This window comes from Misgurnus anguillicaudatus, chromosome 7 (assembly GCF_027580225.2).
Source record: "Misgurnus anguillicaudatus chromosome 7, ASM2758022v2, whole genome shotgun sequence".
Taxonomy (NCBI): domain Eukaryota; kingdom Metazoa; phylum Chordata; class Actinopteri; order Cypriniformes; family Cobitidae; genus Misgurnus; species Misgurnus anguillicaudatus.
In genome coordinates, this window is record NC_073343.2 from 34,864,411 (window position 1) to 34,983,504 (window position 119,094).

Sequence of the window (119,094 nt, forward strand, 5' to 3'; positions counted from 1 at the left end):
CCAGTCTCACGAAATTTTGTGATATAGTCACGTAAATTTTTTATTCTTTTTTCGTGATATTGTCACAAATTTCCGTGTTTTTTCATGAATATATATACACATTACGATTACGTGTAATTGTCACCTATTGGTTACTGTTTTGTCCTATTTTCTTACCATTGTCACTTTGGTTTAGGGTTAGACTTACATAACAAACATCCTTACCCAAACCCAACTCTAACCCTAATGCCAGGCGACAATGGTTAAAAAAATCAGAAAATATAAAAAAAGTAAAGAAAAAAAATTCTTAGCATTTTTGTCTTGTTTTGAGTAAAAATATCTAAAAATTCTTAAATTAAGATGATTTTTCTTGATGAGCAAAACGACCCAAGAAAATAAGTTTAGTTTTAAAACCAAAAATATCAAATTTAAGTGATTTTGTGCATAAAACAAGCAAAAAAATCTGCCAATGGGGTAAGCAAATTTTTCTTGAATTTTGTGTTTAAGAAAAATGTTTTAAGAAAAAACTTCTTACCCCATTGGCAGATTTTTTTTGCTTGTTTTATGCACAGAATCACTTATATTTTGGTCTAAAAACTAGATTTATTTTCTTGGGTCGTTTTGCTCATCAAGAAAAAGCATTTTAATTTTGCAGTGTAAAGTGACATCCTAACGCAAACACAGAATCTAACCGTAAACCGAAGCGACAATGGTTTGAAAATAGGAAAAAGCAGTTGAGTAACCAATATGTGACAATTACACATAAACAGAAATTCGTGATACTATCACGAAAAAACTCGGAAATTTGTGATAATATCACAAAAAAGAATCAAAAAGTTACGTGGCTATATCACAAAATTTCGTGAGACTGGGTAGTTATATTGCAAGGTAAGAATGAAATGATTGTCTTAAGAGAAATAAATGTTAATTTTATAATGTTTTTAACAGAAATGTAACGTATGCAGTCAACAAATACAATTCCGGAAGATGCACCTGAAATCCTGTCCAGGCAGGAAGTATCCGGAAAAATGACACATATGGTCACCCTAGAATACGCGTCAAAATAATAAAACAGATGCTTATATCTTGCAAGACACTTATTAAACACTAAACTCCGATAACATGAGATTAAGTGAGTATCTACCAAACGCGAGCATCTCTTTTATCATAAACCCTTATTTAGCATGCACATAGGTTCACATGACGCACGAAACACATATTTTGACATGACGATTCAGACGATGCTTTGACGAGTTTCGCATTCGTGCCTCCTCAGAAAAGAAGTCACGAGTGCCACTGTTTATGAGTTATTTGTGTAAATAAACATGTGGATATTCAGCTAAACATCAGCTTTTGTGTTTAACTGAGTCAAAGGATTAAAATACCGAAAGTCAATGAAGATAAATAACTAACCTTTAAATCTTTATTACACAAGTGACTCAAAACAAAGTTCTGCAGACAATAAAGAGATGGAAGCAGATTGGAGATGGCTGAAAGATGATGAGATTGTAACTGAAAGCAGGAGGGAATTGAAAGCACTTGGTGTTCCCGACAGACTCTGAGTCCTCTCTGCCGTCTAAAACACATTTACACTGACAGCTGCTTCATGTGAGCAAACACAGAGAGGAAATAAAGATATAAACACACAGACTCATGCCCTGCATTACACACGAGCATGCCGGCACATTAACACGCAGACACACAAGCACGCACAACCACACATTAATGCGACACACCAACACAAATATTTGAAGTAATGAGAAAAGACATCACTTGGAATAATGGCTTACAGTGAACAGAGACTTTAAGTTTGTGCAGGTGCTTGGACGAATCTTAAAGGCTAAATATTCAAGGCATGTTGCTATAATGATAAACATATCAAACTTATGGTGCAGATGTGGACGAATGAGTTTTAAAAAAAGAAAAAACACAATCCTCAGATTACAAAGTTATTGCTGAGGTTTATCATATCTGAGTACCAGATGAAGAAAACCCATTTTAAAGAGGGGGTGTGTGTGTGTGTCATTTTTTTATGTGAAAATACTTTTCTGTCTCAGTGAGTCTTAACAACAAAGAATACAAACACTGAAATGCTTTGATCGGCCTGACACATTAATATGAAATCATTTTGGGCGATACTATCCGTTTGGAAAAACTGTTATCATTCTTCCAAATCCATTTGCTGAAACTATCAGACTTCAGCTTTAACTTCAATTACATTTTTCAACACACATAATAGAAAGTGCATTTCCCAATCCAATGATCCAATGATGATGACATAACCGGCTTTGATGTTGAAGTCTGTTAAAACATCTTTCCAAGACAAACAGATAAAGAGGTGTAAGGAGTGTATAAAAATCTCTCTCGCCCACAAATCTCAATTATTTCGGGCATCAGACAGATGCAGCTGGATCATCCTGTGACCCGAGCCTTCTGCACTACGCCGTCCACCCACAGCGATATTTTCTGCCGAATCTGTGTCTAATCCACACTTCCATGTAGAGATCCTGTTACGAGCCGACTCCGGCAGTCCAGCTGTTAAAACACAGTGATTAATTAAAGGAATTCTGTTTGTAAAACAATCCAGCGCTGTTCTGTCTGGCATTGCCTCACCTCCAGCATCCCATTGGTTGGTCGTCCTGCATTAAAGCCGACGGTCCCTGAGGTATCTCACATTAACAAACCAAACAGCAGAAAGCCGGGCAGCGGGGGTTCGACCGGGGCAGGTGAGCTCTCATGTTGCACTTTTTGTGCCCGGGTCGCTCTCGTGAGCTGTGCAGGTGTACGGGATCCATCACACTCCCATCAGACCTGAATGCATGCGTGTTTGATCTCTGCTCCACACATGGTTAAATATTAAATGCATCGCACGACATCATGCATATGTCATTAATAATTGCTGTGTTATGTCCATTTAAGAGATTTTTTAGCACTAAAGCCTGAGAAAATATTTTTCTCACTTTATCACAAAGATTGGTGCATATTTAGTGTGTTGTTAGTGTTGTTAATCCAGACAGCAGACGACTTTGCACCAGATCAGGGCTGAAGTCTGTGGATTCGGTGCAAATCCGGTGTGAATCCGGCCCAGTGTCGTCTGCTGTCTGGGGTGTATATCATTCTTGTACTCCACTTTTATTATTTGATTATTTGCATTTATTTTGATATGTACGGAAGAGGATTAGGGTCACTGGTGAAAAATATATTTGAATTCTGACTTTATTCTCAGAATTCTGACTTTAATCTCAGAATTCTGACTTTAAACTCAGAATTCTGACTTTAAACTCAGAATTCTGAGATTAAAGTCAGAATTCAAATCTTTTTTTCACAAGTGGCCCTAATCCTTTTCCGTAGATATGGTAGTTGACATGTCACAGAAAATCTCTTAACCAAAGATCTTAAATATAATTTGTGTAATTTTTTCAAAGTCAAAATATTTTCTTCTGTTAAGTTCTCATTTTGAACTGTAGGTGATGTATTTCTAAATGTGAAACTCAATGACATAATCCTTATCAAACAACCAGGTTTTCTTCATTTTAGGGTTTTGTTCTTTGAAACTTGGAACGTCAGCATCATTTTTACATGTGTGAATTATAGCTGCATCTGTTGAAAAAGCCCAACTTGGATTCTGTTTTGTTAAAAGATAAGATGAGTGTTGGTCAGCAAAGATACTGAGAATCCTTCAAAAGCATGTTGTTATTTCTTTGGAATGTGTTTGGAAGATTTAAAGTGATTTAATGCTAAAAATACAATCGCTTCAGATAAGATAGCTTGACTCAGAAACTCTAAACACTTTGACTCCGTGCACCATCAAAACTTTGCTTAGACGCACTTAACAACATTAGCTAATGTTTGCGATGGTAAACTGGAGTATATGTTTGTCTGACCAATGACAGATAAATGTTTGAAAAAATCTACTGTTAGGAAGCAGTGATGGTTTTAGCTGTTTTGTGTGGTGAAGTGCAGGGCACAGATATACACTTTACCTGCGAACTTTATCTGATGAAGTGATTTATTGATGAAATAGATTCTCAAAATTGGTCAAAATTGTTGAATTGTCAAAACATATTTCACAATCTGTGTTTGCTTCTCCTTTAAGTAAATCACAATACTGCCAGGAATCATGTGACTCAGACGATACCATCAGTCCATTGGATGAGAGGAAGACAAATTTGTTGTGACACCACTTGTATAAAAATACTTAAGTAAATCCAGAGCATCCAGGAACATGTGCTCATCTCTCTGTCTCTCTCTCTCTCACGCTTGTTTTTAATGTCGTTTCAGAGTTGCATGGCAAGATAAAGTATCATCTTAAAAGTTTTTTGATCCAGCTGTGCAAATCATGCAAAAAGATGAAGTGCAACCACACTGTAATGTGCCAAGTCATTTTAATAGCAAATATATTTCAGATTTATTTTAATGAGAATTTCTAATAAATAACCATCACATATATATGTAAACTGATTTAACAAGACATTACATTTGACCCCACTGCAAAATAATATAAAATACTTGTTTTTAAAAAGTCAATAAAAAGTATGAATTACCATGTTTCTTAGTTGACAGTTTAAAAACATATTGTTAATGTGTAATTGTAAGTTAAAAATGCAAGTCACCTTAAAATTTGTGGTAATAAAAGGTAGGAGGACATTGTACCCTACACTGTAAAAAAAATCCGTAGAAATTGCAGCTGGGTTGCCGGTAATTTACCGTAGATTTACATTTATGTTATTTACTGGCAAGAGTTTGTTCAAAGCTAAATGAACATCAAACATCCACAAGTCTTTGTCTTTACAGAGCAAAAAAAAAACAGCATCAAGCAAAACATTCTGGGAAACAAAATCTGAAGAAAAAAACAGAAAAAGGTTGATGATGATTTCTGGTTCCCAGAATGCTTTGTATGAGGCTGTTATTGTATAGTTAATATGTACTTGTTAATATTTAAAATTTATTTAACTTTGAACAAACTCTTGCCAGCAAACAACACAAATCCAAATCCAGGGTAAATTACCAACAACCTGTAATAACATTGTAATTTCTACGGATTTTTTTGTACTGTAAATATTTGCAGTGGTTTATGGTAAGACAACTCATAATGAACTTTGATTGCTGCATGAGGATTATTAAGTGTATATTATAATATACTACAAAGCCGACTTGTAGTAAGTTCTATGTCATAAACATTATTAATATTTAAAATTAATATTTAAAATAAACACAACTTTGTCATAATGCATACAAGTACGTCATCATATTTTTACAGTTTTAAACTGTAAAGTTGTTTACATGGTTACTCTCAGTTTCCGGATGTAGATTTGGGTGTTTTTTTAAGTTCATATTTTAAGCCTTCTGTAAAAGATTTAGGTGTTATATTAGATGGTGATTTAAAACTGAACAAACATATTAATTCAGTAATTAAGTCAATTTTTTTCCAACTATCCAAAGTCAAGCCTTTCCTTTCGTTTAATGACTTTTAAGGAAATTTTACATGCTTTTATTTCTACCCGTCTTGACTATTGTAGTGGCCTCTTTGTGGGCATTAATCAAACTTATCTTTCACATCTGGAAAAAATGCTGCTGCTCGCCTATTGACTTAAACTTGTAATCGTGAACACCTATTGCATCTCTTTTTTCTTACTATTGTTGCTTCGGTTTAGGGTTAGATTTACATAAAATGACAATCGTTTAAAAGTGTTTAATAAATCAGAAAAAAAAGTATAAACCAATATTTAAAGTGACATCCTAACGCAAACAACAAAATCTCACCCTAAACCGAAGCGACACATAAAAATGCGGAAAAACGTGATAGTGTCACGGAAAAGAATCTAAAGTTTACGTGACTATAGGTACATCATTTCGTGATAAAGGGTTGTGTTTTTTCAGTGTAATGATCATTGGCAAAATAGATCAACACACTAAATACAGTGTCACTCTTCTTTACATTAACATTAAATCTGTGTAGCATGAACAGAACTGAAAAATTAAAGGTTAAGACAGTAACTCTGTAAATGATTTAATACAGGCCCAGATGGCATGTCTAAAGGAATGACTGATATGTAATGTAGAAAAACATCAGTAATGTTTGTGAGATCTTATGCTGGGTGTGTCCTCTGTGTATTCTGTGTGGTGGTCAAAACAGAAGATAAGCCTCACACCTCAGGCATCCGTCTCACAAGAGAAAAACATGAGGTAGGAAATATGATGCTTATATTCATCTTGTATCTTTAGAGATACCAAAACCATCCTGTTAGCTCCAGATGCTTCTTTCCTGCGTGTGCCATGTGGGCATTTGCGCTTTACATTTATGATAAGACACAAAATGATGTGCTGATAAGAACTTGAGGAACTTCTTATCTTCATGTGGGTTTTGCCACCTGAACCCGTATGGCACATTAGAAACATGAAGGATGTAAGATGATTTGTGGCCACTTGTTTCTTGGTGTCCACGGATTCCTGTCTTTGTAGTTTGGTATGGAAGCTCTCCAGCAACTGTTTTGGATACAAGCTGATCATTTTAAGGCCCATTTCAGTTCTTGTATGCATGCGTACACTGAGAGCACTTAAATGAATGAATATTCCAGGTCTTTGTCCTTGGGTGCACCGTAAAGTTTTGGATTAGTGCTCTTTCTAAAACGAGCGAGTCTGAGTCAAAACTGTAAAGGTGGCCAACGGTGAGCAGATTTTCTGATTCACTGCCAGGCCTCACAGTGGTTTTATACAGAAAACTACAAAACCTGTCCAAATTGCAAAACCTGTTATCATGCATTTTACAAATATTTTGTGTTGGCATGTTGTTTTTTATTAGAAATGTTTAATGTCATTTAATGTGATTTGAATGAGTCTGATACCTTGAGTAAATTGGATAATATAATCCAGTCCATGAGTTGGTGGTAATAGCCAGGTTTTATCAGGGGTGGATAAAGGTCTTATACTTACAGCTGATCTGAGAACTGCACACTTTAGCAGGTGAACAGCTGTCAAGATTACACAGATGTGTACAGATGGAAAACCAGCAGGATTTCAAAACAAGATATTTTATATGAAAATTCAGACCTGAGACAAGATCTGGATGTAGGTGTTGTGCAATGTGATTTCAAATGTCCTGGAAGTTTATCAACATACCTGAGCAGTGATAATGTGAATCATTAGAAGAAAAACCCAGAAGATCTGATAGAGATGTGTATCTGTCTCTTCTTCACTGGATGTTTCAGCTACACAAGGTGTTTAGATGTCTTCTTGTCACGAAATTGGTTTTATGGTCTGAAGGCAAGAATCCCACCTTAAACAGATTTCTCAAGCCACATGTCAACAAGTACAAGATCTCTTCTCCAATCTCACCGCAATCTAACAGCTTTAGCTCTTTGATCGTGACTGATTTGAGAAGAATTTCTGTATTTCTGCTTAAAGGAGGGGTGCATGATCTCTGAAAGCCAATGTTGACATTGGAAATCACCTAAACAAACACACCCCTACCCAAATAGAATTTGGACATTTTTTTGATAGAACCGCCCCACGCATACACAACCCAGGTAACGATGTAGGTTAGTAGACACGTTCCTTACTGCTGATTGGCTACAAGTGTGTTTTGGTACTTGGCCCAACTCCCTTTCCCAAAGTGTTTTTCAAAAATCATGCACCCCGCCTTTAACTATTTGATTGTCTCATAGAAATGTCTGTGATTTAGCATCAGAATAACTTCATAATCAGGATCTTAGCACTGTAATCCTCTAGCGTGTCACATCATTAACTCCAAATTATAAGACTTTATACCACAGGGCCTGTTGAATGCTCTATTCTGATTGGTTAAAAAATGCTCCACAGGTGTTGATTTTTGTTTTCGATAAATGCACACCTGATTTGTCAAATGTCTTCAAATAACCACCAGAGTAATGTCTGTGGTAACCGTGGTGTCAGAGGAATAATTGACTTCGGTCCTTTAAATTATTTGAAAATAATGCACACTTATTCACAGCCCATTGTCAATTATTCCTTATTGATATATTATTTGCAGATTCATCTGGTTAGCCTTTCTAGCAGGATTTTTTTTACGATCTTAACTCCACTAATGAGTCACATGGCATCTCATTGTGATGGTTATTGACTCAATAAACACAAAATCAAAGTGTCCATGTGCAAAAACCCATACGTCAAAAAAATAAATTTCTCTAATCAAAAAATTATTTTAAATATGTGCTAAATACATTTTGTAGAAATAATGCTCAATTGAATATATTTTTGAAATTGGAAATATATTTAGTTGTAACCGTCATATATGAATATATATTTCAAAATGTATTTCAAGGGCAACAAATACATTTCTAATTTTACATCCCATATGGCAAAACTGTATTATTTACAAAAATATTTTAAATATATGCTAAATACAAGTTGAAAATATATGTAATCTTAACCTTTTTAAAACTGTTATATTTACAGGTTTGTAACATAAACAATGTTTTTCTTTTAATGCAATGTGAAAATATTCCTTTGGATTGAAATATGGGGGTCTTAATATATTTTTTAAAAGCTTAAAATGTCTTTATTTTCAAAACATTTTTCAAAATATACAAAAATGGCCAACAAATATATGGGTGAAAAATTTATTTTTGTAATTATACAATATTGGTATTTATATATATTTGTAAATATATTTTTTGGCAATTTTTTGTATATTTTGAGATATATAAAAAATATATTTACTTTTTTTTTGCCATATGGTAACAAAGAAAACGTTCCTCTCTGTTTGGATACGTTATGTCATCTTAGTAATAGCCCCATATGACATTTTAAAAGAGAAATGAATAAACATTTTAAACCTAGGACTATTAACCTGGCTGATTCATTTATGGGTTCCAGAAACATCGTCTGTGAGTAACATGTGTTTGATTGAGAGCCTTTGGTGAGTCATTGATACGATATGAGGTCTATTTCACACCTGCTAACAACATCATCTAAGAGGCTTTAACCAGAAATGACAGTGTTAATAAACTGTGTTAGATGCGTCCTCCACATTCGGATGTGTCAGGAAACACACGTGATCACATTGCATGCTTTAAATGCTAATGATTTTCCCTAATGCCACAAAACATTGAAGAACGGTAAAGAGTGATGAATGATGTCATGAAATCAGAGACACTCCCCCCTCGATGGAACCGGATCAGATGTGATCACAGGACAAACGGCAAGAGCAGGTGTGTGTCTGTCAGATATAAAAGACAATCTCAGATCACATCACCTCACATAAAAGCTTTAATCTGCCAAGAGAAAAGTACAGACAATACAAACTTCTTTCATGGTCCATTTCCAAAAAGTGCCAAAAGATCTTTCCAATGCTTATATAAAAATATGTATGAATAAATATTAGAATTGAGGCTATTAGTAGAATGTGCTTTGGCGGTCACCTCACAGACTCCATGCGGGCACCATGTTGGAGACCACTGCTATAGAGTATTAACAAGAAATGGTTCAGCGTAAATAAAAATACAAAATATTCATCAATAATGCTTATTTAAGTCATGCATCATGTTGAATCTCTCATGCATTATGTTGAAACAATGAACATCTGTAGCATCTGTAACATTTCTTCTTCTATGGTGGGCCGCCCACAGTACTTGTTTATGTGTTTACAGAGCAAACAGACAGTGTTACAATATACACAACACACGTTTCTTATTGTGTAATGCAACTTATTCCTACAACATAAATGAAGTGTCAGTGTTTGTAATGTCAGACTGAAGTTCTTCATGCACCACTTTAATGACAACCACGAAATCTAATTGAACAAACACAGACAGAGGTTGGATTTGCAGTGTAAGAAGCAGCTTATTGGGCAACATAATGAGAGTCCAATTTACAGGATTTTACTGCTATTTACTCAGCAGCACAGTTGCAGTTTAGTGAGACTGTATCAGGTGACTGTCTCTGCCAATCGAGTTTTACCCATTTTATTGCTTTAGTAGTGTGTTGTAGATTTGTCCTCTTGTCAAAGAGTTTTTATGGCGTTTGCTAGAACGTCTGTTCAATTTCTGTCCTCACTTTGCTTATAAATTAATTGGCCATCACTCATGACATCATCAATAAAGTGTCACAACTCAAAACCACTCTATTATAAATCCAGTCATTCAACTTTAAGTTCTCTTCTGTACTTCTGTAGTACAAAACATTACCAAAGGGTTTAACTGAATTGTTCAGAGGTGTTGTATTATATTATACTGTCAGACTTCAGACAAACACCTGCAGTTTTACCTTTCTTAAAGCTGCAGTCTGTAACTTTTACCTCTCCGTTGACATCTCGGTTTAAAACATACAATTGCAGGTTACTTTATAGGTTTAGATCTGTATTGAAAAAAAATTATTTTGCAAACACACTGCTCTTCCATGTGAGCTACAAGAAGAATATTAAAATGATGTTTCTGGGAATCAAACCTGGTTGTCATGTGACCAGAGAGCCACAAAGTAGGAAATGACATCTCAGACAGATCCTCACGGCGGTATGTCATTCTTACAGTAAAGAATGAGTTTATGTGTTTATCTCACCAGCTGTTTCTTACACATTCACACAAACACAGACCAATAAAACATGGATCAGGAATACAGATTGGGTGGCATTTCTCTGTTGAGTGAATCATGAAGGTTTAATGAAACTTAAACAGTTTTAATGTAAGCAGAGCGGTGATGACAAACACTAAACGCTGTCAAACTGTTAAGATATGCAGTCAAAACATCAGCTGTGGGTAACATTTTAGCACTGGCTTCCAGCGGTCTGCTTGTTTCTTCCCATCATCATCTCTCTCTCTCGTAACCCCCTCCAGTCAGTGCTTGTAAGAGTTACATTACCTGTGCTTTAATTCACTCCAGACAGACTCACTTCCTAATGCCTTTCTTTGCTCTGAGCTTTTCCGGGCAACACTGTGGCCACGGGCCACCATAACACATGGTCACCAGACACACATACACATGCACGCACGCACGTGCACACACACACACGCACACACACCTGATAAGAGTACTCAGCTTTAACACAAACTCACACAAGCATCTGAAAGATTGAGTAATGAAAGCGTTGTGACAGCGTTGGAGAGATGTGGTGCCCTCTCAGTGTCTGCTCTTCATTAAAGCTCTTTTCTTTCTGAACCTTCATCTAATTCTGCTCAACATTATAAAGAAGAAAAAAAAAACAGCACAATGAACTTCAAATAAACCTGCAGGCAACAACAAGATGACCTCTCTCATTAAACACATTTTGTCTATGATCAGTCTTTATTGATACCATACAGTATTAACAGCATGTACAGTAGTGATAGAGTAAATACAGTGTGGTAAACAGTGAGCAACCATAAAATCAAGTCTTATTTTGTTTATTAGTAATGATTTATCAGTGCAGGTCATTGTTTTATATAAATCCATGTGCTGTTGTAATCTTATTGTAATTAAAAACATGAAACTTCGCTTTCTCTCCAAACAAGTTTTTCTTTTCTTTTCATGAGCGTATGTCTCAGCGTGAGGGTGGGAATCGTGAGATATCTGACTGTCTAATGGCCACAGGCTTTCAACCATCCAATCAATTCCCAAAGGACAAAATCAAGTCCTGCCCTATGTTATTTCTCATTACAAAAGACATTTAACCCTTTTGTTTTGTTCAATTTCTGTGACGATTTTATTGGAGCGGGTTAAACGGACCATAATTGTATCCAATGCAATTCCCTAAATATTACATTATGAAAAACAAGAAGGAATGAGGTATGAACAGGACAATTTTACTATCAGGATTTGTCACACATTACAAACACTTCATATTAAAAAGTATGATTTTTAGAAATTCATTTAACCACAATTTTTAACATGATTGTTTTAAAAAATTATTAAAACATTTTTATCTAACATGGTTTCTTGTTTTAACATACACATGTTTAAAGGTGCAGTGTGTAATTTTTAGAAGGATCTTTTGACAGAAATGCAAAATAATATACAAAACTATATTATCAGGGGTGTATAAAGAGCTTTCATAATGAACCGTTATGAACCTTGCACAATGTGTGATTTCAACATAAGAATTTATAATTGTACATTTTATCTCATTTTCTGCTGAAATTCTCATTACCGCAATGTGTCCAGCTGTGTTTGAACATGTGTTATGTTGTAATCAAATGAACACAAAAATATTAAGAAAAAAAATAAATGGATGTTTTAGACTACTTTAGATGACAGAAAAAATATTTACTGAATATTCATGTATAATAATAATGAAGAAAAATTAGGAAAATGATGTGTCCATGCCTGATGTTCTCATCCTCCACAACACTTTTTGAGAACAGTTTAAACACACATACAGAATTTTAATAAAGTTTGATTTTGAGTGACCAACACATGGACCAGTTACTTCAAGATGGCTACCAGGTAAGATCATTTTAATTTGTTAATTTGAAATATTGTCTTGTCAGAATGCTTACACGACATTTTGATTATCATTACCGCAACAGATGCTTATTAAATGTTAATTTAATTAATAGAAGCATAATACTTTGATTTTAAATGCATGTGCAGAATCTCCAAATTATGTTCTTTCAGGTTTGTCATGTCATTTTGAAAATATGTCAGTGTTGATGTTTTCTGACTGTTGCGGTAATGAGATTTTTTAGGACAAATTTTTTAAATTATGTTACAAAAAGTGTTAAATGATAAGTAAAAGTTTTTAAATTAATGTTCCCATTTACTCCAGACTTTGTTTTTCAATGTCTGGTCGGAAAAAAAGTAAATTTAAGCAATTTTTACATTTTCATGCTTGACATTTTTAAAACTAAGTTTTCGTGAGAATCACCCATACATTGAAAATAGACATTCAGGGTAGTAAAACACCAACAAATAAATGTATTTAATACAGTTTTCTTAGAACAAAAAATATAGGTCAAATTGACCTGCGAACATCAAAATTGTAAAAAACATTATTCGTGTTCAAAACACATCAAGTGTATCCTTACTTTGCATGCATGTTCATGGCCCTAAATGAGAAAAAGTCACAAAATTTCAAGAATAAAATCACAGGTTCACTTGTTTTTCTGACAGCTTACAAATCTAAATGAGTCAAATTGACTGGGAACACAATACAAGGGTTAACTTATATTCATCACAAAAACACCATTAAAACTTATTTTTCATGTCATCTTCTACATTTCACTTTAGTTATTACTTCCAAACATTTTCAAATACTGCAAATAAAAATGGTGAATAAAGTTGGTTGGTGAATTATTGCCTCCTACCAGCAGGGGGTGCAAATTTCTATGCAAAAGCATTTGCGTTGATGAACTTTTACACATACAGCTGTGGCTCTTCTCCATGATGTGTTTGTCTCTTTCATTTCTGTACACGCATCTAAGACACATGTAACATTGACAATGTTTGTATGCATGTGCTGGTTACTGAAGCTCGCAGGGGCCGTCTGCGTCAAAACCCAGCTGTCTTCGCTAAAACATCCCAACTGATGTTTGAAAGCAATGGACTGTTCCTCCCCGCTTTGATTTCTTCTGCACTTTTCTTCTGTGAAATATTTCACGTTTGGCTCGCTGCCACACTGAAGTGAACATCTGCTCGTGTCCCTGCGGAGGATCAGACTGACTTCGACTCGCTGACTATACGCTAACAAAGATGAAAAACATACAAAAGCACAAAGTAATGTACTTGTGGTACAATATTATGTTTATCTTTTTACAATAAAAGTTCAGCCACAGATATCAAAATCTGCCATTTTTTACTCCAGGTGTCGTTTTCCAGGTAAGGAGAATTTTTGAAGAATCAGGTGAATTGAATTCAAGCACAACACAACTCACATCTTTCATTTCATCTGAACTTCAATGATGATCTTTTTTAAAAAGCTCTGAAATTGTAATCACGTCCACGCTCGACATGCCAGATTTGACCCTACAGACAACATACGGCACACGTTACAATGAAACCTCACTCTTTGTACTTATCTTTTGGTCTGTTCTGTTATATGAAGCTATTATATGACTTCAGGAGATGATCGTCCGTTCTGTCCCTTCAAAGTTTTGCATTACAAAAAACATGACATGATGGCATGAAAAGGCGTGAAGGCGAGCAAACAAATTTAAAGCAATGGGCATCATAAAGAAAGAAAGAAGCCGGTTGTGTTAAAGCATGATTTGGTCTAAAGTAACTTTAGCTGGAGCTCACAGCGACCATCAGACGCACCCTCTTCAGTCTCAACCTGCATCACGACTCGGTCCGGATCCCCATAACATCTCCTGACACTTCAAAGCCCGGCCTGCCCACAGAGGCACAGCAGGGCCTGGGGAATCATGGGAGACAAAGGAAGCAATTAAGAGATAAAGATCACTCTGAGATATGACATTTCATCCCAGGCGGATCCGATGGTCACACTCCTTTCAGTGAAAGAATACCGACAGAAAAAAGGAAAAGGGTGGGAATGACCCCCCTACGATTTCCCTCCTGTCTGTCTGCAAACATGAGAAAAAGCTTGACTGGTCTGGACTCCAAACCCTTCCACTGCTTTTAAAGCCCGCGTCCGCTACACGCTCGGACGACGACACCATGTGCAAAAGACAGACATGCTCAGATATGTACAGGAGTAAATATTGATTTTATTTCTTTATTTTTAAATCATTTTGATTCGAAAATCAAAGGATGTGGAATAAATAAGCGGTCTATTGTGGATGTAATTGCCCTGGGATCGAGTGACGGATCTTGTTTCTCATGTGCGCTTTCAAACGGCAGCGTACAAAGAGCGAGTCTCCTTTACCTGCCCGTATGAGGAGAAGAAACATACAAAAATCTCTCAGATTAAGACACATATAACACGTTTACTTTATGCTCAAAGAAACAGGAAAATATTCATTATTTTTCAAGAAATGCCAGTTTTCTTAATGCATAACATTTCTGGTAAACATTTCTTTTAAAACTTTATTTTTCTATTTATTGAGGTTTTTTTAATACATATAAAACTGCATATTTAACACAACAAGGACTCTTGTGTTGGCAAAACTAAAGGCCACAGGCAGGGACTTCAAACGCAAGGGTACAACACCTGTTTGAAGGATTAAGAGGCATGATGGGATATAAGTAGAGACCAGTAGACAGCGAGCAGCGGGGATATCCGACAGCCATCTATTCATTAGCTCTACCTAATGAAACAAGAGGGCCGAGAAGCCCACCACAGAGACGCGCTGCCCCGCTCCAAAATTACACCCAAAACAAAAGAGCTTCACAACATCAAAGCTTTACTACTGAATGAGAAATGATGGGACGTTTACAACCAAAGTGCAATAAACCTTGACATGAAGATCAATCTTTAAACGTCATTAATGTTTGATATTTACACTACTGTACGTTTCAAAAGAATGTAAACAGCACTTCTGATTATTAGCTGTGTGCATTTCAGCCAAACCCACTGCTGACAGGTGCCTAACCCAGACAATAAGCCTTTTACCTGCAAAATAAACTACATCTGGTCTGTGGTCAGCATCGCGACATCCATGCCAGGACTACACTGTAAAAAATGTCTGTAGAAATGACAGTATTACTGGCAGCTGGTTGCCAGTAACTTATTGTAGACTTTACATTTATGTTATTTACTGGCAACAATTTGTTCAAAGCTAAATGAACATGAAACCTTTTCAGTCTTTATTTTCTACAGTAAGTTACTGGCAACCACCTGCATAATTACAGCTATTTTTTACAGTGTGTAATTTATGTTTTACACACAAAATATTTATGTTTTGCATTATGGTTTAGGACTATTGTGTTTCTTTATTGTGACATTATTGTTAGGAAAATTCTGCATGCTTTTTTCACAAATTTCTCATTACTTGTAAAAATGTTGCTGTAATTATGCAGCTGGTTGCCAGTAACTTACTGTAGAAGATAAAGACTGAAAATGTTTCATGTTCATTTAGCTTTGAACAAATTGTTGCCAGTAAATAACATAAATGTAAAATCTACAGTAAGTTACTGGCAACCAGCTGCCGGTAATACTGTAATTTCTACAGAATTTTTTAACATTGTATATAAAGGGTTGTCAAGACTATTGCTGATCTATCTGTAAATGAAAGAAAGCGAGGTGAGATAACGTCTGCATTGTTTCGCCTATCCCAGCAAGCAATTTTGCATTTAAAAGACGTCTAACAGGCCAGATGTCAAGGCTTAAACAAGGCAAAATTTGGCTTTCAGTGAAAATTGTATAGACGTCTAACCATAGCCCAAAAGTAAACAAAATAACATAAACCAATAAATGAAACCTAATGACTTTGCTTACATGATCTCACAAGTTATTTTGGCACAAACCACATGTAACCAAATTCAAGTTTGTTTTGGCTACAAGTGGGTTACTCATAGCCAAAATATATCAGGTCTATAGTGAATTTAGACGGTGAAATAATGGCTATTGCTTGCTGGGATGGTTCTCCAAATAATGAAGACTTTTATGTAATTTGCTGCCCTAAGATTTTGTCATCAAATTCCTCCGAATGAGTCACAGTATTCATTTCATAACTACTTGTGTTACTGTACGCCAACAACAGACTCTGTTTAGTTTTTGGAGATTTTAGGACATTTTAACCACTTTAATGTCTTTGATCAGTCAGAAACTTGACTGACAGCAGTGCTGATAATCGTTTCACTGAAGAAAATCCCTACAGCCACTTTTCCTCATTAATACTTTATGAGTCTTTGTGAATGTGAAAGGAGATGTTTAACAAACATGTGTTTCTGACAGTAATGGTGTTTAATGGTTATTTGTTGTCAAAACCACATGTGTGTTACAACTCCTCACTGTGCTTTCAGTAAATCACTTACAGGTCACACTGTACCCAACCGAGACATCATTTTATTAATGTGATAGAGTCATGCAGGGGCGGTTTCCTAGACAAGGTTTAGATTAAGCTAGGCATTGGTTATTCTAAAACATACCTTACAAAAAAACATTATTGGTGTGCATCTAAAACAATGATGTATTTTATCAGTGCAAGCTTTGCAGTTAAGACATGCATTTTAGTCTGGGCTTAAGCCCTGTCTGCATAGTGTTTGAATCTTTTTTCACTACATTAAATAGAAAGGTTCTTCAGATTCTTTATGAAACCAATTAGCCAAAAAACAGTTCTTCTATGGCATCACTAAGCACCTTTTATTTTTAAGAGTGCAGGTGTCAGGTACACCTCAGTGCCAGGCTGAACCCGTGTGACACCAATTACACTGCTGTTGTAAAGATGTGAAGTGGCGGCGTGTAACGTATCACCTGCTCGGCTCAGTTAGTGAGGGAATGAAACAAGAGGATCTGACCTCCATCTGCACCTCCATCAGCCGTTATTAGCCACACCATCTCCTCCCATCTAAACAAACCACACATCCACCGCTGCATGCTTAATGCGTGATGAGACACGTCTGAGCTCGCGACCGCACAGAGAGACTCTGTCTCAACAACAAACACTTTAAGTGCTTAAACCATTGACGGACAGCACGCAGGTCAAACCTGAACCTTTAAGTCAATCAAGAGACTCATCATGCATAACCATGTGAAGTGTTGAAAGGACATATATACAGTAACTTATATAATCATCATTTTGAATAACACTCATTTAAGATCTTATAATAAGTAGAAAAATATTGGTGATTTAAAGTGTTTTGATACGTTTCTGCATGAGAGATTTGAGTGATGTTATCTTCACGCAGGGCGGTTTGTTCACGGCTGCCCTCAGCCACTTTAAAATGAAATTCCTGTCTTGCCTCATCTGACATAATCTGTGTCTGATATAGCCTTCAAAGAGAAAGTGGCAGCCGTCACCTCCAGGCTCAGGTAATCTGACGAAAGCTAAGCGAGAAGACAAATGTCACAGGCTTCCCTCCTTTATCTCCTAGATTAAAGATGATAATGCTCGTTTTATCTGTGCATTTTCAGGAAACAGACTCATTCCAATCTAGAAACATCTGCATTTTTATCATTGTATTTAAAGGTTACTGCTTTCAAGAAATCACATTTCGTGATTCTTTTATGGAGTTGTGCCAGGACCTCTCCTCCAAACATCAAACACAGGTTAGACTTCATATCATCTGTGCTGGGTTATTTTCAGTCCAGCATGGGTCAAAAAGGAACAAACCCAACCTATTAGGGTTGTTTTAACCCATTATTGGGTCACAAATAAACATTTTCTAGGTTTATTTAGCCCAGTGGTTGGGTTTGTCCCTTTTCTCAACACTGGACTGAAAACAACCCAACATTTTAAAGTGTAACTCTTCAAAAGTCTGGTTTTAATAGTTTCACTGCACTGTAAAATATTATGTAGAAATTAATGGGTATTACTAGCAACTAGCTGCCAGTAACTTACTGTAGATTTTACATTTATGTTATTTACTTGCAACAGTTTGTTTAAAGTTAAATGAACATGAAACATTTTCAGTCTTTATCTTCTACAGTAAGTTACTGCAACCACCTGCATAATTACAGCTTTTTTTACAGTGTGTGCATTGTAATCAATTACATACTAATTTATGCTACACTGCAAAAAATGATGTGTTATTTTTTTACACACTGTGTGTTTCATGACATTTAAGGTGTTATTTCATGTTAAAATAAATGAAAGGGACAACACAAGTTGTGTTAAAAAAAGTGATGGGAGTAACATGTTACAATTAATTCTGTTAATGTAAATCCACTATTTTTAGCTGTAATAAACATGTAACAAAGTATTTTTTTAATCAAGTAACGCAGTTCCAATTAGTGAAATTTAAATGAGTTGGTTACTCACATTACTCTATTTTGTGATAAACACTTGCAGACAAGACATTTCTGATCTAACATCGCAGGACCATGGGGGGCGGCACAATGAATAATAACACAGAAGGTGTGTTAGTATAGGGACGACACATTTAATATATAATTACTGCGACCAATATTATTGTCAAAAATGTCTATAAATGATATATTACTGGTTTGCCAGTAACTTACTGTAGATTTACATTTATGTTATTTACTGACAACAAAGATCAACGAACATTAAACACTGACAAGACTTTAACTTTACAGCAAAAAAACTATAAAATGTACAGCATTATGCAAAGTGTTTTTGGAAAACAAAATCAGAAAAAAAAACGGAAAAAGGTTGATGAGTATTTTTGGTTCTCAGAATGTGTTGCATGAGGCTGTTATTTTATAGTTTTATTCTGTAAAGATATTTTTTTTAATGTTTAAGGTTTATTAAAGTTTGAACAAACCGTTGCCAATAAATTAGATAAAAATAAATCTACAGTAAGTTACTGGCAAACAGCTGCATAACTACAGCAAATGTTTTACAGTGAACTAAAAATGCAATATTTTCATGAAAATTAAATGTCAAAAGAGGAAGTTAGTAGGCCTATACTTTTTTAATATAATCATGAAATAGTCACTGGGACACCATTTCCCGAAAATAACCCAAATGTATAACTTAAGCAGATATTGCAACAACAATATACAATACATTTACATTAATAATATTTCCTCTTTACATAATAAAAACCTAATTATCGGTTTAGTAAGTATTTGATATACTAATAAACATAATTTTAGTATAGTTTGCTGACAAATTAAAATAAAATGGAAACAAATGGTCCCTAAATCATAGTTCGTATTTCTTTCACATTATAACACGCGTTGTGTTTCCTTTACAGTGTTTGTGTTTTATTAACACAACTCCAGAGATTATTTGTGTGGATTTAACAAACGCGTGATAAGCGCGCGCTTCCGCTGCCGTAAATGGGAGTGATTGACAGTCTGTCTGTCTGCAGACGCGTCGCGACTCGAGAGACAGAGGAGCGGCGCGTCACCGCGTCTCCAGACGTGTCAATAACATCAGTGTCTCGTCTCTATTGTGATTTACACGTGAAGCTTTTTACTGCGTAAAATCACCTGCTGTTTCCTCTGCTGGAGATGACGTGACGTCACGACGCTGTACCATTAACATCCCAATATTCATAATATTCATGACTGTATTTGTTTATTTATCAGCTGTTTACTTCATTGATAAGCACAGACTGTAGGTCTGCATTGACCCGTTTTACTGTAATACAGTCATCTGAGAGTAAAACAGCAAGGATGACGTCACAATCCTAAGATCTTTTATTTGTTTTTGATGGCAGGACTTAAAAAGTAAACAGCTTGTGGACTTAAGTCTTATTTGTTTACCTACAGATAAACAATATCTTTTCAATATAATGTGTAATAAATGTGTCTTTTTTACTCAAATATAAAAAAATTGGTCACCTTTGTTGAACCATACAGAAAATTGTCTCAAATGGTGTTGAAAGTGGACAAACTTCAACACAAATGGGCGGTTTCCCGGACAGGGTTTAGATTAATCCAGGACTAGGCTTTAGTTATTTTAGGACATTTAAGTAGTTTTTACAAACACCTTACAAAAAAAATACTTGTGTGCATCTTGAGACAAAACAATGGCACTGATGTATATTAAGATGTTTTTAAATTAAAGCAGCTCAAACATTAGATAAGCCCTGTCCATGAAACCGCCCCAAAATGTTTGAATATAAGAAAATGTGACATCATAATGCATGAAACACTGATAAAGCTGTACACAACACCTTTATTATTATTATCTCACACTGTTGTTGAATTGTTTTACAATTTATTTGAAAATGATATTGGGAAGATGTTTTTTTGTGATGAAATGATGGAGGAAAAAGTGACACGTATCAGATTTCTTTGACTGATAAAACATTAACATTCTCTTGAGATTCACACAGTGCTCTATTTTAAGTAGACAAACAATGCTCTCACTCTTTGGATCATATAGCAGGTCAGATGGGAGAGCGTGAACTGTATTTCTTTCTTTGTATTAAACAAATAAATACTAGCAGTAAATAAACATTTTAGTGGCGTTTAGGCTCTCGTAGAAAAACCCTTATTACAGTCTGATATACATTATGAAAAGCTGTACAGCTGAATTACATATTTAAAATAAGAACACTTTTGTTTTATTATGTTGATATAAATATATATAGATATTTTTTGTCAAAATATATGATCATATGGTCAAGAAGAAGACAAAAAATGACACAAAAAACACAAACATCTCAACATAAAAGTTATAAATAAGTGTCCGGGTCTGAACATTCAGACGGAAAAGTCCGTATATGTCCGCTTAACGGCAGCCACACCCTTCTACCACCATCTCCTGATAGTTTTTCAGGACCACCCTATCCGTTTCATCCAGGTAGAGCATTGAGATGGCACTGAGCTCTGTGGGAACGCAGCAAGCTTTGGGAATATTGGTGTTGACAGAGTTAACCAGCGTCTGTACGATAGCATGATTGGTGGAGTTCAGGTGGTCGGCCAGGGGAAACGGGCACTCCCCGTGGCAGTAGTACGCCTGGTACCCGGGCGGCGCCACGATCCAGTCGTTCCAACCCACGTCGCTAAAGTCGACGTACAGCGCGTGCCGCCGACAGTTGCGATTGCGCTTTCGGCCTCTTTGCTTGGGGCTGCGCTTCGCTCTACGCGTCAACGGGTGACTTTTGCCGTCGTGACCGAAAGTGACCAACAGCGGCCGTATTTGGTCCCAGTCTTCGCCCGGAACTGGGTGCAAGGACCGACTCACGCGCACGTGGCGCCCCTGGTGGCGGGGGGTCCGGTTCAGGTGCAGAACCTCCACGGCGAGCCCGTGGTTGGAGTCCTTGTCGCGGGTCCAGCGCGACACGGCGGGACTCACGTCAAAGCTCTCCCACGTGGACGCGTTGTGACGCACCAGCCGGGTGTCCAGGAGCTGCGTAATGAGCTGGCCGGCCTGCGGAGGCTTCAACACCTCGTAAATGTTTATTCGATGGAGACCTTCATCTCCATTGTGCTCGAGATTTGAGTTTGCATCATCTATCTGTTGCCTGTAGAGACGAAGCTCGGCGCTGGAGATGAGCTCATCCTCAGGGATGTTGCTGAGGTTGAAGAGGAAACGTAGAGGAGTCTCCGATGAGCCGTCTGCCTGGAGCTTCTCCATGTGCTCTGGAGACGAGGAAGAAAAATACATCAGGACACCGATTCCTTTATCAATTTCAAATGCATTATATTATCTGCAATATTGATGCACAAGTACAAAAAACTTTATCAAACATGGTCCGTGCGTTATTTAAAAAAATAACACATGGACTTAATTCTTGGTGGTGAACCTACAAATTTCAGACTTCATTAAAGTATAAAGATTCATTCAGTTCTGTTTCACATAAGCACAGATCAACTACATTTTGATGTCCTCTTAACTTCATCGTTTATTTTTCAATGTGGTGTCAACCATAACATATCTAAAGGTTAAGTGTCGTTGGCACCAAAGAGACCACCATCTGTTTTTAAATCACAGAGATTTTCTTTAAGCTTTACAATTCTAATTTGTCTGTTTTTCAATGAGGTGTCAACCCTAACGCATTTATGTAAACTAACACGACGATACAAAACAATTGGCCCTCTTATCATCTTGCTATACTGAACAATTTTTTAACAAACACTTTTGATAGTTGGTCTTACCCTCGTGATGAAATCCTCTCACAGTGTTCGCTCGACTCGTAGATCTCTCAGGATAATCAAAGTTGACATCGTGACCCGCAGCGTCCTCCAGCTCTCCGGACTGCAGACGGTACAGGTCGAGCAGATACTGGGGCACAACCGCTGAGTCGCTTGGTCGTGGACGCATCTGCAACCCGAACATCTGCAGCAGCGTGGCTTCAAAGTCCAGCAGCAGGTCATGACCCAGATGATGAGACGAGACCTTCTTCTTCCCCTCCTCAGGTATTAGACTAGCATAGCTGCTCTCTCCCAGTAGGACTTGGCATAATAAAATAACCATCAGTATTAGATTACCAGGAATCATGATGTCTCTGGTGGAAGGAATGAGAAAACGTGTAAGACTACACAGAATGAAGTTCTTCAAATAAGAAAGTTTTATGCTTTGCGTAAAAGCCTCTGTACTGAAGAATGCCCAAGAATGTTTGTGCTATTTAATGCGCTAGACATTAACATGTCAACAGTAAATTGTTAAAAGCACCATTAACTTCAAACAGTTCCTACGCTATGACAGCAATGAATTTTTTTTTTTAATTACAGTAGAATTACCGTAGCTAAAGAAGCGTACTTTCTTTGTGTGTAAAATGTGATCTTACACAACACAAAATTCACCTTGTGTAGCTAAAAGCATTTACATTAACACTCTTCTACTGTGTATTTATCCAATGCAGTCGTTTACTGTATTATATTACAGTAGCAATTAGATATCGCTCATCATGACAATACACAAATAATTCATAAATAATTGCACTACAAGTTGAATTAAATGCTAGTTAAACTGACGTCACACGACGACTACACCCAACCACACACATCTCAGTGGTATAAAAGTGAACGAGTGACTAATTCCTTTCAATTTTCTCAAAATATGTAACAACCCTGTCACGCGACGGAAAGTGGATAGGCGTGGCCCACTTACCGACAGAAAATAAAGCATGGGAAAACAGTCCATGTTTGTCGAGAGCTGATCCAGGACAAGTTCCTCGGGTAAAGGTTACGTGTTCCTGAAAGGCTGTTTAAGAACTCTCCCGAGGTTTTTTTCCTGAAAAACAAGCAAATATTTCATTGGCATTGATATGGATTGTGTGATATATTTTACTTACCGAGCACCTGAGCAATATGCCCCCCAAAAAACCCAATGAGAAGTAACTTGTACGTCACTTCCGCTTAAAGAGCAGCAGGCGTGAAAACACCAGCAATTCAAATTTACATAAAAAGAAGAGGATTGTTTCTTAACAAAGAGGCCTCTTTTAATAATGGTCTGCAATTGAAGGTGAAATCCCCTAAATAGTCTTTAGCACCCTCCCTCAAAATCCCATAATGTTATATAGTGATCTGTTCATTCTCATTGTATCACACAAACACACTATCAAATGGTGGACACGTTTCTAGCAAAAGAGACATCACTGAATGAAGAGAGGAAACGCAGTAATAACAATCACAAGTGCTTGTGAAAGGTCTCCGAAAACAATGGCATCACTAAATCCACAGCTGAGCTTAATGCTCGAGTGAAAGCGACGCATGTATTTTGTCATTTCTTGGATCAAGTTCTACTGGAGCAGATCCAAGCATTACAACAGGAATGATGCATATTAACAAAAACATCATGTGTGTGTGGTCATGAGTGCTGTGTCTCCACACAGTCAAGCAACAGTTGTGTAGTTTGGATCAAGTAAGATGTAGTTTGTGCACGAAGGTGAGACGACTTTGTGGGTTCGTGTCTTAACATTTGCTTTGAAAAATGGTGATTTCCAGCAGTGTAGTGCAATGTGTACGTGAAAGAACACAAAGCACAAACAAAGGGTTACTTCAGACCACCTACTCTTGTTTAAAAGCCTACAAATACTAGCCTAAATATTTACAGGATCTCTTTTTGATGTGTTTGACGATGAAGTGCAGTACATGTGCTGTTGTTAAGAGTCTCGTTTATAGTGCTCTCTGCTTCCTTTAATTTGACAAAGCTGTACACAATCCTGCTGAATTACATTATTGCTTCTTTACTTGTATGGCACAAGAGCCGCAGGTTACAGTAACAGACCCAATGTCAGCATTTCACCTTAAAAACGTGCAAAATAAAGCAAAACTAATGATGCATTGGACTAAATATGTGTTGTACTAGTCCAGCAGATGTCCAGATAACATCAAGACAACAGAAACCAGTAACAGAAAGTTACCTTCTTGAGGTCTAAAGATTAACATATTTTCCACCAAACATCTTAAACTCATGTTTAGCCCAAAATTTAGCCCAGAAATGTTTTTTTAATGGCATCAGCAACTCATATAAGACACAGCTCAGGTCTCCAGGTCAAAAATACTGATTTATATTCACACAGCTGTTAAACTTTCATTGTTGAACTTTCCAAAATTAAGAACAGAACATAAAAAACGACAAAATATAGCCTATCAATGCACAACACGTGTTTGAAATGAACAGACATGCCATGTCATGCATTAGTATTAATATTATTATTAAACGTACATTGATGACTAACCAGTGGACGCCTTTACTATACTGCACGCGCGCGGTCAGGTGTGTGTGTGTGATCACGTTTAGTTGTCTAAAATCGTTAGTTGTGTAAACTATCTAGTGTGTACGAAGCGACTAAGTTACAGAAATACTCAAGGCTGGTGTGACATCTGCGCTGTTTCACGCATTAAGCGTTGACTTACCAATGCGCTTTGGATCAAAATAAAAAGCGTTGCGTCTCTGAAGCGCACACAGCTCTGATTATTATAACGGGATCGTTCAAATCATTCGCGTCGTTCACTTCCAGTGTAGATGGGGCTTGAAAGGTTAATCAGTTATGCGCAAAAGTACCCAAAACGCGTGCGCGCGCGAACCGCGTAATGCTTTAAAAATGCTTTTGTGTCAAAGGATCCAAGCTGTTGTACGCGTCTGACAGTAACTACATCAAAATACTACAGAAGTTCACGATAGTTGAGTATAAAATACTCCATAAAACACGACAATACCAGCTTACCATTGGTAAAGGCGCAAACGTTATCCCGGAGATGAGAATAGACGAAGTTTTCAACAGAAGACACTACAAACACCAACAAAGTCCAAAAGCCTGGAGACATTAGCACATTATATCCATCACAATAACGCACGAGCAGATCTCTGTAGCTCCACAGATGTCCAAGAGTGCAAAGAGAACCTCAGCGACTGATCACACATCCAGATCTACTGCCAGTTTTATGTGTCCGCCCTATAGAGATCTCCTGCCTCCACCCCTACTCTTTCAACCCACTGAGCTTCACCCAACACCTCTGATAAACCCCACATGAGATCTCTTTCAGACTGTGAATATATACTGAGTATAGGGTTCAACAGCAAACACATGTTATCCATTACACTGTCTGTGGAGATTTCATCATATGGGTTGACCACACTGCAGTGACGCAGGCCGGGGAGTAGAGGATAGCATGAAAATAAAGTATACTCTTAAAAATGAAGGCTGCTTATAGAGCTTCAGAAGATGTGTGGGGTTCTTGAGTAGGTTTTCTTTTTAATGCACCAGCACAATCATGTATTTTGACTAAAGAATAAGTCTTGGAAATGTGTGTAATCTAATGTAGTCAGAATATGAAGTCATAATAAATATTTTTGAACGTAGGAGTTAGATGTTAGCATAGCTTAACTAGAGCAAGTGCAAAAGTTTGTGGGTTTGATTCCTAATCAAAATGTATACTTACCATAAGTCACTTGGATAAAGGAATCTCTGAAATGCATTTTTGGTTTCTGACTTGTTCAGTCATAGTTTGTATTAAATGCTTTTTGCCTTATATTGAATATGTTTTGTGACAGCTACCTCCTTAATTCATGAAAAACCTTACTGTTCTCACACGTAACAAATCACACTTGGCGTGTAGTGCCGATTCACATAAAGCCACAACCGATGGACTCAGATTTAAAGTGAACCCTCATAGAAAGCAATCATATTAAGTGTCTTGTTTAAGTGGAAAACTGTGCATGTTGGAAGGCTTTTGACCTTCTGCCCCTATAATAACAATTAACCCCCGGTGTGAGAAGAAACCCTCGCAGACACTCTCATTACCATATTACTTACCTGTCTGGCTCAAGGTGATACATGTGCTCATCCTCCCCCCATACACACAATCTGAGTCTTATAAAAATCCTATTTACTTCAATCCTGTGTGTGCACGTGCAGATATTTCCTCCTGTTGGGGGTGCCAAAGAACGTTTCATGTCCCGCACTGCGTTTGATAGGCCGTCAGGTGTTTATAGAGGTCAACAGCTCACCTCATTTGAGATCAGGTCTGGTTATTAACACTTAGCTATGAACGCCAGCCCATAATTAAGAGATGCGACCTCTGCTCAGTGTCATAACACCGTCCTCTCATCTTCTCTCCTGGTCAAGACCTTACCAGTGCAGACATGCACCTGATGATCCAATAACACTTTCACTATAGGTCTCGCATTCTTCAGTTAGTGCTTCATTTAATGCTATGAGCCACAGCATGCATACATTCACAGGACAAACTATTTTAATCCCCCTGCTTGACCTGAAAGAGAAGGATTATTTAGATGTGTAATATGAGCTAATATTGTGAAACTGATGTTGCATCATAATCAGAGTAGATGACAAATAATGCTAGCGCTTCTTTGTTGATACTGAGAGAAATGAAGACCTTCCAAGATAGGCGCACTATAACAAATTTGTGAAGGGTTTTTCACTGATAAGAGCATAAGTTAACATGGAGCAGACGGGTTTTAGTAAAATTATTGGTGTGATGTTTAGCAGTAAACTCTGACGGCAAGATATCACACACCATGTCTCTCATGTTTATCTGTCAAATATTTACATTTAAAGTGCTTACTTGCTTGTTTCAAAATATGAATCGATCTTTTAGCTTTTTTAAAAAAAATATATGAACTTGAACTCATATACAAGACTAATGTATATTTTAACTTAATTGTGCACATATATTTGAAGTAAAAGCAAATCAATTCATACGACAAATGAATGAATACAGTGTTTATTTTAAAAGTCTCTGATCTGCCTGCAATCTGAAGATGTCTAAATGATGCTGTATTTCAACATGTCTCTCCATTAACACACACACAGTTTGTCTATCTCTCTTCCTCTGACAGCTGGCTAGAAGATGTGTGAAGATGGACTTATCAGAGCCGCATACTGAAGTGTGGAGGACTTTTTTTAGTTTGTTTTGGAAGTGTTAGAAGACACTCTTGCCACAACACTGTCCAGAACCTTTGTGAAGCTCAGCAGTGTTGGACCTCCGGAGGTCACCGAGGGGAATTTTCTTAAATGATTTAAAAGCTTCTTTTATCAGAAGATGAAGCAGCACTTGAGAATGTTCCTTTAATCTAAGAGGACGTATTGACACTTAAAAGCAATCATCACTGTAAGTACTGAATCATCAGATCTATCAGAAGAGAGAGAGAGAGAGAGAGAGAGAGAGAGAGAGAGAGAGAGAGAGAGAGAGAGAGAGAGAGAGAGAGAGAGTATCGCTACCAATACTAAAATAATTGCCCATATGATTTTATCAGATATGCACAAAGTTGATCTGTCAAATGAATAAATGTTAAACACACAACATATTATTGCATGTTATACCACGGGTCTGTTGAATGCTGTATTCTGATTGGCTGAGAAATGATCCGTGGGTATGCATTAATTAATGCACACCTAACTTGTCAAATGTCTTAAAAATAGGCACCAGATCAATGTTTGTGGTAACCGTGGTATAAGAGGAATAATTGACTCCGGTCCTTTGAATTATTTGAAAATAATGCACACCCGCATTGTACCTTGGGTGTGCATTATTTTCTTATAATTCAATGGCCCGTCGTCAATTTTTCCTTACTTATTACTCTTGCTAACACATTTTTCTCATAATGTGTATGCAAATAAAAAAATATAAAGTGAGAAATTACCAAGGACTGAAAAATGTCATTGATGGGAATGATAAATATTAAATATGAGACATGAAACAATCAATAGCAACAGAAGAATTTTATCCTCCATCATTTCCATTTTAACTAAATACTCAGAAAAAAGGTACAAAACTGGTACCTTTTGTCACTGGGATGGCATCTTTTAAAAAGGTCCTAATATGTACGACCTTTATGCACCTTTTGGGTACAAAAGTGTCCTTTTTGAAAAGTTACCGCCCTACTGACAACTTTTGTACCTTCATGTATCTTTTTATCTGAAAGTGTAGTTTTGTCCAATTAAAGGTGCAGTGTGTAATTTTTAGGAGGATCTATTGACAGAAATGCAATATAATCTACATAATTCAGCCCAGTCTCACAAAATTTCGTTATATAGTCACGTACATTTTTTATTCTTTTATCGTGATATTATCATGAATTTCTGCGTTTTTTCGTGATCGTGTAACAAATTCCTGTTTTCGAGTGATTATCACGTATTGGTTACTCAATTGTTTTGTCCAATTTCTTACCATTGTTGCTTCGGTTTAGGGTTAGATTTACCTAAAATGACATCCCTACTCAAACTTTAATCCTAACGCCATGCGACATATAAAAAAATAAATCGGGAAAAACAGTATAAACCAATACATAAAGTGACATTCTAATGCAAGCACCAAATCTAACACTTAACCAAAGCGACACTGGTTTAAAAACAGGAAAAGAAGTTGAGTAACCAATACGTGATAATCACACGAAAACAGGATTTCGTTATACGACCATGAAAAAATGTGAAAATTCGTGATATCATGAAAAAAGAATAAAAAATGCACGTGACTATATCACGAAACCTTGTGAGACTGGGTAGCTATATTATTAGTGGTGCATAAAGACCTTAAATAATGAACTGTATTGTTTTTTTTCCTTAGAATGAGCCGATTTTATCTACATTCACCGCATGTCCCATTATATGGAAGTCACAGCCATGTTTCTACAGTAGCCCTAAACGGACAAACTGATCTACAGAGAGCGTTTCGTCACAATGTTATCTCATATAATGACACGTTTGTCCTGAGGCGGCTACCGTAGCTTCTCTATGTGTTTTTGTGGACTGAGCCATTGATTGCAATTTGCGATCTCACCACTAGATGCCACTAAACCCTACACACTGCACCTTTAAATGTGTGAAAATATTTAAAGAGTTTGGTTCCAAAATCAGAGAACAAAAATCAAATTTTTTGATTGTGTATTCCAATTAATATCAAACTGCAGTTGGTTTGTTTGATTTAAGCCTTCATAACTAAAAATACAGCCGAGTAGCACAATAAAACATGATAACATAATAATAAACATGTTTTGAAAATGTTTTATCTGGTTTTGGAACCAAACTCTTTATTTTTGAATCGTGTATATTTATGAGATATAACATTGTATGTTAGATATAAAATGATGCTTAGCAAAAAAAAGAAATTTGCATTCCAGTCAATACAGAATTGACGATGTGAAAGAAATGAGAGTGTAATGTAAATGTTACTGATGCAGGGACATACACTGCTGTGGGTTTCAAAACATTTTACAGGGCCAACACTGACATACTTCATCCATTTACAACCAGAAGCATCGATTTTATCATAAACAACAACCTACAACCTCTTGCATAAAACTAACAAACATTACAAGCCAAAAATGTTACAAAAAAATAAAACCTGGTGAAACTTTCTACCTGCCCAAACCTTTTAAGGAAGGGACGGCGCTCTCTCTCTCTCTCTCTCTCTCTCTCTCTCTCTCTCTCTCTCTTTCTTTCTTTCTTTTTTCTGCATATTTATTTTAACTGCACATCCATATCCTTAAACCCTCTTAACATTTCAGGCCATTGAGAGGCTCTTAGAAGGATGAGCGAGTGTTAACTGGGTCTTTTCAAACTTTGACATTTAATACTCAATATAAATCTCTCCAGAGACCTGTTATTTTTTCAAGAATGTAATTACATACTTTCAAATAAAACTTGAAAGGGCCCAACAAGTTTTAAAACACAGTGTGTGCTCTCCGGACGGCGGGAAGGAATTCCAAGCAGTTGGAAAATGCTAACATCTCAGTGTGTGTGTGAACCACGGGCTCTTGGAAGGACAACATTCAAGTATTCTGGGTTTCAATCACCTTACTAGATTTACAAAAGACCATCAATGAGTAAAGATGAACCTTTAGAGGAATATTTAACCAAAGGAAGTCACGTGCTGTGCAGTTTCACCATAAATTATTGATTTTATATTAAGATGAGTCTGTTATGCATTTAGTGAAAACAAAGCTTTAATTTGATCCTTTGATCTTGACAGATTTGGAATTAATTACGACTCAAACCAGAATAAAGCAGCTATAAAATGTTTTTACTGTAGTCAAAGCATTAACTTACAGTGAGTGACAGTTTAATAGATTGACTGTCCTCTTACATTAAGACATGCTATAAACTCTTTATGGTGTCTACATTATGAGCGTGGATGTATCATCATGCCATTTATAAAAGATTTGATGATACATCGTAACGCTTTACAAGATACTGCTTTGAAGCACGCCGTTTCATTCCCGCATTTATATTCACAACATTTGTGTCTTTTCATTACATTTGAGTGATGTTTGATGGAAAAGTGTGCGATCGGGCAGTCCTGCAGTTTCTGGATCTCAGCATTTCCGTGCTTATAATTTCTCAGTGGGACACCGTGCAATTTATGTGAAGGACTATGGGAAAAAAAAACAACCCAGCAAGACCCGAAGCCTTTAGGTCAAACACCAGAAACATAATTAAACAAGGACAAGAGCTCTTAAAGCAAAGCCCCTCCCAAACTCCTTCAGCTAGCATGTGATTACCAGCAGAGCGCTGCTATAACTTTGGGAGTGGTCCGAAAATCTTGGCAGCGCTCGGGGCAACATACTTCCCTGAGTAAGAACCAGTGTGTTTCTGGCCCTGTTCAAGTGTACTGATACACTCCAAAAATCCGTTTTCTCTATCTGAAGAAACATTACAGGTAGAGCAAACATTTAAATGTGAGTACAGAATTAAACATGTTCATTTATTTGAAGTGAAATGCTAATAAAACACAGTCAGAAAAAATGGAGCTTTTAAAGGGTCCTACTATCTACCATTTAGGTACAGAAATGTATACAATACATATGTATATGACCTCTTTAGGTGCAAAGGTGTACTTTTTGAATGTTATTATACACATTTAGGGCTTTCCAGAAACATTAAAGGGGTCATATGATGTGATATCATGTTTTCCTTTGTCTTCGGAGTGTTAAAAGCTGTTTGTGCATACTGTATGAAGATCCGTAAAGTCGCAATGATTAAAGTCTCAATCCCAAAGAGATATTTTTTCTAAAGGAGAAGGCTCATCCACACCTTCCTTAAACGCCTCATTCAAACATGCCCAGCATTTCTACGTCACTGTTTGGGAAGTTAATGTGTGAGAATAATGTTCTTTATAAAGCGGCCCGTTCTGGTTCTTCAATCTGATTGGTTAAAACGCATTCTAAGACGTGATAAAATACCCCGGTAACCCCACGGTTCAGACTGCATTACATAAGTATCACTGCACCACACTCTTTAATCATATTTTAAATTTTTCTACAATTACACAATTAATGGCGATATCCAGATAAAAGGCAATAAATATTGTTGAGTCCTCTCGTCAATAAAGAGAAAACGTTCTCTAAGGAGTTTCTAACTCAAATTCATACATCCGCTAGATGTACTAGGAACTATCCATTAAAAGTGCGATCTTACCCAACTTAAACACTGACGCATTCACTCAACACTGAAAACACAGTGTAGTACTGTTCATGTAAATATAAATGTTAATGTATATTTTAGATGAATGTTGATTCATGAAAATAAACACCACTGTCTTAAATCATAGATTCATTGTGTCTTTGCTGCGTCTGTGTTGTATGTGAACTGCGTTCTGTTGCAGCCACACTTGATTCTGAGGAACTACTTTGTTTGGCGGAAGACTAATATTTGTACTAATATAATACAACTTATTAGTGTTTAATTTTATGAAATCCTGCTAACATTATGCATATGAAGTAACCGTTTTATAAAAGCAATAAGCCCCGCAAAGCAGTGGGGTTACAGTGCATTTTATAACAGCTCAATTATTCCGCTTATACCACGGTTACCACAGACATTGCTCTGGTGCCTATTTTTAAGACATTTGAAAAGATAGGTGTGCGGTTTACAGAAAAATAATCAACACCCATAGAACATTTCTCAGCCAATCAGAATGCAGCATTCAACAGACCTGTGGTATAAATATATAATATATATATATATATATATATATATATATATATATATATATATATATATATATATATATATATATATATATATATATATATATATATATATATATATATAATATTTTGTATATAATATATATATATATATATATATATATATATATATATATATATATATATAATATATACAAAATTAGCTTAATTTTGTTAATTTAACAACACTCATTTTATTAACATGTGATTAACACAACGCGCAATTTCTGTTTGACCCTTGTCCTAGCCCGTTGTTGGATAAATTGAGACGCAGCCTTAGACAGTAAATAGTCATCACACATTTAAAATTAGCTTTATTTGTACATTTTCTGAAAGGTGTATAATGCTTAAAAGATGCCTGTCCATCCACTTGTGCATCTGAGATTTTGGTTTGGGTTTTAAAACATGCAGGAAATGGAAAATAAAGTGCAGGACCTGATTGATGTTAAAAGAGTTATTATAACCGACAAGACTCAAAAAACAATCTTCCTCGCGCTGACTGACACATCTGAAGCAAGAACACAGGCGCACAACCCTCGATATATACACATACAAAATTGCAGTTTAAAAAATATCTGTTTTGTCAAGAATTCATGCAGATATCATTTTTAATCTGTCTTAAGTGAACGTTTGATTAACTGTTGGGGAAAACTTGAAAAGTGTTAAATTAAGGTAAATAGAACAGATGAAAATATATTTTGGAAATAATCACGAGTTAACTCAGGACATTCATGCGATTAATCTAAATTACATATTTTTGACAGATTTTGATATCGATTGATATCCCTAATATACAATAATGCGCAAAAGTCTTAGTCCATCACCACCAGACTTCTTGTTTTAGAAGTTTTAATATCTATCCATTTTAATTTTTTAATAATCTATTTTATTAAGATACAAACTGAAAATACAGGAAATATGTACAAAAAAATAAATAATTACATTTTCATGATTAAATGTCTTTTTAAGGCATCGTCTGTGTTTAGTTTGACCTATCACTAAACACATCTTGAGTGTATTTGCATGGGCAGAATGAAGTAAAAAGACTGATTTCTTTAAAATGAGAAATTAGGATTTAATTTTATTTCGGTTTAAGAGATCCTGCAGTTTCCTGCTTTTGCTCAAGTGGAAGGGGAGTTTACCATAAAAACTTCACACATCAGTTTACATGTTTATACTGTTTTTAATACTATATACACATTTCCTGTATTTTTTGGATGTATTCTTAAGAGACTGAGAAACAATTATATATCATCACTATAACATTGCAAAAACAACAAATCTATTTCTGCCATGGTGGCCTAAGACTTTTTCACAGTACTGTATATATACAATTTAACATTTTGTTGGACGTGATGACTCAAGAGATGATACCTAAATGATGAATTTTGCCCAACATTGTATAACAAATGATCAACTGAGCACAAGACTGATTGTGTTACTCCATTTACCTGTAAGTAAACATTCTGTCTGTTTTGGAGAGACAATATTAGGTTACACAAGGGCATACAAATTCAATTAGTAGAAGATCTGTATCCCATGACCTTTCCCTGGATTACTGACTGACTGAGGTTTGTAATTGTTGGTTATTTTGCCCGTGAGAGTAATTTTAGAATGAAGTCTTTAAAAGTTTCTGCTCGGCTGAGTCTTGTTTGTTTTCTGTACTTTGCGTTTCTGAGATGAGGTTGAGAATCATCATATCAGGACAGTAAGTCTGTGTTTAAGGTTTGGCCCTGCTGTAGGTTTAGTGTGGACCGTCATCATCATCTTCTTTTCCCTACACGTGAGGGCTACAGTAATGTACTGTCTACTAACTTATAAATATGGGAACATGACCTAGTTCACAATCTAAAAACTGTGAATGAATCAATCATCTCAAGTGTGTACATACTGTAATTAAAGAATTGTACACAATATCACTGCCAAATAAGTCAATAAGATACAAAACATGAAGAAATAAAATGTTATATTACATTCACTATAAAAACTAAACTGATAAACATTTCACACAGCTAATACACAAAAGAGCTGATGTCTATTATAATCTTTTCTTAAACATTTATTCAATTTTCGTCAAGAATTTTAAGGTAAACTCATGTATGAGACAATAAATACTATTATAAATAAATTAATAGATTGTTTAATTTTTTGTTGTTGGATGGATTAGACATTTTGCTTCTATAGATGAATATAATTTGTGTTTGTAATTCACTGTGTATTATAAACTAAAATAACTACATATTCATTTCAGTGAATTATAAATACGCTGAGTTTAGTTTAATTTATTTATTTGACAAATTAGAAGTATAATTTGTTTGTTTAACTAACAATTTTGTTTAAATCGAACACAATATTTTGTGCAATACTTCTGCAGTGCCCAAGTGAAAAAATCTGTATTATATAATAATATTTTTTTGTATTTGATTACATGTAAAAGAATTCAGTTTGCTAACATACCAAGATTAAATATTACTATCTTGATCGCATATATAAATTATAAATATGTGTTATATATGAATTTATTATGTATATGAAATTATTACATGATATTTTATACCACAGGGCTGTTGGATGCTTTATTTTGATTGGTTGAGAAATGCTCCACAGCTATGCATTATTTTTTGATAAACGCACACCTAACCTGTCAAATGTCTTAAAATAACTTATTTAAATAACTTAAAATAATGCACACATACCACCTTAGGTGTGCATTATTTTAAAATAATTCAACGGCTCGTCGTCAATGATTTCTTACATAATTTAATTTCGAGAAGCTTATGTTTCTGGATGACGTAATGCACTCTCTACTGCCTCCGCTGTATGTGACTGCCAAAAAAATCAGGAAGGGCGAAGGATGGGGCGCCACTGATTGCCATGACAACAGAACCAACACAAATCCAATTGGAACGCGATTCACAGCTGAATCGGTGGCATTACTCCATGGGTTTCCCTCACCTGCAGTCGCAGTGAGAAAGAGGAGGTGAAATACAGGGACAGAGATGAAAACGCCTCAGATCTTCATCACGCACGTGTTGAGTTTCTCAGCGGGCTTTTGACTGGCAGCCTGTAAAAGAAGCTTTTTATGATTCCTGTTTATGTTTCACGTGTGCAATTTTGCTCATTCATCCTGCTGCTGAAGATCTGCCAGATTCAATCTAAAGGTTTTACAACCTGCTCATTATCTCACCATTTAATATTCACTGTTGGGAGCAAATCCAAGACACACCTAGTTACTGTCTAAACCACCATTATCAAACACAGCCTCCACACCAGTCCACCGTCATGTATTATTATAAATGTTTAGTTTCGTGACAGGTTTGTAGTAACAGAGACATACACGGATACTCTGGAAATGGGGTTTCTATAAGAACGTTTTGTTTTTGAGCACCTGCAGCCCTCCTAAGTGCAAATGAAATCAATGCAATTTTTGCAATGCATTTAAATGTTTATAAATTAAAAAAACTATTTATTTCTAAGAAAACGTTTGTGAAGGTGATGATGTCATATTAGCATCCAGTGCATGTTCATGCTTCATGCATATGCGTCTCACGGCTTCAGGAACATTGAATGATACGAAAGTTTCTCGCAGCATTTGGTTAAAAATTTTGATATTTAAGGTTCATCAGATACAATATGCAGATGATGCAAATGTAACTCCATAAAATCAAATAATAATGAAAAAATGTTAACAGCGTTAAACAACAATGGAAAGTTAGTGGTTAAGCAGAATTACATGTTGTTGGTGATTCATATCAGAGTCCAGACTGTTGTTGGGTTGAGTCGGACTGTTCATATGTTCATATCGCAGGGGGACGGTCAGTGTTATACTGCAGCTGAGCATCTCAACCTCTGTCAGCATAAATTTGACTGATATCCCCTCCATTGGAGGCCTATAAAGTAGATTTATTATAAATACAGCTCCCCAGTGTTTACTGCACACATTCTTGTGTCTGTAACATCTTTCAAAGTGAGCGACTGCAGGTGCTAAATGTCCATCTCAGCTGAGCAGACGTGAGTAGAAAAATAAAAAACAAACTCCATGCGAGCATATCTTATACATAACATCTATAGAGCCAGGTCAAAATGTCTCCAAAAAACACTACAGTTTCATAATCTCCGTTTAAATTCTCAGACTCATCATGCATTAAAGCTAACGGTATGGAGAGTACAAACAACTTTTCAACTGGACACAACACATTTTTTATGCAACATGTATGCCAGGTAAAAAATAAAGCCTTTCAATTAATTTTTTTGTTATATATATTAAATGTAAGCATCAAATCAAATAACTTAGTAATTTTTTTATTAATTTGTGTAAACACATCTCATACCTTGGAAATGGTATCATAGAAAATTTTAGTGGTTTTGAAACCTTGACTCTTTAAAACCTCGGCATGCCTTACAACAGTAACCAGCCCATGCCTAGTCACACGCATGCCTAGAGAAATCTAATAAACTGGGGAAATTTGTCTGATAAAGGTACAAACAAAAACAAAACAAAAGATCATTTCAAGAACTATAATTATAGCAATCTAAAGGCAACATTTTTATGTGTTTTCATTAGTCATCTTAATCATTTCTTAATTTTTCTTTGACGTATATTCATGCAGTGCTCTGCAGATTTATTGTTTTATAGGTCACAGCGCTAGCTGAAGGCAAAACAAAAGGAAAACTGTAGGCGGCACAGAGACGGTCACACAAAGAACGCAAATGTCATCTTGTTGTGATGTTGGGTGGCAGATTTCACCTAAACTCTTGCCCACATAAAAACGGCACAATGTTTGGTACCTAAAAAGGTTCTGTAACTGAGACATAAAATCAACCGCTCACAATAAAAAAATTACTTTAAATTTTAATACCTCTATCTTAATACAAAGTTTGACTTTGTTTAGGTTGCAAGAGCTATTAGGTCTCAGGGTTTAAGATGAATGAGATTTTTCAGGATTGTCAGATAGAAAGTGACATTGAGCTGCTGTGTGAATCTGTGTTTATTGACTGACTGTAAGATGATAAAGTTATTCAGCTCGACTGTGTTGAATAGGAAACACTTGTTATTAACACAGGACTGTGAAGCTCTTAAAGCTCTGTCAAGCCCACCTTCCACCAGTAATTAACCAGTAAAATCACATGCTGTGGGAAACTTTAAACAATACAGCTTATACAGTAGTATAGTAGAAGTTAGTGTTGTATTACTTACCTGCTTGTTCAAATTTTCATTTTGCTGTTTTTAACCTATCTGAGAACATTGAGATGTTTTTTTCCAATACATTCGTCTTAATGGTAGTAAAACAGGCTTTATTATGCAAAACCAGGACATGTTTTTGTGAGTTGATGTTTTTTTACCCAGATGTGGAATGTTGTGCAAGCTTCTTTTGTGAGCCTTTAATTCTAACATGTCACAATAATGGGCTAAGTGGTGGGGTCTTTGACCGCCCCTCTGAACAGTTCAGATGTAATGCATGCTTTGAAATATTTACAACACTCTCTTATACTAACACTCTTGAAAAGCACAACAGATGATCCATTATAATCGCCAGACAGAAGTGAGCCGAATGAAAGAGAGATAAACAGAACGCTGAGGTATTTAAAGTCTTCCAACACTCATACACTTCCTCTAAAGTGCATGTGTCAATGGCCGCTTTTCATCAGCACGGATAACAACACTACGGTCGGCCTTTTATCAGCTTCCCAGGAACTAAACACGAAAGATAGCAGCCATTAAACGCATGTGGATGCGTGCGTTTATCTCCAGATGCTGCTAAATGGACGTTCTGGCTGAGCTTTTCGCCTACAAGATAGTTGCTTTGTGTTATCCAAACAGGAAGTTATGTAACTGTATGTGTCGTAATGTTTGCAAGCATATTAAAAGTTTCATTTGACACTAAGACAATCATTTGTCTTTATAAAACATCATGTGTTGATTGCGCATGCACTGTTAACCCAGATATTCTCTTTACTTAAAAAAAGAAGTAAACATCACTTAATATTTTGTGTTTTGCACATATGCATAAAACAATCTTTGTTTATTTAACTTTTAAGCGTATCCATTAAACTAAAACATTCAAGTAAAATGAACTTAAAATATTGTGACTATTTGAATTATTTAAGATTTGTCACAGAATAAGAACTGATAAAAACGACTTAAATATTCATATTTAATAACATGTAATTATAATATTATTAATATTGTTTTGTTGTTGATCCAACTTTTCACTGTTTACAGTGTAGTCAGTCAATTTGTGTTATAATGCCATTTGTAAAAGTAACTCAGTTAACTAAATGGAGATGTTGGAAAGAGAAATTGATATTACAAATTGTTTCAAGTTAAATTAACTTAAAATAAAGTTTACTGAATGTGCTGAATAAAGTTGGAATTATTAGTTTAGTTAAATGTACTCTTTAGTTCACATTACTTAATTTTTTAGGTAAATTCAACTTGATGCAGACTGCAGGTCGATTATAAATTCACATGAAAACATAAATTACCTAATGTCTTATGATTTTAAACATCTAAATAAGTTCACCTTTGTCTCATGGTCAACCATGAAACTTTTTTTAACTGAAATGGTAAATGTGTTGGATGGCACACAGCTTATATCTCCAGTTACTGGAACTCATATAAAACACGTAAGAAACACAAGCGAGAAACACACGCTGTAAGACTGTCACAGTGTGTAATCCAATCCTGGACGGGTGACGCAGATATCACCAATAAAGTCTTTAAATATACACTGAGAATAACATGGAAAAAACCGACAGCAACAATTACATAAACCACAGACGTCCAATCAAAGGATGAAAAAACGACAAGCATCAGAATAAATGGGGGATGCATGCATTTGTGCACAAGGTGAACGAAACAAAGGTGGGGCCAACTGGTAACCAATGCAACTACAAAAACACAGAATGAAAACCCAGAAAGCAAACATAATTCTGACAATCTAACATGAGGGCATGTCCTCGTGCTGTCAATAACTGTACAAAGGGATGAGGAGAAAACTGGAGGAGTCTGCAGAACGAAACACCATTTCAGAGCTGACAAAGGGAGGAGCCAAGGCGGAGCTCTGATGGGAGGAGCATGAAGACTGACAGACAGAGGCGGAGCTGATTTAGGTGAAGGCCAACAGCCCTAAATGACATTGATGGCCCAGAAGTCCAAGATGACAAAATTAGCTTGGGTGACCAAGGTAAGACAGAGATGATGGCAGAGCGACACTGAAAGGAAGAAGGATAATGGACGAGCTGGAGAGAAGGAGGAGCACGTAATGTGTGTGGCCATATAAAACCTTAAACATCCAACAACACAGAGGCTGAGAATAAACACATTTCTCTTTTTATAATAATGTGAATGAGAAGTTCATAAACAAACACAGCTTTTCTGTTCCCTGTGGGTTAAGCTGTAGTTAATTTTGGTACATTACGTTATGCAAAGCAGGTGTTTACCTAGCACAGGTTTTTATAAAGTATTATAAAGGAGAGGTAGAAGAAAAGACGTTTGGTGTGTTGTTGAGAAACTCTTTGAGAATGGCTTTGCGTAGGCTAAACTAAAGGCAGCTGGCCAGATTCCTGAGCAGATATATAATCATGCTATGATGGGTATAATTATATCTGGGATGTCAAAAAACAGAAGTGACCACAAAAGGGTGACGAGTAGCGACAAGATGAATTTATTGCTTTTATCTTGCTTTTAAAGAAGTCATAAAGAATCAAAATGTCTCATAGTTTTGTAGAACAAAAAAATGCATTATATGACAGAAGCTGTCCTAAATGACATAATATATACACTTAAACTGCACACTATGAACTCTATGTATTTTATAAATATTGTCCCAAGATGAGGGCAAATGACGTGTGCATGCAACATTACACAATTCATTTATTCTTGATCATTCCCATTACAAGAGCAAATAATGTAATAAAACAACAATAGAGAGCTGTCCTATCCAAAATGTCTGCCTTGTCAGTGTGCACTGTAGACACAATTAACACTGAATATGTTTTTGTGTGCCACTGTTGTGTTCCCCAGGACTCTTATTTTGACACATTTAATGGTTAATATCTATTTTCACCCATGTCTGGAAGCTAATATGAAATGGTGGTATAGTGATATAAATCTGGGGCAGATGTGTCACACTGTATATGGATCCACCCTGTTGATTGTTGGTTACATGAGTCTGTCTGTGAATTTTCCACTGAATGCATGTTTGGTAAGTGACTTATATACCATAAATGCTAACTGACAAACATTTTTAACTAGTACAGTTAAACAACATACATGAAATGTTTTATTTCACAATTTATAGCTCTGGTATATACCAGTATATGTTTGTTATATAAGCAACAATGTCTCTGAGCTGTTATAAATTAATTGTTAACTATGATAAGTGATGCAATGTGGTATAAATTGTAATATTAATTTAAAAAATATTAATAATAAAATGTTAATAATATTACAAATATTGATAACAGAAATTATATATATATATATATATATATATATATATATATATATATATATATATATATATATATATATATATATATAATCATTTTATTAGTATTTTTAATAATATATATTTTAATGATATATAATATATAATTATTATTTGGTTTGCATGTGTTTTGAGGGAAAATGAAAAGAAAGTCAATCTGGTAATAATAAATGTAAGGTTGACCTTCATGAATTGTGCTTTACTTACAAACATCCAGACAAACCGAAAATGCTTGGCCGTGTGTTCCCATGAACACCTGTTCTCATATCCAGAAACTAAAGCACATCTGTCCATCTCACTGAACGGTCTGGATAAGAACTTATTTTCAGACTCCAGAAGGTCATTAAAATCATCCAGCAAATCTTACAGATGTTATTCCTTCATAACATACGATGACCTCAAACCTCGGCTATGCATTGTGACGGCGTGTGGCATGTGATTTTTATTATGACTTAAAAGTTCATGTGTGTAATTCTTACAATGTTGAAATAATCTGCTCTCCCAGCTGATAAGCAGACACAACTATAAGTCAAACAATTGTTGGCTGTTTCTTCTGATCGGTTCTTTGTCTTCAGTTCTACACATCTATTACAATATTAAGCTCTTCAAATGTTTAATAAATTAATGTTAAACAATTCATAAATTTGATTTAACACATAAACTTCATGTATATATTAACCCTGTAGAACCCAAAAACCTTTCTCTTAGCACGAATTTACATTGGCCAAATTTGACCCGGGGGTTCTCTAGGGTTAAACTTACATGATGTCTGTGATATTTAAATGATTATTATTATTAAAGGGCACCCATTTCATTGCAAAAAAAACTTTATTTTGTGTATTTGGTATAATACGATGTGTTTGCGTGGTTTATTTTCCACATACCGTACATTTTTGTAGCTCCAAAAATACTGCTTCCCCAAACACTTTAATTTTGTACAAAACTCATCGATTTGAAAAGCACTGTGTCCCTGATTGGCCAGCTAATCTGTATGTTGTTATTGGCCTAAATACGTCAGCCGGAAATGTGTCGCTCCTTACCACGTTTGAAAGATTCGCTCACAATCTAATGCTAACAGGAGTTAACTTACAGACTGAATTATGATAATGACCGTCAGGCTGTTGTAGTTTAAGAGAAGAGATTTATGTTGGAGACGATATCTCGCGTCATCGTTTACTTTGGAGTTTGTACCTTTGCATATCGTTAACCAAAGGAAATGTACAGTAAAATTGTGAATCGGACAATAGGTGCCCTTTAATTACACTAAATTATTTCGACATTCAACAGATGAGATCGAAGAATGCACAAGCACAAAATAAGGCCATAATATACACAAATATACATAAAGTACTGTATGAAAGTTTAGAGATACTTAAGTAAAAACCTTTTTTATCCGAAGGCTAAAATTTCTGAAAACAAAAACATAGTTGTACAAACACATTTTAGATTCTTTCATTACAAAACTAAACTTGTTTAATAAAAATGTTTGAAATGAATGACATTGACTGAATAATGTAGAAGAAGCATCCGATAAAGAGTCGATATAAAATGACAAGAGTACATGTCTGCAAATCCTAGACAAAGAGGGACGGTGTTGAAAATTGTGATTAATTTTGGATTTTTTTGTTACAACATAAATCCCATAATTACATATATGTGTTATATTATAGCTATAGGGTGTCATCTAAAACATTCGGTACCTTAAACCTTTGAACAGTACTGTACTGTATATACTCATATAAAATGATGGTGGCTGTGGACAATATGTAATGACATCCTGGTGAAGAGACAATGACCTCTGCTGGTACATCTGGGTTGATAAGAGAACAGATTATACAGATACTATGTAGTTTAGTTATAGCCCACTAAACCTCAGAGAAACATGCCAATGATCATAATAAAAACCTGCTGTTGGTTAAAGATCTGTAGATGAAGCCAATATCTGCAAGGTTACCATCAGGTGAAGAACAGCAGATGCACCTGGAGCACTGAAGCTGAATATTTGTACGGAGAACCTCAGATCTCCTCACCCAAAGACAGAGAAGAAGATGATTCCTGTAGGGTAAGGGTCCAGCACAAGAACATATGCAATGTTCAAAAGGAAAATCAGATCAGATCATAGTTACTTCCATCATTTGTCATCTCTCTGTCTGTCTGTCCATCCAAGCCATGACAGTATTTAAATTTTTGGTTGAACTATTCCTTTAGGACTTTGCATTGCATCTTCATTAAAGTGGAAACAGCTCCAGAGTTGCGAGGGTGTAATTGCAAAACAGGACACTCATTTGTTAATTTCATAAACTCTTATTCAAAAGAACTCCCAAAAGACTAAACAATGAAATCAGACATCACTTTGGCAATTCAGGATGAAGTTTCCTCGCTGTAAGGCACGAAAGTGATCCAGCAGGATGGTGAACTTTGTAAACCTCCAGCTGCTGGAACATTTTGAACATCTACAATAATCTATGTAGATCAAGAACCAGATGAAGTGATAAGAGAGAGGACATCAAAAACAATCCATCTGTAGGAGGACATATAATTTATATGCAGGACACTCATTAAAAATCTAATTAAATTCATCTATGAAGTGATTTAATACCAAAGTACAATGTTGATTTCCTCAACAAGCCACACGACTGAAGGATCATTGCTGCTGTGTGCTGCAGGGATGACGTATTTTGTAGGCCAATCTGGAAGTAAGTGGGATCAATTTTTCACCTTAGACTTTTGGATTATCGCCAAAAATAAGCTCTGTGTTTGATAAAAGTTTATGACACTTGAATGTTTTGTATGACAAGATAATCTTCACAGATGAGTTTGCTAGAAGTCAACTTACAAGCAAACTACATCACAGTCTCTTGACATCATCGTCATCATTACCAAGTTTCCGACAGCTCTTTCAAACTTTATTAAGCACATTTAAAAACATGTTCCCTGATAAGGAAATACTCTCTGGATGAATCTTTGTTGGGAATTGTGCCCATGTTGTGTTGTTTTCTAGATCTTCATGCGTGATTTTTGAGATCTTCATGCGTGATAAAGTCCCTGCTAAAGTCTGTAGTCCCATGTAAGCAACCACCCTTTTAAAGACACATTAAAGCTTTGAGTTACAATTTTGTGAGGGTATTATGATGTGTTTTATATCATAAAATAAAACGTTGGGCTTATGTTAACCCTACATCTTATTTAAGGACTTCAAAACTTGACCTTAGGACGATGTTTGTGTGTTCTTATGTATAAATACATTAATTTAAAGGCTAAATATGTAAGATTTTTGCATTACATGTTTTCATCCAAGTTATCCTCAGTTTAAGCTTTTACTGCTTTTAAAACCATTGTGCAGACCAATCAGCATCAAAGTATTGTAAGAGTGATTCAAAAGCAGACAGTTTATGATCAATGTCCACAGCGCTGTATGCAGAAGTATTACGCCACTCTCTCACATTGTGGGAGTACATTTGAATGTTTATAATAGGTAAAAACTTTATTTCAATATATCATCCATGAACATTATTTGTGAGTGCTGTTGGATCGATCCTATCGTCATCAGGCTGCGCCGCCTCTAACGGTGAAAATTACGTCCTATGCCTTTAATTTTTACTTTGACGCCTTTGTACGCATGCATACATATATGATGACTGTATATCACAGCCCTGCCGATTACAATATCTGCTGTTCAGATCTTGTGCCACAACAGTGAAACCTCATTCACACAGAACTTTTGTCCTAGAAAATTTTTGTAAAATTGTCAGAAAGGCTTCTGTGTGAACACAAACACATCCTGTAAATGTTCTGGGATCGCTCCTGTAAAGAGGACCTAGTAACATCGGCGGAAAGCATTCTTTGTGTACAAGACGCAGAAACATTTGGTTCAGCTCTTTGACACTGGGATTTAAACGCAGATTAACATTCATGATGAGAAATGTCTGCAAACTGGACTGAAGCAGAGATCAGGACGCTCCTCACTATCAGCACTGAAGCTGAGATCTTTCACCGGCATGATAGAACAGAGCATCACACGCTTATGATGATCTTAACATAAACTAAAATCAGGGCTTTGAACCAGATTTTTAAACTAATTGGTTCGTTCCGAACAGAAACAGTATTTTAACATTTCCGGTTTTCGGTTCAACCCTAAAATTGATGTACCTAAACCGGTTAGAACAAAAAAATAAATGTGGGATATCCAAATAAGTACGCTGATCATTAGGACATTAAACTTTAATTATTTATTGTCTACATCCTGTATGTTAATTGAGGGTACTGTCTCTTTAAGATAAGCACGGACCTGGTTTCTGCGACTAATCTATACACACAGTTAGGAAATAAACAAATTGTTTTATTAGAAAAAGAATACTGTGGTATTTCGAGATCATTTTGTTTGAATGTGTTGAGAACAAAAAGAGTGTTTGCTTGCTTTTTGAAACGCGTCTCTCTGTGTATGCACTTTTGAGTGCACTTAAATATGCGCACACACACAGATGGAGGACAAATTCCAAACGGAGCTTAAGATGCGGTATTAACCGGTTACCATTATTTTAAATAAACGATTTTGTTCCGGAATTTTTTGAAAGTTTCTGGTTTCGTTTCTGTTTCTTGCAAAACATCAAAAGTTTCTGGTTTTCATTTTCGTTTCGTGAACTGGTTCAAAGCCTTGACTAAAATGCATGCGCATGGTATCACGAGAGAAAAATCGCGGATAATTAGCAAACTTTAGATGCTGTGGAAAAAACCTACCAAGTACAGGACTTTAAATACATCACATGTCTTTACTGGATCTTTACAGCATGTCTGTGAATGCACAAACAGATTCCGAAAAATCATTGGCAGTGTGAATGAACCAAAAAGCGAATGATCCCGGACAAATCACGGACATATTTTTTCTGTAATCTCTGTTTGAAAAGGGCTTAAGATATATGAATAAAAATAAGGTGCGTTTCTTGTTTCATATCTACTGTTAAAGTGAGCTGGTTGGCAGATACACTATGAGTAAAAAGGTCACACAAAACACCTGCAAATGAGATCCATCTTGCTTAAAGAAATGTGACCCAGACACTTCGGAGGATAAGTTTACTGTCAAACCTCAGCTGGGTGAAGAAGCGTTGAGATGTCGGCTGGAGAATGCGTGGAATGTTCATTCCCGTTTCTAACACCGGATGATTCACACATGCGGGTCATCGCTCTTCCATCTCTAACACTCAGCGTCTCATCCTCCCTCATTACACGAGGGTCGAGCGCAGAGGTGAGCAAATTTAAAGCTCATTACATCACAGACTACATCCATTAACATGCCAGGTCAAGCTGCTGATCCATTAGTGTCGCACAGACTGCTGATCCCCACCAACCCCTCCCAATTTAAAGTGTTATCCATCTCAATTTTTTAAACTATAGAGTATACCATATTAAATTATGTGTTATTCATTATTTTAATTTTGTATCATTTTTCCAGTTTATTAAAATGTCATGACCAAGTTTGCTCATAAAAATACTTTTAAGGCAAACCACACAAACTTTTCTATCTAGAAATATGGATTACATATTGTTTTCCATTGTATCTCTTGTATTTCACGTTTTTATCAAACCAGCAAATTAGCACACGTTGAACAATTTTGTTCTCACCCGCTCTCTTAAAAAATGAAATATTTGAAGAGTTGATCCCTCAGTTTGTTTCTTTTTCATTTTTAACATTGTGTGACTCAAAAAAATCATGTCTGATTCATTCCACCCTCCCTCACGGCCTATTAGCATTTGGCATCGTTCCTAGATAACCAATCAAATCATACAAATTGTGTGTATATTGTGCTTGTTAGAGGTGTGCGTGCGCACACACACACACACACACACACACACACACACACACACACACACACACACGCGCGTGCGTATGCCTGAGCTTGTCAAATGGGTGTGCAACAAACAGTGAAGTAGTACAGATGCATACAAGCAATTTCACAATCGTGCAATACACTTTTCTTCCCTATGTCTCGCTTCTCAACACACACATGTTATTAGCTGAGCAACATGCTAATGTCAGAGTTTATCTCTGTGTCCCAAATCTCATACCGACTGTGACAGTACTACATTATATGAAGTAAGACTAAAAAAAAAACTAGACGATGCCCGATTTGGGGTTTTCTGCCTAATAATTACACCATTTTCAAATATAAAATTTTGACTGACATCAAAGACATAATTCAGGAGTTTGAACACTTGCTGGATTAATTTTAATCTAGCATTGAGTCAAAATGGGACAAACCCATTGGGTTAGGGTTAGGTTCGGTATTTTAAAAATATAATCAGAAAATAAAATAAATGGACTGCATTTTAAACTGTTGGATCCAAAGCAAAATGATAGAAATTATATTAACAGTTTACTAATGAGCATGCAATGGTGACGGTGGCAAAGAACCAAAACTAAAATTTTATAGAAATGAAGAAAAAAACTTCAAGAGAAACCAAGAGGCGGGGTCTCCTCTCACACATTACAGAGATCGTACTGCTGATTGTGACCTTGATTTCCATCACTTTCAGGCTATGGCTGTGGTCAATATTTTGTGTCACACGAAGCTGAGCTGGATTTGTCGGTCTTCAAAATGTCTGTGTTTGGTTCTGGTTGAGCTGACTAATGCAGCATGAACATGTTTATAGTCGTCTATTTGTGAGGTGGAAGAAATATCCAGAGAAATACTCTTTTAGATGTATTTACTTCAATAATCTTATTCAAATCTCTTAAGTGTTAAATCATTTCAGACAACTGCACTGAAGCATATCCCAAACTTTGGTAACATTGGTCACTTGCAACAAGTGCAAACCTCATTTATAAATCTCATTTAATATTACCTGAGGTGTACAAACAACATTTGTTTAAGGTTAAGCACCTCCTTGCACTGACATGTTTTATACATTCATGTCTTTGTTTGAGGGGACTTTTAACACGCTTTATGTGAAATGTAAATATAACTGAATATTTCCAGCACCATCATATACTTAAACTTCTGTGTTTCTGCAGTATCCTTTATAAAAGATGTCAATGTGGATTACGTGCATAATATATAATCTCTTCCCTAACATCGTCTGTACGTTCTGTAGCGTCTATTGAAGTTTTGTTCAAACGGCAGCCCATGCACCTGTGAGCTGAATGCATGTATTTATCCCTTCATTGGGGACTGAGTCATTCACAAGCATTCTGCCGTCTCTTTGAAGCCCGCTTCCCCTGGTGGCTTTCCACTATACAGCACTCAATGCTTTGTAAGTGATTCCTGTAGTGGGGGCAGACCGAAGAGAAAAGAAACTTAGCCGGGAGAGAAGAATCGCTAAAAACAAACCCCAAAGACCTACGAGACGTGTCTTTGATGCATGAAGAGAGCACAGACTGATCAAAGACCTTCACCGTGACCTACGGCCTTTGTCTTTGAGACAATTCATTCAGCTGAACTCTGGACACCTATGCGAGTCACTAGCACATTTCCCCTGAGGGACTTTAGATTGCCAGCGGTTCTTCTTAAAAGCCCATCTGCTGTCAACACCCAGTCATGTGCCAGACGCTTTCAGAGTTTCAAGTGAACAGGAGTGCCATCGAAATCTCTACCTGTCAGACACAGAGTCATGCGTGGATGGGTGGAGAGAAGACCTGCCTCATATCTGGAGACTCTCCACCTGAAACTCAAAGTTATACAGGCACCGGCATGTGACCAAAATCTTATAGCGAGCTATGAGGCATTTTATTATATCATGTAAAATACATCTCAATACAGATATTCTTACTGGGAATTATATAATATATATACACAGACTTATACAAATGTCCTCTCATATGTTTATTTTAACATTTAATGGATTTAATCCAGAAGATTGTTCATGAGAAATAAATGATGAATCTAAACTTTAATGATATTCATACTCTCAAAAATGCTGGGTTATTTTCCTTGGGTCAAAAAGGGACAAACCCAGCAATTGGGTAAAATTAACCAAGAAAATGTTTATATTTGACCCAGAAATGGCTTAAAACAACCCAGCCTTGGTTAAATTACAACCCAACTATTTGGGTTCGCCCCTTTAGACCCAACATTTCTGATCATATTATTAATTTGAAATGAAAGATGAGATATGGTGGCTCACTTGTACACAACACAACAAAATTTTACACAACACAACAAAATGAAGCTACAACACATCAATAAATCAATACTTTCAAGAATTTGTCTTTAATTATAACGTTGTTTGCCGATGATGTTACGTTTGTCCCTGTTCAGCAAACTTTACTTTTTATCCTATTAAATATTTTTCTTTTTCCATCAAGATTTAAATACTTTATGATGGACAGCTAGCAAAACAATAACACTAGCAGAGCATGACCTTCCTAAAATAGCGGCGACCCAATGCTTTTTTATGCCGAAAGCACCCCCACTAGTGGTCGGGAGCATTTCCGTTGTGTTGTGGCTTTATTTCGTTGTGTTGTGAACTAACGTTTGCTTTTTAAATTTCGTTGTGTTGTGCATGATTGGGCCACCGTATGAGTCTGATCAGATTACTCATAAGAAATAAATAGTTTGATCAAATAAGAGTCTGATATCAATGCACAACTTTATATTATGTTACAGTTCAAATTAATATGTGTAAAATTATAAAAGGATAGTGGGCCTAAATTTTACTAAAATTTGAAGATCTCTTAATCTTTGTTGTTTGCATTAAAACAATGTAAAAAAAAAGACCTGCTGAGATATATTTAGCTGTTTAATTTATTTTTTTAAAGATTACATATACTATTTTAAAGAACCATGAAAAATAAATAAAATATTTTATATTGAAGTGCATAATAAAAAGCAACTTTTCAACAAAAGTTGTTTTTGATTTAATTCAATCACGCAATAGTTAATTGTTGTTATAAATACACTAATACAAGGTGTTCATTTGAACAAATAATAAAAATGATTCAATTTTAGTTAATTTCTCAGTATAAAGCCTTATTGTCAAATCCTGCAGGCCGGTGCGTAAGTAAGGGATAACTTAATCAACTGCATGCTGTGCATTAACTCATTCCCCGCCAGACATTTTTTGAAAAGTTTTCACAAAATGCCTTCCAGGAAAATGTTCTTCTAAAAATATATAAACATAAAAATATATCAAATGAAAGAACAGACCCTCTGCTTTTAAACAAACAATAAACAAACAAACAAAACGGGGAAAATAAAAAACGTTTCATCCTATCTATATTTTTTTCTCAACTTATAGAATTTTTAGCAAAAGCTGAAATAATTGCATTTTTGTGAAGGAATTTTGTTAGAGATCAGAACGATTATCAAAACATACACACAGTTTAAAATTAGTAAATACCATTTTGGCTTCAGTTTTTATCATAAACTGGGTAAGTCTAGTGGATAATCGCGGTATTGCAGATTCATCAGAAACATGTTTTTGTGCATATTTTTTTCTTAAATGACGAGATAACTCGTCAATGGCAGGGAAAGAGTTAAAGGCTTTTAAATGCACAACGCGGAGGCAAAGAACCACCAGATGCAAGCATCTCTAAATACTTTAAAAAATAATTAATTATAATGAATAATAATAAATTGAATCCTATTGCCCTAACCTTATGTCTGCATGCGACTGATTTAAAGTGGGCGAATCTATGTGCCGTAAGCGATGAAAACAGCTGTCATTTTCCCCATTTGGTCAAATATTGCCCTGCAAAGAGCAATACTAGTGGTGCAGATACTAATGTAGTTTAGAAGTGAAATCAAACTTACTGGACCTACTGTATCTGTGCGTTAAACCCTTTTACTGCAGACCTTCCAGCTAATCAGAATCAAGAATAAACTATGGAATAAAAGTGAATAATGCTTATAGGTAATGAATAATAGAAGGTTTGATTGAAAACGAGTGATATTTTAAGCACGGTCAGGAAGAGATGGGGGCTGAAGTATGTTGGGAACGAACGCACACTAATTGTGCAGCTTTCATTAGCGTGCTGAGTGAAATCTCTTCACAGAGTCTGATTCCCAAGACTCTCAGATAACAAGTGGCTTCTCACACTGAGCCTTTCTGTGCCCGTCTAATAAAACGACAAGAGAAAAGGGAGTGAGGGAGGAAAGGATGGAGAGCGTGCGAGCGCAAAGACGGATCCCAGCAGCCCGCCGTTATCTGCTCGCATTCACTCACTGTAGAGTTATTTTGGTTTATTTATCCTGAGGGCAATGAATGGCTGCCGACAAGATATTTCTGATAGCTGTGATAAGAGCTGCCATCCTCTAAACATGCCCTCTTACCTCAACGTTAACCTCGTCTCTAAAAGCCATTAGTGACAGACATAAAACTGTGGGGTATCGCGGAGGTCTTTACTGAAACATTAATCCACGTTCAAGGTATTCTGGATATCTCCAAAAGCACAGAGAAAATGAACCAGGCCAGACCGGAGGAATGTAATGAACGGCCACTGCTGACACATTAAGATTCAATACCATACTTTAAAATAAATACGGTTTACTTCTCAGTTTAACACAAATTGTGACTAAACAATTCCATGCAAATGTCAAACTTTCCATAATAAAATACATTTTACCATACTAATATCTCAGATTTCAATATTGGGTGTCCTACAAACCATTGTGAGGTCTCTGGGAAATATATATTACATAAACTAAAAAATAGTTAGATAAAGTCCTAACAGAAAAAATTTCACATCCATAAAGTTGTTTCTTCGTCATGAATGCTTGCACAAAAATTTTAATAAATTTGATTTATTTTTTAAAGAGCCATCCGTTGAGTATTATTTCTTCTGGTTTGTACATTTATGTGCAATTATGTTGTCCTTTTGTTGTCACATCCATACACACTGCAGAGAAATATCTGAACACTTAATCACATTCACACACACTGTTTAGTTCACACTACAAGATCAGTGGGCAGAATTTGGAACCATCTTTTCTCTTCATTTTCCATTAAATGATGTGATCTGATGAGTTTAAAGCTGTTTGATTCTTCAGTGATTGCTGTGGGCGCAGGTGTCGTAAAGTTCACCTGATTTTTCACAACATACGCAGAAAGATGACTTGCTGATTTATTCAGTGTTTATATGAAAATCTGATTTACTCACTTGTGTATTATCTGAACTAGATAATACATACTAGATTTATCTCACCACCCTAATCTCACAAACATTTATTTGATGTTTATGCAAACAAAAGTGCACTTAAATATAAAATCTATTTTATATTTGGTTTGCATTAGTACTTTTTTGATATTTCTAGAAAATGTTCACCAAACCATGATAATATTGATAACAATGGTGATTTTGTCACTATAACCGTGATATTAAATGTTCATACTACCAGTATGAACACACCCTTATGCTGTGTTCACACCAGCCGCGGTAGAGGCGTCAAGTGCGAGTTATTTCAATGTTAAGTCAATGTGAAGACGCGTGTCTGGAGGTCTCGCGGCACAGTAGATGCGATTCCGCCTCATTCGCGTGTCTAGTTCAAATTGAGCGTTGCTGCGGCAAATGCACAAGTTGTAAAATTTGAACTTTGGCAGAAAAACAGGCTGCGTTAACCAATCAGGAGCCTGCTCTAGTAGTGACGTGATTACCTGTTGCGAGCGAAGTTGCAGAAGCCTCTCCCATGACACAAATTTCCGCGTGAATGTCTTAATGACTAGAATTTCACGCACGGCTTTCACGCGCAAATGAAGCGAGAAAACTCTCGAAATGTTCAAGCGGCAAACTAGACGCGGTAGACGCAAATTTGACGCCTTAAACGCAGCTGGTGTGAACCCACGGTAAGTCTTTATCTGGACTGAAGCACCAACAAAATCTCATGGCTATTTATAACTATTTAATGAGGTGGCTAATTCTTATGAGTTTGGACGATCTTGTTTGTTTTAGTGCAATCTCGTTTCGTCCCAATGATGTTGTGTTTAGGGGTAGGGTTGGGTCTTCATTAATACTTTTTTTTAATAATCGTAAGTTGTTTGTCGGAATTAGCCTCCTCATGAAATACTTATGAATTCTCATGAGATCAGGCTGAAAGCACCTCTTATAGTCACGATGAGACAAAGGTCAAAGGTCTTGTTTCTAAAACCAACAAACATCATCATTGCTTGTTTCATCGACGTGCATGCACGCACTGCTCCATTACTGCTCTGGAAAATGTTGCGTCCTCATTATGAATCATTCGGTTCGATGACAGACGAGAACAAGACCGGGAGAACCTTCTGTCCCAAACCAGACAACTCCCTAAATCTCCAAAGAGCTCGACCCGACGGGTCGTGAAGGTTCTCGTTTCATTCAAACGCCGTGTCACCCTCCATTCACAACATCGCTTGAAACACACTTGAGTGTTTCAGAGCAGGAAGTTTCCTGCGGAGAGAAAGTTTGATCTCGGGTCATAGAGGAGGTGCAGATGTGGATACTGAAGAAAGTAGGAGTGGCGGGCAGCTGGTCGGTAAAGGAAAAGCCGGCGGACCTTTGGGATGTTGGCCCTCTCGGTCCTTTGGGGAAACATTAGCAAAGCGTGAAGGAAAAGCTGCCAAATTAACTTCTCACCCTTTCAATCACACTCCAGAGAGTTCCTGTGCCACTTCACCTCTGCCAGTCCGCCACACATTTTTCTGCTTTTCATCCCATTTTAAGTTCAGACATCATACCTCGCTTCGACCCCTTAACACCGTCGCTCTCGGCAACCTTAAAAACTCAAGAACATTAACGCTCGAACGAGCCAATGAGGCCGAATGGCCTTTCTCTGCCCTCCGCTTGTTATTGTTTCCTTCATGCGCCTCCCTGCTCCTGCTTTAACTTTTACACGTTTTGAAAGAATAAATGTCTCGATTCCATCAGTGACACCACAAATACACTTCATTTCAGTTTAGGTCGATTGAAAGTGTCAGTAATTGTGCGTCTTTTTTCGTAAGGTTGTTTTTTATTCTCGGTCCTTAATAACATTCACTGCAATGAAAAGCAGATGCCGGCCATACTGAAGAAAAAAAACTGGAGCGGTGCTAATGTATTCGGCTCTGTGCACATCTGGAATTCTTTATAATTAAAGCTTTAACCTCAAGACTTCCAGTTTCCACCTGTCAAACGTTGAGTACACAAACAATCCTACAAGATGGAGAACTATGAGATGTCTCGTTGTTTGAGGGTATGATGAGATTTGTGGTAGTTAAATAGTTGATCAGAAAGCACCTGCTGTGCCTGCCTGTTGACTATGAACAAATCACATAAATAACATGTGCGATTATTGATTAATTTGCTACACAGTACATGTAAATGAAGCAGTTTTTGGGAAATGAATAGAAATCACATTGCTCCCAGATGGCAAGAATTCACCTGATGATGTTATGTACAGACATATGGACTAATCTATTCATGGGATTGTTGTTCTTAGATGTTGTTGCTATTGTAATTGTGATAAATTGATGAATTTTGCACCGACAGAATATGCTGTATTTAACTTACCTTATTTTAGCAAGCCAGTAAAATGAAACGTTCAAGCGGTGTGGTTGAACTGGACGCGCAAGCGTTTGGGTGGAAAATTGATACCTTCTGCGCATGCCCTGGCTCCAAACTGGCGTTTTTGGGTAACGTGTCAGCGCCCATTGTCGTACATTTTATGTTCGGTTCATTACAATGGAAGAAAGCGGTGTCACACTGTCCATCTTTGTAAAGTGTGGTTGCACCTCACGCGACTAAACAGAGAGCCCCTCCCCCAAAGAATCTTAATCGATCGATGATTGGTTCTTTTAACTGGAGGGCGGGACTTCCGTTGCCAGAGTGGCCATATTGAGCATTGAATTGTCCCCAATTCATAGTAATAGTGTTGTTCAACTACGGCTGTCACAATTATTAAATAATCGTCTTATAGCAATTGTTTGACCTCATCGCGATGATTTCAGATCACCACAATGATTGCACATCTCTCTAAAAAACACAAGGGGCAATGCAGCGCCTGTATAAACGAGACAGTATCAGATGGCTCTCATTTAATGAAAAGCTAGTATGAACTGGCAGGTAAAACATACATTTCCAAAACAGAAATTCCAAATTTAGGGAAGTGAAGGATGCTATTCTTAAGGATCAGTAGGGAATTGATTTTTTTGCAGCCACTACAGACATGTGGTCCAGTATTAATATGACCTTAGTAGGATTGGCTACTATTGAAGGCCTGTTCTGGTATAGTCAGTTTATTTTGATTGCATTTTTATTTTCAGTTATTTTTCAGACACTTTGTGTTTATTTCTTATTAATTTAAATAATCACAACAATCTATGAAAATTATTTCATGAACAAACAAAAAAAATTACTGTATGAGAATTAAATGTCAAAGCAATAAACCAGACAATTATTCATAATAATCGTCAAAGCCCTAAAACAGGCAATGAATCATCATAATCTTCACAATTTATTAGACAATTAACCGACAGCCAAATTCCATAACCGTGATCACCCTACAACCATGTTATATTCAATATCTTTGGGTACACAACTGAGTGTGTAGAAAGATCTTGCTTTAAATAAACTTTCTTTGGTATTATTACAAGTATTCATTATTAGTAAATGTGTTGCTAAAGACTTCATCTGGACAATTGTAAAGGTGATTTTTTGCACCCTCAGATTCCAGATTTTTCAAAAAGTTGTGTCTCGGTCAAATATTATCCTGTCCTAACAAACCATACATCAATGGAAAGCTCATTTTCTCGTTGTTAATAAATAATAAATATAATCAAACACAGCTTGTCCGGTCTTATTACCAAAATATAACTCAAGGAAACCAGAGACAGAACGTGGACCCAACGATAAGCAATGGAGGCATCGTGAGGACCACAGCTGTTTCTCTGCTCATCATGCTGTGAGATAACATGAAACCCTCACGCGACAGCTTCATTTCACAGACATCTGCCGTCCATTAAAGACAACACAGACTCAAGGGTCTGATCTCCAAAGTCCTCTGTGCGAGTGTGAATGGGAGGGGATAGAAACTATCATCACAGACATTTACAATAGAGAAATCCAGTAAAACAACTAACTTTATACTTGGTTAATGTTTAACCGCGTCACCTTTCTTTAAATGACCTCAACAAACAAGAACATAAATGTCAAAGATATTTCATATTAACAAGATGCATGTCCCAGCTTCCAATAAAAAAGCCAATCGTCAACTTTTAAAAAATGACATCATCTGGGGGAGGGGCTCTGTACCTTCTGATTGACGACTATAAGCAGGCTTACATGGCAATGATCGTACTTGTAATCATGTGTACTTTTAACAATTATTTTATTAATTAATTGTTTTTTTTGCAATTATTAAAACATTTCAAATGATTGATAATAAATCTAGTAAACGTACAACAAATGCAATAATAAGCCTGTCAATGATCACATTTATTACACTACCAATTTAGTTAAACTAAGGTCAAAGAGTATGGAGTGTTGTGCTAAGTACTAAATAATGATCCTCAAACAGACATTATGTTAAATTTAGCTCAGAGAAAAAAACATTTGTGAAACAACATGACTAAAATAGGCACATTAGACAAAAGTGGTGGATGTTTAACAATAAATAGTTTTCTAAACAGGACTGAATGGTTGTTAGTAAAAGTACATTCATGTAATCGCTTGTAAAACCATTAAGTGTTATTAAATAACAGCTCAACAGTAGCCAGAGGCACGTACCGGCTAATGCAACACACCTCGACCTATTCATACTCTTCATTTCAACAAGAAAATGTACTCTAACTAATAGTGTCACCACATCTAATGTTTTATATACTTTAACCACAATAAGTCATGAAGCAATTAAACCATTCAAATTAAAATACAGATGCATTTAATCCAGAAATACATCCACAGATCACTATTTTCGCTTTACAACAGGTAAATATAGTTTAAATATCAGCAAAATTATCAGAAATAATCAAAACGTACGTACATGCTACAGATACAAGATTGTGAAAACATGATTGTTATAAATATCATTAGATTCATCTCTTGATCTGTCTTATGCATTACTGTGAATTTAACACAATTGATAACACAAGTTAAGTATTATCTTTCATATATTCTATAACCCTAACCTTCTAATCGAATTTCTCAGATGGTTAACTGGAATTAAGAAAAATAATAAATAATAAATAAAATAATAAATAAATTAATTCTGAGATTAAAAATATCATAGAAATGTACTGTTAATATCAATATGATAATTTAAAGCACACTTTAAACAAGTCTGACTTCACATTTAAGTTAAGAAAGAGGTGAGTTCGGGTTAGTGCGTGTCTATATTTTGAAGGCTTTTACTCCCATCTAGTGGAAACACAACAGACCTGCAACCCTACATCTCCTTTATTTAGGAAAATTAAGTCACAATAATACAACATCAATACAGGTGAGGTTTATCTGTGACGTGTATAGCGCTTTTTACAATGTTCAGGGAATGCTAAGGTCAGAAAAATCAGAAAAAACTAATTGAGTTGGACTTTTGATGTGCGATGGTGGTCGGTTGCATAACTCAATGCCTAGATGTTCTCCGTTTAATTATAAAGGAATTATATGGTAATTAATATTAAAACATAAGTAAAGTTTTGCGAATTATGCTAAATCTCCCTGAGACGCACCTGGTTCTATTGGTCACTCCCAATTAGAGTGACAGTTTGGCCACACCCAACGGCGTTCCCGCCTCGAGAAAGGTTGGAGTTTCATGATGGAGAGCGACATGTTTTCGTTGTTATACATTTTTTTGGTGGGAACGGTAGTGCAAATTGGCGCCGATGTTTGTGTTTCTGCCGGTGGGTGCACATCCTACATCAACACCAAAGATAATACACGTGTCTTTAATATGTAACGTGACATGTCAGTAGCAATTGAAAACAAGCTGTGTCAAAATAATCAAACTGTGAATATTATCACTTAACAAATCCAAACACTACTGTGTATGCTGCTGCAGATGTACAATACTGGAACTATATTATACTAAGATTTGATTTGGCACGGCGGGCGTAAATTGACAAACAGTCCTACCTGCTCTTGAGCTGCTGACTGATGAAGGATATTTCTCTTTTATGTTTCACATAATTTGCTTATATGTCGTTGGTGACCAGCAGATTTTCTAATGCTAAAATAAATCCAAAGAAAAATGTACAACTGCAGGCTACCACAAACTCACAGGTGGAGATCCGCTTCGATAACTTGAAGATTTGTCAAATACTGCGTAAACCGATCAGTACATGACACGAAATATCGCGATAGCGATCCAAGACCGTTTGGAGCGATCTGTTCTTGCCTCGATCTCGCGGAAGTTTGATGTCATATATAGCTGCACTGCGCACACCAAATCATACCCGTGTATCTCGTGCATTTTCGTGGCTGTGTAACAATTTCCGAGCATCATAAGATTGATTAATTAAATGTTGTTTTTTTTACACTCTTTGATACATTTAATAACTAGTCAATGAGCAACGACCTTACTGCTCATGCGTAGACTGAATGACGCGCATCGACCACACAAACTCCATCTGAGGAGTATTCCCATACAGATTTTTTTTTAAATATATATATTTAAAAATATTTCAATATATATATTTGAAATATATTTTAAAAATAAATTTTAAAGCATTAAAAACATATATCTAAACCACTATATACTTTGTTTTTGTTACGAACCTGTAAACATATATTTTTTAAAATATTAAAATTAAATATATTTTCAACTTCAAAAATATACTTTATAAATTAGCTTGCATTTAGCATATATTTAAAATATATTTTGACAAAGATTACTTTTTTTGCCATATGGATGTAAAATAAGAAATGTATTTACCTGTCCTTGAAATACATTTTGAAATGTTGATATATTATATAAGGTTAAATCTAAATATATTTCCAAATTAAAAAATATATTCAATTGAGCATTATTTTCTACTAAATGTATTTATCATATATTTAAAAGAGAATTTTGTTGCAAACATTTCTAGACATTTTATATGTTGGTTTCAGATTCCACAGCAGATTGTAGCAGATTCTGTGAAAATTGTAGCAATATTAAAATAAAGAAGTTGTATTGCATTGTAAATGCTTAAACATATGTCATTATCAGCTGTGTTTATGTTTGTCTGTGTGAGGAGGCAGAATGAGAGCATCAGGCCTTCAGAGGAGGAAGATGCTGGAAGAGAAAACCATGAAAATGAAGGTTGACCTGAGGAGCATTCTGACGAGGATAAGACAGATCAGGGACATTCATGACAACAGCCTGAAACACTACTAAATAGTCTGGACGGATGCTCAGCTGTTTCTGGAGGTGAATTAATAAATCCCTGGAAAAATTGTAAAAAAAAAGCTCTTTCATTTGTTAAGTCACTTTGGATAAAGGTAACTGCTAAATCAATAAATATATACTTTGTGGAATTGAAAGATATTATTGTAAAGAGGGTTTCCAAATGAATGTCAGTGTGAAAAATCAGCAGTGGGCATTAAAATGTAATTCAGGTGCAGTTGGCTCGTGTACAGTGAGTGATTTATTGCACGGCATTCCTTCCGTTCTCACATGAACAGAAAACAGATAGTAGTGCACAAAAGATGAATTGAAGTTAGCAAATATTAGATACATATGCAGAAGACTGGAAGAAAAGCAATGCCAACTGTGTAAGCAGAAATCATAGAAGCACTGGGGACTTAATTATAGCACTTAAACATATAAAAGTCAGATTTTCTTGATATGTACCCTTTAAAAGATAAAGAAACTAATGCTTTTCTAGGGAGGATTCTGGATGTAACCTCCAAAAATCTCTTTCATAAACAAAACCTCACTTTAAAATAATGTAGGCCGGCTTTCTCTTCTTGACAACCAATAAACATTCAACATGGAGTTCAAAATATTTCTCAATGATGTCTCATGCATGAGCGTGAATATACAAAAATGTATTGCAGACACAGAGTAATATATATTTTGTGTATTAAAGTGACTTTTATGCCCATGTCCTGAAAAGTGACAAAACATTTTGATCGCACCCTGGTGACTTGCATTGAAATGAATTCAGACGTGAACCAAACTACAACATTGCAATTTTCCCCAAAGATGTTTTCTGTCATTTTAGTTAGTTCTTATACATCCACTTTACAGTAATTATTGTACAAAATCATTGGATCAGATCCAAATGACATCATCGGTGCAAGATGGGACATTTTAGCTTTGTTTTGTTTTTTACAAGAAGTGGATCTTTTTTTACAGTCGTTGGTTACGCCAGATTATTTCACTTTGCCTTCACCTGATTGGCCCAGTTTTGGTTTGCGTTCTCTTAACTTGAAAGAAACCAGAGAAGTCGTGTTAAGTCAGGATGACCACAGCTAAAAAGCACAGCTGAGTTTTTTGCCCAGTTTTGTGTTTGTTTAGGTATTTTTGGTTTGTTTCTTTTGATAGCGTTTAGTGTGTGTGTGCGCGTGTGTGTGTGTGTGTGTGTGTGTGTGTGTGTGTGTGTGTGTGTGTGTGACTGGCTATCTGTTGTTTCCCACTTATTCACAAATTTGCTTTAGTCTTGATGTAGAAAAATGAGTCCGGCATTGCCAAAAGACCAGCTGATCAGTTGGGTGTGAAGTCAGTCCAGATATAAATGAGTCTGATATATAACACCACAGTCAGATGGTACGCCCATAGAGGCATTAAAGCACAAAGAGATTAAGATAATAAGCCAAGAAAGGCCTTTCGAATGAAGACGTATAAGATTGCAGCCCGCTATCAAGTTGGCTCGGGTTCAGCCTAGATGACATCGCTGAAGCTGTCAATATGTAGACTTAGTTTAAAAACTCATTTATATTGAAATACAAAAAATAGTTGCCACAAACATTGATATTAAGTTACAATTTTTTTTAACTTTTTGTTGACTTCACATTACATTATATTAAATGCAGAAGTCAAACAAAATATAGGGTGTACATTCTGAAACATTATTCCTTATGGCAAAGTGAAAATAATCATAATACAAGGTTAATATAAAAGAAAAGAACAAAAGAATGTGTTTATAGGTATTAAACATATATAAAGAAATGTTTGATGACAACTTGTGAGGTGAGTTTTTTAAAACATTACAATAGACTCCTACCTTAAACCTAACAGCCATGACTATATATTCATCAGGTGCCAATAGTATTAACTCAATGTGGATGACATATGCGACATGGATTGGCACCATTTAATAATTTAGGGTGTTTCGCTGGTTCCAGGCAACTTTAGACTTAAACGTATACTTTACAAATAGCATGTGTTATTAATGAGATGATTAGTTTAGTTTTAGTTTTCAAAGGGGCTGTATTATACTGTCTGTAAAGCAGAATACAGGTGTTGTGTTTCATACATTTGATCATTTCCAGCATATAAGCAAAAATATCAAATGTGAAATTAAATGTTTTTTATGCAGTAGAGATTTACCTCATATATATTTAGACTTTAGTAAAAAATGACACTTTAGATTTATTACATTTAACTTTTCTGTATATATGTATATTTTAAATAATTGCATTAAATTCAATATTTTTAGATGCATTTTGTGAACAAACCAATAAGTGTCACATTTCAACACATTTGCATTGTAGATTGGCACTGGACACTGCTGGGTTACCAGAGCTTTGTGTCGTCAGGTAGTCTGCGAGTTACTGGTGAAACAAGATGCTATCAATTATTAAAGACAGGTCCAGTTTGATTTCTGAGCAAAATCTATCAACGCAGACCACATTTACTCGTACATGTAATTTGTGCTAACAGAGTATCATATGATACAAAAATATACAGCCACAGACATATTTGTATTTGTTTAAGGAAAGTGATCATATTTGTTTTATTTAGTCAACTACTGACAACATTTCTGCCAAACTCCTAATAGAAATTATATTTTTATTTGCATTTATTGGCTGAAAATTGAAATGGGGAAAACATGGTCAAAATTCAAAAGGATCTTCAATACTGCAGAGAAAACGAGTTCAAACTCATTCCTAAACAAAATAAAGAAATAACAAAAAAAATAAAGAAAAAACGGATTATTAGTCAAATTTCTTTTTGTCACACTCTAAACTTTCTGGGTAAATTTTAACCCATGCTGGGTAAATATTGGACAGAACACATGCTGGGTTAAAAATGACCCAATGTTGGGTTGTTTTTATGCAATTATGGGTTATTATAATAACCCAGCAGTTCGGTGAAAACAACCAACATTGGGTCAATTTTAGCCCAGTAGTGTGTTCTGGACTGAAAGGGTCACATTACATCTAGAAATGACAATTAAAGTCAAAACTGGATGTGAACACCAGATATAACACTTATAAGATTGAATATGGGATGTGAGTATTTTATAAGTGGTACTCCTACAATCATGATGATCTTCAAACCATGCAGTTTGGTGAGGAGAGATGTGCTGTTACTTTCTAAGAGACTGGAATTATGATTTTCATCTAGTGAAGACGATTATACTATATCTAAAAAAAACTACATTTAAAAAAATGTACATTAAAGGTGGAGACTGAGACATATATCTAAAACCGAAATATCATTGACCCTATGGGGTGGAGCTTGTTTGACTTGGATGAGTAAACCGGCAGACCCTCCTAGTAACCGCATAGCAACACTATTTTGCAGGATAAGATCTGTAATGTAATGTTTTGTATTGAATATATTATATATAAAGGCAAAGATGGTGAAATAGAGCATTTGTAATATTTGAAATGATTGGTCAACATGATTTACATTGAAATTTGTAACTAGAGGAAATTCAAATCCTTGAAAATGTATAATAGGTTAGCAGTTTTTTCCAATTCTTAGTTCTCCATGCTGCTTATATACTTGTTGATTATAGTTGTGTTGTGGTAATCTAGAGTGATAGGCATTGACAATCCTCTGCGATCTCACATCAGGATCTAGTTCTAGTTACCACAGTCTCAGGTTCAACACTCATACACTATTCATTACCATATCACATCTCTTCAGACCAACTTCAGCCTTAGACCAAACCAAACTCTTTTTGCGTTACTTTTGTGACCTCTCTGATTCTCTTATCCAAATGTCAATATCGAGTATGTAGATGAATTCATTTCAGGACATTTACTGAAGCATTGGAGTCAGTTTGTGCTTTCTGCAAACTGTTGGATGTGTTGGAGTGAATAGAGAAGCAGGTGCATCGCTCGGTGAGTAAGAACTCTCTGGATCAGACTTTACCTGGAAGACTTTCACCTTCCTTTTTTCTCATAGCAAACCAAATAATGTGATCCTACTTTGCAATATTACTCAGGTTCTTATAATTCCGAATTGATCTATATATCCGATCTAGAAAATGGGTTCAGTCAATAGTTAATGAATTTTGATGGCAAGGAGACTTATATTGTCATATTGTTCTTTATATACTTTACATTATGAAATACAGTAAAGTTAATACATTTTATTTTGGAAGATATTAGTTAGATTTGTTCTTGATTGCATATATTTGAGGCATATTTTTGATCTCTTTTCTTTACTGCGTATAGTTAGGAATAATTTAAAGTTTATTTTTCTTAATTGTAAGTTTTATGAAATATAATAAAACATTGTGTGTTTTATATTATGAAATAATCAGTAGCGGCAAATGATGGTGCCCGCGTGGAGCCTGTGAATTGCCCGCCAAAACACATTCTATTAATAGCCTCAATTTTAATATTTATTGATTATGTATTTTTATAGCTCATATTCTTTTATGTATGTTTGTGCATTTTTTTTTTAAATGATAAAACATTAACTCATTCCCCGTCAGCCTTTTTTATAAAAGTTACCCAGCAGCATTTTTTGTGATTTTCCTCTTAAATATGGGTAGGTTTCTTCAAAAATACCACATTTTGAGCCAAAAGTTTAAATAATTGATTTTTTTTGTTAGAGATCCCTAACCATTCAGATTCAATTATTAAAACATACACAGAGTTTTAAATGTGGATAAAGTTATTTTTGCTTCAGTTTTTTAATAAATTGGGTAAAAGCGCCATCTAGTGAATAGTAAGGGAAATACAGATAACTGTAAAAACTCATCAGGAAAGTGTCATTGGTACATAGTACACGTTGGTTCAAATGGATAACGACACAAAGTATAAAACAACAACATTTTAACAGTTTTATTTAAGACACAACTGATATACTTTAATGTGCATGTATGTTTTTATATTGCTTTGAATACAACGTATCCCTTACAGCACCGTATTAAATGTATCACTCATTACAACAGTTACATTTTTTTGCTACATGATGACATTTTTGTGTCTTTCCTATTTGCTTAATAATTTAAACCTAACCCGAACTGACCCAATGTTTCTACTCTCATGTTTATACCCAGAAAATAAATCTGATCATTCACAACAATGAAACGCAATAAGCATCGCGCTTCAAAGGACGATGGAAAAGCTCAAGGTAAAACCAATATAATAATTTCAGTATATGCATATAAATATCAATGCTATAAAAATGTTATGTTTTATATTTACTGTAAAAGTAAATGGACGTTGTTTGGAACACAATGAATGTGTTTTTACCTACTTCTTATAGTGCTGTTCATAATGATATGAATATTTACTGTTTGTATTTAACTCTTAGATGAACCAGCAATACTGGAGACAGAAGACATGAGAATGCCAGACCCTGACACAATCTCACTAGCATCAGTAACAGCCGTCACAACCAATGTCTCCAATAAAAGGTGATTAATCACAGATCATTTCAGTTCATCTGTGGCTAATATATCATAGGTCTGATAACAGGTTTTTATTTACAGTGTACTTTAGCCATTTTCATGCTAACTTTATTTATCCTGTATTATGGAAAACATATTTTGTACAGTATTTTGTCATTATTTTACCATAATGTTACCACAGTATTCTCCCACTTTTACACTAACAGTCAAAATATATTAAACATATAATCAACTTGTATAGTAAAGTACTGATAATTAACAAGTGGATATTTGTTAAAACCTTTGTCATCTTAACGTAAACTCTCTGTATTCTGATGACCATAACATGACTTAACATGTTCAAATATGTTTATTTAGTCTTCAGTCTATATCATTCACCTGTTAAAAACCAAAAAGACAACCTTATATACAAGGTAAATTAACTTTTTTTTATTCTTTCTCCCCAAAATTCTCATCAATTCTTCAGATCAAAGCCTGATATCAAGATTGAACCGAGTGCTGGAAGACCAATGGATTTCCAAGTATGTGCCAGAAATACCACATAACATCATAAATATCTAATACTACATCGCAGATACCACATACAATAACCTGTGCATTTATATTCTGCTTCATCTTTCAGGTTAGTGTTACTGTCATAGAGGCCAGACAGCTGGTGGGTTTGAACATGGATCCAGTGGTGTGTGTAGAAATTGGAGATGATAAAAAGTACACTTCAATGAAGGAGTCCACTAACTGCCCTTACTACAACGAGGTACTGTATGTTTCATCTTCATGTAAGGTTTTGACCATCATGACTGTTTTGATGATTCACTCTTAAATCATGGCCAACATGTTTTTTCTTGCAGTATTTTGTTTTTGATTTCCACGTTCCTCCTGATGTCATGTTTGACAAGATCCTGAAAATATCTGTAAGTGTCATAAGAAGAGCTTTAGTTAGACAGATAGCGCTCAGCTTTATTGATCATTAAACCATTAAACTCAATGTTGTGCTCCTGCAGGTTATCCACTCGAAAAATCTTTTGCGAAGTGGAACGCTTGTGGGAAGCTTCAAGCTTGATGTGGGCACAATATATTCCCAACCTGGTAAAGTCTTGTCTTACTTATTATTAAAAACATCTCGATATCACAGAAGACCGGAGATCTTTAGTAATCCTCTGTATTTTATTTCTCTGCAGAACATCAGTTCTTCCACAAATGGGCCACCTTATGTGACCCTGATGACATCACAGCAGGATGCAAAGGCTATGTCAAGTGTGATGTTGCAGTTGTTGCGAAGGGTGACACAATCAAAACTCCACACAAAGCACATGAGACGGACGAGGATGACATTGAGGGGTAAAATCAAATGCTTTGTACTTCTGTAATAATAAAAAAAAAAACTTTTAACCTAAGTATTAAACTTCCCACTGTGGACCCTTTTTTATCTGGGCCAGTAAGCAACCACATAGCAACACCCTAGCAACTGCATAAACAACACACCAGAAACATTAGAAACAGCATAGAAAACCCTAGCAACTGCATAAACAACACACCAGAAAACACCCAGAACGCCATAGCACCACATAGCAACACCCTAGCAACTGAATGAACAACACACCAGAAAACACCCAGAACGCCTTAGCACCACATAGCAACACCCTAGCAACTGAATAAACAACACATCAGAAAACACACAAAACGCCTTGGCAACCACATAGCAACACCCTAGCAACTGAATAAACAACACACCAGAAAACACACAGAAAGCCTTAGCACCACATAGCAGCACCCTAGCAACTAAATAAACAACACACCAGAAAACACACAGAAAGCCTTAGCAATAGCATAGCAAACCCTAGCAACTGCATAAACAACACACTAGAAAACACCCAGAACCCCTTAGCACCACATAGCAACACCCTAGCAACTGAATAAACAACACACCAGAAAACACCCAGAAATCCTTAGCAATAGCATAGAAAACCCTAGCAACTGCATAACAACACACTAGAAAACACCCAGAACGCCTTAGCACCACATAGCAGCACCCTAGCAACTGAATAAACAACACACCAGAAAACACACAGAAAGCCTTAGCAACCGCATAGAAAACCCTAGCAACTGCATAACAACACACTAGAAAAAACTCTGAACGCCTTAGCAACCGCATAGAGAACCCTAGCAACTGCATAAACAACACACCAGAAAACACCCAGAACGCCTTAGCACCACATAGCAACACCCCAGCAACTGAACGAACACTACCAGAAAACACCCAAAATGCCTTAGCAACCACATAGCAACACCCCAGCAACTGAACGAACACTACCAGAAAACACCCAAAATGCCTTAGCAACCACATAGCAACACCCTAGCAACTGCATAAACAACACACCAGAAAACACCCAGAACGCCTTAGCACCACATAGCAACACCCCAGCAACTGAACGAACACTACCAGAAAACACCCAAAATGCCTTAGCAACCACATAGCAACACCCTAGCAACTGAATAAACAACACACCAGAAAACACACAGAAAGCCTTAGCACCACATAGCAGCACCCTAGCAACTAAATAAACAACACACCAGAAAACAAACAGAAAGCCTTAGCAACCGCATAGCAAACCCTAGCAACTGCATAAACAACACACTAGAAAACACACAGAAAGCCTTAGCAATAGCATAGCAAACCCTAGCAACTGCATAAACAACACACTAGAAAACACCCAGAACCCCTTAGCACCACATAGCAACACCCTAGCAACTGAATAAACAACACACCAGAAAACACCCAGAAATCCTTAGCAATAGCATAGAAAACCCTAGCAACTGCATAACAACACACTAGAAAACACCCAGAACGCCTTAGCACCACATAGCAGCACCCTAGCAACTGAATAAACAACACACCAGAAAACACACAGAAAGCCTTAGCAACCGCATAGAAAACCCTAGCAACTGCATAACAACACACTAGAAAAAACTCTGAACGCCTTAGCAACCGCATAGAGAACCCTAGCAACTGCATAAACAACACACCAGAAAACACCCAGAACGCCTTAGCACCACATAGCAACACCCCAGCAACTGAACGAACACTACCAGAAAACACCCAAAATGCCTTAGCAACCACATAGCAACACCCCAGCAACTGAACGAACACTACCAGAAAACACCCAAAATGCCTTAGCAACCACATAGCAACACCCTAGCAACTGCATAAACAACACACCAGAAAACACCCAGAACGCCTTAGCACCACATAGCAACACCCCAGCAACTGAACGAACACTACCAGAAAACACCCAAAATGCCTTAGCAACCACATAGCAACACCCTAGCAACTGAATAAACAACACACCAGAAAACACACAGAAAGCCTTAGCACCACATAGCAGCACCCTAGCAACTAAATAAACAACACACCAGAAAACAAACAGAAAGCCTTAGCAACCGCATAGCAAACCCTAGCAACTGCATAAACAACACACTAGAAAACACCCAGAACCCCTTAGCACCACATAGCAACACCCTAGCAACTGAATAAACAACACACCGGAAAACACCCAGAAAGCCTTAGCAATAGCATAGCAAACCCTAGCAACTGCATAAACAACACACTAGAAAACACCCAGAACCCCTTAGCACCACATAGCAACACCCTAGCAACTGAATAAACAACACACCAGAAAACACCCAGAAATCCTTAGCAATAGCATAGAAAACCCTAGCAACTGCATAACAACACACTAGAAAACACCCAGAACGCCTTAGCACCACATAGCAGCACCCTAGCAACTGAATAAACAACACACCAGAAAACACACAGAAAGCCTTAGCAACCGCATAGAAAACCCTAGCAACTGCATAACTACACACTAGAAAAAACTCTGAACGCCTTAGCAACCGCATAGAGAACCCTAGCAACTGCATAAACAACACACCAGAAAACACCCAGAACGCCTTAGCACCACATAGCAACACCCCAGCAACTGAACGAACACTACCAGAAAACACCCAAAATGCCTTAGCAACCACATAGCAACACCCTAGCAAACTGAATGAACACACCAGAAAACACCTAGAACGCCTTAGCAACCACATAGAACACCCTAGCAACTGAATGAACAACACACCAGAAAACACCCAGACTGCCTTAGCAACCACATAGCAATAACCACAACAGCGCCGTGACAATCTCCAGATCTAGTTTTATATATAACATTTATGTTTGTAACACAACAATACTAAGTCACCCAAAAAGTTACACTTCATCATAAACTCATCTAGAGGCATTTCTTTACACAGAAAAATGTGTATCTCTAATTTTTGTCAATGTCTTGTTCTAGAAATCTTTTGATTCCAGAAGACGTTCCAGCTGAGCGTCAGTGGGCAAGGTTCTACTTGAAGATCTACCGAGCTGAAGGATTACCCAAAATGAACACCAGCATCATGGCTAACGTCAAGAAAGCATTCATTGGAGAAAACAAGGACCTGGTGGATCCATATGTGCAGGTTCTGTTTGCAGGGCAGAAGGTGGGCAGAGGTCTGTCTTTAAACTGACAAAATCCACCAGCATCTGTTTCAGTCGCACTGAAGTTTTCATTTGTGCATAATGCAGGGAAAAACATCCATTCAGAAGAGCAGTTATGAGCCCATCTGGAACGAGCAGATCGTTTTCACCGAGCAGTTTCCTCCTCTCTGTCGCAGAATGAAAGTTCAGATACGTGACTCAGATAAAGTCAATGATGTGGCCATAGGAACACACTTCATTGACCTGCGGAAGATTGCTAATGATGGAGACAAAGGTAACCATCCTGGAAGATCATGAAGATGAGAAGTTACACAGGCTTTACATGGCCTTCAGTACACAAAACAAACACAGGGTTCATACCAAGAAAACTAATAAAACATCAGAGAATTATGATTTGGGAAAGTGGTTGAAGTTCACACAGTCTTTACAAATCTTGGAAAAGTCTGGAAATTTCTATAGCAAGGCCCAGTAGTTTAGTTATGCATGGCTCTTGATTTCTCTCATAGGTTTTCTTCCAACCCTCGGGCCAGCCTGGGTCAACATGTACGGCTCTACACGCAGTTACACCTTGATGGATGAGTATCAGGACCTGAATGAAGGTTTAGGGGAGGGGGTTTCATTCCGGGCCCGGCTCCTCATCAGTCTGGCTGTGGAGATACTGGACACCTCCTCTCCTGATGTAATGAGCTCCACGGAGGTGCAGGTGGAGGGGATACCCAACATCTCAGATGTACGTCGTGATCCATTGACAGGACGATTACTGTGAATAATTCATTCCCTGTATTTATCCCCCTACATTATTCATTTAGCACTAATACTCCTTGTTTATGAGACAATCATCCACAGGCAGCACAAGTTGTTAAAAATTCATCAGTTTAAGAAAAATATCTACAGCAGAATTGTTGTCGATTGTTTATCAGCATTTTGTTTTCTGTTTATGTAGAACGCCACAGGAAAGATTGAGGAATTCTTTCTCTTCGGAAGTTTCCTCGAGGCAACCATGATCGACAGGAAGATCGGAGACAAACCCATCAACTTTGAGGTTACCATAGGTAAAACTTAGCCAAAGTCTCAGCCATGTAATTGTACATGGAAATTCTGGATTTGACAAACAGTAACAACACAATTCCCAGGTTGACAATTAAACTTTTCCCAATGACACAGTGGTTATCTCTATAATATATAATAAGAGAGTATATGTTAAACTTCACAACAAAATGAGTTCAATTTCTTTAAATTGCAGTTCAGTTGATTCATTTAATTGAACATTCAAATACAAAGACCTTTGTGTTGTGGCCAATTCAATTCAAATGCACATTTATGAACAGTGCCATGTGATGATAATGATAATAACAATGAGATTGGATCCAAGTTCAAGAAGATGATTCAAATAATGGACAGCATGAGGTGAAAACTAATGAGGTGGAAAGAGTTAGCAGGATGGGGCAAAAGGAACTAAAGCCAAACTATATTAAAATATGTGAAAATATAAGAAAACTAAATTAAAGACAAAAGACAGACAAAAGAGCAAGTTTTTGAGTTATATTTTTGGCCAACCCTTATGTAGTCTTGATTCAACTTAAGCCTGGTAGTATGGTCCCGTTTTTACCCGTACGTACGCGTGACGCAAATTTTGTCTTCAGAATATTACTGATGCACTGTATTCAAAAACTCATAACACTGAAAACTGTTTTAAAAATAAGAGAGAAAAAATAAATATAGAGATATATATTTATTAATATATTTTATGAAAAAGTTTTTGGAATACAGCACAAGAAGTTTTATCAAAAAGCCAGGTTGTGTTTATTTTTGGATAAGCTGTTGCTTTAATGGAAAGTTACCAAACAGGCTAAAGACAATAAGCATAATAACATCAATAAATCCATTCCAAAAAACCCCAAAATGGTTCAAACATAATCATGACTTTTGCTTTCCGATATCAACACGATCAAACTCTCACCACAAGGAAACTACGGCAGTGAGCTTGATACTCCAACTAGGCCAAAGACAAGGAAGAAGAAAGGAGATGGAGATGATGAAGAGTCTGAGTTGATTCATGGCTCCAGTGATGAAGAGGTGGATACTGATGGAGAGATGATGTCAGTTTCCACCACCCCTCCAATGAAGCCCGTCATCACCGACAGGTCTCACCCTTACTGATCCAAAACCCTCTGTATTCAGTTCTGATCTGTGTATGTGTGTATTAAGTATTTCTTCTTACTGTTTCAGGAATTATTTCCACCTGCCCTATTTTGAGAGGAAACCCTGTATCTACATCAAGAGCTGGTGGCAGGACCAAAGACGACGACTTTATAATTCAAACATCATGGACAACATTGCAGATAAACTGGTAATAAAGTCAATTGTGTCCGCTGGTTTAAAGAATTACAGAAACATGATATACGTTTGATAGCACAAGAGAATTAGCTGGTTTTAAACACCAAATGCCTCTCATTACAACATCAAGGGTCTTCACTTTCTCTACTGTATCTAACAATTTGTGCATCATCATTTTCACAATGGGTTTATATTTATTAAACTATATTTATTTCAGGATGTTAAATAAGTAACTTTTAGTTACTTTTTTTGATCAAATTTTTAATTTAGTTACATTTTTAATCTCAAGGTTCATACAGCTAAGCATTCTACTCTTTTACCCAAGACATATGAGAAATGTATTGGAAAGATATGTTTAACAGTAACTAAACCAACATTTAGTCCCAAGCGCTCCTCCTACTGACTGTCAAGTTCTTCATTTAGACAAAATGTTTTCAACCTTTCTCAACTGACAAATAATAATGCACGTGAAACTAAAGCTGTATATTGTTTAATAGGAAGATGGATTAAATGATGTTCTGGAGATCATTAAAACAGAGAAAGCGTATCCTGAGCGTAGACTCAGAGGAGTACTGGAGGAACTCAGCATCAGCTGCAGGTTTGAACACAATCTTTATCTTTATCTGCACATCATTCTCAAAACACAGTGTTGTGCATGCAGTCATGGATTAGCGGGAACATTTGAAAATGAAATGAGACACATTTTCTGGACAATTTGCTAAATCTTCTTTCAGTACCTTCGTAACTTTGTCGAACAATGACCAGAACCAGACAGGAAAGACTAAACTGGACCGGGAGAGATTGAAGTCCTGCATGCACGAGCTGGTAAAACACACAGACACACATAGACACGCAAACACACACTGTGATGATGCTGCAGCATCAATATTGTGTCTGTTTTTACTGTTCACAGGAGAACATGGGCCAGCAAGCAAAGACCATGAGATCCCAGGTGAAGAAAAGCAACGTCAGAGACAAAATAAAGCTGGCACAGAACTTCCTTCAGAAGCTCAGGTTCCTGTCTGATGAGGTAACACACCAGTAACCAATTACATTACCGGTCAAAAGTTTTGAAACACTTGACTGAAATGTTAACTATGATCTTAAAAATCTTTTAAGCTGAAGGTGTATTTCACATGGTTAAATTACTTTGTAGACAGAATAGCTGTGCCAAACAGATTAATTTCGGTTATTAGAAATTAAAATTGTATTTTAAAATAGTATTTTTTATATTTTTGATATCTTAGACTGAATATTTAAGGAAAAGCAGACAAACAAGAAGCCAGATTAAATGTAAACTCCTTTAATATTCTAACTGGCACTGTCCCGTGAGCTGAGTTTACTTTAATATTTTGCATGTAAATTTTAATCTATCACAACAAACTATATATTGTTGAAAAGGCCTAAGAATGTTGTTTTCATTTTGCATTAATAATAATGCAGTGACAGTAATTTATTAGTTTGTGACAAGAGTATGCAGCCAACTGTTGACTCCTAGTGGCCATTGTTGGTAAAACCACTAAAAGTGACACAAATTTCATTTTTTGTGAAAATTGTATGTATAAAATATATACTTTAATGCATTATTTTTATTTATTACAATAACCAAAAAATCTAGCGTTATATTAATATGAAGGTGTACATCACCTTTTCACCCCCCATCCCCACTCAAAACAGGCTGCGCCAGTTTAAATTAGGGGTTAAAATTCATCCTAAGGTAAAACTTCTTGATAAAATGACACATGAAGTACGGTTTAGCAATGTCTAGGCAAGGGATGACTGCACTTCAGATGATAAAATATAACAGAATTTATTTTAGATGCTTTTAGTCACCACATTCTGTATTCTGTAATGAGGAAAAATATCTAAATAATGAACGAGTGAGTGTTTCAAAAGTTTTGATTGATATGGATGTTTGTGTATATTTATGTACATTCTGGTTTTGTTTCATGTTAGCCTCAACACAGCATTCCAGACATTTACATATGGATGATAAGCAACAACAAGCGCATCGCGTATGCTCGTGTTCCCTCCAAAGACATCCTTTACTCTCCTGTTGATGAAGAAAGAGGAAAGGACTGCGGGAAACTCCAGACCATCTTCTTCAAGGTGGATTCACAACGGCTTCATTGTCTGTTTTCTTATCACTCATATATCCACACACCAGGCTGCGAACTTTTGGGGACGGGGCCTTCTCTGCCAATGCTCCCAGACTCTGGAACAGTTTACCACCTCATGTCCGCTCTGCTCCGTCTCTGCTAATGTTCAAAAAGCACCTCAAAACATTTGTCCCCTAACTCCCCCCTCCCAATTTGTTAAGCGACCTTGGGTATTATGAAAGGCGCTATATAAGTCTAAGTTATTATTATTATTATTTTCTTCAGTATGACATTCCTCGAAATGTTTTCTCTTTCTAGCTCCCCGGTAAGAAAAGTTTCGGACCTGCGGGTTGGACGGTTCAGGCCAAAACTGAGCTGTATCTGTGGTTGGGTCTGACCAGACAGCGTAAGGATTATCTGAGTGGATTACCCAATGGGTTTGAGGAATACAAAGGTCAAGGGATGCAGTCATCTCCCCCCATCAGCCTGGTGTACACCAGTAAGATACAGTAACAGAGAAATCATACAGTAATGTTGCTGTCGATATGGGTCAGTAAACCGTCTGAATGTCTTTAAACAGTGAAACAGATCTTCCAGCTGAGGGTTCACATGTATCAAGCTCGCAGTCTGTTTGCGGCGGACAGCACCGGACTGTCGGACCCTTTCGCACGGGTTTTCTTTTCCTCTCACAGCCAAGTAACAGAGGTGAACATCTCACATCATCTAGATAACATTTAGGAAATGAAGACAAGGATGATCATCAATAAAATATGTTGACTGTTTTCTCTCAGATCCTGAATGAGACTCTGTGTCCCACATGGGATCAGCTGTTGGTGTTTGATAATGTGGAGCTGTACGGTGAGGCAGGTGAACTGAGAGATGATCCACCGGTCATTGTCATTGAAGTCTATGACCAGGACACTGTTGTGAGTGCTGAGATCCTCAAACGTTATCAGGTTTATCATCAGCATGTTGTTATATATTTCTGATTCCTCCTCTCAAGGGTAAAGCTGATTTTATGGGTCGCACGTTCGCTAAACCTATAACCAAGATGTCAGATGAGCATTACGGACCTCCACGATTCCCACCTCAGCTAGAGTATTACCAGATATACCGCGGTAACTGCACCGCCGGAGAAATGCTCGCAGCCTTTGAACTGCTGCAGGTGTGTGTTAGACGTCAATCTCTTTAAATGTGTTGTTTAATGTGTGTGTGTTTACTTATATATCTGTCGTACAAACTCTTTCAGATTGGACCAGGTGGAAAGGCTGATCTGCCTCCCATAGATGGACCTGCAGATATTGATCGTGGTCCAATCCTGCCTGTTCCTATTGGCATTAGACCTGTCTTAAGTAAATACAGAATTGAGGTAAATAGCTTTAATTCGTACAGCTGTATACGTTAGGGATAATTGATGATGGGCACACTTGAGTTTTATATTATCAGGAATGAAGCAAAAGCAGGCAATTTATCTTCTGTTTTTAATTACTTTATTCTTTCATTTCAAGTTACTTCTTTTGCTACTACACATATATTTATGCTTTATTTGTTGAAATTAAATAAATAAGTTATTTAATAAATAATAAATAAGTTCTTTATTTAACTTGACATGGTGATATGTAACTGTAATGCAGTTGACAGACCTGGAACTACTTCATAGATGTGCGTTTACTCAAAAAATAATGCACACCCTTAGAAAGTTTCTCAACCAATCAGAATGAAGCATTCATATATTATTTATACAGTATTTAGATAAACATAATGCATTAGTTATAAGTTAGTATGAGAAAAGATTCCACATCATTTGTTTGCAGATTCCTGTTTGCAGTTTTAATATTTAGTGGCATTTTAAAATGAGGCTGAAGTGTGTAAAAAGTATGGAAGCCCATTACCGCCACATAAGAAAAAATCATGATCTGATCAATCATAATTGTGAGGAAAAAGTTGAAATTATGACTTTAAAAGTCATAATCCTAAAATAAAAAATAGAAATTATGAGATTTAAAGTAAAAAATGATGACCGTAAAAATTAAAAATTATCAGAAAAAAGTCATAATTATGAGATTAAAAAAATTGAAATTATGACTCAAAAATTCAGAATTACAAGATTAAAATTCTAAGTTTAATAGTCTTAATTACAGCTTTGTATCTCATAATTTTGACTATTAAAGTTATTATTTTGACTTTGATCTCATAATTATGATTTACAGTAGCATGATTTTTTCTTATGTGGCGGTAATGGGCTTCCATTTAAAAATGTATGAATGCCACTAAATATTAAAACTGCACACAGGAATCTGCAAACAAATGATGTGGGATCTTTTCTCATACTAACTTATAACTAATGCATTATGTTTATCTAAATACAGTATTTACATAGCTATACTGTATAAATAATATATGAATGCTTTATTCTGATTGGTTGAGAAACTTTCTAAGGGTGTGCATTATTTTTTGAGTAAACGCACATCTATGAAGTAGTTCCAGGTCTGTCAACTGCATTACAGTTACATATCACTATGTCAAGTTACATCTCACTATGTCAAGTGGCAGAATGGGCTTCCTTAAAAAGTGACTCATGTTGGAGCCGATGGTGTAGTGGGCAAGTGCTCCGACATATGGTGCAGACGCACTTTTGGCGACCCGAGTTCGAATCCCGCCTCTAGGTCCTTTGCCGATCCCGTACCCCTCTCTCCACCCTATACCTTCCTGTCCCTTTACTACCATACTATATATCTAATAAAGGCAAAAAACATGGCCCAAAAATATAACTTAAAAAAAAAAAAAAAAAGTGACTCATAAAAAAGTGTAAGGGGTTTTGCACACCAAAACTTTTAAACGCGTCTGAAAACACCTGGACAACCAAGAATGGCAGCTGTTTTTCAACTGATTGCCAGCTTTCTTTAGCTGAGCGCTTTGGTAGCTCTGATACTTCAGCTGTAAGCCGGTTGGTTGCTGTGGTAATGTCCCACCCCTCCTCCACTGTGATTGGACGGCCGTGTGAGAACTGACACTGACATTGAGCAGAGCTTTTCACCCAAAGTTGAATCTCTTTCATCTCTCGACACTCAGTGCCGAGTGCGGAAAAACCGCCGAGCACCGTTTTTATTTGAAAAATGCAGACCTTCCATTGGAAACAATTGAAAACATGAGCCAGTCGCGGGCGTTAAAGCTTTGGTGTGCACGCCCCTTAAAATGTTAGAATGGTCTCGCAGTATCTTAATGTTACTATTAACTATTAGTAAGTTGAGTTTTGTGAATATGCCGCAGGTGTTGTTTTGGGGTCTGAGGGATCTGAAGCGTGTTAATCTTGCACAAGTGGATCGTCCCCGTGTGGACATTGAGTGTGCGGGGAAAGGCGTCCAATCGTCTCTGATTCAAAACTACAAGAAAAATCCCAATTTCAGCACACTGGTGAAGTGGTTTGAAGTGGTGAGTTCTCGTTGTGTCTTTAAATTATGTTTTTAAATTGACTCCAGAGCACTTGATAACCTTCATGATTGTTGGTCAGGATCTGCCTGAAAATGAGCTTCTACATCCACCTCTGAACATTCGAGTGGTGGACTGCAGGGCTTTCGGACGATACACGCTGGTCGGCTCGCACGCCGTCACAACTCTGCGCAAGTTCATTTACAGACCGGCAGAGAAAAGCGTCAATAACTGGTCTGCTATGGGTGTGTATATAGAAAAAAAGACAAATTATGTTAAATATTTAGCTAGAGATGCACAGCATTTTAATGCTGAAGTGCAATTCAACAAAATATTCTGTATCCCTGTTCAGTCATTAAATATGTTGTAAATTAATTAGGGCTGTCAAAAGATTAATTGTGACACTGCCTAATTATTTTGTGTATATAAATACACACACATGCATGTATTTATTTAAGAAACATTTACATGTATATATTTATTTATTTAGATTTTTATATTTATATATATATATATATATATATAAAATATAAAAATCTAAATAAATAAATATCTAATTTTTGTCCTATTGCAAGCCGTACTAACACAGTTGTTTCCTCCACAGAAGAGGTTGTTATTCACACAGAACCAGAACCATCCTTCAAAAAGATGGAGACAGTGGTCAAACTGGACTCAGTATGTAACACAACACAATGTTTCAAACATTTTAGTCTCCTCTGTGATTATACACAACCAGTTAAACATTTGTACATTTTTAAAAGAGCTGTAAAGACTTTAAGGACACTCATACCTACATATATGTTAGGTCATAGTTCTGATAACTTATCTATTACTTCAAATATAGAAGATGTTAAGAATAAAGAAAGTGTGTTACATCTTTTGACTGGCAATGTATATGATATTTGATATATAAAAAGAGTAAATAAGTAATGCCATATCGTTATGCTTCAACGTGTAACTTTATGTACTGTGTTGCAGGCGTCTGATGCTGTGGTGAAGGTTGATATGGTAAGTCAAGTAAATTCAGTATTGTTATGTGTGATGTATATTCTTAATCAGAGTCTTTCTGTATTTAACGCTGTGACAGGATGATGAAAAAGGTGAAAAAGGCAAAAAGAAACGTAAGAAAGGCGAGGAGCCGGAGGAGGAGGAGCTGGACGAGAGCATGCTGGACTGGTGGTCAAAATACTTTGCTTCGATTGACACACTTACAGAAGTAAGAGATACTTTGTGAATGTATAACATGTGAACATATTTGAAATTTATCCTGGACGCATCCTGGCCAGGATTTCAGGTGCATCTTCATATTTGTCAACCACATATGTCATTGAGGTTTATTATTTTAGGTTATATTTAAGAAAAGCAACTATTATATTTCGAGGTAAGATTGATATTACAATGATTGTATGTCTTAAGAGAAATAAATCTTACTTTTATCATGTTCTTAAAGGCGGAGTGCACAATGTTTGAAAGCCAATGTTGATATCTGAAATCACCTAAACAAACACGCCCCTACCCCAATAGAATCTGGACCTTCTTTTAAAAGACCCGACATACGCAACCCCGGCAAGGATGTCGGTTAGTAGACACGCTCCTTACTGCTGATTGGCTATAAGTGTGTTTTGGTAGTCGGCCCGTCTCCTTTTCCAAAGCGTTTTTCAAACATCGTGCACTCCGCCTTTAACCGAAATGTGAGAACCTCGATGACATATGCTGCCGACAATTGCGACTTATCCTGGTCACCCTAGATTTGGAGCATCACATTTGATTTCAATCTTTGACATGGCATTACTCAGTCAATATTAGGGGGGGTGGGGGGGTGAATGCTTTTTCATGCATTCTGACTTATTAACACAGTTAAAGACTTGTAATCTTCATGCTTGACAAATGCAAAGTGTCAAAAAAGCAGTTTAAAGTATTTCTGGGCAAACTCACGCCTCACGCCTCACGTTTCTTACAAGTTTCATAAAGTTTTTTTCAAACATGGGTACCTGTTACATATCATTGACCCCATATTCCTTTTATGGGCACTTCCCCCAGTAAAGCACGCCCACATGTCAATCAAAGTGAAATCAATTACATGTCAATTGCAATTTAATTATAATGGGGCCACAGGCTGTAAAACTGCATCAAATGTTGTGTTTTGTTTGCAATCGAGTGCATATAATGTAAACGACACAAACACATAGTGAATCATTAGTTATCCAGAGATAGTGGGATAATGTTTAATTTGTGTTTCTTGCTCATGACTCACTTCGCCCGCGGTATGCCTCGAGGGGGTCGTGTTTTATTTACACATTTTTGTAGAAATGTGGACAATAGTAAATCCACAAAGAAATGACTTTTAACAGTGTTTTAACAGGCAGAGTCTGATATAAATGTATATATGTGCCATGAAATCCCTACAGTTAACATGAATGATGTAAAGTTATAACTGTAAAGTGTTAATGTAATAATTTTACACTTTAGAAACTTAAAACACAAGAAGCTGAGCCTGAAGAGAAAGAAGATCTGGAGTCTGGAGAGGGAGCAGGTAACTCAATAAACATTGTTCATTTCACACTACTGATACTCACCCATTTATTAAAGGGGTCATATCATATAAATCTGACTTTTTCCATGTTTAAGTGCTATAATTGGGTCTCCAGTGCTTCTATCAACTTAGAAAATATGAAAAAGATCAACCCAGTAACTTAGTTTTGGTAAACCATTTTCTGCAGGCATGTGAAACAATAGGTCAGGTAAGGAGATCTTATTATAATAATACTGCCCCTTAATCTACACTTACCAACCATGGCACTGTTGTTTAGTGCAGAAAGAGAGAAAGAGAGAGAGAGAGAAAATAATTGACAGCATAATTGCGTTTCAATTTCAACAAACCATCATTATGGTGATCAGTGTTTGTTTTATCAGCTCATTTGCATTTACAAGAACACACCCAAAAACAGCACATTTTTGCTCACACCTACAAAGTGTCAATTTTAAGATTTTCTAATAAAATATCTGTATGATATTTTGAGCTAAAACTTCACATATGCACTCTGGTGACACTAAAGACTTAATTTACATCTTAAAAAAGTCTTGTAAAATGTCTCCTTTAATTCCCTTTAACATGTATATTTAGTGTTTATTTTAGTTGACATAAGTTATTACAATAGATATTTCTCACCAAAGATAATAACTAAACCTACATGCTATACATCTATACATTGAGATGTTCATCTTGATCTGACAGGCAAGAAGAAGCGAGGGAAAGGAAAGAGCAAGCCAGCGTCTGCAGACGCTACACCAGAAAAGAAGAAGCAGAAGATTGGAGAGCTAAAGGTTTATTTTTACTTAGACAGATAAACGTTTAAATAGAGAAGATCCAGCAGTTCTTCATGTGAAGGTCATCTTGTGTCCTTCACAGGTTTACAATAGAGAGCTTGAGACTGAATTTGGCAGTTTTGAGGACTGGCTTCATACCTTTAATCTGTACAGAGGAAAATGTTCAGATGATGCTGATGTTGAACAGAACGCAGCCGATGAGGACAGACTTATTGGAAAATTCAAGGTCTGTGGTTGAGATATCTTTTCTCCTTGTGAAGTAGATCATTTAAAGGTGCTTTGTTTAACTTTTTGTCACTGCGTTGTCTTGTGTCCTGTGGTGGCTACCGTTTTGAAATGTAGGGGTGAGCTGAGGACTGAGCCATTGGTTGCAATTTACAGTTTCAACACTAGATGCTCTACACAGTGAACCTTTAAAAACAAAACAAATAAAACATTTCTTAGATCAGGAAACAGTAAGTCAATGTAATGTTTTGTAGATCCAGATGAATGTACAAATGTTTCTTCACTGCAGGGCTCCATGTGTATCTACAAAGTTCCTCTGTCAGATGATGTCTCCAGAGAAATGAGCTTTGATAACAGCATGGGCATGTTCCAGAACATTCCACACAACGACCCAATAAACGTCCTGGTTCGAGTCTATGTGGTCAGGGTATGTAGTACTCATAGTTTATTGTTAAACCATGTTTAAGAATTGTTCATAATTGACATGATTATATGGTTATTTGTCTCAGGGCAACAGATCTCCATCCAGCAGATATCAATGGGAAAGCGGATCCTTATATTGCCATTAAACTCGGCAAGACAGAGATCAAAGACAAAGAGAATTACATCTCAAAGCAGCTCAACCCTGTGTTTGGAAAGTTAGTACATTAAAACATTTATTTGTTGTGATTCCTATTTGCTTAAAAATCTAACAACTCATTTACTCCAAACGTCCAGATCTTTTGACATTGAAGCAACACTTCCAATGGACTCCACCCTCACGGTCTCCATATATGACTGGGATTTGGTGGGAACGGATGATCTGATTGGAGAAACAAAGATTGACTTGGAAAACCGTTACTACAGTAAACACAGAGCAACATGTGGCCTCAGCTCAAGCTATGCAATGTAAGCAGATCTACTGTATACAAACATCTAGTGTTCACAAAGTCGCACGGGTATATTTGTAGCAATAGCCAAAAATACATTGTATGAGTAAACATTATCCATTTTATGCCAAAAATCATGAGGATATTATATTTATAAAATGATATATTTATATTTATGCATTTGGCAGACGCATTTATTAAAAGTAACTTACAGTGCATAACTAAGTATACATTTTTATTAAAGCGTGTTCCTTGGGTTCGAACCCATGACCTGTTGCGCTGCTAATGCAATGCTCTAACACAGGAGCACATTTAGTAAAGATTATCTTCCATGAAGATATTTAGACCGTAAATATATCAAAAACCTACTTATTATTAGTAATATGTGTTGCTTAGGACTTTTTTCTCAATATTTATATTTTTTGCACCCTCAGATTTTTAGCTTTCAGATGATGCATAAGATGTATAAGTCAAAAAAAAATTGTTTGTTTAGGGTCACATATGGTTCAGTTGTACATGTTTCTACTGATGCTTGAATGTTTTTTTTAGTCATGGCTATAACGTTTGGAGAGATCCACTGAAACCGACACAAATCCTTGCCAAACTCTGTAAAGATAATAAAATGGATTCGCCCCAGTATGGGCCGGGGGGAAGAGTGAAGGTGGCCAACAGAGTTTACACGGGACCCACTGAAATCGAGGATGAAAATGGTATTTACATTTTCATGAACCATTTGAAATGAAGAGAGAGATTCAAGAACCATTTAGAAATCCATTTTTTGCATTTATTAAATGTCATGTAGATCATTGCTTGTTGTTTTGCCTGATGATATTGAAAAATATTCTTTATCTCTATTTGATTGGGATGACCGAAGTAAACATCTGGTTCGTGAAGTACAGCCAGTTGTTTTAACAACAGTGAGATTGAGATTCATCAGTAGATCATATCTTCATCTCTCTGACAGGACTAAAGAAACAGACGGATGAGCATCTGGCTCTCGCTGTACTGAATCATTGGGAAGATATTCCACGAACCGGCTGCAAACTGGTATCCGAACACGTGGAGACGAGACCTCTCCTGAATCCTGATAAACCCGGCATTGAGCAGGTCAGAAATGAATGATCTCCTGAAGATCTGTCCTGAGAAGCTGAGGTGATGTTTAACGTGTGATTGTCGTGATGTAGGGGAGAATTGAGATGTGGGTGGACATGTTTCCAAAAGATATGCCTGCTCCTGGACCTGCTCTTGATATTTCTCCACGAAAACCCAAGAAGTAGGATCCACTTATATTTCACTACTGTTACTCCAGAACAATAATGTCATGTGATGTTGTTGTAGATATATTGTGGTATTGAAATGATATTTGCTGATGGACAGATTTGAGTTGCGCGTGATCGTGTGGAACACGGATGAGGTCGTTCTGGAGGACGATGACATCTTCACAGGGGAAAAATCCAGTGACATATTTGTTCGAGGGTATGACATCACATATGACACATTGTTAAACAAACAAAAGAGTTTAATTCAGTGAATGAATGAATCTCTGGATAGTTTCAGACAAAATATTCATGATTGACATAATGCAGATGTATGGATGTGTATGTGTGTTCACTAGATGGCTGAAAGGTCAACAGGAAGACAAGCAGGACACTGATGTTCACTATCATTCACTAACCGGTGAAGGAAACTTCAACTGGCGCTTCCTTTATCCTTTCGACTATCTACAGGCAGAGGAGAAGATTGTCATTTCAAAGAAAGAATCCATGTTTTCCTGGGACGAGACCGAGTATAAAATTCCTGCTCGGCTCAATTTACAAGTCTGGGATGCGGATCATTTTTCCGCAGATGATTTTCTGGGTGAGGTGTTGTTTTTTGACATATAGTGCACTGTAAAAAATTTGCTGTAATTTTGCAGCTGGTTGCCAGTAACTTACTGTAGAAGATAAAGTCTAAAAATGTTTCATGTTCTTTTAACTTTGAACAAACTGTTGCCAGTAAATAACATAAATGTAAAATCTACGGTAAGTTACTGGCAGCGAGTTGCCAGTAATACCCAGTAATACTGTAATTTCTACAGATTTTTTTTTACAATGTGTGTGATTTGTAGCCTCAGTCTTTTTTATATCAACACACAAATGTTTGTTTTTCAGGTGCAATTGAACTGGATCTGAATCGATTCCCTCGTGGAGCGAAGACGGCGAAGCAGTGCTCCATTGAAATGGTCACCAATGAACAGGACATGCCCATGGTCAACCTATTCAAACAGAAGAGAATTAAAGGATGGTGGCCGTTTGTAGCCCGGGATGAAAATGACGAGTTGGAAATTACAGTAAGTGATAAAGGTTAAGGGACCTGCTTTTCTAGGTTTAAACAATATGTTGCTCATTGCTTTATCTTTACATTCAGAGCACAATAGATTAAAAAAACAACAACAATTAAACACTGATCCTAGACCAGTAGCACACATGAGTTTGTGTATTTCTTCAGGGGAAAGTAGAAGCAGAGCTCCAGCTGTTGACGGGTGAAGAGGCGGAGAAAAATCCTGTGGGTGAAGGACGAAATGAACCTGAACCACTGGAGAAACCAAAGTAAGATCAATATCTACAAACCTTTACATGCAATGTGCTTCATATCTAAATCATTAATCATTAAGATTGACAGGTGAGTCCCATATCTTTCAAAAACTTTATAAACTCTGCAAAGAAAATCTGAAGTGTTTACAAGAATGAATTTAAACTAAAAACTATAAACATGGAAAGTATATTATAGATTTATGTTAACACTATTAAAGCTCCTGTCTCGGATTAAATAGCAAAATCTGCAAAAGTTAACAGTGACACTGTAAAAAATTACTTTCTTTCATGTCTTGTTTTCAGTTTAAAATTCTTAAATCAATATGTATTTATTGATGAGCAAAATATCCTAATAAGACAATTTTTTGACAAAATTGTGCATAAAACATGCAAAATAATGTATACATAGGCCAATGGGGTAAGATAATCCTAAAATAAGTTTACTTTTTTCTTAAACACTTATTTAAGAAATCTTATAAATTATATATATATATATATATATATATATATATATATATATATATATATATATATATATATATATATATATATACTTTTTTTGACTAAAAACTAAACTCATTTTCACAGCAAAAATGATTTTCAAGATAAAATATCTTAGTATTTTTGTCTTGTTTTTTAGTAAAAATATCGAAAAATTCTTAAATTAAGATGCTTTTTCTTGATGAGCAAAATGACCCAAAAAATAAGTCTAGTTTTTAGACAAAATGTATCAAATTTAAGTGATTTTGTGCGCAAAAAAAAATCTGCCAATGGGGTAGGAAATGTTTCTTGAATGTAGTGTTTAAGAAAAATGTTCAAGACTTTTGTGCTTACCCCACTGGCAGATTTTTTTAGCTTGTTTTATGCACAAAATCACTTAAATTTGATATTTTGGTCTTAAAACTAGACTTATTTTTTGGGGTCTTTTGCTCATCAAGAAAAGGCATCTTAATTTAAGATTTTTTTTATATATTTTTACTGACAACAAGACAAAAATACTTAGAATTTTTTCTTGAAAATCATTTTTTGCAGTGTTCTAAGGTTATTTTGCTCAAAATGCATCTTAAATTTAAGAATCTTAAGATATTTATACTAAAAACAAGACAAAAAATACTAAGTTAGAAACTCATTTTTTGCAGTGGACTTTTTTAGGATGATTTTTAAACTCTGAATGATGATCTACTACATGTATCCTTACAGTTTCAGACAGGTGTTCTGGGATCAGAATTGTGGAATGAAGAACAACAATAAATGTAGTTGATAAGTAATGATAAGGAGTGAGACAATGCCCATAAAAAACAAAGAGTTTCTCCCGAATAACCAATTTCTTGTTCAATTGTAAGATAGTTTCTTAAAGTGAGATCCTTCGTTGTAAACAGATATACATAGATGTGCATATACTGCAAAAAAAAGACTTTCTTACTTAGTTTTTTTTTAGTAGAAATATCTAAAAATTCTTAAATCAAGATTTATTTTCTTGATGAGCAAAATGACCTAAGAAAATAAGTCTAGTTTTTACACAAAAAATAAACAATTTAAGTAAATTTCTGCTTAAAACATGCAAAAATATCTGCCAATAAGGTAAGAATTTTTTTTTAAATAATATTAAACACTTAATTCAAGATTTTTTTCATCCCATTGGCAGAAATCTTTGCTTGTTTTAACCACAATTTCACTTAAATTGTATATTTTTTGTTTAAAAAATAGACGTACTTTCTAAGTTTATTTTGCTTATCAAGAAAATACATCTTGATTTAAGATTTTTTAGATATTTGTTTTGAAAACAAGAGAAAAATACTAAATAAGAAGATAATTTTTTACAGTGTAAGATCTGATAAAGATTTGGCTAAACCTAAATAAACAAAATATTTACATTTAAAACATTACACTTTAATTATAGATAATTTTTATTTAAATATAGTGGAGTTGCATTCTATGACAACTCATCATAAACCATTCAGAAACTTTTGAATCCAACTTTTCATGCTTTCAGTCATGGGAATAAAGTTTGCGCTGTGCCACAGATCTTTACCAGCCGTTTTTCTTTGTCCCACCAGCCGACCTGACACAACCTTCCTGTGGTTCATCAGTCCGCTCAAAGCAATCCGCTATCTCGTCTGCAACCAATACAAGTGGCTTATCATCAAAATTGTGGTGGCTCTGTTGTTATTAGCCATGCTGGGTTTGTTTTTGTACAGCATGCCCGGATACATGGTGAAAAAACTTTTAGGGGCTTGAAAAGCTTTGTCCTGATCTTCAGTAGTGCAGCAGCGTCTGCTGGAGAATGTCTGCTGTCAGTATTTGTGCTGTTTGTTTTTTGGAGTAATACACATCATCTCTTACAGTTTCTCAATTTCTGGTATTTAAAATTATTCATGCATTCAACTCAACACAATTAAATACATTAAAAAATATCTAAAAATTATTATAACAGAAGAAAAGTTGGCATTTAATTTTTTCAAACAAAGTTTGTTAGCTCTAATAAATAAATAACATTTGTCTGGTTGCATATCCAAAACTAATGTAAAATGTCTTTTTGTATTCATTAAGAATTGTTTGCATGACAATAGACCATTTATATTTCTTCGCTGAGATCTGTTACTGTGTGCTTTGAATGCTACAAATAAATCAATGAAAAATATAACATGCATTTTATTTATTAACAGCTCTTAATCAGCTTTACTATATATTTATACAAAAGAATTACTGAAATAGTCCAAGTATGAATGCATTCAGCGCCTTTACTGCCTCTGTTTATGTTAAAAAACACATTTAAACATTTAAAATATACATATAATGTCCATTTGTGAGCCCAACTTGAGCATTAGATCATATTTTAAAAGAGTTTCTTAAACAACGGTTCATTGATGGGCACTGTTTGATATTGATGCACATAAAGACAACTGCTTTGAACTGCTTTTGTCTTATCATGTGTTCATCAATAAAACAAACATCTATGTTAAAAGTCAAGCATGTTTGTTTACAGTTTGTTTACTGGTTTTGTTTTCTACCAGCCGTCCCGACACAACATTCCTGTGGTTCCTTATGCCACTAAAGGCAGTCCGCTATCTCGTCTGCAACCAATACAAGTGGCTGGTCATCAAACTTGTGTTGGCCCTTCTTCTGCTTGCCATTGTGGCCATCTTCCTCTACAGTATGCCCGGCTATATGGCCAAGAAACTTCTGGGAGTCTGAGAGGAGAAATGAGCAACAAGCCTCTTATATCCTACACTGAAAAAAGTTATTCCTTCAATTTACTCATTTTTTTGGGGTGGGTGGCCGTAGTCGGTTTGTTTAAGCTACATTTAAACAAAACTTCTTTGTTTTATTTTTCAATTTTTTTGGTTTGGATGTAGCTTAAATGGGTTGATTGCCGCCACTTGCCTTAGAAAAATGAGTGAATTGAATAATTTTTTTTTTCAGTGTATAACACATTTGAAATGTTTTCTTTCAAACATGATTTGTTTATCTGCATTCAATTAAATCAGTTCAGACTTTTATCTTTAACTGGCATTTATTGTTTGCTCTTTAAGTTGGTGTGACTTTAGTGCATTATTCACTTTCATTTTCAGTATAGATTAAAATCCCACAATTAACGTCTATCATAGTGAGTTTTCAATAGATGTATTGGCATTACTGTGTTTTGTTACAAAATTGCCAAAGCAATCTAGTTTGTGACAATAAAATATCCTCTTAAATTCTGTTAGTGTGTGACTTTCCGTCTGTATGATGAATCATAAATAAAAGCCATGATGTTTTTTGCTTGATGTTTATACATACATATAATGACCATCTTTTATTACTGTTAGAACAATCAGTCTTGAATCAAACCGATTTATTTACTCAAGAATACACATTTACATTAGATGGACCACTTTTTGTCTTTGGCTCTATCGTTCAAAAAATATTTAACCCTCGTGGGTTGTTCAAAATCACTACCCTTTCGGGTTGTTCGTGTACAAAAAAGGCCACTAAATTAAACGGCTGTAAAAATTTATCAGAATATTTTTTTCTAATTTTTTTCATAAATCTGTTAATCAACCTCAGTACTGATCAAAACTACCAAATGTTCACAAAAGTTTCATGATTTTAACTCTTTAATTGCCAAGTTCATAAGTGGTGTCACTGATTTGGGGTGAAAAACACAAACTGACTGATTTTCAATATAAATATATTGTGGACTGGATTTTTTTTACCTTTTTCACAGTCTTGGGCATCCCAAAGATTGGTAAAAACATTGGCTTTGATGCATTTTTTTGTTTTTGTGCAGCACCAGATTTTATTTTTTCTCCCTAATTAGTTGTTTGTGGCTTTTTTTGCCCTATTGACTTCCATTATAATGACATTTTTTGATTGCAAAGCCATGACATCAAATAATCATGCATTCTTGATTGTTGGTGGTTTTTCCTTTTGCTAAGAGGTAAAAAGCCCAAGACTGCGAATAAGGTAAAAAAATCCAGTCCACAACTACTTTTTATATTGAAAATTGGTAATTGTGTGTGGGTTTTTTTCATCAAGTCAGTGACACCACTTATGAACTAGGCAATGAAAGAGTTAAAATTGGAAATTTTGTAAACATTTGGTAGTTTTGATCAGTACTGAGGGTGATTAACAGATTTATGGAAAAAAATTGGAAAAAACATTCATCTGGTAAATTTTTTACAGCCGTTTAATTTAGTGGCTTTTTTGTAAACGAACAACCCGAAAGAGTAGTAAATTTGGCCACGGTATATTGTTACGGTTTTGAAAAATTTCAAAGCATTTTCTCAAAATGTGTGTAAATATAAGATCTGTCACCAAAAATCATTTCATTTGCTGAAACACAGAAAAAGTTGTAGCCAAAAAAATGGCCTCAACAACCCATAAGGGTTAAGTTAGATGAATCATTTTGTACGCAATCAACACACACAGGGGTGGTTTCCCAGACAGGGATTAGACTAGTCCTAGACTAAAATAAATGTAAGAGCTGTCCAAACTAAAAAAAAAGAACTTGCACTTATCTTAAATACATCAGTGCTCTTTGTTTTTCCTCAAAATGCACACAAGTAATGTTTTTAGTAAGGCATGTTTGTTAAAACTAGCTATATTTCATAATTAAACTAAGCAGTGCTGGCTTAAGCTAATCCCTGTCTGGGAAACCACCCCTTAAAGTTTGTTTGTGTGATATATCATTATCTTACAATTACACAGAAAGTAAGAGGAGTGCAAACGTTACCCCATAGGTGGGGTTCATTGGTAAACAGAGGGTTTGTTGTTACACCTGATAGAAATCACAAATAATTCAATCAAATTCTGTCTATATACTAAAGGTGAATATTGTTTATATATCTGTCTGTATTAGATAGATATCCACACATTCATCCATTCATCATCCTTCATCTAAACATCTGTCTATTATGCAGCAATGAATATAAATTAGTTATTATAAAAGAGTTATTTCCCCTGATATTGTATTAACAGTTATCATCTTGATGAATAGTATTAAGATTTTCATTTCATTATCATTGTATACCTGAGACTGTGTGACAACTAACCCCGCTGGGTAAAATCCCAGTTATGAGTTACTATGAGTTGTTGACATGTTTCAAAATGCTGTTATGTTTTAGGTAACAAGATAACAATTAAAATAATATAAGGTTGGATTTGGTGACTTACACACCCAACTCAGAAACAAACAAAAAAAGCATAAAAGATGAAGAAATGTACTTTTATGCCTCCAAAACACTCTTTGTTCAATATCTTCACCAAAACACATCAAAACTTTTTAGAAATTAACAGGAGATCTTCTGACAGTAAGAGAAAAAGACCAAAAGCACAGATTGCTCGGCCCTGTAGAAATATATAAAGTAGCTATGCGTTACAATTAACCCTTATCCATGATTTGAATGTTTAATGAAACTTTTTATCTAGGTTTTTTTTTTTTTTGCTTTTTCTATTAGACATGAGCTATATTTACATGACTTAAAATAGGCAGACATTTTTAAATGTTAATGAAGAAAGTTACGGAAACTGTCCTTTTAAAGTGAACTATACGTGTTGTTCAGATGTTTGTGTGACGTCATTTTGTTATATTTATATGCATCCATTAAATGATTGCTGTAACTTTAAGCGACTTTAAATCTGATGTCACAAAGCCCTCTTATATAGACACAGCGTAAAGAAAGTGCATTACAAGTGAGAAGATTCAAACAGTACCAACACTTAAGATAGAATTCAAAACCTTTATTACAAAAATAAGTTACACTCACCTCATTTTACAGTATAAAACAATTTATTTGCTGGAATGCAAAAACATTGTTGGCCACCAACAATAGATTAAAACTGCTCACATCTTTTGAAAAGGTTGCAATGTTACGGCTTCATTGAGAGGGAGTTAACTGTGTACAAAACCGGGTCAATGGTTCATTCACCTGTTTGCTATATATGGAATATAAACTGAGACTGCAGTGTCCCTTTATCTACAGAAACTACAGAGTTCATTTCCCATCCGCTAACCCGCGGTGACTGCGAGCACTACAGCCAACGGCAGTCCATGAAATTCATGATCGATTAAAAAACCCACATAATTCCTTGTTGCTCAGAAAGCTAAACTGGTTTTGACAAAAAACTAAAACAAAAAAACGGTTGCTCTGGAGCCAAAAACGGACACTGCCAGGCTTAATAAATGCAGTTGCTTGCATTTGTGACGTTAAGCCGATAAAAAAGAAAAAAGGTAACATTTTATTCCAAACTATCATACAATCATACACCCAGTAACTACATCATCTGAAGAAGCGTCTGGGCCAGCTAATTCAGTTAAAAACACAATAAGAGCAGGGCTCATTTCATTTTAACTCATCACATGAGATTCGGTCGCATGCCCAGTTTAACTGATCGCAATGCCAGAGCAGCAGCAGATTGACTTAAATTACACACAGAGCCGCTGCCCTCGTGCATATTTCATAAGAAACCAGCCCTGCTCCTACGCTTTTAAGCTTCCCTATTTACAGTACAGGCAGGGTAGTTGAATCCTCTCGACTGAGGTAGTTAACCGACCCTTAAAACGACAAGTTCTCAAAGAACCACGCTCCTGGAATGCCTGACTTACCCATGTTAGGCGGTTACACCAAAAACCTGCAGATGGTCTCGACCCAAACCAAAACATTTTAGGTTAACATGGATATTCCGACACAAGAAAATTGTAGTTAGCACAAAAATATACATCAGCATCACGCTCCTCTGAGCCACATCAAACCCAGAGAGAGAAAGAAAAACAAACGACAAAAATAAAAGTGCAACACACGTTTGACATAAAGGGATTCAAAACTTCAATTCCAAATTTTTTTTCAGTATGGAGTTATATAACCAGGGGGGTAGTGAGGCTCCTTACGGGAAAAGTCCGGTATATGATGACGACCTTGACTTTTCCGGGTTGTCAGGAGTGGCAGTATAGGAGATATGCTTCGATAAAGGCTGGAATATCATTGGACCATTGAGTCTACTTTAACCCTTATGAACACTGTAGCATCCGGTGTAACCCCATACAATAAGTCAGTCTTCATACTACCTGGTCAGGACCAGCCTCGACCCCCTTACCCTGGTAAAACAAAACACATGGAGACATTTATTAGGTGTATGTAATGCAATAATGAAAGCAGATGTCAAAAAATTGAGAATACAGATCAAGGCATTTTAATGTACTGTGTTATATAACACACACAAAACTGCGTTCATGAAACAGGTCTTTTAATATTTTATAAAAAACATTCCATTTTTAAGGGTTACATTTATTTGGTTAGTTATTTTAACTCTTTCCTCACCAGTGTTTTTAACCCCTTAACTGTGCAGCCCTTTTAAGTGACGGGGAACGGATTCGTACATCTTTAAATTAATATAACTCTGGCATTTTTTGGTCTAGAAGCCTAATATTGGTCTGGTTTTAAAGACACTAAAGTTTTTTACGGAAGTATCTGGAGGTGAAAATATTAAATAAAATGTAATATTGTAATAAATAAAAATAATGCAATAAAGTATATATTTTATACATAAAACTATAAAAATGAACATGCCAGAAATGCTATAAAATTTAAAACTAGTTTAGTCTAGATCCAAGATCCAAATTATAATCACAAAAAAATGTGTCACTTTTAGTGGTTTTACCAACGAAGGCCACTAGGTGTCAACAGTTTGCTGCATACTCTGTCACAAATTAATAAATTACTGTAATTTATTTTAACATAATTTATTAATGTAACAATTTATTTTATAAGACACTATTCAAATATATATTCTAGATTCTTAGACCTCTCCAATGATGTATAGTTTGTCATGATAGATTAAAATTTACATGCAAAATATTGAAGTTAACTCATCTGTCACGCTCACAGGACAGCACCAATTATGGGTTAAAAAGTTAATGCCTTCATAAAATGTTCTTTAAATATATAAACATACAATATATCAAATGAAAAAAACAGACCCTTGACTTTAAAATAAAAATTTCCATGCCATCTTCAATTTGTTTTCTTTTTATCTCCTCTAAAACATGAAAAGGTTTCTTCAAAAATACCAAATTTTTGTAAAGGACTTTTGATAGAGATCAGACAGTTTGAACTGTTTTTGATCCTTTTGGATGCTTTAGTGTCTTATAAGTTTGGTAAGAGCACCACATAGTGGATAATAGTGAAAATATGGATTGCCGTAAAAACTTGTCATTGGCACGGAAGCATTTTCTCCTAATTGAAGAGATGGCTCATTAATGGCGGGGAAAGAGTTAATGACTTTAACACAATTAAGCCTATCTTATAAGTTTAACAGCAGTTTCCACAAAACTTTGAACTGAAAAACACTGAAATGTTTGTTTTTATTAGCATCCTGATGAAGTTATAATTAAGTATTTTAACTTGTGTGGGGTTTGCAGTTTAAGCAGTTTTCAAATAATACAATTCATCTCAGAATGTGTTTTTGTGCGATAGCCAAATTCTCTTAAAGGTTTAATCAATCTAGTAGCTACACTGACCACTCCAAATGACAGCAAACATAACAGTCAGACACTTTTCATTCAGGCTCTTTTCTTCATGCAGGATCAATTTTATAAGACTGTTCGTATCTCCTACGAATGAAAGAAAAGTGCAAACCTTTGGTCCGTTTCGGCCGCACGGTGCCTTGCATATGTAAGCAATGTGAAAATGAGGGGAAGGAGAAATAAATGCCAGAATATGTATTTTGATCACTCAGTTCTTTGTCATAAAAACAAGAAGATAGAGAAAATAAAAGTTTTATGTGAAAAGCTGAGCATTTACCCTATCGTTTTAAAACCTCCTGCCAACAGTTAAAGACTGCTCCATGCACCAATCACGTACCACTCGATTTCGCTGCTGGACTCCGCCTCTGGAGCCACGCCCACCCCGGCCGGTTCCCAGCCCTCCGCGCTGAGAGTAGCCGGCCCTCCCCCTGACGACACCGGAGCCGCGGCCTCTGGGCAGCGTGGGCCCGCGGACTCCTCTGTTGCCTCTTCCTCTTACGTGAGCTTGAAAGTCTTCGTAGCCGTAGTACGGATCGTCATAGCCTCCTCTGTAGTTGTGATAGTCGTAGCCGTAGTAGTCGTAATAATCCTCGTAGCCGTAATAGTCGTGGGGGTACGAATACGCTCCTCTCACGCTTCGTCCTCTGGGTCTTGATGATGGATGCATTTGTGGCGGGGCGTAATAATAATACTCATCATACATTTGAGAATCAGATATACAGCTGAAATCACCTGATCAACCAAACCATTTAACTGAATGTCCAAACACAAATGCAGTCCAAGTAATAAGAAGGCACCAAAATTACTCAACGTGATTTAAATGAATGAAAAAGTGTCTCACATTTGAGTTTTAGCAGCTTGTCTCTGAGCCTTTCGTTCTTTTCTCTTCTGATCAGGCGGCTTTGCAAAGACGATTTCAATTTGTTCTCCTTCCAGATCCTTGCCGTGCATTTCAGCTAGCGCCTTTTGAAAAACACTTTGATTAAATAAACGCATCAATTAGTGACAACTTGAAGAATGACGAAGAGCGAGATGAGAGCGTTACCTTAACAGCGCCATCCCGCTCCTCAAAATGAATGAAGGCGTAATCTTTGAGCTTCTTAACCCTCTCCAGTTTGCCAAACGGACAGAAGGTTTGCTCCAGATGTTCTTCTGTTACTGTGCTCGCCAGGTTTCTCACAAAGAGGACTTTGACCTAAAAAAAAAGCACACATAAAAATGAATACATGATGTACAACCAATCATCCACACAAGATTTATAGCAAGCATCACGTCACCTTTGCCATGACCTCAGGGTCCGGATCTTCGATGGGGTCGGCCCACTCCACAGTCACCACATTGCCCCAGACCTTCACTTTACCGCTCATCAAGCGACGGCGCGCCTGGGCGGCAGTTTTGTGATCCTCGTACTCTAAGAAACAGAAGCCTCGATTCTTCTTCTTGTCATCTGGCTGATGGTACAGGATGACATCATTCAAACCCTCTGTTGAGAAAACAGAAAACGATACATCAAACACTTTATAGGGTGGGTATTTGAGAAGATGGTATAACTCCTAGCGCTCATCTCCTGACTTACCGGTAACTTTGGCAAACTCCTCCACGATCTGCTCTTTAGTTTTGCTCTTGGGGATGGAGCCCACAAACAGACGATTATTGGCAACAGAGATGCAAACACCAATGTGTTTACCAGGTCGAATTTCAGTGTTGTTACACTGTAAGAAAAATCAAACCATTAAAAATGACTCTTTATTGTTCTATCGGCCAACATTAGGAAAAGACAAATACTTACAGAGTTTGACAGCCTCCTGAGCGGCCTCTTTAGTGCAGAAGGTGACGAATGCGTATCCTCGGTTCAATCCGCTGAGGGGATCCATCATCAGACGCAGATCCCAGATCGGTCCGGCTTTCTCAAAGAGAGGAACCAGCTCATCTTCAAAGAGATCTCTCGGGATCTTGCCCACAAATATCTGTCAATGTTTAAACATGACTGTCAGTACATCAGACAATGAATCGTAATATACTGACTATATTATTGAATATAGTATGAGTGCATGGTAAAGTCACGGTTATTTAAAGGGTGCGGGACAAACCTCAGTGCCGACAGTGGGCTGAACTCCAGCATTAGTGGATCCTGGAGGAGGACCTCCGTATTTCCTCTGACCTGTCGTCACATCGAGCGTATAGCCCGTTCTCTCAAGCAATGCCTGATGATATAAAACAATCAAAATTATTCGTATTTGAGCATCAATTACATGTAAAGCTAAAAATAAGCAAAGATTTTATTATGAGTGCTTCAGTCATAATGTGACCATAAAACAGACATCGCCATCTAGTGTTTCATCTGTATATTTGCACTCACACAGCTTAAACATTATTATTATTATTATTATTATTATTTATAAATCCAACTGTTACATTATTAACATTTTGTTACATTATTACAATTTTCTATATCATATACAGGCAATTTAAATGCTCCTTTATGTCTCACGAATATCACAAAATGTAACTCATCATTATTAAAATGGCCACAGCAAGTGACACAGGTGTAAAGGATGAATTATCACAATCCGTAATATTAAGATAGGTCTGGTCATCTGAAAAAAGATACTAAACAAAAACTCCTCATTTGCCATGTTGTGCAAGTCAATCACCATCAAATTTTTAGTATATCACCCAGCCCTACAATAATGAGCAAATGACAGACAAATGATACAAAGGTTAGAAAGAAGGAAGGATGATCCGTAGTGACTTACTTTGATTTTGGTTTCATCTGGTCCTTTATTAGAATCAGACACTTTAGTGCCTTGCTTCTCTCTCTGCCTGTACGTCTTCATAACGCCACACAGAAAGGCACTTTTATTCTGTTCACAGCACATCAACCACATGTGAGTTTAAAACAACAACAACATAGCTGCATGTTTTATATTATAATAACACGTGTACAAATAGTAATAAGGTGAAATGAACATTCAGTGTTTGTCAAACATACTTGAACATGCGACAGATCGCTGTCTTTAAACTGCAGAAGAACCTGCAGAGCGCCCTCTTCATTAAACTCTTTCAGAGCTTCAATCGCCCGATCGTCCAGATCACTGTGAGAGACGAGACCTGCGCCAAACAAAACATTTCATTACAACCATTCTTATGATAGTACTTTTCAGAGTTTAACTACTAAGATTATCCAGCTGTGAGCAGTGAGTGATCTCTGTCAATACTAACGTTTCATTTATAGTGTGATAATAAACCACAGGAAAACAAACAGGTCGGTTCATCTCATCCGTTTAAGGTCAATTATTATAAAGAACTAAATTTAACATGAGGTCAAAATATCAAATAGCTCATGCACACAGAACACGCACGACAATAGTGTTTAGTCTCTCTTAGGGGGCGTGAACACCAAAGCATTTAAACGCAGCTGAAAAAATGTCATGCGGACACTTGACCATTGACGAACTGAGCATTTCACCCAAAGATAAAAATGTTTTAACTCTGGGTGCTTGGCATGGAAAAAACGCCAGCTGTATGCAAACCTACGTCGATGTAAACACCTTTATGTACACGTCCCCTTACAGTTGACCAGCATTTAAGTCAGTAGTATAGTTTGTTTTTATGTGTATCTGCACGTATGATCACTCGTTGTCAAATGCACAGCCTTGCAAAGTATGTGTAGACAGGCGTTCGACGCATGCGCATGCTACGTGTAAGCCCACTTACGCGGATTTTGTTGCAAAGTATGCACAGTTACAAAAGTCTGGCAGTGTGCGCGTATTATTCTAATGATGGAATTGACATCACAAACGCGGCCGTACGCATAAAAACAAAACTATACTTCAGGCTTTAACCAACTGAATTACTAACATTTTTAACATATATTCAGTATCAGGTGTTCCAATTCATTTGTTGAATAGCTATTATATACCAAATTATTAAGATTGTGGTCAAATTATTATTATAAAATCTAATGATTTTTATGCATAGTTACTGAAAAACACAAAAGAAAGGTTACATGTAGCCAAAAACTAACACCACAGTATTTGTAATAAAACGGAAACTAAGAAAAAAGGGTGAGGAGGTGTAAAATTCTTACCTGCTAAATAAATTTCATCTAGTTTGACAGCAACCTTTCTAGGTAGGCCAGCGTCTAGTAATGTCTGAAAATGCTCTGAATGGATAGGAGCAGGTGAAGACTCCATTGGTTCATCTGTACCATTCCCATTTATATGCTCTGTGGCCATGTCTCTGTAATCTGTATAGGAAAGAAAAACCCAAAATCAGTCAAATTAGAAATGTTGGGTGCTACCTACATCACCAAGTAAGCACTGAGATGCAGGACAATCTCTTCATTTATTCACAATAATATTATGTGTTTTGCAAAAAAATTACAAACTACGCAGTCAAATACGGAAACAGGCAACGGTGCAATCTACACCATACTGAAGAGGCAGTTATGGGTGGGAATCTGAAGGGTCCTGATAAAAAAACATTGATATGTCGGTCACATTATGATTATATTGAGGTGCTTTCTTTAAACTTTGTAAAAACTGTGAGTGATATATTAATGGTTTTCATTTTTACACCCACTACTTGTGGCAGTACCATGGTAAAGTGATAGTATGGTACAGTATAATGAATTGTTATTTGTGAGAGGTGATAAATCAGCCATGCTTGTAACTATTGGATGCTTGTAATTATTGGGGTTGTCAAAATTAACGTGTTAATGCATTAACGTAAATTCCTTTTAACTACATTAATTTCATCAACGTGCGATTAATGCAACGCGCTTGACCCTTGGCCTAACTCAATGTTGGATAAATTGAGACGCAGCCTAAGACAGTAAATAGTCATCAAATGTCTAAAATTATCATTATTTGGACGTTTTCTGAGAGGTTTACAGTCCTAAATGCTTAAATAATACAAAGGACGGTTGTCCATCCACTTGCGCATCTGAAATTTTGGTTTTGGCTTGAAAACATGTAGTAACTAAAAAATAAAGTATAGGCTGATGTTAAAATACTTATTAATAGTGAGAAGACTCGAAAAAGATCTTCCTCACGCTGACTGACAGATCTAAGCATGCACACATACATATATACACAGAATTACACTTTTAAAAATATCTGTTTTGACAAGAATTCATGCAAATATAATGTGCTATGTCTTAAGTTAATGTTTGTTTACCTATTTTCAAAATGATCTTTGCTGACTCTTTCACAAATATTAAACATATATTTGCATAAAGCATCCATATTGATACACGCCCATTTTGATTAGAGTATTAAAACTTGAAAAGTGTAAAATTAAGGTAAATATAGAACAGATAAAATTGTGTGATTTAGTTGCGATTAATCACAAGTTAACCCATGGCAATTATGCGATTAATCTAGATTAAATATATTAATCGATTGACAGTCCTAGTAATTATGCATAATTAAATGCTACAGTAGTACGTGTACAACAATAACAACACCAAAATAAAGTGTTATAAGAAAGAAAAATGGTGGGATAAAGTCACAATGGCATTTCTCTGTTACTGCATAACATCAGCCAAGCGTCCACGTGTTCCCCAGGCCGAACGACTTCCGGTTCTGCGCGAGAGACGATCATTTGCACGAGCCATGCATGCACCCCATATTCACTCAACAAGGGTGAAAACAATGCGTGTCACTTTTACAACCCTCTTTAAACTCAATGCTTTTTAAATCACAACTTCATAACCCAACACAAGTTACGATGTCAATCTTTTATTTACAAACCGGTTATCAAGAATGAACGCGTGAAATTCCTTACTAAATATTTATTTTTGGTTTCAAACACAGGTTAGTCTAAAAGACCTGACGTCATGTCACGCAGTTCTGATCTTGTGTGTTATTATGGGATGTGTATGTCTCTTTGTTGTGTCAGACAGTGTGGAGCGCTGAATGACAAGGGCATGTACAGTAGGCCACATCACACTACGTGGACACTCCGGGTTATAACAAAGCCGTGGTCATAAACAGTCCCGTGTTATTACCTAGTTAAAAATAACAAACTAACACTTTAATATGACGTTTCAAGCGCACACGGCTGTGCTGATAATTGTTTGCATGATAACGTGCGCGTGAGTGTATTTGTGTGAGGGGAGGGGGCAACATTGTGTTTGATCAGCGACCAACATCAAGACTTTACCACACTATTTACCACAGGTTAAGTCACGGAAATCATACTAGTGAGCGTAAAGGACGCGTAAAGGTGTGCGATTGTCCCTCGTGTGTGTTTTAAGTTAACCCGCCTGCCGCCACAGAAAGCCGGTGTGAGGCGCGCGCGATCACTCAATACTTTTGTTTGAAAGCCAAAGAAGCGCCAGTTAACCGCGGCCGACTGCGCGTTAGTTAAATCTTAAGAGAGGATTCTCATACCTGTCAGTTTATATCTCGGATTAGGTTGGATTAAATCCAGAGGGAAACGTGTTGAGATAGAAATAAAGTGGCCAGATCTCCGCCGTTTCTGCGCTCCCACTCTTTTCAACAGGGCTGATGCAAAATGGCGGTGAAACTCATGCCGCGGGAGTTTTTTTCCGCTTCCGGTTGTACGGGGTTTCTCGCATCCAGTGGAGGGGTCGCGTCACAGCAGCCACGATCTGGCACACGTGAAAAGCAAACGAGTGTAGCTACAGCTTTTTTGTGTGAAGTGTCGTACGGCATTTTACTGTATTTAGAAAATGGGAGAGTTACTGTACCATAACTACTTTAAAAAATTTTTTTTAATGGAAATCCGCCAATTACTTTAATATCCGTATTTCAATAAAGATACAATTTTACTAGGTTTTCTTTGTAAACATAAGTTAACTATATTGGACCATTATTAAAATGCATCATATAAAAATACATTTAGCGTATATTTAAAACACATTTTTGGCCAAAGATGCACAGCAATCTAATCTAATATATATATATTTCCAAGTGCTTTTTGAGTAAATATCAGGATATAGATTGCTGTGCATCTTTGGCCAAAAATGTGTTTTAAATATACGCTAAATGTATTTTGTAGAAAGAAAAGCTTAATTAAATATTTTTTGAATTAAAAAATATATTTAGTTCTAACCTTCATATTATTTCAAAATGTATTTCAGGGGCAACAAATACATTCCTAATTCTACAACCCATACGGCAAAAATATATTTATCCTGGCCAAAATATAAAAGTACGTAACTTGTATAAGTATGTATAAAATATAAAATTATAAGTATATTTTTGCAGTTGAAAATACATTTAATTTGAACCCTTTCACACTGTGATGTTTAGTTTACAGGTTTATAACATACAAAGTTTTTCTTTCAATGCAACATGAATATAAATGTTTTAAAATATGTATATTTTTAAAATATATATTTTTAAAATATACAAAAAAATGGCCAAAATATATATGTGAAAAACATATTTCAAAATATATTTCAGACCAGTACATATTTTTTGTAAATTTTGAAATCTATTTAAAATTATATTTGAAAATATATTTATTTGCCGTATTGGTGTCAGATTAGATGACCAGAAATAACTAGTTAAATAAATGATTATTTATAACCGCATTGCATGTTTTTAATGATCTAATATGATAAATATATATTTACTCTATCATATATGATGATGTTATTGTTGAAATAATAAACCACCTTGTTAAATACTTAAAATTATCAAAGTACTTTTATTTATTTTTAGCAGTACCATTAATAACGTTTGATGATTTTACCTAAAAACACATTCAGATATGTTGACTCATTTGATCCTTCACTCTTTATGTTACATCATTACACCAGCAGATGGCAACAATTGACTTTAGTCAATCTAAACATTTCTTAAATCAGGACTTGACTGGATTATACAACAGCCTGGGACATAAAACACAAACCTGTCATCTATAATAGTTTCACAATAAATATTAGAATATATTCTTAAGGATACAAACTATTATGTTTAACACAATAACTGAGAAAACATGAAACTCCTGTGTGTATAGTGAAACATCTTAATGTGTTACATAAAGTGTTTATCAACATCATTTAAAGAAATGCATCTGAAATACAAGTATAATCACATTTAAATTCCTTAAAAAGTAAAATAACGTTATCTCACACTAAAATCTTATCACTACTTTATTCTTCAAAACAAAAGCATCACTATCATATGACTGGTTTTCCAGATGAGAGACATTAATGTCACATAGTCATATTGTTGTCAGCGTGTGATCTTTCTCCTGGCAGTGACGGGCAGTTGTTTGGGAGCTGATGGTCTGTTCTTGATGTTTTGACATTTGGGGATGTGTCTGTCTGCTGGTCCTGGAGCAAATTTACGTCCACAGTGAGGACAGCTTATATATTCTGGATTCAGGTTTGGAACCGCCTGTGGCTGATGACCTCCTGGCACGTAAGTTCGACCCTGGCGCATGGTTTGAATGAAGGATTCGTGTTTTGGACGCCAGTTACTTTTCTTAATCTGCAAACAATAATAGTATGATGTCAGTAAATGAATAAACATGTTTTTTAAATGTGTGTGTGTGTGTGTGTGTGTATATGCACACCAGAACATTAAATCATTTTAATTGACCAACAGACATGCAACTCATTGCCTTTATGCGGTTAATTAATAAACAATCGGTATCGGCCTTTCTCGTGCTATTACCGATATGCCGATGGTTTCTAATTCATCAAATATCGGCCGATAAATATCGGCGGCCGATACACGGAATCGAATTTGGAATCAGAATCGATAAATTTGAAATGATGCCCAACCCTAGGGTTAGGTGAACTATTGTTTTAAATGGAAAAAGACTACATTCATATTCATATGAAAACTGAGTGTATGATAAATAATTATAAAGTAAGATCTCATGTCAACTATATAAATGAATATTGTATTTAAAAACCTCTTCTGGTGTCCTGCTTCTGCCGTTGGTCTTCAAGAATTCCTCCAGGTCGGTTCCTTTGGCCCTGTGTTTGGATGTGTCAAAGATCTTGCGCTGAGGACGTTTCCTCTCACAGACCTTCATGTGTGTCTCCAGTCTGTCTCGTAAGAATCGGCGCTGACACACGCTGCACGCATAGAGTTGTTGTGGAGCATCTGGACTTTCCTCTGGACTGAGTTCCACCTGCAGGAGTCGGTTTCCTCTCTGACTGGGATTTCTGTCTGGTACAGACTCCTCGGCTGCGCTCTTCCTTCTCCTGCCACTGTGTCTTAATGTAGGTTCATACGGACCCTCGTTGTGTTCTCTGTCTTGCTTGAAATAAGACCTGTCTGTTTTCCTAGAGTCTGATGATCTTGGTTTTCTCATGTCCCATTGTTCCTCCTCTTTTCTGCTGTGCATTTCCCTTCTTCTGTCGTATTTCTCCCTCTGTATCTTATTTACCTCTTCCACATTTCTCCATTCACTTCTGTCCCATGTATCCCCTCCCATTCCCATCCCAATCTCTCTCCAGCTGTTATCCTGCATTTCCCCTCTTCGTCCTTTAACAGCGTTTTCATACCCATCAGCCTCTCTCTTATCCTTCAGTTTATGATTCTTTGTCATCTCTGAGGTTAATAATTGTCTCCTGCTCGTCTTCCTTCTTTCATTTACCTTACGTTCCCACTCCTCCCATCTTTCCGCGTCATCACTGATTTCTTTCTTTTCATTCATATATCTGTCTCTTCCATCATCCCAGTGACCGTATTCATCACTGTACAATCTGTTTTCTCGTTTTCCCTTTTCTAAATATCTCTCATTTTTCTCCTCTCTTGTCATACGGTCATGCCGACCCGTCGTCTCTCCCTGGATTCTCCGCAAGGTCTCCTCTGCTTTAAAAAACCTTTGCTGTAGTATCATCTCTTTTGAGTGGATTTCCTTTGACAGTTTCTCAGAAAACTTTTGTTCCTGATGTTCACGGACTAAATTACTTGTTGTTTGCCTCCTGCCTGTAAGTTGCTCGTGAGTCGACTTAGGAGATTCTGGTTTCCTCACAGACTTGTGTTGTTGTCTAATAAGGGCCTGATCAGTCAATCTGGGCAGACCTGAGTGAAATCTCTCTTGATATTCTGAATTTGAGACATTACCGTAGTTACTCAGGCTGTATGCTCTCTTGTGAAGGACTGGCTTTAGAGGAAACACCTCCTCAACAGCAGAAGCTCTCCGTGGAGGAATATATTTTTTCTGCTCCTCCAGGAATATGTCCTCTTTCCTGTGGATTCTGTCTGAAGGTTGCCAGGGATGCTGATCGGGGCCATGATTTGTTCCTGAGGGACGCCTGCTCATGTCCTCTCTCCACAAGAATGGAAGTTTTGGTGATATTATTTCTTTTTCCCAAAAATTAGGTGTCAGGGACTGTTGTGGCACCATCTGCATGTTTTACCAGGGTTTGCAGTTCAAGATGCTTATGGCCCATACAATTCTGTGGACTGATACATAAAACATTTTTTTTCAATAAATTCTTAAAGAAATCATCTTGTGTTTAATCATCAAATATAATGTATATAAATGCATATCAGGGAAATGCTTATAGTCCAATGTCAGACTTTTTAATGTGCTCATAACAGTCTGTGGATGGATATCAGTGTTGGATAAGTTACTACTAGTTACTATAATTTAATAATCTTTCCCTTAAAAAAGTAAAGTAAAGGATTACTCTTATTTTTCCTGTAATTTAATTACAGTAACTTCTGATGTAATTGAAGTAAATACTGTATATGGACTGCAGATCAATGATTTATAATACAATAGTGGATTTAACATCAACATTTAAAGTCTAAGGTTAAAATGCTTGTTTTAATGTCACTTTAAGTACTTTAGTAAGTTAATAAGATAATGATAAAACACTAGTGTAGTTTACAATCCTCACTATTAACTAGTTAGTTATTTGCATTAATATTATTGAGATATTTATTTGTACCTAAAAAGCACATATTAATGCCTGATTCTGCAAAACCTTATTCTACATCCTTAATCCTACCCAATTCCTACCAATACGTAAACTTACCAACTACTTTACTAAGTATAAATAAGCAGTAATTAGGAGTATATTGAGGCAAAATTAATTAATCGTTAGTTAATAGTGAGAATTGGACCTTTAAAAGTGTGACCAGAATAATTTATGTACTTTTATATGATTTATTCGAGCTGTTTCAAGCCTATTTTGTATCATTTACAAAATAGGAATTAGAAAGTAATAAAATTATAAATAATTAAAATAAATAATAAGTAATAAAAGTAATTAAATACTTTTTCAGGGGAGTAATTTGTACAGTATTCTAATTACATGAAAAAAATCTATTTAGTAACTAGTAATTAATTACTTTTTTGAGTAACTTACCCAACACTGATGGATATATAACACATCAAATTTAAAATGTAAAAATATCACATACAATGTTTCTGCATGCATTGTTTTATAACTTTTTCAATGATTCCTAAAGGAAATACCACTTTAAATCGTCTTTTATTAATCCAATATAAAGTATTGCACCAAATCCAGAGCATGTGTAGCATCATCTAGTCGTTATTGTTAGTGTAGATATCTTGCATTATCTGTGAGGTCTGTAAAACGTGTCATCTCTTATCATATATGTAAAAGAATCTCGATATAATTAATAGTTTAATATCTACTAAGCTTTAACTTACCAACTCTGTGCTGTCTGTGAGTTTGTAGCGCTGCGTAAAGAAATGAATAACTACCGTTAACAGTTCTGTTTACACTCGTTGCCTAGAAACAAGACAATGCAAGCTTCCTGATTGTTTGCTATTGGCTGGTGCTGCCCGACGTCGCACAGTAACCCGGTTGAATGACGCACTGTGATGATGACAGCGGCCGCTGCGCGTGTATGTGGAAAACATTTAACAGTGTGCTCGTTTAAATCTTCACATTTGAACTTTACCAAAAAGCAGATCAGTTTTGTTCGGTCACCAAATTGCAGTGAGAGAAGAGCACAGCGGTAAGTGACACACAGGTAAGTGATCTCAGAATTTCTGATGTTTCCAGACCCACTTCTTTAAGTATCAATGTGTAATTCCGCAGCTGATATAAGTATTTAACACGCTTACTCTAAAATATCTCATATTGTAAAAATAGCTCAGCATGCAATCACTGTTAGAAAACAAAAATGGTGCAAAAGCTGTCACTGGGACGTATCCTTATGGAGGTCCAACATTTACAGATATGTGGGACCAAAGCTAATATAAACCCTTCAGGTACAAAGATGTTATATTTTGAAAAGGTAGCGCCTCATTTAAGAGTGTAGGAAATATTTATAATGTAAATTTAATATTTTTTTATTCAAGCTGTATAATAATGATGGCGTTTCATTGGTCAGGAGGCTTGTGACGTGTGTTCAAAAATCGATTGATTGATTAATGAATGAATGATGTGTTGTGTTTCAGACAGTGATCATGTCCAGTGAAGAGCTGCTGTCTGTGGATTATGAGGTGTATGGGAGAGTTCAGGGTGTGTTCTTCAGAAAATACACACAGGTATCTATCACAGTGGAGTTTATTTATAGTATAGATACAGTTTACATATAGATACAGTTCATCAAACACACCTTAACACATTAGCTGTGCATGTTGTGTTAGGGGTGGGTTGTGAAGCTGCTGACCAATTTTTTTTAAAGAATACCTTTGTTTGAAATATGAAATTTATTGGTTTTTATTATTTATTATTATACTAAGCTATACTGCTAAATAGATTTGCATTTAAAGTATGTTAAACTATTTTAAGGAATATTCCACTTTCATTAAAAGTCCCAATAATTTACTCACCCTCAGGTTTTCAAGATGTTTATGTCTTTCTTTGTTTAGTCAAGGAGAAATTAAGTTTTTTGAGAAGAACATTCCAGGATTTTTCTCCATGTGGTGGACTTTATTGAACTCCCAACCGTTCACAATTTCAACGCAAAGGATTCTGAAGAACTTATCTAGCGAAACTATTGTCATTTTTAAAATGTTTAAACTCCAACTTCTCGTCTTGCACTAGCCGTGTGACGCACCAGCGCGACCTTAGGTATTGCGTAATCATGTGGAAAGGTCATGCGTTACATATGTGTACACACACTTGTGTACCATTGCAAACAATAAACTAATACAAAGACATTATTTAGTATCATTCCACATACAACAACGTCTGAACGCTCCTCTTTCTCCACACTTGTAAACATTGGAGTGCTTTCACATGTGTCATGCGTGATTTTACAATGATGGTTTGGCTAGATAAGACCCTTGAAATTGGTTGGTATCGTTTAGAGTCCTTTGAAGCTGCATTGAAACTGTAAACTGTTTAGGTCCAATATACAGAGAAAAACCCTGAAATGTTTTCCTCAAAAAAACAAAACAAAGAAAGACATAAACATCTTGGATGACATGGGGGTGAGTAAAATATCCGGATTCGTTTTTGAAAGTGGAGTAATCCTTTAATGACTTTTCTATCAAAATTAAATAGTAAAACAGTTAATGTAACAAAAAACAATTCATGAACAGCAGTAATGAAAAACATGTCAAGTTGCTCACAGCATGTCACAAATATATGTAGCAACATATCTGTATAAAAACTCGTGCCTTGACAGCACAATTAATCCTTTTAGTGAAAATCTACCTTCATGACATTTTTGTCCTTCAGTCAAAGCAGAAAGTGCTTTGCAACAGACAAAGTAAATATATTTACCTTATTAACTATATCATTATACTGTACAGTTTTTTAAATAAATGTTTAAAACCAGTGCTAGAAAGCACAAGCGTTTGTGTAATTGGAATATAAACTTAAAATCTCACTGTTGTTGAGATACTGTAGCTCTTGTGACAGTTTTCCTATCATGACAACTAGTCCCAATGTCTTCTACATGTACAGTTGTTCACTAGGCCTAACTAGTGAGTTCTGACACTTTGTCATCAGCATACGTGTTATATTTCCAGTCAGAGGGCAAGAAGCTGGGTCTGGTTGGCTGGGTCCAGAACACTGATGCTGGGACAGTTCAAGGGCAGCTGCAGGGTCCGGCCTCTAAAGTTGAACAGATGAAGCACTGGCTCCAAACCACCGGCAGCCCTAAGTCTAGAATCGCCAAAACTGAGTTCAAGAATGAGCACACAGTGGACAAACTGGATTTTAAGGATTTCAAAGTTACACGTTGATGAATTAGTATTTATGTATGTAGATATGTAGGTTATTTATTTTAGCGTTTAAAAATTGTGTTTCAAACATGTGGCCATTGTCTGCTACTGATAAAATATATAGAAAGGCAAAACTGATACAACTCCACTCCAGCAAAGACATTTATTCTTCATTTTTATTGCATTGAAATCTCATTTCTGAGATGGACATAGAAGCTAATATAATAGAATACTGTAATATAAACACTGTTTTGGCAGATATGTAATGTGTCTATAGTCTTCTTATTCAGTTGTTAAATTAAATTGTGTTTATTAAATTGGTTATTTCATGATGGCAATTAATTAACTGATTTAAAAACTGCAATAAAAGATAATATATAATAATAATAAACTTTATTTTCTATAGCGCCTTTAAAGTAGCATCTCAAAGCGCTGCACAAGGGAAAAGAAACAAGCAATTATACAAGCAATACATAAAACAAGTCAAATATAAAACTACACAAAATAAGAATGTAGGTCAGTTAAAAGAGAGATCAATTTTAAGTAAAAGCTACCCTAAAGAAATAAGCTTTAAGGGAGGATTTAAAAACACTAAGGGATTCTGCTTGCCTAATTGCAGCAGGCAAGGAATTCCAAAGCCTAGGAGCGACAGCTGAAAATGCCCTATCACCCATAGATTTTAAACGGGTATTAGGAACTTGTAAAAGGCCAGATTCAGAGGAGCGCAAAGCACGCACAGGGGTGTAGGATACTAAAAGCTCAGTGAGATAGTGTGGAGCCAAATTATTTAAAGCCTTATATGTAAGCATAAGGACTTTGAAGTCTACCCGAAATCTGACAGGGAGCCAATGTAAAGACTTCAAGACTGGAGTGATGTGATCCCTCATCTTGGCTCCAGTCAGTATTCTGGCGGCTGAATTTTGGACCAGCTGTAGTTTATTTAGGGTAGCGTTTGGGACCCCCACCAATAAAGCATTGCAATAATCAATGCGTGAAAACACAAAGATATTAATCAGTTTTTCAGCAACCGGGAGTGACAGCATTGGGCGCAATTTAGCAATACTTTTAAGATGAAAAAAAGATGTCTTAACAGTATTCTGGACATGTGGAACAAATGTTAAATGAGCATCAAAGATCACCCCTAAATTTTTCAGTTTAGTTTTAAAGTCCAGTGAAGAGCCATCCACATCTAATGTTAGAGACCCAGCCTTACGTAACTGGTAGGGTGAGCCAATAAGCATTACCTCCGTCTTTTCACTGTTCAGGTACAAAAAATTACCAGTCATCCATTTTTTTATCTCAGAAATACATTGAGAGAGATGTAATGTGGTTTACAAAGCCATGTGTAACAACAATACTCTCCTCTTTGGTGTATCATTGAAGTACCAAATAGCAAGCTGTCATTTACAGAAATAAAAACAGAATGTAAACAGAAAATAAGTTAAAAAAAAAAAGGTGTCCCTCAAGGTTCAGTTCTGGGACCGTTACTCTTCATAGGCTACATTATGCCTATCGGACAAATCATTCTGCTATGCTATGCTGATGATATTCAGATTTATACTGCTTGCCAACCAGACTCTATTAAAGGCAGGGTATCTGATTTAGAAAAACGCTAACCTGAGCCTACTAGCACTGAAATTACAATCCCACCCTCCATATCGCCATCCAAAACCACACCTCCTCTAAGTCTAAACTGAAAACTTGTCTGTTTAATCAGTACTACTGTTCATAATGTACTCTAAGTTTGGTCTTAATTCATCTGCTTTCTGTATGTATATAAATATTGAACTCTTGCGATATGCAACTGCAGTCGCATATATCTTAGACTATGATGAAAGTGTCTACTGCATGCCCATTTCTGTGTTCTCTTTATTTGTAATTGTTTTATCTATTATACCTGTCTTTGTAAAGCGTCCTAAAGCATGGGCAATGCACTATAGAAATTAAACACATTATTATTATTATTAAGTGTTGTTTATGATTATGTTGCTGTTGAGATGGTAATACTAACAAAAAGCTCTTACTAAACCTCCTACAGTTTAACAGCTTCAGTGTTTTCCACTTATTTTAAGTGAAGAGAAAGTTAAATACAAGAACTCTGGACAACCTCTGTAACAAGACTTTGAATTGTAAACTTCATTCATTCATTACTGTGGAAAAAAACAGCACATTTTGGCAGGTACAAAACAATTAAGTTAAAACGCATGTGTGTACAATATAGTTTTTATTTACAAAAAAAAAGATTCATGCAAATTATCCTAATTAAAACAAAACACCTAAGATTGTCACTTGAGATCTGGACTTTTGCAGGTATTCTTCCTCTAGAGGAAATTAAATTTAGATTTTAGCTGAAGGTGCATTACGATGTGGCACACTGTCCAGTAAACACACCACACCTCTACATAACTCTTCTACATCATGTTTCGTGTCTACGTTGAGGAGTTGTCTGTGTTCTCCCAGCGCCAGGAGCGCAGAATGAAAGCACTTATTGTGAGAGAGCCAAACATTCCAGGAAATGAATGTTCCCCACCTCCTTCTTTCCTCATCCAAAGCAGAGGCCGAACGCTTGTTTTCTTCCAGGAGCTGTCGCTGTATGGACCTTCGCACTTACTGTGTGTTCATCTGAAGAGACCAGTACTACAAAATGACTAAATCTGTCATTTATTGCGATATTGTAGAAAAGCTGTCTCGTGAATTACATCACCTTCTAAATATCTCAAAACTTCATGATGCATCACATGCCCTTTACAGAGAAGACAATCACAGAAAGCATGGTGACAAGCTTCGTGTCTTCAGTACCTTCATTAAATGGGCCAGTTTGCCCACATAGGATGTTGTTGAAGAGTTTTGCAATGTTAAAATCTGTCAGGCTGTAGTTCATAGAGCGACACAATACATGTTGCATTCTCAGCTTTGCCACAAGAGGCTTTAATATGTTGCAGACACTGGCATAACCTTCTGTGTCCTAAGATGGATGTGTATCCCACCTGTGACCTAAGATGCTGGGATAGGCCTCAGCCCTCGCATTATATGAATAAGACAGAAAAGTAATTGAATACTAGTCAAAAGTCTCAGAGTCTTAAAACAGCCAAAGAGAATTTTAGTGGCAACATGTTTTCTTACTGAAGGGCTCCTAATGTAAATGTATTGCTATGAAAGATGGTGTTTATTGGACTAAAAATAAGGCATATTTGGCATGATATTAGCCCCAAACCTAGAGTACCCCCCTCCGTAACTGATGGGGTGGAGAAGGGATGCTGCAAAATACTGTGATGGCTACACCTAGAAACCTCTTTGCTCTGATTGGTTGGATTACATGGCCATGCTCCTCCCAAATTTAGTAAAAGAGTTTCATTGTTAAAAAAACAAGGTTATTTGTGTATTTGGTATAATACAATGTGGTTTATGGTTATAAAACAACATTATTTCCACATACCTTACATTTTTTTAGCTCCAGATTTCACTCTCTTCCTAAAACGCACAAATTTGAAAAGCCCTGTGTCCCTTGATTGGCCAGCTAATCTGTACGTTGTGATTGGCTTGAATACCTCTGACGTCAGCCAGAATTGTGACGCTCCTTACCATGTTTGAAAGATTCGGTTGCTAACAGGAGTTAACTTACAGGCTGTGAGTCTGAAGCGGGAAGAATTATGATAATGTCGCTCTTTACTACATCACCAATCCCAGGAAGTAAACGAATCTGTGTGTTGGGTCCAAGAAAAGAGATTAACGTTGGAGACGATAACTTGCGTCATCGTTTACTTTGGGGTTTGTACCTTTTGCATATCATTAACATGAACTAATGTACACCTACACACCAAAGGAAATGTAAAATCGTGAATCAGACCATTTGTGCTCTTTAAATAAAGAATCTAAACTAATTTAACGCATTTCCTCCGACATACAACAACATCTAGTAATTCTTAATAAACTAAAGGTTTATGTAACATGTAAAACTTTAGCATACGCTCCTAAAACATCAAGAGAAAACGAAACCTGAAGTTATCCAGCACTCAGTTATAAAGTAAATGAACGGTAGGGGATCTTGCATCTATTTATAGTGTCTTTTAATGCTGCCCAGTCTCAATGCCAGAAGGATAAACTGCCAATGCAGCATTAACTGCTAAGAATGATGTGTGTACAGGATGGTTATATTGCGTGTGTGTATCAGTAGATGTCTTGATTTAAATATTGAAACTAAATCATTGAAAGGGTCCTGGACTCTGTCTTCCTGAAATAAATTGGTATAAGGGTTAAAGAGCTTGCTGGTCTGTAATCAACAACCTAATAGCATCTGTTAGCACACTGACACTCAGCTGAAGGCCCTGACAGGTGCACATACAATATAGTGTATTATAAATAATGTACTTTAAAAATGAGAAACAATGATTCACATATGTAGTACATTTATTACTCTTAAAATGAATGTGTTTTATTTGAACACAAAATCAACACAGAATGACACATAGTGCGTTAAATAGGATAACACAAAACAATGTGTAAAAAATTTAGTGTGGATATCTACCTAAAATGTAGTGTTGATAAACCTACAAATATTTGAAGCTTGTGTTAATTTCTTTTTTTCATTTATAAGTCTGTTCCTCAAAATAAGCTCACACGTGTTCACCTGACCTGAGCATACACAACATTCCCTCCTACACACACACACACACACATCTGCAGTTCAGCAGCTATATTTATTCTTATTTTACAATGATGCGTTTTTACCATGCGCATTTGAATTGCTTATACACATATGCGCAAATGCATTTTACAAAACACAAGGATGAACATTTAGTTTAGTCCAGATATGCTTAACACTGGAATCCCAATACGTAGTTGTCCTTATATGGTCATTTTCCTGTTTGACAGTCTGACGTCACTGTGTGACGCAGGAGCAGGTGCAGATGCTGAGACTGGAGGGGTCAGAAGATCGAGACAGCACATCATATATAATTTAATGCAATATTTTATATTTTGAATAATATTTCATTGTTTAATATTTAAAAGGTTATATTATTTATATGATATGCTATTATTTGTTCCGTTATTGTTTAAGACTTTCTGTCACGGTCTCAGTTATGAAACGCATGATTTGTGAGCTGGTTTATACAACATGTTAAAAGAATATTTATTATTAGATTACATTTTAATATTGAATCACCCAACATTTTATGTTGATATTAGCCTAATGTAAAGGAACATATTGTAATAGGCTACTAGTACAATTGTGTTCGACGATGTATAGGTCTTTAATCATTCATGACATCGTGCATCAGGGTCCATCAGAAATTTATGAATGAATATCTAACATGTACCACATCTACTTCACAATGGCCAAAAATACTTCCCTGCGTCCAGCTTTATATCATCAGCGTGTTTTTTGATCGACACATAAATACAATTTAATACACAACAATTTACAGAAACGATGTCACTCGCGCATTTGTCGTGGTTGCCACCCGCGAGCAGAATGGTTCATCCCGTTTCATTCATAAAATTCAGACGGACTATAAATAAGAGGAGCCACCAGAGCCGAGTATCACTGACCAGGTTTATAAACCTGGAGAAAACGACTCAACAATCACCAAACGAGTGATCCGGAGAATAAGACCTGGAATCTCTTTCATCGTTTCGCCCGTGTGTGCTGGAGAAATGTTTCCGAGCAAAGCGAAGACTGAGGCGGACTCGTCAGCGTCTCCCGGCGGGGACACCCGGCCGCATCTCCCGCAGGAGACCCGCACTGACCCGCTGATGGACCAAACACAGGTACACATAACCACACATGTGACGCATGCTGTCATATCAATGCATTTCACATCTAAATATCAAAACTTTTGGTGTGCATGTGGATTTAGACCATTACACGTTTAAAATGTATTATTTCTGCTAAAATATTATTATTTGATTATTCGAATATTTATACATTTAAATTATCCTGATATATATATAATTATATGTTTTTATATGGTTATTAAACTATGCATACGTAAAACATTTAAAAACGTAAAGATTTAATAGTCTTATGTTGTAATATCTGTAATGCACGTGTTGTTTTGTTGGGCATCCCTTGCAATGCCGTGAAACATGGTAAACCATTGTTAAACTGCAGCTGATCATTGAGAGAAATAAATCCATTGAGGAGAGCCCACCACAGCAGCTCTGCGTCAGCATTGACGTCAGAGACAATGCAAAAGTTAAATATTGATCAGCAGGTGACTATTTATAGATGCTCGAGTGTATTTAAAGGAAGGCTAATAAATGTGAAATAGAAAATCAAAAGGTCACATCCATGGTTGTGTAAATAACAATGACGTTAATACATCCAGACATGCATTTTAATGAATGCTCTGCTCTCTCTATGTTTTGCGCATTATATTTTTCTATCGTAACATATATGTCAATGATGGGCGCAGGGCTCGTGCGTGCCTTCCGGTTCGTTTGTTCCCACGGTCACGGCGATCTCCAGCACCCGGGACCTGCAGTGGATGGTCCAGCCGACCATCATCACGTCTGTGAGCAGAGCTAAAACTAAAACAGCTGGAGGAAAGAGCAAAAGCGCGGGCGGGAAGAGCAAGAGCGAGCAGGTACACCTCTGCGTCTGCATGCCTGCGATTGATGGGGATGCAGGTCTGGTTTTGGCGTGATGCCTGGACCAGCAGCATCCACTTTATATTCACCTCACAGCAAGTCTGCAACAATATAAGCTATATTTAGACGCATTGCAGTGAGGGATGCTTTTGGGGTAAACTGGCGACGGATTTTGCGCGGGATGCATTGATTCTGAAAGAAATAATAAGTGCACTTCATGTGTAGCTCTCAGCAGAGGAAGAGGAGAAGAAGAGGATCAGGAGAGAGAGAAATAAAATGGCTGCAGCAAAGTGTCGCAACAGACGGAGAGAGCTCACCGACACCCTTCAGGCAGTGAGTACACAATAATTCATCCAAAACATACACATCTACATACATTTTGTGTCTTTACTCTGAAATAATGTCTCTTTACATGCAAATTGCTGAAATAATTGATTATATGGACCCAGAAAAAAGCCAAATACAATAAAAATTGTCTGGTGATCAAGTGATGTGAACAAAATTATTATTGTGTATTTTTCATTTAACCTCCTAAGACCTGGATGTCCACATATGTGAACATCAATTTATTTTCTTGTTTGCACCATAATACTTAATTCTGTGTAATTGGAACCTGTTGTACACAAACATGGACAAATACACTACTTCATGTTCTTAGAAAAAATGTGGTTATTATATTTATTGGTTCTTCCTAACCCCAAAATAGCTGGTAGAAATCTGAAAAAAAAGACAAACCAAAGCTCGGGTCTTAGGAGGATATTGTATATGGTGAGGGAATGATCCACTGGATTTGATTGAAATCCAAGCCACTTACATATCACCAAATCTGTGTGGCTGCCAATGGTAGGGACGGAAAAAACAAATTCCTTGCTTTTTAATGACACACACACACACCTGGTCAAATTAGGCAAAAGTTTAAAAGTACATTTTTTTGTTTTTAAACACTGAGACTTTATCAGCCAAACAGCTCATGTGCCATGATGCTTTGTGTGAGGAACAATGGTACATTTTTATGAAGTGTAACATTTTGGGACACAAGCATGACTACAACAATAGATTAAAGATTAATCTAACCTGTGTTTAAACAAAACACTCCCTCTTCCACCATTGTCAAACAATGCTATTGGCTGTATGACTTCAGAAGACAGAAGTGCACAAGTCTTATACACTTTTATGGTGCTTCATTGTCATTTTTTTTTTTTTTGACAGACCTGGTCCCCATTCACGTTTCATTATCTGATAAAGAGCTGGTAAAGAGGCTTTTTCAAAATCTGTTGATATGTTTGATTCCTCTAGGAAACTGACCAGCTAGAAGAGGACAAAGCTGCACTACAGGCTGAAATTGAGAGTCTTCTGAAGGAGAAGGAAAGGTTGGAGTACGTGCTGGCCACTCATAAACCTCTTTGCCAACTGCCTGAAGAGCTGGACTGTCTCTTTCCAGAGTCTCCTCAGCCACTTCCAACTCCAGAAGCGGCCACCAAACTCCCTGAGGAAAGTCCACACGATGCCAGTCCTCTTCAGGACATGGAGATCCCAACGGTTCCATCCACGGCTATTTCTGGGAACTCCAACATCCTGTTGTGCTCAAGCGCAGAAGTCAGTTTGTGTGATTTGGAGCCATCACTGGACATCAATGACGATCTCCTCGCCACCGGCTACGAGGACCGCGTCTCAGCCGAAGCGGCCCGTTCCGTCCCCGACATAGACCTGACTGGCTCGCTGGGCATCACGGACTGGGAGACTCTCTACAAGTCTGTGGCCAATGATCTTGAACCTTTAAGCACCCCGGTGGTGAACACATCCACACCCACCTGCAGCAACTACCTGTCCGTCTTTACTTTCGCCTGCCCTGAGCTGGACTCGCTGTCCGAAGGTCTGGACGCTTGTAAAGGTGGAGCGACCAAAGCAGAATCTAGCGTTGATATCCTCAACTCTCCAACCCTACTGGCCTTATAGACGCAAGCGTATGTGATGTAATGTCACGATATTGTTATTTATTATTGGATATGGCCGCGTTCAGATTTGTGATGCGAGATATTCTACGGCTGCATCCATGACACGACGTGTAATGCGTAGGGTGGGATGTCACTTTCTTCCAGATGCATTTGATGTAGCCCAATACAAGAGCATGGATTATAATTATTTTTTGAGCAAATATGAACTATGTTCTGGCCTTAGAAGCATGCACAGAGATATCATGAAATATATATGAGTATATATATATATATAATACATATATAGGATATATGTATCCGTTTCATATTTGTTTGATCTGGTGCTAAGTTCCGTATTGTGGAATTGACTGCAATTTTGTGTTTGTCTTTATGGCAATATAGTTTACTGTATCATTGTGTGCTGTGCTTTGATATCCGTACAGTCATCACAGTTATCACACATACCTCAGTGTCATCGTTCGACTGTGTTTTCACATTGTTCTGACATTTTTAGAGTTTTCCATGAAAACATTCAGTGCTATATCGATGGAGATGTATTTTATAATAATTTATTTTTTTACATTTTAAATTTGACCTTGTCAAATGAAAAGCATTGACTGCTGAATAAATCCTCATTATGGATTTCTGTTCTTTTGTCTTTTGTTTAACAAATGTACTATTGTTCAGAAAGAGATTAGTTTTTAACATGCATATGCTCTTATATATATTTATAGAGAGAGAGTGAGAAAGAGAGAGAGAGAAAGAAAGAGAGAGAGAGAGAGAGAGAGAGAGAGAGAGAGAGAGAGAGCATGTGTCATTATCTACTCTATGTGTGACATCATTGTTATAATACTTAAATATTTTGGTTGGTTACAAAATGTCTCATTTATTATGGATTAAAATGGTGTTTTATAAATCTTTGTTAATGTCAGTTCATGTTGGTAGAGCATTGCGTTAGCAGCGTCAAAAGTAAAAATGTAAAAATTACATCCCTTTTCTAGGTTGACAGTTTGTTCAAAGTTAAATAAACACTAAACATTTTCAGTCTTTATCTTCTACAGAAAGTTACAGGCAACGAGCTGCATAATTACAGCTAATTTTTTACAGTGTACAAAGTGTCAATTTTAACATCTTATAATAAATTATCTGTGGGGTATTTTGAGCTAAAACTTCACATATGTGCTCTGGTGACACCAACGATTTATTTGACATCTTAAAAAAAGTCTTGTGACATGGCCCCTTTAAAATGTCTATAAAGCTGCTTGTATTATTGTATGGATTTATTGCCCAAACCCTTATTCTATTATGAAACTATTTTTGCCATAATTTTGTAAATGAAATGTCTCCAGATTACACCATAGGCTACTCCTTATATTTTGATGGTTTGACTAAACCGGTATGGTCATTAAAAGAAAAAAAATATTCAAATATCACTTTCAGCCACAGCTGTAGATTACATTAAAGTGAATAGATAACGACTAAAGGAAACAAAGCGTTCATATTAATTTTATTGGGTCTTAAAGAACCTTTATTGCCTAATAGGGCCTAATCATTACCTCCCGTGCCCCCTCACCCTTAAACATGTCCCTGGATTCATATTTACCACAAATTAATATTGCAATAAAACTCAACTAACCAAAATGATTTACAGTTGCTGTAAGTAGCACTGTGGGGTATCTAATATATAAAGACATAAACACAAGACACATAAGATCACATGAAAATATACACCTATCATGGAACTACAATGTTTTTGGACAGGCACCATGGATGATTTTTGAAGTGCACTCTAAAAAATTAAAGGCTCCTACAAGGTTCCTTCGTCGGCTTTATGGTTCCATAAAGAACCTATCCTGTTGCAGTCTGAAGTCGAAGAACTTCTACAGAATATATAAAGGTAAAAAAAATGACTTAAAGGTGCAGTGTGTAATTTTTAAAAGGGTCTCTTGACAGAAATGCAAAATAATACACAAAACTCTATTATCAGGGGTGTATAAAAACCTTTTTATAATGAACCGTTATGTTTTTATTACCTTAGAATGAGACGTTTTTATCTACATACACAGAGGGTCCCCTTACGTCAGGGGTGGGCAACTCCTGGTCCTGAGGGCCAGTGTCCCTGCAGAGTTTAGCTCCAACCCTAATCAAACACAGCTGAAAAATTGAATTGAAGTCTTCAGGACTGTTTGAAAATGACATTCAGGTGTGTTTGATTAAGGTTGAAGCTAAACTCTGCAGGACTGTGGCCCTCGATGCCCACCCCTGCCTTACGTGGAAGTCGCCATTTTGTGCCGCCATGTTTCTACAGAAGCCCTTAACGGACAAACTTTTTTACTTAGCTAAAATTTACAAACTGCACCTTTAAAGGTTGTTTGGGAAACCCAAAATAGTCCTTCCTGGGCATTTCTGTCAAGAACCTCTTTAAGTAAGAGCAGTGGTGAGGCTACATAAGGGCCACTGGTCCACCCAGTCAGAAGTGACACAAACTATTTTTGTGGAAAAGCACAATAAATTATAGAAAATTAAAGAATCACACATAAATGATAATAATCTCTCAAACATGCATTATTTAGAAAAAATAACTATTTATTTTGAAAATGTATCATTTGCATGTGCTTCTAAACCTTGCACATGTTAACATTCAAGCCATTTTAAACAATTCGAGATGTTAAAGTGAGCTTTTTTCTGTTTGCACAGACGCACACACATAAGGGCACGCACTGAGATGCAAGTTTTAAAAAGCACACAAACACAGAATCTTTCTGCGCTTGACAGGACACATACATGCAAAGAACCACAGGAAATACCACAGTCTTGGCAAGTATTCTGGGTCAGTATATGGATCCGTGCTTATTCAGTCTTTAAGGGGAGTTCACCCAAAAAAAACAATGAAAATTCTGTCATTATTTATGAACTCTCGTGTTAATACAAACCTGTATGTCTTTGTTCTGATAAACACAAATTAAGATTTTTTTAAGGAATGTTTGTAAACCAAACCGATCAGAGGCCCCATTGACTTCCATAGTATTCTTTTTCAAACAACAGAAGACAAAAAGAAAATCACCTGTGTAGCTTTAAAAAGATTAATTATATTTCATTTATAGAATGAAGAAGACAGTGTTATTTTTCATTT

The 119,094-nt window shown here is 36.2% G+C and overlaps 6 protein-coding genes and 1 long non-coding RNA gene across 11 annotated transcripts; 4 read left to right on the forward strand and 3 right to left on the reverse strand.

The window, feature by feature from the left end:
- Window positions 1-20,883: 20,883 nt before the first annotated feature.
- bmp4 (bone morphogenetic protein 4) lies at window positions 20,884-58,431 on the reverse strand. 2 transcript variants are annotated; one of them, XM_055172582.2, is made up of 4 exons: window positions 58,287-58,431; window positions 23,460-23,582; window positions 22,505-22,854; window positions 20,884-21,988 (listed from the first exon to the last, which is right to left on the reverse strand). In XM_055172582.2, exons 3-4 carry the CDS (start codon window positions 22,845-22,847, stop codon window positions 21,135-21,137), a joined length of 1,197 nt encoding a protein of 398 aa, XP_055028557.2. In that variant the 5' UTR covers window positions 22,848-22,854; window positions 23,460-23,582; window positions 58,287-58,431; the 3' UTR covers window positions 20,884-21,134. The 2 variants fall into 2 exon arrangements, with proteins under 2 accessions (XP_055028557.2, XP_055028556.2); XM_055172581.2 differs by lacking the exon at window positions 58,287-58,431 and adding an exon at window positions 25,522-25,880.
- On the forward strand, window positions 57,924-59,755 carry LOC129417754 (uncharacterized). Its single transcript, XR_008635849.2, has 2 exons — window positions 57,924-58,054; window positions 59,387-59,755. It is a non-coding gene; the product is annotated as an uncharacterized lncRNA (long non-coding RNA).
- Window positions 59,756-63,232: 3,477 nt separating this feature from the next.
- On the forward strand, window positions 63,233-87,310 carry LOC129417752 (otoferlin). The gene is given in 42 exon segments (XM_073869799.1): window positions 63,233-63,431; window positions 64,601-64,674; window positions 64,858-64,960; window positions 65,421-65,475; window positions 65,577-65,708; window positions 65,803-65,865; window positions 65,956-66,040; window positions 66,133-66,292; window positions 69,289-69,475; window positions 69,561-69,747; window positions 69,980-70,203; window positions 70,417-70,525; window positions 71,440-71,617; window positions 71,703-71,823; window positions 72,308-72,408; window positions 72,545-72,635; window positions 72,724-72,840; window positions 73,767-73,919; window positions 74,228-74,408; window positions 74,490-74,614; window positions 74,701-74,835; window positions 74,913-75,074; window positions 75,159-75,278; window positions 77,180-77,341; window positions 77,421-77,583; window positions 77,943-78,013; window positions 78,317-78,346; window positions 78,426-78,554; window positions 79,808-79,871; window positions 80,574-80,662; window positions 80,748-80,891; window positions 81,180-81,344; window positions 81,347-81,528; window positions 81,608-81,778; window positions 82,309-82,469; window positions 82,724-82,866; window positions 82,944-83,032; window positions 83,137-83,235; window positions 83,375-83,616; window positions 83,910-84,088; window positions 84,247-84,347; window positions 86,390-87,310. Coding segments are annotated over 41 exon segments (5,403 nt in total). The 5' UTR covers window positions 63,233-63,431; window positions 64,601-64,625; the 3' UTR covers window positions 86,571-87,310.
- Window positions 87,311-90,539: 3,229 nt separating this feature from the next.
- syncripl (synaptotagmin binding, cytoplasmic RNA interacting protein, like) lies at window positions 90,540-99,894 on the reverse strand. 4 transcript variants are annotated; one of them, XM_073869803.1, is made up of 13 exons: window positions 99,735-99,894; window positions 97,427-97,585; window positions 96,329-96,447; window positions 96,093-96,200; window positions 95,427-95,540; window positions 95,122-95,303; window positions 94,913-95,043; window positions 94,614-94,819; window positions 94,382-94,531; window positions 94,178-94,299; window positions 93,674-94,058; window positions 93,449-93,475; window positions 90,540-91,908 (listed from the first exon to the last, which is right to left on the reverse strand). In XM_073869803.1, the coding sequence occupies exons 2-13, from the start codon at window positions 97,572-97,574 to the stop codon at window positions 91,870-91,872; spliced, it is 1,731 nt and encodes a 576-aa protein (XP_073725904.1). In that variant the 5' UTR covers window positions 97,575-97,585; window positions 99,735-99,894; the 3' UTR covers window positions 90,540-91,869. The 4 variants fall into 4 exon arrangements, with proteins under 4 accessions (XP_073725904.1, XP_073725902.1, XP_073725903.1 ...); XM_073869801.1 differs by having other exon boundaries at window positions 93,614-94,035; window positions 94,176-94,299; XM_073869802.1 differs by lacking the exon at window positions 93,449-93,475 and having other exon boundaries at window positions 93,674-94,035; window positions 94,176-94,299.
- A 1,195-nt stretch (window positions 99,895-101,089) lies between these two features.
- zc2hc1c (zinc finger, C2HC-type containing 1C) lies at window positions 101,090-105,094 on the reverse strand. The gene is made up of 3 exons (XM_055173022.2): window positions 104,962-105,094; window positions 102,238-103,742; window positions 101,090-101,807 (listed from the first exon to the last, which is right to left on the reverse strand). The coding sequence occupies exons 2-3, from the start codon at window positions 103,687-103,689 to the stop codon at window positions 101,550-101,552; spliced, it is 1,710 nt and encodes a 569-aa protein (XP_055028997.2). The 5' UTR covers window positions 103,690-103,742; window positions 104,962-105,094; the 3' UTR covers window positions 101,090-101,549.
- Window positions 105,095-105,116: 22 nt separating this feature from the next.
- acyp1 (acylphosphatase 1, erythrocyte (common) type) lies at window positions 105,117-107,774 on the forward strand. Its single transcript, XM_055173023.2, has 3 exons — window positions 105,117-105,272; window positions 105,718-105,807; window positions 107,242-107,774. The coding sequence occupies exons 2-3, from the start codon at window positions 105,727-105,729 to the stop codon at window positions 107,455-107,457; spliced, it is 297 nt and encodes a 98-aa protein (XP_055028998.2). The 5' UTR covers window positions 105,117-105,272; window positions 105,718-105,726; the 3' UTR covers window positions 107,458-107,774.
- A 5,156-nt stretch (window positions 107,775-112,930) lies between these two features.
- On the forward strand, window positions 112,931-116,603 carry fosaa (v-fos FBJ murine osteosarcoma viral oncogene homolog Aa). Its single transcript, XM_055173241.2, has 4 exons — window positions 112,931-113,205; window positions 113,853-114,023; window positions 114,253-114,360; window positions 115,324-116,603. Exons 1-4 carry the CDS (start codon window positions 113,092-113,094, stop codon window positions 115,981-115,983), a joined length of 1,053 nt encoding a protein of 350 aa, XP_055029216.2. The 5' UTR covers window positions 112,931-113,091; the 3' UTR covers window positions 115,984-116,603.
- The last annotated feature ends 2,491 nt before the right edge of the window (window positions 116,604-119,094 follow it).

Excerpts from the sequence above, each read along its gene's own strand:
- bmp4 (XM_055172582.2), bottom strand. The coding sequence starts at position 22,847 with ATGATTCCTGGTAATCTAATACTGATGGTTATTTTATTATGCCAAGTC. Across the intron at positions 21,989-22,504 it reads GAGAGGATTTCATCACGAGG|AGCACATGGAGAAGCTCCAG; the intron begins GTAAGACCAACT and ends CCTCGTCTCCAG.
- syncripl (XM_073869803.1), bottom strand. The coding sequence starts at position 97,574 with ATGGCCACAGAGCATATAAATGGGAATGGTACAGATGAACCAATGGAG. Across the intron at positions 96,448-97,426 it reads AGATGAAATTTATTTAGCAG|GTCTCGTCTCTCACAGTGAT; the intron begins GTAAGAATTTTA and ends TGTTTGGCGCAG. Across the intron at positions 95,304-95,426 it reads AGCCCACTGTCGGCACTGAG|ATATTTGTGGGCAAGATCCC; the intron begins GTTTGTCCCGCA and ends AAACATTGACAG.
- acyp1 (XM_055173023.2), top strand. The coding sequence starts at position 105,727 with ATGTCCAGTGAAGAGCTGCTGTCTGTGGATTATGAGGTGTATGGGAGA. Across the intron at positions 105,808-107,241 it reads TCTTCAGAAAATACACACAG|TCAGAGGGCAAGAAGCTGGG; the intron begins GTATCTATCACA and ends TTATATTTCCAG.
- fosaa (XM_055173241.2), top strand. The coding sequence starts at position 113,092 with ATGTTTCCGAGCAAAGCGAAGACTGAGGCGGACTCGTCAGCGTCTCCC. Across the intron at positions 113,206-113,852 it reads CGCTGATGGACCAAACACAG|GGCTCGTGCGTGCCTTCCGG; the intron begins GTACACATAACC and ends TGATGGGCGCAG. Across the intron at positions 114,024-114,252 it reads GGAAGAGCAAGAGCGAGCAG|CTCTCAGCAGAGGAAGAGGA; the intron begins GTACACCTCTGC and ends CTTCATGTGTAG.
- zc2hc1c (XM_055173022.2), bottom strand. The coding sequence starts at position 103,689 with ATGCAGATGGTGCCACAACAGTCCCTGACACCTAATTTTTGGGAAAAA. Across the intron at positions 101,808-102,237 it reads GAAGCAGGACACCAGAAGAG|ATTAAGAAAAGTAACTGGCG; the intron begins GTTTTTAAATAC and ends TATTGTTTGCAG.